Raw genomic sequence first — 140,488 nt, forward strand, 5'->3', positions numbered from 1 at the left:
TTAAAAAACAACACAATGATGAGGGAAGAAAGAATGAAACTTAATATGGCTGGTGAACAAACACGGACAAAAACAAGAAAGAAAAAAAAGGCAAAGCTGTGAGATTCTGACCTGTAGCTGCAGGTTTCATACCCAGTCGCTTGGTGTCAGCATTTCCAATACCTACAGAAGCATGAATGCCAGCTAAGATCATCCAGTTGCACTCTTGAGCCCAATGGTAAACTTAAATAAAAGTATCAGTGCAGCAGTGTAAAAATACTCAAATTACAAGTATATTTCCTGCATTCAAAATCCGACTCCAGCAAAAGAAAACCAGCTTCAAGCAAAATGTTCTTTAAGTATCAAAGTAAAAGTACTCTATAACAAGTATTCATCAGAATTAAGTCCCTGTTACTGATGTATCATTATATATGGCATTATTAGATTGTTAATTCTGATATCTCAATTCATAAGCTGCATTTTACTGATTTATGGGGCAGGACTAAAGAAAAAACACAAAATTTATATTGTTTTTTTTTGGGGGGGGGGGATTTGCTTATTTTGTGATGTACTGAACAATTTTACCTCATTGAGCTTAAAACAGTTATCTAAATGAAACCATCACAAACGCTTGGACGGGAAATGACTCTTTAGTGAAACTTCCAACAATTCCCTACATTTACATGACAAGGAACTCCAACTAGACACTGCCTTTTTTTAAGGTTTCACAAGCCAAAAAGGCTGGAAACCACTTGTTTAGTATTTAACAATCCATCATAAGATCATCCATATGTGTTTATATAGAACCTTAATCTGGAAATAAATAAATAACCAAACATACACATTTATTTCTTAAGTAAACTGGAGTAGAAGTATGAAGTAGCATATGGAAATACTCAAATAAAATACAAGTACTTCAAAATAGTACTTAGGTGCAGTCCCTGAGTAAATTTACTTAGTTACTCTTAACCACTGGTGACAATACTGAAATATATTTGTATTTGTTTTACTTGACCCACCTCAGAGGTGGTGAGGTTCATTTACCAAAGCTTAACTTGGACCACTCATGTTGGCAAGACTGATACAAAGCAGATCCAAACCTTTTCATACAACATGCTACACAACATTGTTTTCAGATAGGTCAAAAATCAAGCGCAGCTGGTTTGACCAGTGTGTTTTGACAAAATTGCCCACATGTTATTGTGCAGACATACAAACAGACAAACTGTTATCAAGGTGATTGAGTAACTTATTTTTCTGGAGCTTAGACATCCTCAGGGTGACCGCTGGAGTTACATTCCAACTTTTATTACACACCCCTCATTGGTGGGCAGCACATACCATAACATCACGTGTTCATAATGGCACAGTTAACAGTCACAGGTCATAGTGTCATACTTTGTGTCCAGTTAAAATCAAGGTCTTTGTTGTTCTGTGATTTTCCTGCTGAAGAAAATTAGGTTATCTTGTTTTTTTTTTTAATCTCCCTATTTCCATTTCTTATCAGACTCAAAACAAGTTAATTACAGGTAGGAGGTGCTGTAGCAGCAGGAGGTAATAAGTATTAGATAACTGGTTTGAGATAACCATGGAGATCAAAATGTACCATTGCGATATGTGATAACCTTCACAGAACATTTTGTCACTATTTTCAGACATCAAAAACAACCAATACATGTCACAATACAGCAACCAACTAGTATTCTAGACCTGAAATCGTTAGTTGATTAATTGATCAGACAACTGACAAACAACTGCATAATGTGCATTTTTCACTATTTACTGTCATTTTACACACTGAACAATTGATTGATTATCAAAGAAACCTTCAGAACCAATACCAAATTGCCCAAGGTGTGTATTAACTTCTTGACATACAGAAACAATTAAAGCATTTCTCAACTTTTCAACAAATGAACACATTATGTACTAAAATAATTTAGGGCATAAAGCTAAATTTTGACACAGAGTCCCTCTACAAGACAAATAAGCAAGATGGATGAAGACAAATGGAGCAGTGGTGAGAATTATTGTTCTTCAAATTTTGCACATGTTCAACAAATTTGAGGTCAGTCAGATATGAGAAGGAGCCAGAAATCAAAATCAGAAATGACATGGAAAATCTTAGGGTTTTGGGCGGGGGTTAGGGTGGGGGAGCGGTTCTACTGAAACCGGCGAAGGTCAGTAGGGACACAGCAGTTCGAAGTGTTGTTTTTCGGAGTTGTGTTTGTTGCGGGTACAATGGTTGTGTAACCCTACGAAAAAAGGCCATAGACCCAGGGTGGCGAGCACATGTGCGTACGTCACGGACAACACCCCCGCCCGGCCCACCGACGTCACAGCGAGACGCTCTTCAGACCACCGTGCCGCTCCGCCCACAGCTGACAGGTCCGCCGAGCCGGTACGGAGACACGGATTAGCGGCAGCACACCGGGATCACAACACTGTCGCTCTGTTCTTTCACTTGGGGGACGATTTTAACGGAAACATAATAAGAATATGGTGGCGGTTTGAAAAAACAAACAACAACAACAACAAAAAAAGACAGAAAGATGGCACAGAAAGACACGCTGCTACATCTCTTCGCCGGGGGGTAAGTCACGCTAACGACACTGCTTCAAATCGGAGTAAAGACACTACTAACTCAAAGGTTTATATAGCACGAAGAAGTAACTCTGGCGTGGGATACACGGCCTTGTCCAGGAGACGTTTATGTGAAACTAAAGAGAATTTGAGCTTCAGTCGACAGGTTACGGAGCCGCCAGCCAGCATGCTAAAACACATAAAGGCAAGCTAACTCGTCTTAGCATAGCGTGGCATTTAAGACTGTAGTTTGACGTGTTTCTTTCACTGTGTTCTTCAACCGCGAACAAATGTTTAGCGTAAAACTATGTCTGTGAAATGTTTTAAAAATACCTCGCCAAGTTGTCGTGGACAACGAACCAACCGACAACATATTTTATTTCCATGGACAAGCTATCCTTGCGGAAGTTTGCTAATGCATTTTAGCTACCGTTAGCTAGCAAGATATAACAGAGTCAGCTGTTTATTTGTGTCTGGAAAGTCTTGTTCTTATTGCGAGTAAAAACCTGGCGTATTAGATAATACATTATATGAAACCCGAACATGTAATGAATATCTCAAGACCGTGGGTTAAGAGGTTAGCTGAGGTTCTCGTCGCCGTTATATCTGGTCGTGTCGCAGTCACGGGAACAGTTAGCCTTTAGCAATGATGTCCTTCGGTGTTATATAACACTTCTTCAACTAGCAGCTCCATGTACCAACGTCCATCACCACCCGGCCGAAGAACGCTATCTGCAAACCCCGAATAATGCCATGTTGGACTGTGCTATAACTATGAGCTGGATGACATCCAGTGGACGCTAAGGTCACATTTTAACAGCACTGGCTCGTTTAAAATGACGCCATTTTACCCTTGAAATTTGCGACTAGCCTAATTTTAGCTTCTCATGTAACATGTGATTTGACTATGTGATTGTTTACATGCAAAATAAGTCAAATGTATTATATAATGGGAGTGTTGGCCCCTTCGTTTTTACTTTTAACTGCAGCCCTCCGATCATATCATAGCCTTAAAACATGCAGCATGTCGAACGTATGGAGTGGGATGTTTTGTGTTTAACTCTCGAGTAAACGGTTAGTTATAAAACCAGATGAGCTTGTATGACAGCCTGCGGCCAGTTTCTTAAGTATATGTGGAACAACACCAATAATTAATGCATAAAATGGAGTTTTACACACATGCTTGTCATTTTCAGAGGGCCCGCACAAGCACCCATTTCCCAGGGTTTCTTATCTTTGTGGTCAGTGTTCAGGGCCACAGCAACTCCACAGCACATGATTTCAATATGACTGCATGTGTTTGACAGATGAAGTTATGCAATATGGAAAACTAAATCCAGAGTATAATTTCTAACACCAAATAGTGCTGTATAAATAGGTAATAATTAATGAATGGACTGTTAGGTCAGGTGTCACTTTTGCTAAGATGTTTGACTCTGTCCTTCAGACATGACACAGTACAGAGGCTTAGTCTAATCTGTTCCAGACTTCTAAGCTTATCACTGACAAGGTTATAGACACGGGTAATAATGGATCTACCAGTGAGATGTGTTAAGAACTAAATGAATGGGGTTTTTTGTGCTGAAATTGGAATAGTTCTATCTAAAAACAGCCTTTCCTCTGGTAAACAAGTCTTTCCAAGTGCAATTAGAATGTCTGAGCCGGAAAACCCTGTGCACCAGATGTGTCGTGTTAACTGCACATCAAAACACTGGTCGTTGACCAGAATTGTTCATACCGCTTGGCCATTGGCTCCTCTGCTGTGTTATGATGGAAAAAATGTCTCCTCAGTCAAAGCTCAAATGAGTAACCTTGCTAATACCAAAAAACATACATATTGACAAGTGAGACATTGCCTACTTTGTTGGCAGTATTTTAAACATTTAAAACATTTTTGTGTCATCAATTTACAGGTGTAGTGGTACAGTGGGAGCCATCGTGACCTGCCCCCTGGAGGTGTTGAAGACGCGGTTGCAGTCCTCTGGCCTTACCCTCCGACCCGTCTTCCAGGTGCAACTGGGCACCCTAAGTGGCACTGGGGTTATACGACCGGGTACCGTTACACCTGGGCTGCTGCAGGTCCTACGGTAAGATGTTTGTTTGTATTGTTGTTAGGGGAACAGGGTTGCAGAAGTCTGTCCCTTGGGGCGTTTGTTTTCTACCTGGAAACAAAGTGTTCCCTCCTCACAGCTGGTGCACGTTGCTGTTTATCAGAACTACCATGTAGGGACAGGCATAATTATTGGCTGCTGACTTTTGAAGTTGCGTGTACTTGGTTTTAAGACCGCTTTATACTTCTGTGTAGGATTGACGCAGAGCCTATGCCGTTGCCTGCGCAAGTGGCACTGGTCACCGTTGTTGTGGTTTGCATTGACACAACGTGTATTTACATTTCTGGGAAGGTGCACTACAGGCCACGCTGTAGGGTACACAGCTGTGTCATACCTACAGCGTTGATTCTCTGCAGAAGCATAAACCGGCCTTTATCCTGCCATGACCTCCTTGTTTAGGCATGTCTGTGTTGACGTAACAAATTTGTCAAAATAACTGTCTTTGTTGTGTGTTGCCGTAGTTGTATAAAGTTCTGTGCAGTTCTTGTGATTCAGTCTGTTTCCTCTCTCTCTACTTCAGAGATCTTGTAATTTGGTTTCTGCTTTCGTAGTCTTACATTTAAGGGCTCTAATCCTGTCCTACATAATGTGGGGATTAAGTACACAGTGTCCTGCTGGTATTTAGTGTCCTTAACTTTTTGGGTCGACACCAAACATGCTTTCCTAGCAAGCTTTAAGATGTACTTATAACAAGGGTTTTTTGTGATGTCCATGAAAGTAGCCCTTTTATGAGCCTTCTTAGGTTGGAGAAGACTAGAAATAGCCTCAATGGCCAAGAGAAAGGGGGGGAGGGTTTTAAGCAGAGTGCTGTGTCAGTGTTACATTACACTTAGAGGACTGAGGCCACAGAATGAACCGGTCAGGACCGGTGTCTCCTGTAGCTGAAGCTATCAAAGCTGCATATGCCTAAAAAGTTTTTCCTCTTTGGAGAACAAATATTTTCTTGTTAGTTCAGATCTTGTCTTTCATTTTACTTTAGCTGATACAAATTGATTTTTCAGAGCTGTTAGAGGGTTGTCTTTGCATTCACAGGCTCATGTTTGTGAAAAATGTGCAAGAAATTCATTATGGGTCTTTAAACCAGTTTCTCTAGTCATGGAAACTGCATGATTGGACACTACTGTGACCTGCAAAGAGGTCATCGTTGTGTCATAATTTTTTGGAAAGGTTGGGTATCAATGTGAGAACAGCGGGATGGCAGTTGTAACTACCCCTTTGCTTGGCCCCAGGCCGGCCTGCCTGTCATCTGGGGAATGAAGGGCACTGCCTCCAGAGAGTTAAAAACTCTGTGGGGATGTGGCTGACGTGACAAACCAAGCTCTGCAGAGGGGACTGGGTTCAGTGTAGAAACATATTCAAAACCAGCTCAAGTGAACTCGTCTGGCGTAACACTTCACATGATTGCAGGAGTGAGCTATCATACTCATACCCTTAATAGATCAGGGGTAATCCTACTGACCTTTGCTGTAACAAATGTAAACAGAGTTAAGTATGTACAGTGGTGTATATGAATAGAAGTCTGTCAAATATATCTTTTGTGTTTAATGGTTTATGGCTCTTTGCTTTTATTTCAGGTCGATTCTTGAAAAAGAGGGACCAAGATCACTTTTCCGTGGTCTGGGGCCGAACCTTGTTGGTGTGGCCCCCTCAAGGTAGCGTGAAAACACTGTCTGCAACACATATTTTAGTTGATCATATGCATCAGAGTTGTTCCTCTCCACCACCATCCTTAATGGTTCCTGCGTATTGCATTACAAGTTAATGATAAATCACAGTGAAGTGTCCTTTTATTCAAAAACGATGAACAAAGCAGGGTCAGAGAAGGCCACAAAGTGACGCAATGGTGGTTTCTCAGCAGACTCTTGTTTCCTTGTATCAGGACACTTCAGAATGCATTATACCACAACTGCTAACTAAAGAAAACATATGAGGAGGAAGCTGTGTGTGTATTTTCTCTTAAATGACTGAAAGCATTAACTGGCTGTATAAACAGGAAGCCCTTGTCATGGCAGCAGCCTCCTAGCTCCTCCCCAGCCTCACAGAGTTATGCGAGCCAGCTGCTTTGTTTGTTTAGACCACAGTGTCTGTCAACAAGATTAGGCCTCTGTATTTGTATTACACTTATTCTTAAAGGACCTGTCTTGTAGGATTTAGTGGCATTTATTGGTGAAGTCGCAGTTTGCAACAAACTGAATACACCTCCGCTGACCTCTCCCTTTCCATGTGCATAGGAGAACTTACTGTGGCCTACAGGTAACATACAATCACAGAAGGCCGTCTCTAGAGCCACTGTTTGGTTTGTCTGTTCTGGGCTACTGTAGAACTATGGTGGTGCAACATGGTGGGTGGAAGAGGACCTTCTCCCTTTGTAGATATGAAGGGCTAAACTAAGGAAAACGCAAAGATCCTTAGTTTCAGGTGATGATACACTAATGAAAACATAACTATGAATTATGAATGATTTATATCAATGGTTCTGCCAATAGAGCCCCCAAATCCTACACACTGGTCCTTTAAAAAATTAGCTAAGGAACAAATAAAACATGTTCAAAATTTCACAGACATAGAGTTTTGAGAATTCAACAGACATGGTAATTGTCCAAAAGTAATAAGCATAATGTTTAATAGCGGTCACAACAAAATTTGAGTCATCTTATAAAAGTTTCAGTTTCACCTTTTGTTCTGTTTTTAGTATCAGCAAGTAGAGCATTTCCCTCATGGCTGATAAACTTGAGAGTGAACTTCCATACAGCAGTAATAAAACCATAAAATGAGTAGTCCCAGTGCATGCGTCACAAAACGTTGATCAGACTTTGAAACTTTGTTAAACTGAAAAGGGTCACGAATACCTATACTTTGCCCACAGTTAATGAGTAGCCACAGCCTGAGCCTTTGCTCAGAAATTCCACTGTCCTCCCGTTCCACTGGCCAACTTGGACAGACTTATATTCCGAGCAGCTCTGTGGGTATCTGTGGTGCCCAGTGCTTATTCAGCCCATTCTGGTGCAGTGACAGTGTGTTCCAGAATGCAAGCAGAGAGCAGGCGCTGGGAAACAGACTGCTCTGGATGCACTCTGTCAAAGGCTCACACTAGCCCAAATGGAATCATTTACATAATGGTACAGCTGTCATAAAACCAAATTCACAGTATGCATTCATATTTAAGCAGTGTGTGTCAATCTTTACGGGCTTTCTCTCTGTCGAGTTCTTACCAGTTTGTTCTCTGTGTTTCAGAGCCATTTACTTTGCTGCATACTCGAAAGCTAAAGAAATATTCAATGGGCTGTTCGTCCCTAATAGTGGAGTGGTGCACATGTCCTCTGCTGGTGCTGCAGGTGAGCGGTCTGCATGATCCCCTTTGTTACATAAAATAACACAGTGCCAACACAAGCCTTTTTTGAAGCCTCTGAAATTAACATTATTGACTTCAGAAAAGGTTATATTTATTGTGTGGCTGTATACTGTGTGTTCATGCTGTAATTTCCCTCAATGATTTCAACAAAAAAGGATAATTTTTCTATCTTAACAACTTTGTTGAGAGTCACACTGAGGGGATGATCGTCTCGTTACCCTTTTGTGTAAACCTGTATATTCTTATTTTGTCCCTTGTCCCCAGCTTTTGTTACGAACAGTCTGATGAACCCCATCTGGATGGTCAAGACCAGGATGCAGCTGGAGAAAAAGTGTGTACACTCTTTATTTCACCTGCCCTGTGTGTATTTGTATTTTTTTTTTTAGCTCTAGGCACACTGTATTATAAATCAGTCCAATTCATTTTTAGGGAGTTTGTGGGTGTGAAGGTATTTCACATAATGTGACCTTTCACAGAAACCTTTAACAGAGTCTGTCTGCACGACTCTGTCCTTCGGTTACGCAGTGTATGAGACTGAGCGTGTGACCTGGCGCCATAAATACACAGTGCTGACGTACTGTCCTGCGTCCAGAGGAAGAGTCTATATTTACATTATCGAGTACAGGGCAGTAGTATCATGTGAGCTCACACATTCAGTCTGTCTTAAAAAAAAACACCTGTCCTGCAACACAAAATGGTGGCTTTATGAATGAAAGGGGCAAAAAGAACTGAATGTTTTCAAACAAAATTCAGTTAAGGCTTGGCAGGTTACACATTCAATCAAATAAGGAAACTGTAGGGTGTTGTATGCCTCCTCCTTTTATAGGGTTGAAAGCTGACTTGGATGACAACAGAAATGAACAGGTTCCTGGTGGTTAAAGGTGGTTTAAGATTAGTTGAGCAATACAAAAGATATATATTCATCAATAGTTAAAATAGTTGTTAGCTGTAGTTCTTCTCATTATGTGATTTGTGGCACTAATGAGCCTGACCTGTTTGATCTTTCAGAGCCAGAGGAGAGAAAAAGATGAATGCACTGCAGTGTGCTCGCTATGTTTACAGAACAGAAGGCATTAGGGGCTTCTACCGAGGTCTGACCGCGTCTTATGCCGGCATCTCGGAGACCATGATCTGCTTCCTCATCTACGAGACACTGAAAAAACACCTCGCCAAGAACCAGTTCACGTCCCCGAACAGTGAAAAGGAGAAAGGAGCATCAGACTTCCTGAGTTTGATGATGGCAGCTGCTTTTTCAAAGGGTTGTGCATCCTGCATCGCCTACCCACATGGTAAACAAATGCATCTGTTGTTTTTCTCTTGTAGTAACCTAATGCCAGGGAGAAGTATTTATGTTTACGCAAATGACTAATACTTTTCCGTGCTTGTCTCCACAGAGGTCATACGGACGAGGCTGCGCGAGGAAGGGAGCAAGTACAAGTATTTCTTCCAGACAGGGAGGTTAATAGCTGTGGAGGAAGGCTATGCAGCTTTTTATAGAGGACTCATTCCACAGCTAATTAGACAAATCCCTAACACAGCCATCGTCCTCTCCACTTACGAACTCATCGTCCATCTGCTGGGAGAGTCCAAATGAAGACAAGTTTGAAAAAGTTGGCATTATCCTGACAAGTGATGGGTGCCACATGAAAACCCAAGACACACTGGGCAAGAGACTTTTGAAAATGCAGCACATACTGTACATATATTGATGTGGTGCTACAGAGACTTTTATGGTGGAACTGAGGCAGGTTGTACTGTTATCCAAAGAGCTAAACACATTATTTTATTGAAAGTTTGTCGTTAGGAGTCAAAATAATTCAAGAAGTCGGGGTACTTTGTTAAACCCCAAACGTGAAAAAGGTCATCTTCTTAGAGGACTAGTGTTAAGTTAACTAAATTATTTTATGTTTTGTTATTTTATGACCGTGTTCGTTTCCTTTTATCAGTGGTTTGTGTACCATCGCACATGACTGTGCAGGTCGACTGATGTAGTTAACAAAGGGAAGTTAATCAGATGATGTTCAAGCAATAGTGCTGTTCCTTGCAGTGTAATGACCACAGGCCATTTTGAGATTTCTGTTTCACAGATATAATGTGTTGGTTTTGAAGTTGGAATTACAGAGAAATTTATCATATTTTTTTTAAATATATATATAGATATATAAACACATACAGGCTCATCTGTATTTTTTCTTTGTGAAAAAGATGGTCACCTTTTACATTATAATGAGAATTTGGATGCTTTTTTGACCAGTGGCTCAATAAACTGCATCAAGAAACTACATCAATTGGTTGTTGACCCTAATACTGATGTATTCATTCAGAAATCTGCCTTATGTTTGTAGCAAGCACAAGAGGAGAGCGAAGCTCCTGCTCTGTCAGTATGGCTCAATAACCGATAAATCAATGTGTGGACTAATTGGTTGGTTCAGCTCTGAAATTCAAATATTCTGATTAATTTAAGTAATCAGGTGACAACATCAGAGGTTTGGCTAAATATACATACAATATTTTATTTATTTCACACACTTGAATAGAAGATACATGAACACATGAAGGAAATACAGAAGTATGTGTGAGAGTGTGGTCGAAACCTATAATGGCTTATATGAAAACTGCACCCAAAAGCTAAAATACAGTACAACACAGAAGGAACCTGGGTGAACAAAAAACACATCTTTAGTCACAGCTTTCTTTAAGGAATTTAATTTCTTTCCTCTTTTAGGAGTATTCTAAATTTTTCCATATACAAGCTTAATACCTACAATATATTTGGTAAAAGCTTTCCTTTGTTCTCTACTTCTGTTTGTGCAATCACTGAACGCCAAGGTGTGTTTTCTAATAACTCTCTTCCTCATACTGTTATTTGCTGAAACTGTGCTACTTTTTTCCCTTGTCATGCCAACTTACCTCACTTAGAGTCACTCAGATCTGGAAACAAGTCTTCCACTGTCCTTACATATCATGCCTATAAAAAGTATTCACACCCTTGGACTTTTTTGTGCTTTAATAATTTTACAACACATAAGAATTTTATGACCATGATCAACACAAAAGATTGATTCCAAAGTGACCTAAATCAATTATAAAATATAGAGTACAAATATAAAATGTATATCCCTCGTTTGGCTTTGAGTTTTTGTGGATAATCCAACACTGCAATTCGTTTTTACAAAACTGCCCTGCCAAACCGCTCAACCATGCATGGACAAGTTTCAAATCCTGCCACACAACTTCTGCGTTGGATTGAGGTTTAGTCTACTCTAACATTGTCTTTTTGGAGCTGCTCCTATAGATGTGACATTATGTTTTGAGTTAATGTCTCACATGGAAAATAAATCTCCTCTGAGTTGCAGCTGTTTTTAAGATTGAAGCAGGTTTTTTCACTGAATTCATTTTACCCACTGCCTTCACAAGCCTCCCAGGGCATGAACACAACTGAGGTAATAACATGAGGCACTTAAAATGTAAACACATGTGGTCATAGTACCGAAGAGAGGGAAACAAAAGGAAGAGAGGAAAAAAAAACACCCTCTGCTACAGAGAAGACAAGTCATCTATGACAGGAAAATTATATGAAATGGAAAATTTGCCTCAGGACATCTATTGAGTAAGTCACTTGATGTGTGAAACCATTTGACCAGTCAAACATGAATCAGCAAAACTGTCTTCTTCCTGTTGTGGTTTTTGTTCATTCACCCACATTGTCCTCCCTGACAGGGAAGAACCGACTCATGACCAAAGAGTTTTAAGTGGGAGGACAGGGCGGTGGGAATTGTCACAAGGAGGAAGCTGAAATTGTGACATGCCCTGTGTTGCTGTTAAATTTCTGAATGGTCAATAAATTGTACAATAAATTGATGCCCATTACTCCTACTCTCTGAAAAAGACAGTGGGTACGGAAAGTATTCAGACCCCCTTTAATTTTTTCTCTCTTTGTTACATTGCAGCCATTTGCTAAAATCATTTAAGTTCATTTTTTTTCCCTCATTAATATACACACAGCATCCCATATTGACAGAGAAACACGAAATTGTTTAAATTTTTGCAGATTTATTGAAAACGAAAAATTGAAATATCACACAGCCATCAGTATTCAGACCCTTTGCTGTGACCCTCATATATTTAACTCGGGTGCTGTCCATTTCTTCTGATCTTCCTTGAGTTGGTTCTACACCTTCATTGGAGTCCAGCTGTGTTTGATTATACTGATTGGACTTGATTAGGAAGGCCACACACCTGTCTATATAAGACCTTACAGCTCACAGTGCATGTCAGAGCAAATGAGAATCATGAGGTCAAAAGAACTGCTTGAAGAGCTCAGAGACAGAATTGTGGGAAGGCACAGATCTGGCCAAGGTTACAAAAAAAATTCTGCTGCACTTAAGGTTCCTATAGGAATATATATATATACTGGTGGTGCATGCTGGGAGATGGGGACAGTGCCAATTTGCCAATTCCCCACACAGTAATATGATAGATAATAGAAAACAGCTTAGCGGCGCAGGTGATTTTTTTTTCACGTGACTTTGTGTTCCTGATTAGCACAAAAAATACTGACTGTGGATTTTGTCTCTTATGACTTGTATTGATACTGATTTAGGAGGGAATGTTTCCTTAAAGAGAAAGCTGGTGAGTTTAAATGCGGCTTTGCGGTGGTGTAGTGACCTCTGTCTGCTGCAGGGAGAAGGGCTCAGCTTAGCACTGGGATAGACAGTTGACTTAAGTACGGTGGCCTGACGGGATTGTAGCTTTCCCAGCGTTATCCCGACGATCTCTCGGACATCGTGAGAGCCCCCAGTAGCCTTACTTGATTTCGAGACAAGACATTTTTATTTATTTGTCAGTTCACTAGCGCTGCTCGGCTATCGACGATGTCTTCAACTAATTTACCGTTAAGTGTTAGCTGGTCAAAGTTGCTCAGCCGTTAGCTCTTAGTTCAGTTAGCAAGTCCATGTCTTTCTAGCACACAAGCCAGCTAATGTCTTGTGCAGCCGCTGTCTTTGAACGGTTGTCAGCACCATCCACGGGACAGCGGGCATCCTTCACCCCCGGCCGTCTGATGGAAGGGTGAGGGGAACGATGCTGAGATTCCTCCACATCCTTTTAACGGGTGAGCTAAGGCAGCTAATAGCAGTTATCTAAGCTGGTTTACCAGTTGGCTAGGTCTGAAGCTAGGTAGCTTATATAGTTATGCAATAGGATAACCATAACAGTTACTACATTTAATTATCAGGAAAAATAACTTTTTTTTTTCGTATTTAACTTAAGAGACGTTGCCCTGTAGTCATGACTACAAAACGTGTCTTGTAACGTTAATTAACATTACGAGGGCTTTTTCTCCTTAGCTAGCTTAATCTTGGACTTTTACCACTGTAACATACCGAATTCTCGGTGAGCAATTTATTGGGTCTAATTAGCTAAAATTAAAGTATAATACAACAGCTCTGCAATAGAAAGGCGTTCATTCAAGTGTATGGCCATTTTGGAGGCTGTAGTATCTTAAACTGAGAGCTATTATAATTAGTTCAGCCTCATTGCTAAGTAGAGCTAATTGGGGTAATCAACCTATTAGAAAAATGGCTCAGTGTCATGCAACTCAACCGCACCACAAATCACAACTCTCTAAATGACCATTATGTTGAATTAACCTCTCTAAGTCAGTTTTAACCAAAACTGAACAAAGTGAAATTAGATTGCAGTGCTTTGTTTAGTATTAGGTGTAACTAACCAGCTGAGAGAAAACTGCTTTTTTTTTTTTTTTTTTTTAAATCTGTTTTTGGCTGATAATAATTCCATGTTTGTAATGTCCTCACAGGCTTGTTAGGTGTTCTGTGGGATGGAGTTGATGCCTTTGGTAAGCCTTGGGTTGATATAAATCTCTTGCATCTGTAGCCTTTCCCACACTTTCTGTCTCTAAGTAATTTTTCTCTCCACAGGTGGGGTCAGACTAGTAGATGGGGAGAACAAGTGCTCTGGGAGAGTTGAGGTCCTCCGCCATGACCAGTGGGGGACGGTTTGTGATCATGGCTGGGACCTCCAGGAGGCTGATGTGGTGTGCCTGGAGCTGGGCTGTGGCTTAGCTGAATCTGCCCTTCGTGGTGCAGCATTTGGGGAAGGCAGAGGAGAGATCTGGCTCCGGCATGTCCAGTGCACTGGACATGAGTCGAGTTTGACACGCTGTGCTGTTGTCCTCCACAGTAACTCCTATTGCACCCATGAGAACGATGCAGGGGTGAAATGCTCAGGTGAGGCTCCAGTCTAATTAAGTATTTCAACTGCCAAGGAGTACCCCCACAAAGCTGACTCATTGGTTTCTGCTGTATTGAATCATAGAGGCTATGAAATGCTCACCTTCTAAAAAATGCTATGATCTGTAAATTGACAGCGACTACCATCACAGTGAGACAGGAAATCTCAATCCAAACTCATCTCCTGTGTGGTGGAACAAGGCGCCTAACTCAGTTCAGTCAGCAGAATTCCTCTCTATCTTTCAGACGTACCTCTTCAAAGAGCTTTCTTTCTCCATCCTTTTCTATTTATGTCTCTCCCTGTCAAAAACGGTCTTGATGGCTTCTCCTTGATCTGCTGTGGCTTGAATTGTGCGTCATTTGTGCGTCGCTTTAGACAAAAGCTTATTCTAAATGAATAAATGCAAAGGTACATACTGTATTCGGTATGGTGATAGGTGGGCTGAGCAGAGGAATTTATTATAACTGCAACACTAGGCTAGTATTTAGAATAGTCTGCATGTCAGCGTGTTTATTGATAAGGTGAAGAGTATTGTCTGTTGGATCATCCTCACATTTTGAGATTAACCTGTCTTTACTCACAGGGACCCTTTTAACGCCCACCCTCACCCTGCTGTCACCTCACACTGTGTTCACACCCGGGGAGGCTGTTCGCTTCGGCTGCAGTGTTCCACTGGCTCACCACCTCAGTGACTTCCACCTCTACAAGCAGGGAGTGTCCACGCCGCTGGTTACGCAGAGGGCAGACCAGACCCAGGCCATAGTGGAGCTCACTCTGTCCGACATAGAGACTTTCCACCAGGGCAGCTACAGTTGTCGGTACAGGATCAAGGGCGGCCTCTCTTCTCAGCTGCTTAGCTCTCCACCCAGCAACTCCATCAACATCACCGTGGGTGAGTTGTAACTGTATTGTCTAATCCACATTAACTCTGTTGCACCAACCCCCATTCCCTTAGCACATTGTTTTGTTGCGCAATCTATGTTGGATGTTTGATTCTCTGCCCAACTCAACCTAATTGGTTTGCACCAAATTTTACTTTAATTTCTCAAATCAGGTTTGGTTTCATTTTATTAAATGTCTTATCTTCAAACTTAGAGCACACCAAACATTTCAGCACGGTTTTGAGCACGGATGTTGACTGTTGATCTTCAGAGACAGAATGTGTAGCAAAATCTAAACTCAAGAGTCCATTTACTAGATTTTCTCAGATTTCAATTTCATTTCTCCTTTGTTTTTTTTCCTGTCTGATCACAGTGGAACTCTTGACTCCCCAACACTGGTTCAACACGTCCACTGAGGCCCCGGCTGGTTCCGTCATTAAAGGCCACAGTTTTAACATCACCTGCTCTACCCAGCAGCAGTACCCTGGAGGTTCCTTCCAGCTGCGCCTGATCCGCTCCAATGGCACAGTGCGCCAGTCCCTGCCTGCCCTCACCCCGTCCGTCACTTTCACATTTCCCAACGCCCAGAGCTCCAATGAGGGCTACTACTACTGCCTGTATAGGGTCCAGCTGGGTGGACGCACCTTTGTCTCCAGAGAAAGCCAGCCCCTGCCTATAGCCATAAGAGGTCAAAGTGATAATATTATAGACTAGAGTGATATTTTAAAGAGATAAAGACAAGAATTGTGTGGGTGTGTGTGATCGCCATCTGATACCATGATATTCATATAAATTTTACATCAGTTAGTCTGTCTGGACATTCCTGACACTTCTTCATTGTAAAGATTTTGTGTTTTCACTTGTTTGCAAGTGCACTTCAGGTTGTCACAGTTAGTTGCAGCAGTAGATGAATTTGCATCTATGAAAACACACCCTGAATGTAACTTACAGATAACTCCTCTGACCCTCAGACCCAGATCCAGTACTGAGTCCAGTGGTGATCAGCTGGCTTGTGTCCGTCCTGACGTTTGTAGTAGCTGTCATTGTTATAATCATTGTGGCCAAGGTGCTGTGTAACAAGGAGAAGAAGCCCTCTGAGCTGGAGCGAGAGACCAGAACCTGTAAGTTTCCACCCGAAGCCTTTATACTTTAGACAGTGAAATGAAACATCCCTTGCTTGTACTCATAGTAATAGTTGTGCTTTTGTTTTACAGGTGTGGACAACACTTATGTTGCCTTATCAGTTAACAAGCTATGATGGTGTATGCAGGCAGCAGGTACGGAAGGTCATGATTCCTGCACAAACTGTGCTTATAAGAAGTATTTACTGCCCTTGGAAGCTTTTACATTTTATAGTTTTACAACAATAAATCAAAGGTTATTTAATGTTCTTGTATCCATCTTGTGACTTGTGCTTTGCACTGACCATTTTTTGAGTATCTTGGAGTCTTCTTTTGTCTTCATTGTGTAGGTTTTTTTTTTTTTTAAGTCAAATCAACTGAAACCCCCTGACTACACATAGGCTGTCTCCATTTAACCAATTCTAAAAACCAGCTGGATAAACCAGTTATGATTGAAGTGTGTCCTATTTAAAAAGGATAAATACTTATGCAAATGTATTTTATTTTTATATTAATTTAGATCTTTTCACTCTGATATTAAAGAGTTTTTTTTACCTGTCAAAAAATCCACATTAAATACTTTGATTTAATGTTGTGAAAGAATAAAGCATGAAAACATCCAAGCAAGGGTGAAAACTTTTTATAGGCACTACACTATTTTACTTTCATTGTCTGTATTTACATTCTTAATTGGACAAGAGATTAAAGTTGAGCATTTTGTGTTTCTCCTTTGAAGCAGAATGAACGAGTAAGTGGAAAGTCAGAAGGCTCACACTGTGTCCGACATCCCTTCAGAAGGCAGGGGACGTAACACATCAGCTTGGTTGGTCATCCACCTTTGGAGGAGGCACCAGCTGGATCAAGTTCAGTCTGGATGAGGCACAGTTTTCACTGGACACTGACAGAGACCTAAGACTGTGCTGCAGTTTTCTTTCATAGTAAACTTCAGGGTGGTGTCGCTGCAGGGAAACAATAGATGTTATTCATTCTTAAGCATTGTGTTTTAGTGAGATGTGGGCTAACGGCCTCAGAAGACTGACAGAGAGCAGAAACTATTTCCAGTTCTAAGTCGGTGATGGTTCAGGCTTGACTTCACATTCATTCAGACTGGGCTACTGCCATGGCCTCAGATGTATGAAGTGGAAAACTGCTACTAAAAGCTGAACTGGGGAAACTGTGACATGGGTTCCTCAGGTCTCCGTGTATATGCAGTTCAAAAATATTGTTTTGTATTTATTACCGGGTAACACTAACGACAGGCTCCACTAGCTTATTATGTACTTGCTTCCACAGATGACAATGATCCTTAAAGCTTAAAAGATTGAAGATTACAGGATGTTTTTGTATTTTAAGTCTAACCCTACTATGCATCATACATCATTAACATGTACGTTACTGCAATTAGTGTGTAAGTAGAAATTAGGTGATTAAAATGTTGTTGGAGCTTCTTGTTTCAATTAGATTTTTTTTTTTTACATTTTTTACTACATTTGCTGTTGTAATTTATATCATCAGATCAAACTACATAAAAGAAGAAAGCTTTTATCAATAATTCATAATATAGTTTATTTTTACACTGTCAGTTATTTTAACATTTAAATTTTGTTTTTGCCCCTGAATAAATGACTTGACCCTGGCTTACATATACAAGCTCTTATATTTTGAATTATGAAACAAGTACAAAACAAATCACAACATCAAAACTTGGACTATGTAGTACAAAAGTGTGATATCTGAGGATTAATTCTAAAAACCAAAGCATACACATGACATTATAGCTTGTAAAAACAGATCAGTTTCATATTTGTGCCCAACATAAAACTCTTCTCCAACTAAGAGTTAAAACAGTGAAAAAACATTAATTATATCCCAATTATTCCTATAAAACTATGGAGGCACTTGCATTACAGCTGGTGGGAAAACCATCCAAACTGTACTATAATTATTTTTGATAACTGGCAAAAGGAAGCATTGTTGTACCCTAAGAGTACATAACGTGCCAGGATTTGGTCAATGTCCATATTAACAATATACACAGAATAATATATATCATATACCCCGTTATTACCAAGCACTATAACAATGAAAAAGGGAAAACTTTGGGATACTTAAAAGATCTGTCCCAGTGCCTCTGATTCTGAACCGTAGTTTAATTAATTCACACTGTGACACAAGTTCAAGTGTTTTTTGTGTCAGCTTTTTGAAATACGGACAGAACCCCCCCCCCCCCCCAAAAAAAAAAACTTAACAGTTAAAAGTTTGATGAAATAACAAATTCTCTTGAAGGTGTCTGAACATTGCACAATGGTCACTTAAGTCTAATGAGAGATTTATGTATAGTTAAATTACTGGATTATTTTCCTTTCATGGATTGTAGATAAAACACTATCCAGCTGGAGTTACTGTGAATTACTGAGGCTTTCAGTACAGAGTTGACTGGCATTTTTTTTCTTTTAGCACTTAGTGACGCTCAATGTGCCAAACAAATCTCACATTCAACACCTAAAGTCTCTTTCTGAAATATGAGACATTGTACTTTGATAACCCACTGACCTTGAACTGCTCATATCAAGATTTGTGGATATTTCATGTGTAAGTGTGAAGCTGCGGATGATTATCTACGACTTTTAAACTAACGCTAAAACTATGTGGACAGACAGACAGCTGCTGTCTCAGAGGAGGAAGGATTTTGTGGCATCCTCATCTATTCTAGTTGTGCTGCTGCACTGAAGCTTAGTGGCAATAATGTATTATTATTATTTATCTATAAGCATAAACAATCATAAACTGCAATTATAACACACACAAAGATAGCACAAATCACAATTTCAGCAATGTCTAAAATAAAGGCATTAGCCAAAACACATTCCTCAAAATAAAATGCATAATAAAGTGTAGCAGCCCTATAAACAGAGCCTGTATAGGAGAACAAATCATTCTATCCCTTTGAGGGACTCATTTGATTCCATACTGGAAAAAACTAAGTAGAGGAAGGCTGCCACAGCCAGGAAGAACACAAACTGAACCCACAGTGGGATGAGGCGAGACGACTTTGGTGCCTTTGGAGCGTCTTGGTTGGATTTCATGGGCGTCGATTTCAAATAGGTGTTTCTGTAAGTGGATGGTGTGTCGTACATGTAGGGCCTGGAGAGGAATTAGAGGAATTACATAATAAATATTTAATACTCAAGAAGAGCCCCAAATTTGTACAAGCATTTCTCCAAAGTTAAAATCTGATGTGAGTTACAATGTATGATGGATGCATAGTTTTGTGGTTTTAAGTAGTTATATGTAGTTATGGTGGTCTTCTTAAATATACAATAATAGATTGGCAAAACAGAAATTTGCATCAAAATGCAAAAAGGATGATGTGAACAATTTCGCAAATTTGAACCTAAATGGCTGATGACATTGATTAACTTTGTATAAAAACACTTACTCATCAGCAAAATCCCTTCCCCTGTATTCAGGCCTTGACGCTGAGTAGGCTGAGTAGGACGTCCTGTAGAAAGAGACATGAAATGTAAACGTGAAGTTTTGTATACACCTCATCAACTGTAATGACAGCAACAATTAGTGGAACTGTAACTTACTCATGTTCAAATTCCCTCTCAGCCCTCCCTGATCTTGACCTCATGTAGTGCCCACTAGACAGAGGGGAAAAAGTCATCATCATAAAATCAGACAGATTTGTAATGGCTTTTTTAATTACATGAAATAGAAAGAGGGTGAGAATAGAAGGAGGGCAATCAGTGTTTGAACAAAATGGTTGAGGATTAGTAAAAGAACTGACCTGTCTCCTGCACCTTCGCTTCTCACCTGCAAAATTGGAAACCGAGAGAATATAAATACTGACATTTGACAACAGTGTTGTTTAAAAACCTGTGCATATCTATAAGCCCAGTAGTTTTAAATGTAATTTGAAACTAAGAATTGTGTTTTTGTTAGTTCAGAATGTGACCTTTATGTGTACATAGGGAGCAGGTCCACAGAGCCCACCATGTTGCACTGCCATGTTTCTACCTTCTGCATTTTGATGTTACCTGAAGGCCACTGTAGCTTCCCCTACACACTTGGAAAGGAAGGGGCATTCCACTGGTTGCTATCTGCAACCTCACCACTAGATGCCACTAACTCCTACACACTGGTCCTTTAAACACAATGCACTATGCAACAGCCAACATGTAGTGTAGCCTGATGCAGATGTAATTAGAATCTGAAATTTGTTCCATTACCAGAGGTTATATATATATAAATATTAATATCCCTAAACAATGATGTCAAAATTTTGAATGCCTCTTTCCACTCTGGCCACATTCAGATGCAAAAAAAACAGACCAGTACCTGGAGGCAGTGTGGAAAAAGATACTTACTGGTGTCCTGTATACATAGGTGACTTCCTCCTCTGAAATAAAAAACACAAATATCACATGAACTATCACATCCAGTGTGCATTTCTAATACACCATTTCCTGCAAATTTGCAAAACCTGAGTTGCCCATCTGAGAAATGTAATAAAAGTAAAATATTACTGAAAAGTAATATTTCGATCGCAGACACTCAGGCAGTACAGTGCTGTACAATCTGCTGTCAGTCACCTGATTAACATCCTCTTTGGTCAGTTTAAACTGAACAGCAGCACAGATGTTTTCAGTTGCTTTTCTAAATGGCAAGAAGAAGAATTCCAGCTTCTAAATAAAATCTTTGGCCTCCAGATAACAAGATGTAATATATGATATACACTCATCAAGCACTTTATTAGAAACACCACACTAATACTGAGTAGGGCTTCCCTTTGTTCTCAAAACAGCTTCAGTTCTGAGGCCATAAAGGCATGCACTTGGTCAGCATCAATACTCAGATAGACCGTTGTATTCAGATATTGATTGATTGGTATTTAGGAGCTCAAAGTGTGTTGAGAAAACATCCCCCACACCGTTACACCACCAGCAGAAATAGCCTGGACTGTTGAAACAAGGCAAGTTAAGTCCATGGATTCATGCGTTCACTGTCCTTTGACCCCTCTCATCAACAAGGTGTTTCCGTCGACAGAACTGATGCTCACAGGATGCTACTTGTTTTTCACACCATTCTGAGTTAAACTCTAGGGACCGCTGTGCATGAAAATCCCAGGAGATCAGCAGTTTTTTTAAATACTCAAACCAGCCCTTCTGGTCACAGTCACTGAGATCACATCTTCTCCCTCGCTCTGATGTTTGACGTGAACGGTACCTTAAGCTCCTGACCTGTATCTGCATGATTGTCTGGGCTTCACTGCTGCCACATGATTGGCTGATTAACTGTATTAATAAGCAGGCGTACAGGTGTACTTTATAAAGTGCTTGGTGAGTCCATATATGTATGATTGTGTGATATTCACATATTTCTTTAAGTTTAGCCTTAACAAGATATGTTCAAGCCATTTTTCATCCCACTTCAACAGAACTTACAACACTTGTTATCACTGAAGACAAACTGCATATCTATGTCCTAAAAAGAGTTCAACTTTTTTAGTGTAAAAAAAAAAAAAGGGACAGTTACCTTCTTCTCTGTAGTAGGTCTTGTCAGGTGATGGTTTATAGTTTGCTCTTTTCCCTTTGGCCATGGCCTCTCTCAGCTTCTTCTCATACAGGCTTCTGGTGGAGTCTGAGTCCAAAAGGTCACACACAAAGTACATTTGAGAAATAATGAACAAATGGACACTGAAAATAAAAGAATACGACCCAGACTGCAGGAGGGAGGTCACACAGGCACGAAGAGGCCTGTAAAACTGAATTGCCATAATCGTTGATTCAAAAACGGGCGCAAACCACAAAGTAAACAATCTGAGTCTCTCACCGACCACAGGTCCGTGTTTTATCCCGTATTCATCCAGCAGTTCGCTAATTTCCTGCGCAGATTTACTACTTAGCGAAGACATTGTTTTAACTCGCTTTTATCCGTTTACAGTTCTGTGCTGTCTTATTTTTGTGCCGTTTCGGTTGAGCTGTACTTTCAGTTACCAAAACGAGCCAACAGCCATGATTCCGCCCACCGAGAGTGGCAGGGACCTCGTTTTGTCGCGCGGGCAGTAGGGACAGCTCTTCCGGTGGCTTGGGAACATGAAGAGTCTGAGACCCGCCCTCATTTGTTGAGCGAGGTGTTAAAAACATTCGCACCTTCAGTGGCACGCCATTTCCGTTTGGCAAATTCTTCTTCTTCATTTTCTTTCCTTACTTCCAGTTTCTTTTCAGAAAAGAAGTAGCGCCACCAGCAGGCTGGTAATATATACTGATACTAATATTACAGCCCATAACAAAGCTCCTGTTCTGTCCCTGTCCTCCATCCATTTTCTATGCCGCTTAATCCGTCAGGGTCGCGGGCAGCTGGAGCCAGCGGAGTGCGGGCGAGAAGCGGGGTACACCCTGAACTGTCGCCAGGCACGCGGGCACGGGGAGAGCACAGACCAACCAGGCTATGAGGCGACAACGCTAACCACTGCACCACCGTGCCGCCCTCCTCCTGTTCCTGAATACCAGAGTGTAACCATCGTTCATCACAACAAAAGTGCACTCAAGTAAGAGTACAACAATACTGCCAACAAAATATACTTTGAGTACATACTGTATTATGCACAAAGGCCCCTTCTAGATTGTTATATCGTTGTCTTATCATTGGCTGTTATTGAGCTTAATTAAATCATTTAGCTAATTACAACTATTTAACAATTAAAACCATTATTTTATCAACAGTTCACCAAAAATACATTATGAGTAGAGGCCTTACTTTTAGGTCTGTTTAGCCCTGATTTAATGAGGACATGACTCATCTGCAGTTCATGCAAATACATCAGCATCATTTTAAACAAAGATCAATCTTTAATAAGCACAATATTGCATATTACAGAAAATTGTCAAGTTTTCAGCATCTTGCACTTTACACTGCATTTTTACAAATCAGTATTGTCATTTTTGATTTTTGTTTTCATGAAGTGTGAGCATACAAATACTTTATGATGGCCATAAAAAAGAGCTTTATCCCTGGAAGAATGAGGCTTGGCTGAACCAGTCTGGTTGGTCTGTGGCCAACCAGAAAGTTAGCAGTCCCACCCCTATCACCAGACCCATCTTCAGCATCAGCTTCAGCATGCCGAGACACTACAGGAAAAAAGAAAACAAATAACAGGGCAGAGATGTTCAAATCACCAAACAATTAATGAACAAATGAACAAAGTGTATGTCCAGTGCAGAGTACACACCTTGTGTTTTCTGGTACAGATTTGTGTGTTGCTGACATCGTTCTCTGGAACACTCTCTGGCAGCTGAGTGTTTGGGGGATCACAAGCAGGTATCATTTGCAGGGTGTTGTCGTCGGGCTCCCTGAGTTCCTGTGGGCACAGACAAAGCAGTTAAACAATGTGTTCACGTGTACGTGTTTCCGTGTGTTCTCGTTTGTGACCACATGCAAATGATCATATTCTCACTTCAGATGTTTCTGTAGAGCTCAGGTCCTCATCTCTGTCTGTGGAGCTGCTGAGTGAATCTCTGTCGCTGCTGGGAAAAGAGGAAGAAAACAGAGTTTTTGGTTTGGGCCGTCACAGCTCAGATTGTGGTTACTGTTCAAGAAAAAAATGTTTAATCCAGACAAAAAAAAAAATCTGCTTACCTGTCAGTTTCATAGTGAATCACTTGAGACAACGGATCTGTACAAAACTGAACTTTTATCTGCCTCTCTAAAAAAATGCACAAATGGCAACTGATGAATTGTGGAATACATGCAACACTTGTTAATATTATTGTTTACGAAAGACTGTGTACCCATCTCATCTACACTCACCTTCTCTTTCATTTTCCCCTTCGCTGTCGTAAAACTCGTAGAAAGCCTTGATTCTCTCCTGCTCTTGTTCCCAGTTCCTCTCATCCTCATACTCGTCATCTCCCAACTGTCCCAGCTCAGTGATCCCTGAGGCCTCTAGTTCAGTGTTGAAGAAGAAGCTATCATCCAGGGACCCCTGGTAGGAGGGGCTTGTTGTTTTGTGATCATCTCTCTGTACCACTGAGTAGCTATTGTTGCTTTCTGCAGGACGCTGACTCACACTTGACAGAGGTGTTTCCGTTTGTATGTCCTCTGTGGTTGACAGGTCTCCACACAGAGCGAAAGCAGTTTTCGACACTTCAAAATCCCAGTTTGTGCTGAGATCTGGTGGATTCTCTCTGTTGTTTGTGATGGGTTGGTCATCAGAGATGCTCCACATGGAAAACGCAGAACTGCTCGTGCTGTAAAGCCAAGTGTCCTCCAGTTTCTTGTCGTTTTCAGGGTCTTGTAGACACATGCTATCTACGAGTTCCTCATCTCTCTTCCTCACTTGGGCCTCATCGTCACTGGAGCTGTAGGAGTCGCTCTCAACATCAACACACCCCGTCACAGCTGCGTTGCCCAACACATTCTCAACAGCCTCTGTTTTTCCTCTGTATTTTTCTCCAGCTGCCAGATCGAAACTCCTGAACTTTTCGGCCTCCATTTCCAAATCTCTGCTGTACAGATACTCGTCTCCCTCCTCCTCAGTGCCCTCCTCGCTTCTCATCCACGTTATATCGGTCACAGCTCCTTCCAGGCAGATGTTCTGCTGTGCATCTGAACCGCTGTCGGACGTATGGGGCAAGGCGTTCGACTGGAAATTACACTCTGGATGTTTGACTCTATCTTCTACATATTCACATGAAGAAAAGTCTGAGGGATAATCTGCAAAACTCTCACCTGCTTCTTGATGCTCCTCCCCTGAGAAGTCCTTCACTTCCTCTGCATCCTCCTCACTATCAGCTTCAACAATGAGATCCTGCAGATTTTGCACTGATCTTTCCTGAAACTCCAAAGTGTCTGCGGCAGGAGCACATCTGTAAGGATTTTCAACGTCCTGCTCAAAGCGCTGGGCAACATTTTCTTCTTGTTCGACTTTCATGCCCTCGCACTCAGAATCAGACGAGTCCTCTCTCTTTTCTTCATCCCCTTCTTGCTCGTCCTCTTCGGTCACATCACCTTTTATCATCATCTCATTGCCACATTCAGGGACTCGCCCAAAATAGGACACCTCCTCATTGCTCTCACCCTCACCTTGTTCCTCGTTTCTAACTTGAGGGTTTTCATCACCCTCAGGGGCCGGAGGTTGTCCCTCAGCAAAGATCCTGTCCTCTTTATTATCACAGCAGAACTCATAGCTGCTGCAAGCTGACATCAACAAATCCCCTGGTTTCACTCCTGTGTCCGTATCCTCTTCCTCATCCTCTTCGTCTTCTCCAGAGACAGAATCTTCCTGCTCAGAATCTCCGTCCGAGCTTGTGTAATCCTCCTCTGGTGTTCTGTCCATGCTCGCGAGACCGACGTCGACACCTTGAAAATCCTCCTCATCGTTTTCTTCGTCATACTGCTCAGGATCAGTGTTTTCAACCTTGTGCATATCTTTAGTTTCCATTCTAGATAAAACTGCAGTTTCACCCATTGCTTCCTGGTGCAGAGACTTGTCTTCCTCTGTTGGTATGTTTTCATGAGAGATGTCTGTCTTGTCTTCCTCAAACATTTCATCAAAGTCTAATTTATCAAAGTCCAAATCTTCATCCGGGAATGATGGAACACACGTCTCTGTAACAACATATGAAAATTAGCCTTAAGTAAATTATCTAAAAAAACAAAACAAACAAACAAAAAAACAGCAGCAACACAGTAGTAATCTTGTTTCTTACCTGAAAATGCATCACTGAGAAGATCAGAAAGACTTTGTTCCATCTTGGCAAACAGACAAATCAGTAGGTTCTACTTAGAGTTACATAAAGACAAAAACTAATGCATTGCCACAGATGTTCTCTCAGAAAGGAAGAGAGCGCGAAGTAACTCATTTGTTGTCGCTGCAAGTGGCTTCCTGTCAAACAGACGGCACATAAATTACACATTAAAACTAAAACATCTGGTTGAGGATACGACAGTAAATCCCAACATTGTGTAAACCTGCCATAAAACATGAAGACGTAAAAATCGTGTTTAAAAAGTTTCTCTCTAAAAAGCGAAATCACAAAAGTAATGTTTTGTTTTGCTGCAGGAACGTACCTTCATGAGCTCATGAAATGATGTCAGCTTTGATGTGGTTTTGGTTTCAGATGCACAATATAAACTCCGGCAGTCAAACACGCAGTTCCTTCATGTTGAAACAGCTCATGTTTATTGGTGCCTTATGTAACTGAAATGAGTGCAGTGCCACTTTGCAGATGTATTACACTCATTACACAAGAACAGTATTTGTCAACGGATATTCTGTTGGGCAGTTTGATTTATTTTAACAGCTAATATCAAGTAAAACTACAGTTAAAATCAATAAGTCCTGGTTTGTTGATGGTTGTCCTAAGTGGTTTACAGCTCATGGCGGAGCAGGTAGCGGTGGTTGGGCTTCAGGTCAACTTCTACTGGAAAATGATCACTCACCTCAAGAGCCTAAAGAGCCACCAAGAGAACAAGGTTAATGTTCATGTTAATTAAATAAACTTACATAAATAAATAAATAAGGTAATTAATTACTTAATTTAAAAAAAGGCAAGTTTACATGGCAACAAGTTTACCTCTTCCTCAGAGAGATGGAAATTCTCTTTAAAGTTGAACGGCTGCGCTGAACCTGGCACTATACTAGAGATCATTTCACGGCCATGGACAATGATCCTGTTTGAAAATAGGGGGAAAAAAATTGTGATAAAATAACTTTATACAATTGGTGTCTACACTTGTGTAATTCAGTTTTCAGTCCAGTCACTGACCTGTCATAGGCACAGTGTGTCTTCTTCCGGACTGTGGTGTCTTGTTCATCTCCAATTAGCCACCAAAATTTGGGGTCACTCCTCAAGCGCACAGCTCTCCAGCCCTTAATGGTGACGTAACTGCAGCCGGCGTTGAGGTCGCCCAGGATCATCACATTCTGGTGTGAAAGGAAGCATAAAGGGAAGTTCAACAGATCAAAATTACTCATAAATGTTGTACTGTGTAGAAGAGAGACACCAACGTGAGGTTAAGTTGAGAAACGCTAACCAAGATAAAAAACAAACAAACAAATATTATCAAAGGATAATGATGTGGTTTGACCTACATCAGTCTTCCACTTCTTGTAAATTCCTTTGAAGACAGTATACAGTTCATCAATCTCCTTCATGGCAGTTTTTGGACAGGTGTGCTGGCCGATCAAGACAAAATCCTTCACCACTGGAAAAAACACATTTACAACACATCTTAATGAATAATTTAAACATGCACAGGGATATCCTGGTTTGTTATCGTGAGAAGAGCTTACCCAGGTTTCAGATACCAGTTTATATGATGTTTACATGTGCCAAACGTCACAGATATTCCAGACAGACTGTGTTAATACAGCAGAATAAGGTGCAGTTTCTTTGTCTGTTATTTGATCTTACGCGTTGTGGGGGAATGAAAGCGGACGATGAAAGGCTCTCTGGAGAAAACATCGGTGTCATTGGCCCCTTCTTCTAGTTTAGGATACTGATAATGCTCTTTGACCTTCAACATATTGTTCCTGGAGATGAAAGGAGAGGAAAAAGGGGACTGTGAGGATGTCATGTCAAATTGACCTTTAACACTAACAGCTTATGTTTGATAAGCAGCATGAGTTACCTGTAAATGTAGACATACTGTTCCTTGTAGCTTTTCCTCCCCAGCCTTTCACTTTCCACATAGGAGTATGAGTTGGATTTGTCAAATCTGAATGTAACAACATGAATGAAACACCTTTAAAGCTGATGTTGTTGAGTGAAGGATGTTTTAAATTTAACGGCTTTTTAACTGAACCCACAAATTTTTGTACCTGTTAAGATCCTTCACCAAAGCTTGTATTGCTTCTCCTTTAGAGTCTCGGACCTCCTGAATAAGACACACGTCACACCGAGAAAGGATCTTGGAAGCAAAAAAAAAAAAGTTAGTTGTATAGTTTTCTTTGGATGCAGCTCTAGTCCTTGTACACATACACTCGAGTACCTTCAGTAGAATCCCCATAACCTTCCTGTTGTTTGCCTTTGCTTCACCAAAGCTCTGAATGTTGAAAGCGCAGATTTTCAGTGAAAATGTGACGTTCAACACACACAACCCCGCAACAAACAGCAGAACTGCAGTCCTCATCTTGCGGAGGATTATCACTCTGTAAGTTTAAAAAAAAAAAAAAAGAGTTTGGCAAGATCCCCTCTTGCATATTGTGAAATATATTACATAAACATGCAGCCACAGTACCTACACCTCAGCCTCTAACCTCTAGTGTCAGTTTCACCAGGAGACTGACCTCAGTCCAGCAAAGATCCATCTCTTCAATGGCCAGTGGTGTATTTGGGGAACATACAGGTAAACGTGTGTGAAAAGACAGGAGCTGCGGATCTGTGTGCTGGATGTGCTGTGTCAGTGCCTGCTGAGAATGGCACTTTATCTGGAACAGTTAAAACTGCTGAATACAATGAACAATAGCTCCATCCCAGTCAGCTTAGAGTGTGTTTTGTCTCCAAGTTTTGAGTGTAATCAGACAATAGATGGTGCCATGTGTCATGCCTGTAGGTTTCATGAACAGTTGTGTAGAATTTGCCACTTATCATTCAGTCGGTTTGGCACAGACGTGAGTGGCTGGTAATTACCACGCCGTGCCATCACTTCACTGAGACAGCATAGGTGCAGTCTTAACTGTGATAGGATGGCTCTCCCCTGAAATCAAATGCATCTGACATTTGCAGTGAAAATCTTATTTATTTATACCTTCATTTATGTTTTTATTTATAGACAGGCTATTTTTTTTTGGTTTTTTTTTGTTTTGTTTTGTTTTGATCTGTGTTATTTTTGCTATAAAAAATGCATTCTTCCTGTAATTAACTTCATGATCCAGTATGGGATTAGTGGAAGAGAAATATATACCGATAACAAAATAGGCCACCTAAATAAAAGGTACATTACAAATATACATCTAAAACCACACAATTATCCTTGTATAGTAACTCTGCTCATAAAATAAGTATGTCATAAAAATATTGACACACTTCACAAAAGCTTGTTGTGTTAAAGTGCAAAACACATTTTGTGCATTTGTGCATCTGTGTGGTGAAATGCAGAGTGCATTTACTCTTAATACAGTTTTGATGTACTTGCACTTTACTTGAGTATTTACATTTTCTGCTACTTTCTGCTTCAACTCCAACACATTTAAAAAGCCAATATTGTACTTTTTATTTATTTATCTGACAGCTACAGCTACTTTGCAAATTCTGATTTTAAATAGTTTTTTAAAAGTGAGTGAGTTGTTATGGTGCACAGTTATAGATTAAAACTACACAACAGTATATAAAGTTGTTAAAAATTGTTCTGGCTCCACCTTAAATATGAATCCATGATTCTATATAATGTGTAATCATACAACTCCAACAGGCTTCCTCACTGATCAGTGATCTCTCTGTGATCTCACACAGCAACATGTGTTTTTAAGTGCAACAAGTTACATCTCAGAGACTGTCCACCAGCTTATGTGTGGTCCTTCTAACATTGTCCTCACTACTGACACCTCAGGTGTCTTACACAACCTGGCGTAAACGCTGTATATTTTTAATGTTGTTTTGAACCTGTAGTCTCACTAAGTTTGCAATTAGTTCCAGAAAACGTGACAAACAGTAACATTTTTCAGAGAATATCTTTATTTCTTATAAAACACTAAACAGCTCTTTCATTGTGCGCTTACTCTCTCTTTTTAAAGCCAATTTGAGCAACAGTGAATGTAAAACAACTCCCCAATACTCCATAGCACTGGTGTAATTCCTTCCCACATGAGTTGAGAGGATTACTTGGATGTTTTGTCTTTCTTTTTTTTTTTTTTTTTGTTTGTGTAGCTTCTTAATGTTTAAAGGTGGTGATGTTGACTAAATGTGCTGTTACAGTACAGAGGATACCTGCTATTCTACTACTCAGTTTCTTGAAATGTCATTAACATCAGCCGACTTGTGAGCTGATCGTGCTTTTAGCTTGTTTTCATAGTTACACACATTACAAACACTGTTGCATTTTTCACACTTTTTTCACTGTGTATTTGCATTTTCTGCACACATGTACAGTACACCCTCTACATCTCAACACATCATCTTACATCACACACACTTTAAGTTCCAAGTCTAAGATCATGTGAAATACAAACATATAAGCAAACTACATTCAATAAAAATCTATCTAAACCTTTTTTAAACAATAGCAACACCAACAAAATAATAATTATAATAATATTCTTGAGAAATGACATTATCAAATTGGTCTAAAACAGCCTGAATGTTGAGGAGAGGCCATTTCCAAGAGATAGTCTTCGATACGTGTTTCTATGTCTGAATACAGGTCTTCGACTTGGTCTCTGAAAGGAGGATGCCACAGCCACAACATGACAACCCCCGCCATGGCGAGGAGGAAAAGGAAGAACACACACACCTTCCACCAGGAGCCACACAGCGTCTAAACAGAGAGGGAAGAAAATGTCTGAGTTGTTTTTTGTTGTGGTTGCTCTGGTGGTCACTGCAGCTGAGATGAAGCAAAATGTAAAACAATTCATATTTGCTGGCTGACAATGCAAGGGCAAATGAGGGCATGAGGATATTGTCTCAAATTCCCCTAAATGGACACACACACACACACACACTCACACACACACTCACATACACGCACACATACATACACACACAAAAACACTCCTCACCGGCCTCCTGCTGCGGTGGCTGAGTTGCCGGAGTTCGTCCCTGCACTGCGACAGCCGGGCCTGGCTGGACTGACACTCCTGCTCCATGGCATGTAGCTCCATCTGCAGCTCCTCACACTGTGCACACAAACACACACTCATACACAGACACACCATATGGATGGGAAACATATGTAGCTCATATTTGGCCACAGTCCATTCAAAATAAATTTGCAATGCAGTTTATCTTTAGAAATACACTTTTTAAAATGTATTTAAAGCTGGACGTGACAGAATTCACTTGCATCTCTGAAATGCTTTCCAGAAATGAGATGTCAGATGAGAAATATCTTTAAAGCTGGTTTGATGGTCATTTGAAAAACAGTAGTTGGAAAGCCCTTTGAAAAAGTTGGTAAATGGAATTTGAGTTAAATATTATTATTATCGTTTGTCAAAAATTTAACAATTAGATTTTCTATAGTATGCCTGAATGGTATTTACGAAACTATATTATGACCTTTCAAAGACAATGTTAAAAGCAACTTTTTTTCCTTAAGAGACATTATGCATGTCTCTGCACAATAAATTGTAATAAGGGTTGTATTTGTTTTGACTCATGTATCGTGGATTCATGAATATCTTATATCGAGAAACACTTAACTGTAATTATTACCTGCAATGCAGCTCTGAATAATTAAAAAAAACTGCAATATACTGTAATATCCCAGATTTACCTCTCTCTCCTTGAGCTGGAGTTTCTCCTGAGTGTGACGGAGCTGCTCCTCCACCTGAAAGTCTCTCTTCAGCATCAGCTGTGGCCCTGATTCCCCTGACATCAGGCAGTCCTCCATTATGAAGTCCTGACTCTCATTGTTGTTATCTAGGAAATAAAAAGCAGTTTAAATAAAAAACAAAAAGCAAACCCATGGTGTCTTTGCAGTTTTATAAGTGCTACAAAGAGAACTCAGTATTTGGTCCAAGAATTACTCCCAGATAAAGGCCACGAATGGCTTTGCAGATTCAGGAAATCAAACATAGCTTTGAGGTCTATGTGTCTTGCCTCTAAGGTGCTGTATTTCCTCTCTTAAAATCTGGTTGTCCTCTTCCAGCAGGCTAATGTTGTACTGCAGCTCCTTCTTCTCTTGTCTTAATGACACCACTTCCGCCATCAGCTCGGCCTCTCTGGCCCTGGACAGCTGCACAGTACACACACACACACACACACACACACACACACACAGATTTTTTTCACTGCCACTGACATTCAAACTTCTGACCACGCACATTGCCACACTATACCGTACCTCCACTTGGCTGTGTAGCTGCTGCAGCTGTTCATTACTGAGGTTCTGGTTCTCCCTGAGTTGTCCAGAGCTCAGCTTCAGTTCCTCATGCAGGCTCTGCCACTTCAGTGCCTCTGCCTTTGCTGTAATTAGTGACTCCTGGTGCCAAAAATACAAAGTATCTTCAAGATTCAGCTGCAATATTGACACTGCATTAAACTTTTGACATGTGAACAGAAAAACGTCTATCAGCGGAAAACCCAAATAAGTCAGTGACACTGATGTTATGTCTTTCTCCTCAGTCAAACTGAAAGAATGTGGTTGGTTTTTTGTTTGAGCTACGTGTCTGACCTGCAGTGTCTCTGCCTTGCTCAGTGCCTCAGTTTTCTCCTGTGTGGCCTTCTGCAGGGCAACCAGGGCTTTCTCTTCGTATATCAGTTTCTGCTTCTCCATCTGCACCCTCAGTTTCTTCACTCCATCTTTTGGAAACTTCTACAAGGACACAACAACACTGAGTTAGACCAGTGCAAAGCCAGACTGGCTGTTTTACGAAGGACTAAATACTTGGGTAGTTGCAAAGAAATAATATAAAGTAATACCCGCTATGTATGATTGAAAAAACACTCAGTGGTTGCTTTTTTACCACCAGCTGCTGTTCTTACCTGCAGGCAGACTTGCAGCTGCGCCTCCAGAGCCTTGATCTTGTTTCTCAGCAGGTCTTCACTGCAGCGAGCCTGTGTGGGTTAGAAAGGAAATGAGTGACTGTCACACTCTAACCTGCAGATGGAAAATTAATGGTTCATGTACCAAAATCTGTGAGAGCATGTTCTGTCACAGTCTGTGCTCACTGGTGCACAAAAAGGCAACTTGCAGCATCAGTGAGCGTCAGGGCAGATCACAGTGTCTGAATGTGCTGCAGCACTACACTGTTACAAAAGTGGAAGAAATATAATAAGTTGCCTAATAACAACATACCTGAGTGAGAAACAATTTTACAGATGACAAACATAAGGATTTTAAACTAAATAAGTGTCTAAATACTCAACAAAAAACAAAACAAAAATGGAAACACTGATATTTCCCTTTCATTCATTTACAGCCAGTGTAGCCAAAAGAGAGCTGATGAGGATGGATAGCACCTATAGTAGCTACTGACTGTCACGCCCTTCCTGCTTAAGAATGACAGCTTGCACTCCTCCTATGCAGTATAGAGCAGAGCGGAAGCAGGAAGCTCCAAACCACAGGCTGCAAAGGCCTTCCTGAGGCAAATGCAGCCGTACACAGACCGTGTACACAGCTGTGACAGAGAAATGTTCAATGTAATTTCAATCACAGAAAAAAAGAACAATGAGCAGCAACACTGTGACCCTGTAAAATACGAAATGTGTGTTTGGTATTTGGAAACTGTAGCTGTGAAACACATTGGGGGTGTGTTTGACTTAAACAAGTGGTCTGTTATTGCAGACAGAGACTCTTACTGTCCATATTTTGTTTGAGGAGTTGATGAGGTTTGACGTGCTCTCCTGGAGGGTTGCCATCTTCTTCTTCACAGCCTCCTCTCTCCACAGGGCCTCCTGACAGAAAACACACAGACAGATACATACATACAAAGACTGAATGTAGCCAAAGACAAGCAGAATCTTCTGCTACGGTTTTAGCCTGATATTCAAAATCAGTGATGGTACGAATTAAGGTATATTCTTACGCGTTGGGTGAAAATAAAAAACAAAAATTAAAAGTCAGGCAGTTGACTACACATGGAGCTTTCAGTATCTTCAGAACATATAAACAAAAAACTATCTGAGTTTTGCTGAATAACAGCCACTGTAGCAAAAAGTGACAATTATGGGATAAATGGTGAAATGTAGTTTAACACTGGCACAAGTTTAAAAAAAAAAGAGCCTAACAATCACAAACACCCTTCAGTAATGTCAGTTACACAGGAAAATTAGCTAAAGTTTGCTAAAATATCAGTCGCCAGTAGCCACCATAAACTACTGGTCATAGCAGTGTGTTTAACTGAGAAAGGATATATTTACTTTAGTTATATTTAGGACATGACTGACACAGCTCAGGATGGACTATGGAAAAGATTTGGTTGGTTTACCTGTAAGCAGTCAGCTAACCGCTGAACATCCTATTATTTGAGAGATTAGAGACAAGAATAACATTCATTAATGAAATTTGTTGTTCTTCCGATCTGCAATTTACACCCCCAACAACCCCAATGAGTAAAGCAAGAGTTTTGAAACTCACTGATTCCTTGACAGTGACAAGGCCAGACCTGTGTGGAAATAAATATAGAGCACTGATCACAGCTGTGTTTTTGACATCAAGTTCTGTTTCAAGGAAATTACATAGTAAGGGACACTCACTCTGTCTGCACACCGGCCTCTCGAAATGTCTTTTTTGGGAGAATATTTTCGGTTTGGTGGGAGAATCTTTGGTGAATATTTTCTGTTCGGATTAAGGTTTTGATGCTTGTCTTTTGAGCTTTGAGAGAGAAAAAAGAAAAACAGCTGTATTAGCATATGCTCAAAGATAATGGGACAGTCACAGGTCAAAATGTTGTGTAATGGGCAAGGCTTTTACCATTAACACTATTCTCTCTATTTGTCCTGTGCTGGTTGGAGTCCTTTATCCCTGGTGTGGAGGTAGATGCATGCTTCCTTGAATGGCCTGTCTCTTGCCTCATGGGTGTTACCTGCTCTGACCATACTGATGCCTGAGGAAATGAGAGGAGCAGAAAGAACATGCAAGTGATATATTCCCTGTGGAGTGGGACAGATGAAGCATGGATCTGGTCATATAAACTCAGAATTATGTAAAATGATCTTTTATTTACCCATGTGCTGGTGACTGGACCATCAGTTATGCTGCGGTTCGGTGTTAAAATTATCTTTGTATGTCCATTAGAGGTGGGGCTAGTTTGGATATTTGTAGGCAGTGTCTTTAACTTGCTGCTTGAACTGTGATATTTCAGTGAGAACGTCTTTGGTGAAGGCTTCGTCCTTGTAGACTTTAAACCACAGAGCTCAGGGCTCACTGATCTCCTCCTCAGAAATTCCAGATGCCTCTTTTCTTTCAGTTCATTTTTTATGTGTTTTGTGTCAAACTCTCTCGTAGGGCTGCGACATGAAGTCACGTTGTTTCGTCCTCGCAGGTGTTCACGTTTTTCTGCTCTGACCTCCACTATTTGGTCAAAGTCTTTCAGTGGGGAGTAGGGACCAGGCAGGACGTCCATGGCAGCTCCTCTGGCTGGTACGATGCCTTCAATGGCAAATAATATAATACATAAATATAAATATAAATATAAATATGAATATATAATAGTAAATGGCATTTACTATTGCAGGTGCAGCACGATGACTGAGATGTTACAGCTGAAAAAAGTATTTAAAAGTTGTAAACTTTAAGTTTCTCATACTTTTAAATTGACTTATTCAAGTTCATAGAAAACACTGAAAGAGTCTGAAATATGTCCTCATACGTGGGTGGTATAAATCTGTATTTCTCAAACAGTCCTGACATTTTATTCTTCAAGAGCCTTTTACGTGCTTCAGCAAAGAAAAAGAAAATGAATGATCTGCAGCACCGGGTTGTTCTCCATATTTATATGAGATGTGTGCAAAAATAAAGTATAAAATAAAGGATAATTTGTGTAGCTCAGTAATCCTGTGTGACCCATGCGGATCCGTTGTAGTAGAAGCAGCTGCCGTAGTAGCTTTAGAGGTACTAGTATAGTAGTACTAGTAGCTGTAGTAATAGTATAGGTTATCGTAGATGTTGCAATAGTTGCATTGCTGATGTGTTTTTTTTTAGAAAGTTCCTTTGAGGATCAGAGTACCCTATCAAAGACAGACTAGGAACTGGCAATTGTTGATTGGGACTATGGAGGGAAAATGTACAAGATAATACAAAGACAAAATACTGCTTAATAAGCAGAATAGCTTCATGAAGCTTACCTACTACGCCATCTCATTCAGAGGGGAAACTCTTCATGTGGTGGATGAGAAGTCATCCATTTTCTCACTCTTCTGAAATAATGTCCGGGTGCTTTGTCTGTGTTTTACATGTAGCTGTTTCTGTTGAGCATAATTTTACAGGAAGTGAAGAGAACCACAGCGTCATATGTTCCTCTATCTCACCCGCCACTCGCTCCAAACTGATGCCACACACGGGTGGGCCCCAAGATTACAGACAGACCCAGCCAATTCCCCCTGTATGCAGTCTGGGATGAAACACACCACTTGGGAGATGGAGCTGTGCTGTGTGTGTGGTTGCCTCTTGGATATCTTAGTTTTTTTTTCTTACAGCAGTCTCATTTCTCATTGAACTGGGTTAATGGCTTAGATCTAATGAGGGTGTAAATGACTCTACTGTGTTAGAAAGGCAGACTGTTACTCTTACATGAGAAATGCTGAATTTATGGAAAAAAGGGTCTGAAGTTTGAAGGCTCTTAGTGAAACTGTACATTAGATATATAAGCAGTAAAACTTTAATTTTTTGTCTGTTACACAGATTATTAATAGCTCATAGACCTTACATAAAATCTAAAAAAACATTCTGATAAACTGCAGTCTATAGTTAGACCATGTAAAGGAAAGGGGAAAACGCCGTATCCACAAATACAATATACTATTGTTTCTTCTTCAGCTTTTTTTTGCATTGAGGAGCTACTTTAATAGACGTATTATGAATTAAATATGTTAAAATATATGATTTATATTCTTTATCACTCTTCTTTTTTGTGATTTAGCAAGATTTAGCTACTAGTTATTTAAGTGGTATGAAACTCAGATTTGCTTCAGATGAACTTAATTTTTTTAGTTCAGTATACATCTGTGAGTGCATGTGATATTTGCACTCATATACACACACACAGTTTTGATAAAAGTGGTGCAGTTTAAAGATGAATTAATTCAAAACATAGCATCACGTATAAGCTCATAATCCCTTCGTTAAGTACCTCTATCGGTCCCAACTCCCTTCTGTGTATAGCGCCCTCGCCTGATCGTCTCCATTATAACAGGAGGTCTTCTCTACTCTCGCGATGTTTCCGGGGGATTTGTCTTCTGTCCGCCATACTTGCGGCTCTTTGCAGAAGGGCACGGAGAGGCCGAAACAAGGCTGCCCAGTGGAGCAACACCTCGGCACTTTCGTCCTTCAAACATGCTGTCCAGGCTCGTTTTTGTTTCAGGTATGCACTAATCTAGCTTTAGACATGTTAATAAAACTCACTCTGTTGTGACATAACCAAAGAGTCAAAGAAGAGAAGTAGAAGTTTAAAGTGAACGTGAAGGGTAAAGTGAAGGCCGCACATTGAATGAGAAACATGCTAATTCTAGCTGTAGGTAACAAGTAAAGTTACCTGCTTTCTAAGTGTAGCTTCTGCTTTGTGCTTAGAAAAGACTGTGCCTTCTTTCTGCATTTCTAGCAGACATCACGATCAGCTGTTTTAAGATAAATAAGGTGGCGGTAGCTAACATTAGCAAACAGAAGCTACGTTAGCTAACGTTAGCTCTGCACGCCTGCAAAAGTCACCTTATTGACAGCTAGCGTTGCTCGGTTTTGCGGTCTCTACATCTCTAGTGATGAGAAACAACAATGACTAAACAAAGAAAGTTCACCAAGTGTGTTTTTTTTTTTGTATTTTAATTTAATTTTACAAGTAGTTAATGTGAAACCTGGCATTTAGTATGTGTTGTGCTGTCGGTATTGAAATAGCCACATCCTATCAGGGATTTTGTTGAGTATTATCAGCAGTGAAGTCATATACAGCCAGTGTCCATTTTATTTGCTTTAATTTAATTCAGCGTAATACAACAGCTGTGCAGTTAGTCATATCCTCATGAAGATTATAATGTTCAGCTTTGGTTGAAACTGTTTCAGACGTGTTGGTTAGTCAAGAAAATAATAAACAGACCAAACATTATGAAAACTTGCAGAGGTTGCCCCTGTGTACTAATGTAATTGTTTATTCTGTCATTTGCAGCCAGTGCCCTAAAAGGCAGTGGCCCCCTTGGAGCTGGGTATGTGTCTTTAGAAATTGTTTTATTTAATGTGTTTGTTACTGACATGATGATAAATTTGATTGATAATTAATATAAATCCAAGGAGAGTTGTATCTGTGTAAACTAACAGTTTTGTCCACCACAGCCTGGTCCAGGCGTCTCGCTCCCTGCACACATCTTCGCAGAGTTTGGCCCCAGTGCCCCCTCTGCCAGAGAAGGGAGGCAAAGTCCGCCATGGCATCTTTCCAGAGGAGCTCTTCCAGCTTCTGTACCCCAAAACTGGAGTCACAGGTCTGTAGTCTTCAGCTGAGGGCCGCGTGTTGAGATGATCTTGATAATAATCATGAAAACAAATCTCATAATAATGATGATAAACTAATGAGCATCCTGCATTTGGGTCCACCCTCTGTGCAATCATCCTATTAGGCTCCAGCAGTAGGATTAGGTAGCTGACATGTATAGGGCCAAAAAGGAGGGAAAAAATCACACATAGCTGGAAATGTAAAAATGTGTGACCATGAGGAGGCTCAGACATTTGCACAAGATAATGAAACTGGGGAAAACAAGTCACACATCATCAGTGATTTGGAAATGGTTCAGAGGTTATAAGTTGGTTAAAGAGCAGAGCAATATTTGCCCTCAAGATAAGGTAGGTAACCTGTGCTGATGAAAATGGGAAATACAAAATATAAAGCTTTTCCAACATTAAAAAAGGTGCTATCCCATCGAGTGTATGCCAGAGTTAGCATCAGCACCCAAGCTCTCAAGCAAGTATCTTATGGTAATGTTAGATCAAAGCCCAGCAGCAATCAGTCATGACTTTTCAGTCATTGCCGACCAGTAGCTGTTTGTCACTTTTACTAACTTGCTAGTACCAGTGTGCTGTGGCAGTATGTGCAGCCTATTATGTTGGATCTGTGTGATGTTTTTAAAAGCATTGTTGCTGTTGCCTGTCCTGAGTTTAGTAATGCATCATCATGTCTGTAAAAGTATGTAAACTCTGAATTTTCAGTCATTGTTTCATAAGGCAAGTTTATTTGTAAAGCACCTCTTAACATTAATGCAAGTCAAAGTGTGTTATATAAAACTGAAAAGATATTGAGACAAGATTGAGACAGTAAACTAAGATAAAAATAAGCTAAAGCAGAATAAGACCAATCTAACTTGAGACTCCAATTTATAGTGTAGTGACAGTGCAGTGCGTGGCACGAATACATGGTCCCAAATTAAAATCAATGAAAGGCAGTGGGATACAGAAAAGATTTAAGGCTTTATTTAAAAGACCTAAGGGTTGGAGCAGACTGCAGATTTTATGGGAGTGTGCTCCCTATTTATGGTGCATGAACGCAACATGTTTGGTCAAGAGCAGTGCCTCGGACAGTAACACATTGATTGGCGGCCCACTGTGCAGATTCATGCATGTTGTACTATTGTAATTCAATCTTTAATTTAAAAAAACAATTGAATACAACTCTGGTACATCATGATTTGTACTGCACATGGTTGACTCTGTGTCTCTTTTACAAAGATTACCAGTAATTGGTTATTGTTGATGATGCTTTCATGCTTTGTATCTTGAGGTTTTTAAATTGTCATCAAAATTAAGGAACATCATTTCACCGACCATGGAAAAAAATTCTGCATTTTCCCTTTTGTCACCAGGACCTTACATGCTGGGCGCTGGTCTCATCCTCTACATGCTTTCCAAGGAAATCTACGTCATCAACCATGAGACCTTCGCTGCCGCCTCCATAGGCGGTGTCATCATCTACGGTGTCAAGAAATTTGGTCCAAGTGTTGCAGCTTTTGCTGACAAACTGAACGAGGTAGGCTCACAACCATGGGGATTTGTTTTTTTTTTATTTGTTTCTGTCAAATAATTGGATGCTGGAAGAAGATTTCACAGATTAGATTTTTGGGATTTATCCCTGTCGTCTTTAAATAAAGAGATTACTCTTTGTCACACTACACATTATTATAATCAGACATTACTATAATGTTTTCAGGAAAAAGTGGCCAAGGCTCAGGAGGTGAAGGACCTCGCCATGACCAGCCTGGCTCAGGCCATTGAGGATGAGAAGAAGGAGCAGTGGAGGGTAGAGGGAAGATCATCACTCTTTGATGCTAAGAGGGTGAGCAGCAGTGATGGTTGCATTTTTCTTTTCCAGTATCTTCACCCTTCATAATGCATCGCTTTACATTCACACAAGACATATTGACAACAGGTATTTACCCTGCATCTGTCTACTTTGAGCTGTAGCAGTTGAACGGGCATCATTATGTTGTTTTTTTTACATTTATCGACCTCTGCTGGCAACAAGTTGAAATTGCACCACCACCACAGAGTGACCTAAGAAACCTGCCGAGTTTGCTGTCAATGTGAGGAGCTGGAGGGAAATGATGTCCAGGAAAAAATAAGAGGCCATATGTAAATACAGCTTATTCAGGTTTTGACGCCACAATTCAAGTTGTCTAAATGCGGCGATACGTTTATTTCTCTCTTTATCCGTCTGTTGAAAAATATCTGCCTGAATTCTGGCTGTACATCGGCATGTCTCATATTTTGTCATATTTTGATTTAAAATACATTTCTTTTACAAAACCCAGGCAGGCAAAAGACAGTATGAAAGAGTTCTAATATGTCACTTATATTCGATTTAAAACTGTTCTTAATGTCTCTTAAATTGCAGCACAATTTAAGAGAGGACAATTTAGAAAGAAGGAATTTAATCTTCTTAAAATAATTATTGTAACAACCGAAGACTGCAGATATTTCTGTAGTGTGATGACAAAGACCGCATGGACTCCTCTTTCCCTGTCAGAACAATGTGGCCATGCTGCTGGAGATCAACTACAGAGAGAGGCTACACATGGTGACAAATGAGGTGAAGAGGCGCTTGGACTACCAGATTGCCCTGCAGGACCTCCACCGCCGAATGGAGCAGGAGCACATGGTCAACTGGGTGGAGAAGAGCGTCATCGGCAGTCTCACTCCTCAGCAGGTCAGTTTTCTGGTCATGTGTTGCATTAGTGTTTTTGGGAAATTGTTAAATTTGCAGTTATACATTCCCGGTTTAATTTTAATAAACAGCTTAGGTTAGCTAAGGTTTCTGGTCAGATTTGCAGTCTTTTCTAATGACTGTATTGATGATCGTGTAATATTTTTTCTAAGTCCAGTTAGCATTGTTTAGAAGAAGAGGGTTGCTTGTAGACTTCCTCTGGTAAAAGTGAAATGTGAAAAAAAAAATATCTTGTGAGAAATAAATCCCACAGTTGTGTAGCTTTTTTAGTCGCCTGCTCCCACGCTTTCCTGTCAGGCTAGTGGAAGTGGTCAAAATTCTTGTTTCTGGCAGTCAGCATTTTTCCGACTCTTTATCTTTTTGAGGCCCTCATCATCTGTGACTCTTGGCTGCTTGACAGATTATTTAGCCCTCAGTCTGATTACGCAGTAAAGGGAGTCGCCTTATTCTCGTTTTCACTCACGGTCATGAATTTATTTCCTCTGTGGCAACAAAACGCATAAACTTACCAGCCTTATTTATTGCTTCAGTATTTACTGCCAACATAGGAGAGCTAGCTTAAAAAAAAAAACAATGAATTGTTTCTTGCTTTTCTTGCTCAACAGTGAGATTCCTAGTAATAAAAAATGGTCTTTGCTGCGAAAATGTTACCAGGTTTTCTAACTGACCTTTAAACCCTTGTTATTCTTACTATCTTGTACATACATCTCCAGGTGACACTTCAGAGCTTCATATCTGTGTTTTTGTGGTTTTTCAGGAGAAGGAGAGCATCGCCAAGTGCATCTCGGACCTGAAGGCTCTGTCCAAGGCCACTCAGGCCAAGGCTACAGTCTAAACTGTCAAGTCTTCAGAGAAGACTGCTCTAATCCCCCAACTTATTGTCCCAAGACGAGACGTTCACTTTTCTTTACAGAATAAACTATTTCCTCTTTAAAGATTGTCTCTGTCAATATTGTGGGTGTGTACAGTATTTACACGTCAGCTGATGGTAAAATAAATGGTTCTCTTATTCAACTTCAGCTGGCCAGTTTTGTATTTTGTATTTTTATTTTTCCACCTCAATCAATGGGTTTACACTGTATTTGAACACTTTGATTAACCTCGGCTCACATAATTTCTCAGCGACGTTAGGTGTGTGGAATGCACCTAACGTCAACATTTTATAGCTGAGAGTGATTACACTTGAGCGATATTTCTGGAGCACTTAAGACCTTTGATCGCTCTGAAGGAGATGTTGTAAAGCTTTTCTAAACCTTTGGACTCATAATGAGCCACGGATTTGCTGCATCGCACCCACCATACCACAAATACTTACCCCTCAAATGACAAATCGGACCAACCCTCTTGATCCGTCACTCCCGTTATACCGTTGCACTTTGAACCTGATGCCTCCGAGCAGGAAGTCAAGGAAATTTAGTCTGTAGGCTGCGTGAAGAACAAATGCTTTCTGTTGTGTGAGGTGTTGGTGGAGGATCTGTTTGAAAGAAAGGAACAATGACACTGGGGCAGAGCTGACACTGACAGGTAATAACTGAATTAAGGAATTATGGAAAGATTATGTGACGAGAGGTCATAATTAAATAAGGTTCAATTCATCCTGATAGGCAGTGACAATACATCTTGCTTAGAAACAGAAATATGCTCTTGCATAAAGAAGGTTGTCGTTCACATACTCTATTCAATTTGAAAGCAATGAGGTGTTTCTGAAGTTTAACATTGGACTTAAGATCAACAGCGATGTGTTTTCTCTGCCGCATTTTGCTGAACTGGGGGGCAGATTTGTGTCTCAATCTCACGATACATGAAAAAGGATCAGCTAAGTAAGTAAAAATACCATTTGTACTGATCTAAGTCCAGTGATGTGTTAAAGTCATCACTACAGTTTAATAATTATTGAAAGATTAGTTAATTTAAGCTTTCACTTTATAACAGTTATGTAACTGATTAACTGGACTTTTCCCCGTTAGTATTTTATTGTTGCTTATGTTTGCACTTTAATTTAGTTTCAAAGCAGAACCATGTAGCTTTTGCAGTGACAAGTGCAAACAAGTGACGAAGTGACAATCATGAGATAATGACAAATTGTAAAGTGTGGTCTTACAGTAGCACAGTTAGAAAACTGAATTGAATAATGTTAAGTTCAATTGCGTAAGCTCGCTGAAGTTTACCAACACTAGCCACCCAAATATACTGGTCATGCCACACAAAGCAGCTGTAGCAGCCCTGAAGTCGTTTTTTAATTTGAATGCTTATTGGTTCAAGTTGTAATTTGCAAAAGAAAGAGTCTGTTATTCTATCATTAAAAAAAAGTGACAGTTTTGTTGTAAGCGGTCAGAAAAAAACTGGCTGAGCAAATCCTTTGTGTGTTATGTGAACAGTGTATCTATGCAACCACCTATCCTGGTTAAATATAAAACAGGACAACTCGTATTGTGTCACACTGGCTGAGAAACATTTTTTTTCTTACAGGTTGGGGTGGCTTCCAAGAGTTTCTTCAATTCTACAGTCTGAAGTTTTAACTCTTCCAAAAGGAAAAAAAAAAAAAAAAAAAAAAAGACGCTGTTGTTTGAAAATGTATGGAAACACTGGCCCCTTCTCCTATTCCCCAAGGTCAGTAAAACCTCATCTTCAGGTTCACTGTCACTGGTGTTGCATTGGTTAAACCATTTGAGCACTAAAATTGAGATCTTTACAACACTCCACACACCTGTTCACACCCTTTTGGTGATAGAACACTACTGTGTTATGGTAACTGTGCAGCTCATTTGAGCTGTGGATGGTGAATGAGTTATCTTCAGGTCGCTGTGCTGGTGACGATGATGGTTTTATTGTCATATAAGCTGCCCAGACCGGTGGCGGCCCATGAATGCGCCCCACTTCTCCTGTCTGATAAGTTACCTTTTATTGTTCTTCAGGGGTTTTTTGCAGGACGACCTCCCGCAGCAGAGGCGGCCTTTCCAACAAGATGACCTGAAGGGTGCTCCACTGCAGAGAAACGGCATGTCCAGACCCAGTGGAAAATCCATATACAGTATGTTAAGACATAAAACAAAATAACACACATTTGTCGGTATAATAACATTTGACTTTTTGTGGGGACATTTCCAAGAGATTTTTAAATGAAACTTTTTTTTTTTTTTTTTTACATCAGATCAGAGAAAAGAGTACTCTGAGTCGCTGAACAGAGATCCTGACAACTTTCATGTCAGAGTGGAGGTAAATTTAAAATCAGCAATAGCATGGAGACATGCTAATACATTACTAATACATACTAATACCTTTAGCATTTCCCATTCATGACCCTCAACTCTGACTCCACAGCACCTGTTCACCTTTGAGCTGGACGGCCAAGCGGTGAAGACAGTTGACGACTGTGTGGCCAAGCTCAAGAGGCTGGATACCAAAGGTCGTCTGTGGCCCCAGGAGATGATCATGGAGATTCAGAGAGGATATCTACTGCTCAATGACATTGAGACCAAGGTTGGTAGTAATTCCTAAAAGAATGGTTTAAGAAGCCTTACAAGATTTGATCTCAGAGGGCACGTTACAATACTATCAACATCAATATGCGGCTTTAACAACCAGCACTCTTCTGTGAAGACTTTCACAACACTTTGGAAACTGCCTGCAGGGATTTGTTCCCACCCAGCCTCAGAAGCATTGATGAAATAGACACTGTTCAGTTCATCCCAAAGGTGTTTGAGGCGCTGAGGTCAGGGCTCTGCCAAGTTCTTCCACATTAAACTGGGAAAACAAATTTATTCATGGGCCTTCCTTTGTCTGGTTGCAACAGGAAATTGTTTCAGCCACAACGCTGAAAGCACACTAATGTCAAAAATATCATTTTGATTGAATTAAGAAAAACAGTCCCTGACCATTACACAAGCATTATTACACAAGCACAACAGTTTTAACTGTGATTTAACATGACTGTAAGTCTTAAAAAGAATGTTCTGCTTCGATGTGATGCGTAAAAATTTTGAACTCCTGACGAAAGTTTTTATTATTATTTTTTTTATTTCCTCTGCATTTGTATTTTTGCATTTTTATTCAGTATGGATTACATCTACATTTGTTCACAGTTTCACAAGGCTCCTTGCTCCGCTTTTTTCTGTATGTTGATACTTTGCACATTGATTTGTGTGAACTGTGTGTTCTCACATTCACTTTTCATTAACCTGTTGTCCCAATCTTTACCCTTTTACAATCTGATTTTTAAAGACAGAGCTGGAGGCGCTGCCTTTGAGTAGCATCACGAAAACCAAAGCTGTGTTGGACAGCTGCGCCTACAACTCTCTGCTGACAATAACTGTGCAAGACCGCAGCAAACACGCCCCTCAGGTCTTCATGTTCCAGTGTGAGGAGACTGGGGTGAGTCCCATCTCACTAAAACCATCAGTGAACTTAACTTTGGCCTCTTGACAACCTCCAGAGAAGGGAGGATGTGTTAGTCATGTTGAGGAGTGCAATCTCTGAAAGCACAGACAACTGTTTTCTGGAACCTTTATCTGTATTTCATAACAGCATGGATGTTGCTGTGTTTTGTTTGTGTCACAAAAGAGTTTGATTTAAATCGTATCTGTGTTACCAGGCGGAGCTCATCAAGGGTGATCTGGATAAAGTAACCCAGAGAGGAGGTGGTGATGTGGAACCACGTAGAAACCAGCCTGACATCTGGTACAGTGCCACGTCACAAGAATAAAGTCTAAACAAAGAAAAAAAAAATCTTTCCACATTTATGAGAAAGCAGAGGAAGCGCATAGGTAGAAAATTCATTAACTGCTGTCTGTTGATGTTTTCAGGAAAAATCTTGAAAATATTGTTGGGCAACAAGCTCCAGGAAATTTGCGGCAGCCTGCGCCTCGTCCTGTGCAGCGAGAGATGACCCCGCCACCACCAGATCACCCACCCCCACAGTGGGGCAACAAAGAACCAGGTACGTTGAAAACATATGAAAAATATCTTTAATCAGAGAAGAAAAACTACCTTAAGTTCTAACAGTGGTGCTTACCAACAACTGACTTTTTTAATTTCCTCAAAACAGTTCATGGATGTGTTCTGTGCAAATAAACTGGGTTCAGTAATAAACTCTGTCCAGTACGTCAATGCTGTGTCAACATCCTCCTGAAGTGCAGTCACATCAATATTTACCTACGAACTTGTTTCTTTTTTTATTTCCGATTAGAGAGTGTTCCTCCCCCACGGAGCTACACGCCACAGGAAGAAATGGTGCACCATCCTGATCTTCGTGAATTACAGCGTAGCCCAGAGGTCTCTCCTGAGCAAACAGACACAGAGAGGAACACGGTCAGTGCTGCCTCATCTCTTAACATAAGTTATAGCTAGTAGATTGTATGAGTAATAAATTATCATGAACATGGTATAATCACCTTTATCGTCACAAGGAAAACTCGTGCTCATATGTAGTAGTTTTTAAGTAAGATCCTACATGCTGCTGAATATGTTTTATGTCTTGTTTTTCTGTTCTCCTTTCTACAGGAGATTTTAAACCATGTTCTAAATGATTTGGAGATCTTCATGGACAAAGTGTCTGCTGCAGCAAATGCACCTTCACCGCAAAAGAACAAGAGCAATAAGAAAATTGTGTTTAAGAAGAAAAAAACAAAGAAAAATGGTAATATCCTTTCCCAGTTTATCCCTCCACAGGCACATATAAGTAAAAAGTAAATCAAAAGTAATCAGTGGAAAATAACCTCCTAAAGGTACAGAACATAGACTGTACATAAACAGTACAGAGTACTGTATTTATCTTGATTGTATATCTCTTTCAGAACCAGCTCACAGTCTGCCGCCTTGGGAGGAATACATCTCCTGTCTTCAGAAAATCAAATATGGATTCAATCTGTTGGTAAACTTGTTTTCAAATCTTTAAACGTTTCTATAGATAACTTGGTGCACATGGTGATTTTGTAACAAAGTTAGATAATGCCCTGATGTGTTGACTCAAAGATTTCAGAACAAAGCACTGGGCTGTGACTGAAATGCTCTTTCTCCTTACACAGGGCCAGCTGGACGGCTCACTGGCCAACCCCAGTGCTCAGGACTATGTCCACATCTTCTTCAGTATTTTAGGCATGGTGAGCTCTTACAACCTAAAGTTTATTTTTGACTGGCTGAATTCAAAGCTGCTTTTATTTGTGTTAAATGTGTTTGTGTTTTTCTTCACCACAATTGTGGCGCTCTCTTAGTTGTGAGAGTAAATACTTCCTTCATTTTCCCACAGATTGTGCCTCAGTATCCTGTGGACCTGCCTCCCACTGTGCTCTCTCCCCTGCTGACAGAGGCGGCCCTGCGGCTGCTCAGTCAGGTTGTCAGCACAGAGGAGGACCAGCTATGGAGGTCTCTGGGAGACTCCTGGAATGTCCCCAGGTAGGCTGGCCTTTACAGTCCTCACACACTTACGCAATACAGCGTGTTACCTTCCCCTATACATCCCTCTGACGTTAGTGCAACTATACCTGCCCTGCCACACCCTAACTCAGAGCATGGTGAGTCTTTTTGCTGATATGTTAAAAATAGGTCAGAGTTAATGCTGCATCCATGCGTTATGGAAAAATGGCAGATCGTTTGGCATTAGGCAACAATGAAATACTGTGTTGGATATGTTAATTCAATTGATTAATGATTAACGGACTAATACTTTATTGATCTGCCATTAAGAGCCATTGTGAAAAATCCCTTTGGCTCGTGCTCCTCCAGCAGGACACTTGGTTTGTGTTTTTATATGTATAGTTCTTCAGGATGGCCACTCCAAAGGACTGTTTTACCACTTACCTAAGACCTGCTGAAAATCTGGACCAAAATACATTTACCCTTTAACATCTTACTGACATCAATCAAAGGGATTTTTCACTACCTGGCGACTCAAAAGCTGATATTAAGTAATAAAGAGCTTCAAATGGTTCTATACAGCATTAGTAAACGATTTATTATTATATTAAGAGGAAATAAGTGTATTTCCTTAAAATGTCTGACTATTGCTTTCACTTTTTTAAATGGTGGACACATTAGAAAGACTATAAAAACATTTTGTTATCACACTCCTAACACTGCAACACTCAATTTTTTTCAGTTTGTGGTTTGCATTCGCCATGTTTTTTTTTAGCTCAAATACACCATTAACAGATGAAAGTGTACCAGATTCTACAAGGAATGCATCAAAAAGTCAAGTTGTTTTGACGGTTAGTTCTACAAAAGGTCAGTTCAGCATTAGGTAGATCCTTTCTGTTTTTTATTTAGCTGACAGTTTCCTGCCCTCCTGTCCCTTCACAGGTCTAGATGGCAGGACAGTGATGTCCGACCTTACATCCCTAAATTCTACGATGGCTGGCAGCCACCTCCCCCCTCACGCATCCCCTCCCCACTCCCTTCTAACAACAGTCCAGTGAGCAACAGCCAGCACTTCCCACCTGGCCGACCTAATGGACAAATAAATGAGAGCCAGAGCTACTCATCCAGGGCAATGCAATTGCAGCCTGAAGAGGTACTCACACAATTCCTCACCTTTCAGGGTTTCTGCAAGTTAAACTTAAGACCATGTGTAATGGTCACAATTATTCTGTTTGTTCGTGCCTTTTACAGCCTGTGACCAACACTTCATGGCGTTCACCAACACAGTGAGTATTATTACACCGCAGTAAATATGGCTTTATGATCACATTTACAGCAAATATGTCTTGAATCAGAAACTCATTCACTGGGCTTTATTCCAGTGATATTCATCGCTGTCACTAAGTGTGCGTCTGCTGCTGTTTCAGGTCCAGCAAGGCGCCCCTGTACATGCGGGCCATGTACAACTTCATGGCCAGAAACAGCCAAGAGCTGAGTATTATGAAGGGTGATGTGGTTCAGGTGAGATGAAGAACATGAAACAATGACCTTATTACCCCGAAATACAGGTATTAGTCTTGTAATGTCAAACACAGTGCAAAGGCTGCTTGTAAATATAAATAAAACTTATGGTAAGATCATAGTGACCACTGGAAACCTTATTATTTTTTTATATCATAGATGATTGGAGCAGTTTGCTGTATGTGCTTGGAAACTGATCTGCCATGCAAACCAATTGTCCTGTCTTAAATTAAAATTGCTCATATACGCTCAGTGTTAAGACATTGTTTAAAGATCCACTTGACATTTGCTTGTTCTCGGGCAGCGTCAACGCTAATTACAAAAAACAGCTTTCCAGCCTTTCTGACCATTGTGTCAGTGTACGTCCACCAGTTGTACAAATATAGGCCATTTTCAAATTAGTAAAAATATAAACGGATGTTTTTTCTGTTGATATTACTGTCACCATCAGAACTAAACACAGAAGCTTTTAATGCTGAATGCTCCAATGTACATTGGAACTTGCAGCCAAGTCCAGCCAACATCCAGGCTGTTTAAATCTTCACATACTATACTGATAAAGTACACTATTCTGAATAGACCCTTATTTCCATTTAAATATTCACATATCTGTTTGTATTTTTGCCACAGTCACAATCATAGCTGTCAGTATTATCATTTAGGTGCTTGAAATGTTTGTGTTCCTTTGGTCTTTTTTACAGGTGATTCAAAAATCCAAGCAATGGTGGCTTGTTCGTAATTCCCGCAATGAGGAAGGTAACATTCCTCAGAATGTTTTGGAGCCAGTGAAGAGCACCGGGCCCATGGAAGATCTACCGGTAAGCTAAGTGACAGGCAGCTCCGCTGAGTAAACTACTTAACAGACTTCACAAATAACATTTTATTCCCTTCACACACAGCGGGAGACTCGTGGCCCAGTCACTCTAGACATGTCCTCCACACCTGCAGAGGTGAAAGCCTGGCTGCAGTACAAAGGTTTCTCCAAAATGTGAGTGAAATGATCCACAGAGTGACTGGGAATTTTAAGATGTCTGTACTGTAAATCAAGCTTGTATTGCAGGATGAAGTGTGATATTCTATGTTTCACGCCTTTACATGAACAGCACTGTGACCAGCCTCGGGGTGCTGACAGGTGAACTCCTTCTGGGGATGGCCAAGGACGAGATAAGGACGGTGTGTCCAGAGGAAGGTGGCAAGGTCTTCTTCCAGCTTCAGGCCATTAAATCAGCCATTGCAGTAAGTATTATGTCATATGATACACTAATAAATACACATTGCATCCACATCAGTAAATTTTCATCTTGTTCCCTGCAGCTTGCCAGTGAACCATCAGGCCTGTACAACGGCCGCTACTAACAACATGCCTCACTGCTCCCTCAGTTTCTTTTTCAACATCTGGAATTAATGGGGTCAAAATTCATCCCTTTACATCAGAAATTATCTTGTGTGGATGGCAACTTTCAGCATGAATGAAACCGCATCAAATACTGCATCGTCATTCAAGTGAAAGTGCTTTTAGCGAATAAAACTTGTGTATGACTAGCAACATTTTAATTAACTGTAATTTCTTGTACTTCTAGTCATTTCAAATAAACTGTGTATAGTTTTCCTGATCATAAAAATCAAATGTATGTAGACATTTAAAACACCATTCTTCTCTTAATAACTTTGGTGAGCCATGTTTTGTGTGTTTAGTATATACATCTAAAATACATTACATTATCTTCAGCTGCATTAACTTATACTCATGTTATATTTTATTTTAATTAATGTTTCTTAAGATGTAATTTATTGTACAGGAAGTAAAGTTGAAATTCAGACAGAAACAGTCAATACAAGATTTACTTTAATCAGTCAAAACAATTTATTTTTCAAATGTAACAAGAAAGGAAGTGCTTTAAGTCAAATTAAAGTTTCTAAATTAAAGTACAAACTTGGTTTTCTTTTGACAAAACTTGATTCGTGTAAATATCCGGGAGACTGTAAGATGCTTAAAGATCATGAATCCAACACACCCAAAAAGTTAACAGCTTATGAAAAGACAAATGGTCCAGACTAACTTTTCTCTAGTTCTGAATTTATGGTTATTGAGTCAGCTGCACTTGCAAGCATTATTTTAATTGTTTCTAGTCTAAGGCATCAATGTGTTGTATTTTACTCTTTACTTGTTCCCCCATTTGGCCATCTTGTTGTTGACCGGAGTCTTCATGAATCTGTCAGACTTCATGTATGCAGCAATCCTCTCCTGAGCCTTTGAGGATGATAGGATATTATGTTAAATCATTAAAAAACTAACACATAAGCTCCTCCACATATACATGCTTTACCTACAGATTTCAAAATAAGACGGTCACAACAACACAGAGCAAGAAAAACAAAGAACGCAGCTACAGTGCAGGACTTTCTATTTTTTCTATTCCTGACAGCAGCTGTCAGTGGTAAGTGTAGGATGTGCTGTTCGTATATGACAAACAAACAACTGAGAGCTCTCACCTCAAAACGGTCTAAGAGATCACGGAGGTTCTTGAAGTCATCCAGGCACGTAGGATGAAACATCCTGTGTTGATCCAACAGCTCGTACAAAATGAAGTCCACAAAAGTGATCTGTTATAAAGAAATGTTATATTAGCGACACATGTTGAAAGTGAGATAAGATAAGATAGGATACACCTTTATTAGTCCCACAATGGGGAAATTGTCACAGCAGCAGAGAGACAGATTCAGGCACCCAGAATATACAAAAAATCAAATATATAAAGACTCAAGATAAGATTTACTATAGAAAATAAATACTAAACAAAATGACAATATACACAGTGTGAGCTTTATATACAATATTGAACCACTGTACACAGTATGGGCACAGTACAGACAAACCTGCACTGATCAATAGTTTTAAGTGCAAAGGGCTACATGTACTGTGAATCGTGAAGAAGCCAGAGAATTATCACCAAACTCTGCTGTTCACTCTCAGCTCCACTAGGCTTTATAACCTGAATAAGCTCATTGTTAAAATATCAACTAGCTAGTGAACATAGTGGGGCACCTAGCAGCGAATAACAGATGAGTCCAGATGAATGATAATGTTGCTTTGTGACTGCTGGGTGTGTACACAGGCAACTGTCAGCTAACAAGTTTGCATATCAACCTTGTAATATGCCAAAAGTGTGATTTTCACCTTGTTATGGCACTCTAGCCCAAAGTAGCACAAAATACATATTCCTGCAGTTTTACAAATTTGACTGGGTCTAGCATAAGAATGTCTGACAGGTGAAATACCTTGTCACCAGCAAACCACTTCCTGTCTCCCAAGAAATTTGAGAACTGCTTCAGGACGCATGGCAGCATCTCAAGGTACCCTGGCTTCATCTTGTCCTAATGTCAAAGACGGCATTAGTAGAGTCAAAGGTGTAAAATGACATATTCAGTGTTACTTCAGTCACTTTTAATGGAGCACTCACAAAGTCAGTGTAGCACAGCCTCACAAAGCCATTTCTGAAGTCCATGGCCTGGTTCTCCAAGATGTCCACACGGACCTTCTCATCCTCAGTCTCTCCGCCTGTTATCAGATCAGATGTTAGGGAGACACTCAGGGAATAAGATATCCACCATTTGGAAAAAAAAGTGTCTCTCTCAGTTTATAATCTTGACAGTGAATAAATAAAAACTGACATGAAACTTAAAAAAATATTCATATGTACAATAGACACACAATACTTACACAAATTGTGCTTACGAGCAATGTACCTCATAATAGCATTGCTCTGCACTATCTTCCTGTCTCCATCCTCCAAGTACGGCAGCTATGGTGAAAGGTTAATTACAATATCATGATTAGTAGATAATTTAAACCGGCCTGCTTTATTTTACTCTTTCAAAGGTTGCAACTCACTTACATTGGAAAAGTCTATTCCAAGTTTTTCCTTTTCATCGAACCAGCAGCTCTTGTCATAGTTTGGAGCTGTGTGAGAGAAAAATAGAGTACATGAATAAATTTGTATGTTGTGTGAACACTAGCACCACTTCTTTAGTTAAAATTATGACAGCGGTTCATCTGTTAGTTGAACAGGCAAGTTACCTTCACCACAGACATAAAACTTGTTCTCGTAGTTGGTGCCGGTGTACTCCAACAGCAGGCGGATCGGCTGGGCGAGCTGCATAAGTGCACAAAAATCAGATGGGAGAGAAGATGGTGGATTTTTAAGTTTTTGCTCAACACATCTGAGTTCTGAGGTTTACACATAGATGTGGGCAAAGAAGATACACACTTTTTTTTATCCCTTCCCATTTATAATTTCCAGATAATGAGACAATTTTAAATACATAATTAAATACATAATTTTTTGTGCACTAATTTTGTCACTCAGCTGTAACAATAATTTCTAATATTATAATTAATCGATTAAACACAACCTGAACAAAATGATGCAAAAATGATTGATGAATTTACTAATTAAAAATAGATATATGTAAAAGGTCCACCTGTTAACTTTTCTAGAAGTTATTTCAGAAGTAACATTACTGCCTAAAGGAAACATGTTTAAGATGTTTTCAAATGAAATTTCAGACGTTTTTTTTTTCTCAGACATTTTCGACCGGCACTGCTCAACCACAGAGAGGAGCTCTAACTGTGTGAAACATCCGAAAATGTTAAGTCAACACCGGACACGTTAGCGAACATCTCCGCAAACGTTCGCTAACGTACGGAATATATCTGATTCTAACGCTGACGTCGCCCCTACACGTCTGTAATTAAAAGATTACGTATGGAGCACGTGCGCCCGGGGCCGCGCCGGTTGTTTCGAAGTTATATAACGGTTTCACCGGGCAAGGCTCAGCCATTAGTTATGATGTACATAGAAACACACTAAAGTTTTGCAGTAAAACTTGCAAACAGTGGACACACGCAGTTTGAAACGCAGCGGCAACCGTTAACAGACACGCCGCTGCAAACGACAGGAGCTACTTAGGTCACCAACAATGAAGACGTCTGAACTTACCCCGCGAATGTCCCAGTAAGCCAGTTTCATTGTCATTTTTGAAACACGGTCGGAGACCAAATGTTGCTGACCGCGTCTACACCAGCTTCTGCAAAACACTGGTCGGAGGGGCGGGGGGCGAGGGAGAGGTATACTGGTCTCTCTCTCTCTCTCTCTCTCTCTCTCTCTCTCTCTCTCTCTCTCTCTCTCTCTATCTCTGTCTCTCTCTCTCTCTCTCTCTCTCTCTCTCTCTCTCTCTCTGCAGACTGTGAGAAGACAGGCCAGCGGAGGAGTGAGCCGGCCCGGACCGGCTCTTTTGTTATTACTTTGCACGCTGTGTGACTGTGAATCAAAACTTGCGGCAGGCAGCTAAGCCTCCGGTATCTATCCTGTAGGCGCCTGGCTGTAACAACTGTACTGCAAGATAAAACAAGAATGTATGCAGGGTTTACTGTAACCTGCACACAAAAGAGTTTGAGAGAGTGTTTGTCAAAGTTCATTTTGACTTCAGAAGCGAGTAAAACAAGACCAACTCAAGGTTGGTCTTTCAGCCATTTCCAGCGATCTTCATCAGCAGATGTTGGCTCAGCATATTTTTGTCATCCATCCATCCATCCGTAGCACCTTTTGTCATCCATAACACACCAAGGGTGTGTAACCCAGTGATACGTGGACCTTGAGTTCAGCGCAGTGTTGCGCACCATAAATGTGGGCTATTTTTGTTTTGTTTCATCACTTTTTGATTTTGTAGTGAGTAATGTGCAAAAAACAAACTAACAAAAAAAAACAAACAAAAAACATTTGACCCTAAAATAAGCTAAAATTGCCTATCCAGTCTTGCTAATTCTGAAAAATGAAATGAACCTGTTTTTGGAAAATGAATGTGCATTTCCACATGACACATGATTGAAACATCAAATTATCATCTGTTATTTTTCAGTCAATCAACTAATCAACTGGCAGACTGTTTTAGCACAAATATACAGTCATATAATGTGTGCATACTGTAATAGTGTTTGTGTGTGCCATTAATACAGCCCTCAGTTCTTTAATTCTGGAAAAAAAATGGTATGACTGTGATCAGTCTGAATTTTGTGTTGAATTTCCTACTCCCTTTGACCCACATTATTGGAGAGTAATGAGCTGAACATGGGCACACCACACAATGAAGTCTTTGTCTCACTTCTCATACTCACTCACACATATTTCTACAAAACCGCTACTTATGATCAGCTGCTGAACCTCAAACAGACCTTATTTTTGTCTTTATCACTTTTGTATCTTGCAGTTTCAGAAGGCATTTATTCCTTGTCTGAAATGTTCAAACTGGAGGGACAGAAACACTCCATTGTGAACAACATTTATTTTTTTCATAGACACAAATTTCATTAAATAATATTTCACAAACAACACATATAATTCTCTGGGAGGGGGGGCATGTAATGCTTTGAATAGCAACAAGTAGCCCTACTAAAACATCAGGACCCAAACTGAAGGGTGGAGTTTAAGAAAGGGTTGTCAAGTTAGTCCACTTTCAGTTCTCTGAAACGGATCATCATGCATGATTCACTGGACTATGACTCAGAAATGTACGTATTTTAAATATTTGTGTGTAAAGTTCAGACTGTCTGTAGAAACACTGTCACAAAATAAGAGTTAGTACAATAGAATGCTACAAAGGAATAGCATTACTGCACACCAGAAAACAAGTATTGACGTGCCTTCATGCAATCCTACTTAATCACTGTAAAGACTGTAAAAAAAAAAAAACCCAGCAAGAATATCACAAGGAGCAGCAGTGGAAAATATGTTGTTAATATCATTTCCAGTAAGGGAAATACAGAAGATGTGAAGCTTTCTGCCAGTTATACAGCATGAGGTATTGTCCTGTGAATGATTACAGTAGAAAATGTCAACCGTACCAAACAAAGATTTATGTAGTGTTCCTGATTTGACCCGAAACACTAGTTTAACTTGACTAGGGATAGTCTGTAAGCCTAGGTTTTCGCATCACATGCATCACACCCAACAAATGTTATTTCATTATTTGAATTGTTCACACTTTATTTACTCAGCTGTTCAATTATATTTGCAAGTTTGAAGTTCTTTCAAAGAAATTCCTCTGGGTTGGGTTGTCAATCCATTATTAAGTTTTCAAATGTAGAATGTCCTAAGGTCACAAAAAACCCAGATTTGCCTGTAAAGGTAGCACAAACATGACCTCAGTGTTCTCAGTGTTAGCCACAGCCCTGGATGTAGCCTTTTAACTTTCCAATTGTCTTCTTACTTCAGTCGGTCAGTGTTTGTATCCAGTGTATAAGTTTTATTAATGGGCTGAATAATGTCAATATCATTCAAGGCTTACTAAAGGAAATGCAGGCTTTGTTCAAAACCTCTGACAAAATGTGGTTGCAAACCACTAAAAATATAATATTTTTAAAAATAAATAGATCAAGAGACATTGTGAAATCACCATGACAAACTAAACAAAGAAATGAAACAAAGAAAAGAAAGACTTCAAGAAAAAAGAAGTAACCACCTTGGGTACAAAGATTGTAGGTCCTCTGTCATATTGCCATGGTAGCAACTCTCACAGTCTTATAACAAAGCTTTTCTCTTTTCACAGGCGTGATATGTTGATATGCAAATCTTTACAAAGTTCCTGATGTGAAAACAGGGAATGTAGTGAGAATTTTGTTTTGTGTTGTGCTGCATGTTCACTTGTCTGCCTGCACAGATCCCATGCACAGACTGCCCTCCTCCTCGATGGTCTCCAGCTCGTCTGTGCGAATGGCCTGTGTGATTAAATTCAGCTCCTCACACATGGTCTCGTAACGGTACGCCACGCGGATGTCGGGAACGTTGGTGCGTCTGATGTCATTACCCTCCTGTCCCTCCTTGATGTAGTTTGGACCAAGCCAGTAGCTCTTTACCTGATCCGGAAGAGGAGTCAGAGTTAAATTAAACTGTCTGGAGCCACATACTGAGGAGTGAGTGGTACAGTCATAGACAATAAAACTGGATAATGTGCATTGTGCTGTAAGGATAATTGATACCTTGTGAGAGAATCCGCTCATCAGCACACTGTTTCTGGCCAGCTCACACATGTCACAAGAACTCAGCTTCCACACCTGAGCAGCAATGCTGTACTCCTCCATCAAGGGCTCCTACACAGAGCAAAAAAAAGAAAAAAATTCTGTGTGAGAAAATCTTTTACTCTTTGATTTAAAAACATGCATTGTGAACTGACATTCAGTGCTCTAATCCTTCAAGTTAAAGGACCTATTGAGTGTCCAGCTCAACAGGTCCACTTACACCATATTTCTTATTTTCAAAATTGAAAGGATTAACAACGTATTTACAATGTTTAATTGGCTGCGTGCACTGACCTTGGTGAAGTGGAACTGCAGAGGGTCGTCTGTGGACAGAGAGACCATGAGGCCTCTAGACAGGTACTCTGGCAGAGGGTTGCGATGGTAGCTGAGGAATAGGCTGTTATTGCTGAGAGGGGACATGGCGATGCCTATCTGAGCCAAGTAGTACAGATACTGCAGCACAGGAGCCTGAAGGGACACAAGGCATAATGTTGTGTGCTGTAGTAGTAAACAAGGAATCAACCACAAGTATATCTGAGCATTTCAGGAAGCAATGTTATGATTAAAATGCGATTCGGCTACAAAAACATAAACCAGATGATCTAGATGAGCACTGGCACTTTTCTTAAATGCATCGTTTCCTCACAAACTTTTGGAAGGCTAAACTCCCCCCCCCCCCTCTCTCTCTCTCTCTCTCTGTGTGTGTGAGTGAAATGGGCAGATTTGTGATACTGAGGTCACACCTTCCTGAGCAGCAGCCCGTGAGAGATGTTCTCTGACAACATGAACCCAGACACCAGGTGATGGATTGGCCCCGCCTCCCCGCAATGAGGACGTAGGACAAACGTGTGAAACCCCCGCTGCCTGGAGAGAAAAGGCACACAATTACCAGGAGGGGGGACTTCAACAGCTGTAAGGGAGGTAAAACTGAGTTTCAGCGTTGTGTGGCTTGATATTTCAGCACTCAGGCATAAATGAACATCCGCTGTTGTTCCCCGGTGAATGACTCCCTAAGCATAAGAGTGTATGTAATAATGTTTGTTGTTTTTTTTTATGTATCATGAATTGTAGCTGAAAAAACAGAAAAAACAATTTAAAAACCCTGATGTTAAAGTATGAAATTGTATTGCAACTGTAACTGCACTGGGTTAGTGTGAGGGTTAGCTGACCCTAACACTAAATGACTGTTTCACTGTGTTTGTTATAAACACCAGAAGCATACACTCAGAGACCGTTGGCCTTAACAAAAAGAGGATTATGGCAGCCTGTTGAACTGAGGTGTGGTTACATACCTGCGCAGGTGATTCAGCACAGTCATGTTTGCATACATATAGTAGAGGTAGTAGGAATAGGGTGGGTTGTCCTCCTCTGTCCAGTTGACTGGCAGTGGACTGTCCAGGTTGAAGATATGTTGCTCTGGTTTCGACTCATCATCCACACTGTCAAAACCCACAACCTGTGTGAGGGACCAAGAACAGATCCATGAAGCTCTCTGTCAGCTGACCACAATAAATGCGACAGATTAAAGTGTTTGTACAGGAAAGTGTTTGTACATGCTGAAGGAAGAGGTGCAGCTCTGGATGGCTGCCAGGGTTGACTGTAACCTCAAACAGAGGCATGAAGATATTCTCCAGCATCTCTTGGAAGTTGCACAGTTGTTTCTTCGTGTGGTAGACGTCACTTTAAAGACAGAATAAATACGTATCACGAAATCAGTGGTGGAATAATTGTGGAAGTACTGATGAAATATTACATTTGTAGTGCTTCTTTTACTCCTGTATTTACAAACTGCTCACAGGCTGATGTAGCCATCTGTAAAACTGATCAAGGGTAAATCAGAGATGGACATTCTACTGTGTAGTTTGAGTGAAAGAGTATGTTATATCTATAATTTTTAATTTATAAAGCCACTGTATGCTTTATATTTGAAATTGAAATGTGCAGCAACAATAGCTGTCAAATACGGCAAATGTAGGGGAGTAAAAACGTCAGTATTTCCCAGCAGTGTGGACATATAAAGTGGCATAAAAAGATAATACTCAACTAAACTATAAGTATGTTAAATATTGTACATAAGTACAGTAGTTGAGTAAATGTATTTAGTAGCTGTCCACTGGATTTACTCACAAGAGTCGTGGCACTTGCACAAGCCAGCGCACGTTGTTGGAGTAGACCTGATGTTTGACGGCCCACTTGGCCAGTTTGTCCCACTCGTCTCTGGAGCGCCCGTAGATCGACAGCCTGAGCTCCACGTTCTGGTACTTGCTCTCCTCCAGGTCAGCCATCACCTCCTGAAAAGCAGTGACACAAACAGTCAGCAGAGAGCGCCAGTGCCCCACCATGCAGTCATTCTGCAGTCGTCAGCAGCACTGGCAGTTTTAAAGGTGCAAGGGATTGTTTATGCATTCAGTGAGCACCTTAATGATGTGACCAAAGTATTTCCCCTCGATGTGGTTGTCTGTTTTGATGAAGATCTCTCTCAGGATGGACTCGCCGATAGGATTGTATTTGGCATTGAACTTATCAAATCGATGGAAAGTGTTACGGTCCTGCAAAAAAAAAAAAAAAGTTGAAACATTAAGTCACATCTCCTATTTGAAGAGAAGCTGCTGTCTAGTTGAATCATTGTCATTTCAACATGGCGGTACTACCAGGCAGCTTTTCTAAGATGATTAACTCTTTATCTATCCTTCATGGGCGCCACTTACTGCGTGCATGTCCAGGGTGTCCACACTCAGGTCAAAGGCCGTCAGGTTCATGCTCTCAAACACCTCCATGAGCGTCTGACCCTTGCCTCTTTCCACGTGAACAATCTCCTTAGGATACTTCTTCATGGCCCTTTTAATGAAACGCAGAAGATGCTTCTGGTTCATACAGGACGAGGCGTGGATATGTGTGTCAACCTGTACAGACAAACAAAAATGACATATTGGAGCCTGGTCCTAGATCACAATAAACAATTTTGATTGGGAAAAGTAGAAACAGCTCTCAAGTTCACCTTACGGATATTGTAAAAGTCTCGATGTGGGACTTTCTTCTGTGCTGCTAGCTCTTTCATCTCATTCAGCAGGATGTGCATCTGGAACTTGGAGCTGAGATACTGTAGACGACGGTAGCAGAAGGACTTTCTGTGGCAATGGGAAACAAAACAAACTAATAGTTTGTGCTTTCTGAGACATTCTGAAAATTAGCTTCCCTATTTTACTGCAGTTTTTTTGTCTTTACAAGATGGTTCACACAGGACACAGATGACAAAAATGCCTGGCGGTCAACCATTTGAATGGTATACACTTGAACTCACACTGGGCCGTTGATAATGAGGGCCATCATGACATTCATGTCAGCGATGTACTCCTGAAGGTCTGGATATGGCAGGTCCAGCTCTGTGCTCCTGTTAGCAACATAAAAAAAACTTAAGCAGAAGACTCTTTGCTGCCAAAAAAATGTGTGAACTGAGTCTAAAAACAGACACGCATCCTACCACACTGAGGAATATGAGATAAAGCATGCGTGCTACAGGTGATTCATCACAAACATCTCACTTTTCCATAGTGCTCCTTGTTGTGTACACATGCATGACACCATGCACCATCTTGCAGCCGTAGCCCATGTCAGGGGGCATGCTGGCAGGGTCCTGGTTCTCGTACGGGTGCGTTTCAGAAACAGGTGGGTGCACCGTGGCATCTGAGAGGAGACAGAATGTCGCACTGTGTCACGGCTTTGAATGAGGTGGCAACGCATATACAACGACTGTCTGATTTTAACAGCCCGCACGTGGTGACAGCCTGTTCAGGGGTGTGTAACAGATGGATTGTGAAATCTGTGGGTGTGCCCGGTTATGTCTTAATGTGAGAGTATTGCACATGACACTGGACGTGACTTGTTGTGATATTAACAACAGATTACTAATTGTTTTTGAGTAAGCAGAGCATTTTATGTTAATATGAGGATAATTATTTTGAACCATCTGTTTTATTTTTGTTTCTCTCTGTCACATAACATCTTTATGTCTGTCCACCTTGGAACACGGATCCCTCCTCTGTTGCACTCTTTCTTATGCTGTATAGATTGTAAAAGTCTTTGAGGCAAATTTGTAAGTAAATAGACTAAATTAATCTTTTTGTCACAAAGATTCAATTATCATAATAGCTGACTAATCTCTTCAGGACAAATTAGGACCTCCTATTTGTTAGTTTAGTTGCTAATTTGTTGTTTAGTTTTTGAGCTTACAGTACATGAAGGTGTTAGTGTGGTGCTGTAGGTGCGCACATGTGAATATACCTGCTGTCTCTGTGGTCTCTGGGATCTCCTCCTCATAAATATCCAGGTCTAGGGGTCTCTCACTCAGCTCCTGCAGGTAACGAGAAGTGGTCCTGCAGAAGCTCTGCAGCGACAGACCCATGTACTTCTGTCTAATGAACAGAGCCTTCACCACACATTTGGCGGCATCCAACAGATCTGTGAAGGGAACCTTGATGGAAACAAAGAGAAAAAAACAATAGAAGGTGTCTTTTTGAGAGACGAGGTGTTAATTCTGTATGAAATACTTATACTTTGCTTTTCTGATTCTTTCGGTGTTATTGCGGTGACCACTCTGACTTACCCCACATTTTTCCTCTCCAGAAATAGTGACTCTCTGGTACTCCCTCTCTGGGACAAGCTCTCTCTCCTGCAGGTCAGGAGCTTGGCTCTGCTCCTTCATATATCTAATGATAGATCAATGAATAAATAACTTTTAAACAGTCTGTTCTGGTAGTTTAAGATATACATTCGGTGGATAATGAGATGACTGTTGACTGTAGCCAGGGGACACACTCACTCGAGATCAGTGGCACTGTCAGTCTTCATGAACTCCTGTTTGGCTCGCAGAAGGATGTCAGGTTCAAACCTGAGGGCAGAGCTGACTTCAGGATCATCAAAGCGGAGTCTGACTGCAAACGCAGTCACATGTGTTTTGTATATTAATCACATACCTCTTTCTTTCCACTCACTTACTTGACATCTTGGCTGATCTGCCGCTCAAGGCGTTGACGTCTCTCCTCCAGCTGTTCGATGGGGCTATCCTCAGGAAATTCATAGGGTGCACTGCGCATCTCACTCTCTGCCAGGCTGCGGGAGAACAGCTCCTTCACACAGAACACACACACACAGAGTACACAACATTACAAAAGCCACAAATAAGTTTAAAGTATTAGGTTAGTAGATGAGCACAATCACTGAGTACTGACTTCGGCAATCTCCTTGTATTTCCCGTCCATGGATGTACGCAGGTCAATGGATTGTTTCAAGGCCACAGGGATCCCAGGCAAGGAATGCTGGGAAGTGAGGAGGTGGCGGGTACCACGGAGATCAACTGGAGATAAAGGCGGGGTGAAAGAGGGAAAGAAATCGTCAAATGAGGGGGAAAATTATGCATCTTAGAGAATACTGAAGAATAATCCATACTTTTTGAGATAAAAAAAAAAAAACAGCAAATTTAGGCTTCAGTATCTTCTAATGACACAAGACAGATAAATCCTCATGTCAGTCACACTAAAGACACACACAGCAATGAATAGCAACTAATTTCAGTTCAGAAAGATGATAAATCAGTTTTGCTCGCAACAGCTGTGTCCTCTTAACTGTTAATGAGCTCAATCAACCTGGAGAAGATTAGCAAATGTCTTCTTCTTTTACCCGCCAAGGAAAAAAAAATATGAACATGAATGAGATAAACCAGCTGAATCATACCAGTGAGTGTACTTTTACTTCATGTTTTTTTCATTCCTTCAACATATAACTTATTCACAGTCACTAAAACAGTCTGCAGAAGCTTGTTGTTCCGCTGTCAGTGGGCCTTTACACAACAGCAGAGGTCTGAGCTCAGCAGCTGTTTGTGCCTTGAGACACAATGGACCATTCAGGTGGAGAGCCCATCAGCACATACACCGGCTAATACCCTCCATTGTTGCCAATGCAAGACATGAGTTTTATACAAACCCAGCCGTCATGGAAAGGCAAGGAGGGAAATCGAAGGGGGGATGGTCCTTGAAAATCATGCTTGGGGACAAGGACAGCTGTGAGTGGATGCTGGGGACAGAAGGTTGTTAACAGTGATGGGAAAAAAAAGAGAGGTTCAGTGTTCGACTGTGAGAAACAGAAACAGTGAGGAGAAACAATGCTTTCACTGTCTTATTTCTCCCTCCCCATGGGTGTATATGTAGTAGTCTGGCTGCAATGATATTAATCTTTCCCTCGAAACTACGCACCTGCCACTGAAATATTCATTATCCTGCTAAATATTTCATCCTGTGTGTGCTAGAATGTCAGTGGGCCTGTTGTCAGTATTTATAGACCATACACACAATGTCAAAGGGGGTATACTGTATGATACCTGCAGTCTGACAATGAAGCTGTAAGGTCTTTGTATTGTCCCCGTCTGAATTAAAAGTCTGATTTAGTTAACACAGTGTGTCTGAGTCTGTCTGCTCTGTGGGGACAGCAAAGGAGCCCAGAGAGGCCAATTAACTGGGCCAATTAGGACTCAACAAAAAGCTTCATTAAAAAGATATAAAAACACTGGGTGAGGTACACAGAATGATAGCTGTAAAGAGAAAAGATATAATCATCGGCCAAACCACAACTCGCCCCATGTTTATCACCTTCTGCTTAACACTGTACAATCAACACATCCCACTCAGCACACAACACAAGTTTGCCTGCACCACAAGGCAGCAACATCAAAACATACACAAGTATGTCAGACTCAAATAATTAGCGAACAAAGAGACATAAAATGTGTTAAGTTTCATGGCAATAGTTGTTGAGGCTTTCACTCAAAACCATAAGACAAAGAAAAGTCAGAGGTTAACCAAAGTCAGCTGGATTCATCATCTGGGGACCATGAATGTCTGTGCAAAATTGGATGACAACCCATCTAATACTTGATGAAATAATTCAGTCTGGACAGAAGTATTAGAACAGCAGACATGATAATGGAGATGAATATGAAACATGAAATGACCTGGAATATTTCCCTCTTTGGATTATATCTTGTATAGAAATTTTTTTGTTGACATTTGGATTGTTTTGTGTATTTGAGTTTTGGTTGTGTATTCTCTGTTTTATTTTGTCATAACCCTAGTGTATCTGGTCTTTTTCTAGTTCCTGTCTTTGTCTGGTTTCCCTCCTTTAGTGATTGTCCTAATTGGTGTCACCTGTTGCCCATTCCCTTGTGTATATAAGTCTCGTTGTTTCCCTGTGTCCTTGTCAGTTTGTCTGTGTCCGTACCTGTGTTGGTTCCCTGTGTTTGTTTCCCCCCTCATGGGCTTACTTTGGTTACCTTTGATCCCAAATAAGGACTTTTGGAGTTTGCTTAGTGTTGTATTTTAAAAACACTCGATGTGATACCAAACTGTCCTCCACAGATAGGTGCTCCTCTGGTGTTTGGAAGGGGCAAGTCTGTGCAATGTAATGGTCAGCTGAGATGATATCTCTGCTGTCAGTTTGGGACATATCAGTTTGACGTGATAACAGCGGACACTGATGTGGAGGGCAGGAGGCTACCAGCAGCAAAGACATCATGCTGGGCTGCAGTAAGGCCAAGCCCACCGGACCTGGAGCTAATCCCCTAATGGCTGCTATATTTGGATCAGTAGCATCTATGGTTATATAACAACTCATCCCCCCACAGTTGGAGAGCAAACCACTCAGAAATTAAAGTCAGTCATGTTTCCCTTGAATTTATACCACATAATCTAGTCATCTGAAGCTTATATTGATCTCTCAGGAGCATGAGGAAAGCAGCATGAGAGCTTGAGTGAAAAGGATTTTAAGCTGTTTGCACACACCACCAGTGAGTCCACCTTATACAGAAACATGTTGAATCAAACACAACGCAACACACGATCTTGCACAGCTCATCGTTCCATATTGCCGCTGAGCCTCAAAACGAGGTCAAAGAGTATCAGCTTGCTTAGGGACTTCCACAGCATGCATATTTCAGCAGCAATACAGAGTACAGAGAGTCCTAATCCCGGTCTAACTGGATAGTGCGGTGTAAAAAGTCCTCAGGGAAGAGATGACAAGTGGAAAGTCATCCAAAGCCGACAGGCCAGAGGGGAGAAAGAGCCCAGGGGTCAAGAGACATCCGGTGAAACTTCATCTATCGTACTGCTTATTATTTTTCTCGCCTTTTTCAGGAAACTTGTTACAACTTCTCAGTAGACATCCACAAGTTCCTGCCCACACGGAATACAATCTCAGTGATTGTACTTAATTATCCAAAGATTCCCTCTCTTTTATCCCCTTCCCCCCTCCTCTCTCTGTTTCTGCCACCAGGCAGGCTGTGAATCATCAAACACTGTCTACCTGTCACCATTGACTATGTAGATTTGGTATTCAGCCCTCAACAAACACCAGTGACTCACAGCCTCTGTGGCAAATGTCTCAGAGTAAAAGGCATATGTACTCATAGCTGACATGTGTCAGTGCTGCAGAGAACACAGGATCAACAGGGAAAGACAAATATAAACAATGCAGTAGTAGAGGTTGTGATATGTAAGGGTATTGTAATTTTTTGATATGCATCCCTAGTTTCAGTACCGATACCAGAATGAGACTTGTTTTTCATATCTTTCTTTAAGGAATAGAACTGTTTTTCTGCAAAAATGAGGCCACATTTCTTGGATACTTAAATACTGTCTAAGCAGAAGAAGCTGTACAAGAATTTTTCCATAAACAAAAGAGTTTAAAACTGGCCGTATTTTGATTTGATGTGGGAAGAATCAAAGACCAAAGGATGAAGTTAAGAAATCATAAATCTCTTCAGGCATTCAATGTCCGCTTTCAGAGTTTTCAATACTCTGCACTCTGGATACATTTCAGTCAATAGCAAAAAGAGCCAGAATATTTTTGATTGAGGCAATTTTGCCTCCACAAATAAGTGATCTGTAAAATCATAAACAAGAAATTTTTAAAACAACATAACTGAGCCTATGAAGAATGTCACGTCTCTTGCGATCTGGTCTATCACAAGAAAATGTTGCATATACACAATTCAGCATAACTGAAATGGAATCTGGCTGCTCACGATCATGTAGAGTCTCTTGTCCAAAAGAGGAACGCACATGCATAGCAGGGAGAATGAAGCAGGATCTAACTCAGGATCTTCTCTGCACAACTAAAGGATGCTTCCTCCTTCAAGCATCTCTCACTGGCTCTGAATCAGACAGTTGACGTCTTTCAAGATGTGTAATCAAAGTCTTCGGTTTGGTCTCTGCAGCTGCATGAACTGGATGTGAGCAGGCCAGTGCTGGTCTTTTAGTAGAAACTTCCTTCCTGTGTTTCCTTTACTGCTCTCAGCCTTGTCACTTGAACCGTTAAGAAAAGAAATACTAAAAGCATAAAGGTAGAATGTCAACTAGCCTCGAAAACAACCATTTCAATCAGATCCCACAGTTGCAGGTGTAGTCAGCACAATTTTAGTCGACCTGCTCTGCCTCTTTGTGCACAGTTGCACCTTTACACCATCCTCAAAAAACATGAGAAAGCTAGTTTGTGGGACAATCAATCGACACACATTCTCCTCAGCGCAGTAAAAGCAGCACTGCTCAGGGCTATTACACAAAGCCGTCAAGGGACAGGCAGAGGAGAGTAGCAGTGAGTGTGAAAGAGGGAAAGGAAAAATAGGAAGGGGGGAGGGTTAGAGAGTGAGAGGAGAGAGGGTTATTTGTGCTTTTTGCACGAGATGAGGGTAGTGGAGCGTACCTGTCTCCTCAGAGCCTGCGTTAACCAGCAGCTAGCAGGGCCAAGAGAGGAGAGAGAGACAGCGAGAGGGAGAGAGAGGCTGTCCTGGCAGGGAGATGGAACATGCCAAACAGCAAATGGCCCAGGATGGCGTCTGCTGTCCTCTCAAGATGGGTTAAACGTAATGGGAGGGAGGGATGGAGAGAAACAAGAAAGAAACACTTAAACACCCAGTCAAATGACAATACTGGCAAAAAACACACATACGCTTTCACACCAGCACACTCTCAGAGTGAAATAGTCATCTGCTCTATTCCCTTGATCTGTCCCTGTCATACATACAAAGAGCTGGTCCAGCAGATCCATGAACTCCCCCTCACATCCCAGTGTGTGACCCCCCTCTGCTCTGTCTGCCTCCTGGTTCAGGCCAGCTGTCGCTGCACTAGCTGCCTCTGGAGCTGATCCTCCTCATTTAAATGCCTCTGACATCTATCTGGAATGTACCACAGGAGGGAGAGGAGGCGGGGGGGGGACACAACATACATCACCAGCGGATGTGGATCCTCCTGCTGAGGGTTTCTCTAACAGCACCCCTCTCTTGACTAGGTAATCATTGGTGCTGTGTTTTGCTGAGGGGACCATGTGTTCAGGATGTTTGTGTCATCTGTGCGTGTGCATGTGAATTAAAATGGTGCTGTCTCAGCGGTAAGGTTTGAGATGTCACGGTCTTTACTTCGCCAGCTGAATAGCGGCAGTCTGAGGGAGATGACTGTCTAATTAATGAGTCCTTTCCTCCATCTCCTCTCACATGAATGAAGTTAAAGGGCCAACACGTTGTCCCCATTATGGATGCAGCAGTATTTTCTGGAACACGCTTTCCCCATGCAATAAACATGGACCTGTGTCACAGCTGAATGAAACAACACATCAATGACTTCATGAACTGATGCAAGTTCATGACACAGAATGATAAATGGTGGTGAAATCCTCTATTCTATCTGAAGTGTGCAAGTTTCTCTGCAGTCATATCTTTCTTCTTATTATACGTGTGCAGTGAATGTAAATTTGCTCAGGATGTCAGCCATGCCTGCATGCGCTGACTGTAAAAACATCAGTGTTTCATTGCTCAGTGGTTACAGAGAGATTTTACCGGACTGCACTTTGCCTTCGATTTATGCCAGAATACTCCATGAATTTCAGGTCTATTAAGATTTGAAGAAAAACATCCACACATGGCAAATCAAGAAGATGAGAAATTTATCCGTTCATCGTAACAAGGTGTCTGACCTTTAATTTAAAAAAAAAAAAAAGGAACATTACTTAGTGTCTAAAATTAGTTTTTCAGAAAGTATTGTAAGATCTGTTGTTAACTAAGACTTATTTCCATTCATTTTTAAACAGAGTAAGAGAATTTTTTGAGCACAATAAACATGAGTTTGTATGAAGTGTTTGCGCTGTCTATCTTATCTTCTCTTGCTCAATACTGACTGGAGTTCAGCTCAAGTTGTCTCAACTTGGAAACCAAATCTGAATAAGAAAGCTTCACAGAATCTTATTTAAGAACATGTACTTTGCTCTGTTTTCTTACACTTTTCCCAATAAGGTGAGTGATATTCTATATTTTTGTTACTGTTAACGAATCTCATGAAAAGACCAGAGCAATGTGTCAGTCTGCCTCTCTGTACTTTCTGACATCCTTAACCTGTCTGTGGTTGTTAGCCCTAATACCGATCTGTCTGTACCTATAGGTACAGACATGTACAGACATGTACAGACATGTACATATAGCAAATATATATCAGGATTTGGCCACACAGACATTAGTTATTGGTAGGATTAATTTATCACTGGTTTTGGTCTTGTCATTGAATTTCTTGATTATGAAAAGAAAAATCAACATTTATTTTCAGACCCCAAATTAAAATAATTAGAAATTCCCATACAACTCCACATCTAGACACCTGTATTCAAATGCAATCTAAACATAAACCAACAGCTGAAAACATCCACATAGTTACCACATAATATACTATAGAAATGTGCTCTTAAACTGGATTGCTCCAATTTCAAGCAGCAGTGTTGACAACCTGGACAGAAAAACCCTGAACACTACAGAGTCAAATACAATTCGACTACAAGCAAATTACCACTCTGCCTCTCAAGGTTAAACTGTTGTTGTTGTTTTTTTCAATGCACTCAAAGCCAAAATTGCTTTCAAGAGGAGTAATCAAATTGTTTTGGCCCCAAGAGGAAGACAGCAAACGAGACAGTGGCTCATTGATTCATCATGGTGGCTGCATTTATTCAGACCAGGCTCCCTCTGATGGTCGAATGCTGCATCACACACAAATCAACACCAGCTCATCATGATGTGAGGCATGCAATCAAGGACCAGATTACACTCTGGAGGCATGAAAACTGTTATTCTACACAGCCTAAATTCATTAATGAAATAAAAGCAGATCCTTTACCTAAGTAAAGTATCAAAAGTAAATGTAATCATTATGCAGAATGGTCCAATTTAAATGGATATATTGGTGACCTCTGATTCCCATGCAAGAGGCTCTAAAGCAAGATCAAAAAGGAGGGGAGAAAGGTTATGTCACACTGCAATTCAAAAGGGTGTGAATTAACTGTGAATTGTAGGAGAGCTTGTGAGTCCGTTCCATGAGCTGAATACAGAGTTTTTAAAAGCAGATGATCATTACTAAATTAAATCTTAAAGGGATAAATCAGGTCTGATCAGGATGTATAATTTTTGAGTTATGGTGATAAAGTGAGTCATAAACTATTAAATAATTGTTTGTACACTGCTTATAAATGCTAAAAATAGGGACTTAGCATGGAGTTTTACCAAAACAGATCTAAAGCATCACACACTCTACCTTTCAAACAAGACTCTGGCTCCTCACAGGTCGATGAGTTGCAAACAACAGCTGGCACCAGGTGTCTCCACAGCTACGGCATCACCACACCATTAAATATGTGCAACAATACAACTAAGAGGTGGTCCCACCCAGGGCACAAGTCCATGAGGCCTCTAACAAGACAGATGTCTGCATGAGTAACAGAGACACAGAGATACCGTAGATGCACTCGAGGAGTGACTGACTGAAGGTTATCAGATGAAGGCGTGTTGGGGTCGGAGTAGATCATCACTTACTATTTGAGCTATTGCTTGTACAGATTGCGTTACAGTGGGGAGTGACAGGGCTTAACATTTAACCCATACAGTCTCTCTCTTGTCATTAGCGTGTTTGTTCATGGCAGAGACCCTGACATTGTGTGGGCATGTAATGATGACAGGGTGTGACACAACCGAAGGAAGCGTGAGCAAGATGTGGGCGAAGTACAATGTGTTCAAAGGTCCATCATCAACCCACTATTCTTATTAGAGTGATTTGGAATCAGCAAACACCCCGATCGTGATAAATCATGGTCTTTTTAATGCTTCATGTTGTTGTGATATACTTTTCCTGCAGAGGTGGAAGGTAATTCTACACTTTTACTCCAGTTTACTTCTGCTCCACAACATTTCAGAGGAAAACACTGTACTTTTGTTATCCATAGTTATGTTGCAAATCAAGATTTTATACACAAAACATACGATCAGATCGTAAAATATGAAGAATTACTATACACTAACCAAAAATAAAATAATAAAAATATCTGTACCTCAGTTAAAATGCTACTTACACATCAATGTATCAGTAACAATATTCTAATAAAATAATTGAAGTGAATAATAATGACATGAAAAAGACAGCCGTTCTGCTGCATAATGAGCGCATTTACTTCTTAATACTTGAAGTTTTTTTTTCATAAATTTTTAATTATGATTTTTAAATGTATGATTTACCTACATTTTCCAAGTGTTCAAGTGATAAAAAGATATATATTTTTTGAAAATATATGTATCTTACTGTTGTAAATTACATATTTGTCTTTATTTTGTATGTGTAGATTTGATCTTATTGTTTTTATCTGTTTTATTTCTGTAAAGCAATTTGCAAATTTGTTTGAGAACTACTATCATTATATTTCCCTGGGGGGTGTGCGCTTTTGCTATTTTGTGATGTAATAATGCCTGTTTGTGTCACTTGCAGTGCAAAGCTTTCATCAGTAAGTGAACATCTACTGCCACATGAAATTCTTCTCATTTGAGCCAATTTAACTGGTTCAACAAGTGCAAAAACAGCACGAGGTACATATTAGGCTAACTGGTGAGTGGGTGGCGCTCTAATCTCAGAGCTACTTTCTCACAGGCAGAGAAGTGATTCACCCACCGCTGTTCTCTGCTGAGTTCACTCCACGCACCCTGCTATACTGTGCTAAATATGGACAACGCCATGCTTCAGCTCTTCACACAATAACTGCACAAGAGAGCAAAAGGCTGTCTGATAGACATGGAATAGTATATTATGTGTATGTGGGGTTAATGACCTCCAAAGAAAACTAAGCTGTGAATGACTCAAACTGATTCAGTGCTGATCAGCCCTCCACATCTGCTCTACACTGCTCTGCTGATTGATTGGCAGAGAGTTAATTAGATTAGATGGAAGGTTCAGGGTTCTTATTAAAACATTCTAATAGACTAAAGCTCCTCCGGCGTGCTAAGTGTCAATTTTGACAATAGTAAAGCAGACTGGTGAAATGAGGCTGTCAGACAATCTACAATTTATGATATTGCTGTGAGTGGCTGCAGCATAAACAGGACAAGCAATCGCTTTGTGAAAGATGCATTAAGCATTTAAAGGCATAACACTAGCAATTATTCAAGTGGCCCATCTACCACAATCAAATTATGATGTTTCTGCTGCCTGTTTTCTCAGTCTGCATGTGCTGCTATTTACACAGACTGTACTGTACAATCTGCCCCAAACTAGACGAGTGCCCTTCTGAAAAAAAAAAAACAAAAGAAGATGAGTCACCTAAATGTCATCTTTGATTACTCAGATGGTTCCCTGAATGCTTTAAAAACATAAAATGTGAACGTTATCTTAATGCGCTTATGCAGAGACTTTCTAAATTAAATCCCAGAGGCATCAGAACAGAATCTGTGCTCGGTTTCTATTTCCTCATCAGCTAAAAAAAAAAAAAAAAAAAAAAAAAGAAGAGAAAAGATATAGAAATGATGCCAAATATAAAAGCCCATGAAAGCCAAACTGTGCATTAATCCCAGTCTGACACTCCAGAGCAATTTTTGCAACAGCAACTGTCAGAGCTATGAGCTGTAAATGAGGGTAATCACAGAGAACATCTTGACTGGAGGGAGGGGGGGGTTGGTGAATCACTTAGACTTCCAGCTGTTGTGGTTACTGTCGGGGTGAAAAGTCAGTCTCTGGCTAGGTGGGCAGGCATTGTAACGTCACCGTATGTCACCGTTGTGTCCCGAGTGTTAACACGGGTGAGATTTTTAAAGATGCAGTGTATTTTTAAGAGAATGCTGTGCATGCATTATGTAATTCTACTATTCTAAAAATCCGCCAACAGGGGGAGATTATATCATCTGCTTCCAACACAAATAAACTTGTTTAAGATGTCAAGAGTCATGTTCTTGAAAAAAAGCTTGCTAGTCGTTTCAGGATCTCAGGACGTCTTGTTTCAGGATATTAACAGAGAGAATGTGCAGTGGGAAATGTTTAACTTATTTCACCACATTTGCATATTTTCTTTTCTTCTTGCTTAATGAAAGATAACCCTCAAGGACTGAATGTGATGCTAAATGACACAGATATTTTCTCAAAGACTACATTTTTAACCAGTAACGTGATGTGAAGACACTATTGGTTGTATGCTGTTTTATCCTTAAATTGCATGATATTAATATCAGGTGAATGAGCCTTTGTTTTTCTTTTTCTTTTTTTTTTTTAACATTTCAAAGAAAACGTATTTGGATTGAGAGACGACACTGAATGAACAGAGGGAGGGGTATTCAAATGGCTGGTATTTTGTCATATGGTCATTCTACAGTCTTTGTAGTTTGGATGAAAGGCTGATCAGTGTGTGCATACATCAGAGTGGAAGCTAATCCTTCCATTCAGCAGGGGATCAAGTCCTGAGGTACCAAGCTCTATATTCTCTGCAGGCCACGAACTGCCATCAGGCTGAACAAAAAAAAAAAAAATTAAAAACACCATCACAACATTTATCTAAGCAACACATCACTGTTCTCAAGGGAAAAAGCCTCTACACAGGAATAAAACAATGACATTTTAGGTTGAGTTTGTTTTTTTTTTAAACATGCAGTATGTTTTGAAAGGCTGGCCAAAGGGTCACCAACTCACGGAAGAGCATGTAATCCTTCAAGTTAAAAACAGTTTCATGCAGCACATGTGTACTTTTAAAAGTCTGAAAATAAAGGATGAAAGGAACAGCTAGAAGCCAGCACACTGACACAAAACTGCAGGGTATGAATCCCGAAATCATCCACAGAGAGCGTCCTCTGCTGCACCTCCTTAATCAACAGGTTTGCATTTCCCACTACTACTCGCAGAGAAAAAGTGTTGCACCCTGCGTCTTCTCTTCTCATGAGTGAAACGCAAAACTACTCGAAATATGACATTGTTCAAAAACTCAGAATTCATTTAAAAATGCAAAGTCCAGAGCTTTACTACCTCAGTCTCAATACATGTGAGATTCTTTCCTCTGTTACACTCAAACCATCCAGACTCCCTCCACTTACCTGTACTGGCTGTGTACTGCAGGCTGCCCCGCTTCCTGAAGGGAGAGAGGGGCTTGTTTTTAGCCCCGGTGGCTCCGGCTGTGGTCCCGGGGGGCAGGTTGGAGGACATTTTCCTAGGTTGTGTGGTTCAGGTTGGCTCGGATGGGAAATGGAGAGCTGAGTGAGTCAGAGCTGCTGAGGACGGAGCGTTGGAGAGCTACAGAGTGCAAGACGAGGAGAAGGAGGAGGAGAAAAGAGAAGACAGAGGACAGAAAGGAGAGGAGAGGAAGGACGTAGCACAGATGCAGGGAGCTTGAGGGGGTTTGATTGCAGTCGTCGTAAATCTGTATGTATGTGTGTGAATGTGTGTGTGTGTGTGTATGTGTGTGTGTGCTACGTGCCTGAGAGCAGGGATTTCCAGACTGGTTGGGCCAGCGTGGGGCTGCAGAGCATCCCTCTGCAGAGAAACAAGCCCCGCCCCCTTCCAAAGACTCCTGTGCCTGAGCTGCAGCGCTGATGGAGGCTCTGGGGGTGTGATGGAGAGGCTTGGCTTCCCCCCTGCCACGCGCAAACACACATACAAAAACAAACACACATACACACAAGGTACAAAACACACAGCAGCAGTTCTGCTGTTGCCATGACAACCACAAATCTATGTGTGGGCAAGCCAGTAGGGAGAAAAGTTGTGGTTACAGCAAAACGGAAATAGTAAAAAAAGTAAATGCTGTATAATAATAATAATAATAATAATAATAATAATCATTATTATTATTATTATTATTATTAGGTCAACCATGTGTCAGGAATGGCTCACTGGCCAGTATCAATCACTCAATAGGGGAGCAGGTTTCATATGATGACATTATTGATGATTTTGAATCAAGGAAGGCCAGGAAGGTCAGGTTTTAGTTTTAGTTTTTGTTTGTTAGTTTTTGTTAATAGTGTTATAATTAGATTTCCTTTAGTGTGTTTTCATTTGTGTGATGAAGGATTTGTGCTATTCAGAATATTTATTCTATATTTTATTTGTATATTATTCTTTTGTTTTCTTTATTATTCTACTGCTTAATCCGTCAGGGTCGCTGGGGAGCTGGAGCCTATCCCAGCTGACTATGGGCAAGAGGCAGGGTACACCCTGGACTGGACACACAAAGACAGACAACCACACCTACTTAGAGTAATTATTAACAATTAATCTATCCCATGCATGTTTTGGGGATTGTGGGAGGAAGCCGGAGTACCCGGAGAGAACCCACGCAGGCACAGGGAGAACATGCAAACTCCACACAGAAGAGCCCAGGCCAGGGTTCGAACCTGGAACCTTCTTGCTGTGAGGCGACAGTGCTAACCACTGCATCACCGTCAGGGTCCTCTTTATAATTCTAAAATAATAAAATTATATTGTTTTTATTTTATATTATTGTTATTCTCTGCAGTTGTTATGTGTGATTGTGTATATTTTTGCCACTTTTATGTATGTATGTATATAGAGTATATTTATTTAATTTCTGATAACTGGGGGGGTGCTTGGAGGGGGAGTCGCCCAGGGAGTAATTCAATGTAGAGCCGCCACTGACTTGATGGTTTCCAAAAACTCAGAGAAGAGAAGGTGGAAGGAGGGAAATCAACTGGACTTTAAATGATTAAAATGAAATTAATGAACACATTTGAAACCCCACAGTGGATGCAACATACTGCTAAAACAAACTCGTAAATATAAACACATGAAAGGGATATTTGCTGTACAATTAAAGAACTCAATAATTATCAAGAGGGATTAACATGACGTTCGTGCAGGATGTGTAGAAAATCATTTATCATTCCAGGGAGGCAGTCGAGAAACGCAGATGAGAGCACAAATGGAAATTAGTCTAACATCCCTCTTTCCTGTGTGTAGGGGATTACATGCAAATGGATTTCTGAAAACAGATCAGGAGCTCACTGAAATTCATGCCATAATGATGGAAATCATGTCTGCTCAGCCCTGAAACATCCGGATGTACGTGTACTGTAGCAAACCACCACAGTAACAACCACTGTCATATATATATATATATATATATATATATGTAAAACAATCACCATGTACAAAATCATTAACTGGCTCTAAATAGATGCTCACTGATGATGAGGTGTGTACACCGTGTAACCAACGCCCTCTTGTGGTATTTGTGGGTAAGCAGTGAAACCGACTGCAGCACAGCATCATACTGCAGGTTGTAAATCTTAGACAGTGATGAGCTGGTTAACAGTATCATTAAAACGGTAGCATAAAGCTCACAGAGGTAAATAAACACATTTGCAACAACAAAGAACAAACCCTACAAAAATATTATAAATATTGAAAGAGCACAAAGTATGTACCCTTAGAATTATAATTTATCCAACATATAAATACAGTGAGTAATTCATTTCTTACTGTATAATATTCAGTGAAAATTAAATTGTCCTTATGTATATTTGGAAAGATGGTTTGTATTAATGTGAAGTAGACTTTAGTTTAGTTCAGCAGGATACCATGGGCCATTGAACAACCCATTACATTTTGGATTCGGTCAAAGGGGAAGATCAGGAATCTTTTTATCGTCACTTTATCAGTTTCCTCAACATTTTTATCAGTTTCTCAGGAAATAATGTGGATCTTGATGTAAAAAGTTAGACATTTATGGTGTTGAGATCTGTGAGTTTGTACAATTAGACAATTGTGAATCAGCATTATGCACACAGTTGCACTTACTGTTTTTTAATGACAAATAAAATGATCATGTTATCAGACCACTTTCTTTTTCCTTTCATTTGTCTTTTATAAGAGCTAGACAGACGTGCGTAGGATTTGGCAGAGGCTTTGGCAGAGGTATGCTCTTTACTGAGTTTCATTCTCATTCCTTATGTGATGGTTTATAGGTCAGAGTTTTTAGTGAAATATCCTCGCTGCTTATGAGGTTCTCTGGACGGATCATTATTTAAAACAACGCTTGCTTGCCGTGGTTTGGGCAGGGAACTTTGATGTGGCAGATTTTATTTGTTGAGCTTTGAAAAGAAGACAAAGCTGTTTGTTTGCAGTGTTATGTAAGAAGCTATTTTAAAGTCTGAGAAATGTTTCACCACTGCAACAGAGTTTTCATTGTCTTATAAATCCATGTGGGCTGGGCACTTGCATTTGCACGACACAGTAACATATAACATAACGTAACGTAACGTAATGAATTTATTCTAGTGCTTTTAAGAAAAGAATTTCTTAATGAGTAGCAGCACTGGGGTTCTGTGAATAGGTCTGTGATTGCGTCTCACGTGGTCAGAACCAGAACGCCAAAAAGAAAAGGGTTTTCCTGAAAAGTGAAAGTCAACATGCAGTTGCAAAGCTTTAACAGGAAATGGAAAAATGTTTATCTAGCTAAAAGCCTAATTCTAAACAATCCTTTTACTACAATAAATATGGTAATAAATTATTTCACCATTTGTTTGCCAAACACATTCAAGCACTTAGTGTTTTCCCTAAGAATATACCGTTCTTGTCTTCTTTGCCTTGAAACATTAAACATTCACCCCACATACAAGTAATGGAAGAGTGACGGGTGAATAGAAACTAGGAGTCTAATTCAGTTTCCATAAATAAACTCACCTCAAGTCTACTCTTGTGCTGTCTCACCTTACTTGACTCATTGCCTCTAAAGTTTATCTGTCTGTGGTTAATCCCTCCTCAAATAAATGTTGACCTTGGACACTGTGGCAAAGACACATCTATACATGCAGCCCCTGACAAGACAATTAGGAGAGAATTTGGATTATCTTGTTTTTATTGCCAATGTGGGGAGAAGACATTGTAAAGGCCAACAAGCCATCACAGGACTTGAACACAGACTTACATTAAAGTTAGAGACGCCTTAGAGTTTGTGAGAGGAACACGGAGGGAAACAGTGAGAAGATGAAAACAGAAACATGGAGGAAAGTAGAAAGGATGTGGGATTTAGAGGGTGTGGTCTGAGCTGTTTTTGGAGCATAGCTTTTGCCAAAAAACAGATACATAAAACTACAAAAAATACTTGTATATTTGTCTCATCTCTGTTTTCTTATCAATTTTTTAATTTTGTCCCCTGACTTTAGTTCAGGAACACAGAGGGAACTCAAACCAAAATCATAGATAGATAGACACAGGTAATATAATGTAAAGTGCCTGTCAATATGTAACGCATAATTGAGAGTAAACACATCACAGAGTACTAGAAATATAAGGTTTGTAAGAGAAGAAAAAATACAAATGTTTTTGTTAATGTGATGCTTATGATGGGAGTGATGTATTATAGGAATTTACTAAAACACAAATCAGTACATAAACCAATGCATCAATGCATCATTGTACAGGGTTAATTGTAGTTGAATGACGGAGTTACAAGATGTTTGGTGTAAGAGGATTAACGGTGAGTATCACAACATGCTGTGTGTAAATGCTGCAGTATGGTGTCATCAAGGTTCCCCCACGCGTCATCAGTGGGAGTACACTTATTTATTTTGCAGACTAGTGGAAAAGCTTGTAGACTAAACCACATGAGCTCATCAGTGGGTGGGAACCTTCTGTAATTGAGCCTGCAGAGGATTTAGAAAGCTACACACCACCACACTTCACACTCAGGAAAGTAAAAAAAGATTCATCTGTCTCTATCAAACACAAATGCCCTTTATGTTAGTTTGTTCCCGTCATGGAATGATTGGATTTCACCAGGATTTTAAGGGAATATAACTGATTTAACAGAGGTGTTTGATCACCTATCTACATATTAATCTGTGTTTGTTCAAAGAGGCACTGCAAGCCCCAAATTTAAGCAGGAGAACGAGTTATTTTGTGTGTTTTAATGACTATAACATGACATAAATATGCAACGGCTCACTGTGAAACAAAGCAAGTGCTGGTGTTAAACTGATGGTGTTGATGAAGAATCAGTCTATTTTAACTTGCACAGAATAATGTAGTAGAAGTTAAACTGCATTTTTGCTCATCCTTTCCACACCTTGACATATAATTAGTCCTACATGTTTCCAAGTTCTCCATTGCACCCAGCACCTAAAAAGTTGACATGTTAAGCCCCTGTCTCTCTGGTTGATCTGAGGCTCTGTGGTTAATCTCGTCAACAGATCAGAGATGCAGGGGACTGAGCACAAAGCGGGGTCTACGCCATCCACCGCCTAATGGGATTGGCCGCCATCACTCGATGTGCTGCTGCGATTAGCCTGCTTGGAAACGTTCTGGGATTTAGATCCTCAAGCACCCTGCCTCGAGCCATTAGCACTACATTACACAGATTGACTTGTAAATGTTCTGTATCTCAGGACAGAACTGGACTCTGACATGGTGCTGTGGGGTGAGGAAGTATGAAAGCGGAAGTACTGGTGTTTTTTGTTTGTTTGTTTGTTTTATTTGTTTTTCTGTTGTTGTTTTGTTTGTTTTTTGGGGTTTTCTTTTTCAAATGATTATAGTGTATTGTATATACAAGTATATACAACTATAGTATAGTTATTTTAAAATTTTTATAAAGTTTGTGGGGCTATTAAAATTTTTGAATTTAAAGACAGGAGTTGCTCTACAGTTAGATAATATTTTCACCTTAAAAAAAGGACACAAAAAGTTAAGAAATTTATCTGGTCATGTGAAACTTTTTACCATTGTTCACATGTCACATTTTTTCTTTTTCAGAGACCCCAGTCTGTCAATCCTTTAGCTGCCTGCTGAGCCCATTTGACCCTGACGTCACTAAACTGGATCTTGAACTGTCTGGCCAGTTGAAGGGCAGATCTGAGTTCTGTTAAACCTGTTCCACCGAACCACACACTAACACAGAAGTTATAAACACATGGCACAATTGCACACAGGCTTACCACACTTGACACAATTATTTTTAGGCGGGGCAGTCCTGGTCTCTTTGTAAGATTTTATTTAATGAAAAAGCTTTATGGGGTGATGTAGATGACTGTGTAGTCCTGCAGCTGCTGGGTGTGGCTTCAAAAATTAATCCTTATGAACAGACACTAAACTGCTGCTGACGTATTGCTGAATATGAAGACAACAAACAAAAGCACCTATGATTGTTTCATTTGGTCATTAGGGCAGCTGCCTGATTTCCACCGTAATCACCATGACACATCAAACACAAACACAAAATTGAGGACATCAGTTAAACAAATTAATATCATGGATAGCACATATTTTAAATTTGCTTGTAGCCACGCAACACAATTCTATATGTGGAAGCTATAAAGTCTTGTTGTAGTTTAAATAAATTTTCCAGATTAATGTGCCAGTTTATGCAGCACAGTGTTGAAAAATATTGATCCACAGTCAAACCCCCTGACAGGCAGATACTGTAAATGTCACCACAGGGAAGTGATGACCTCCACTTCATCTTCCATGCTGATATTACTGACAACATTAAAGGAAGGATGAAACTTCATTTCCACAATCATGTTATGTAAATACTGAATGCTTATGCTTATGTACATAAATTACTAACGTACATGTAAATGTACCAATAGCCTTACTATTCTCACTCTACAAAAACATGAAAATATTTCGCCCCAACTTACAAAAAGAAACTTTGAGTCTGGTGTTAACAATAGAGCAACAAGAGTTCACATTTATCTCTGTATTAGGCAACAATTCAGGCGCCTGATTTTGTAGACAATACATCCGGAAGATATAGAAAATAAAGCATGTATTGTTATTTTAGAGCCCTGTCACTTTAATCTGCTGATCTTGTTCTGAACTTTACTGAAATCAGTTAATGCAGAATTACACAATTCAGAATTATTCTCATGCTCTAAAAGCAGAACATGCAAATCAGCTTTCCTTTTTTTGGGACATTAAAGTTAAGAAAGGCTTCTGACGCATTTTGTTGGCTAAAGAATACAGCGTCAATCTGTCTTCTGACTGAATTAGAAACGTCAAATTTGGTATCTCAGTTTAAGTCCTCCCTCATGCTGGGCGGGAATGTTATATTCCTGGAGACAAGGCCCAGTGACCTCCACCCATCAACCTCACAGTGCTGACCTGTTCATAGATCAACTGATCCAATCGTGCGACAACACGCCTACTGCACGTAACCTCCTGTCGTTATACATCTGCTGTGACTGACAGAAAACAGGAATATTTTCAAAAATCGGTTCATGTATGTTGAATCTTATTCAAACTCCCACAGATTACGTAACTTGAGAGACACATTTAGGTCATGTTATTGCTGAGACTCCACCAAAACAGTGCAGCGCAGTGACAGTTGCTTTATTTAGCGGGCACCACACCACCTGGGATTTAAACGTCTTAACCATAAGAAGTTTATGAGACCTTAATGCCTCCCTCCATGCTTCGTCCATGTGACTGACACTGAAGTCAAGGGTCCAGTGGGCAGGGAATACAGTATGGATGAAAAGTGAAAAGTTTTGAGGCAGATCTTTAAAAGGTCAAAATGGTTACCACAACCATACAAACATTTATGCATAGTTTATATGAACCAACAGCCTCATTGGCTCAGTGATGACAGGAAAAACTATTTTCTGTTTTACCAGTGCATGTACCATAGCTATAGAAACAGTAATGTATAGTGTATTTCACCTGTATAAAGACACAATAGTATACACACATACATTTTATGTATATGTACAGTATGTGCACATCCAATAGAAAGATGGAAAAAGTGCTGATATCATTGAATCTGCGCCAAAGTATGTGTGTGGGTTTGTTTTCTCCTTTACTTTACATCATTCACTATTGCCCTTATTAGACTAATTGGATTGACTGGCCAATCAGGAAGAGGCACCTCCTAAGTCAGGGGTTTAAGCAGAGGGAATTAAAGCATGGATCTCTGCCCAGCAGAGCTGCTGAATTGATTTGATCCTTGAGAGGGTCCCATCTGATCATCTAATCGAAAGAGGCCAACGAACCCAGGAAGGCTCAAGCACCTCCCTCCCAATCCCCTTCCGCTCGGAAATCGCCTTTCAGCACGATTAGTGCTGCACCCAGATTCTGTGTAGCTGCTCTCAGAGAACCGTCAAAATTTCCATCCTCGAGGACCTTGAGTTTGCGGAGGAAGAAAGCATGGGTGCGGGAGCAAGTGCCGAGGACAAAAAGTCAAAGGAGTTGGAAAAACAACTCCAAGAAGATGCTGATAAGGAGTCTAAAACTGTCAAGCTATTACTGCTTGGTAAGTGGACTCATGAAAAGTTTTCCTTTTTGTCCCAGACAGCAGGTGATGCAAAAGGCTCAAAGTGACAGGTTTTGCTTTCAAAAGATTCTACAAAAGATTTTACAGACTGTATTCCTTAACTTTTCATCTCTGACAGAAGTTTCTGTGGAGGTTCAGTTCTGCAGAGTAGAACAGAAGCCCAGTTCTGCCTGAACTGATGGTCAAAATGCATGGGTAAAAAAAAAAAATTTAATTCTCAGTTCAGCTTTCATTGGCCCCTGAAATGCAAGCAACTAATTTCAGGATGAGAGGTAATTTCTGTTTCAGATAATTACCAAAAAGGGAAAAATTAATAACCTTGTAATCATCAGGTAATGGAAGGATGTCTCATTCTGAGTTTATTGACTAATTTGATACATATTCTTTAGGTTTTGGATAGGAGCCATCTTAAGTGACTTTCAGCTGCCATGGCACATCTGTTCACTCCTTAGTTAGATTTAAGATTTGGCATGCTCGGAGGATTTACAGGCTGTGCAGATGATTTGTTTCTAGATAAAACCTACATTAGTTTATTAGAAAGATGGGAGGACCGTTTAAGCTTGTGCAAAACTCAAAGGGCATTAGCAAGAGGTAAGCTAGGTGGAGAGATGAGAGAGATAAGTTTTCAGTTTTAGCAGTTAACACAGAGAGAAAGTACTTTGTCAGAATTTATTTACAATGTAGAGCATTAAATTGATGATTTGCTTTATCTGCATAGTGTACAAAAAACTAAAATGTTTAAGTGAAGTACTTATGCACAATAGAAATACTGCACAGACTCAAGAATGTTCAGTTAGAAGTTGTGTTTTTACCATTAGGATGAGCTATCTCTAAAAATCTGTAGAACTTGCAGAGTTGCACAAAGGCTGACAAACATGAAAGCATTGGAGGCATCTGTTTAATATCTGCACTGAATTTGAAAGAAGTAGCGACAAAACATACCTATATTTTCTTGACTACATCTTAAAATTACAAGTGACTTTTGAATTCTTATGGAAGGACACTGGTGCTTAAAAGATCAGAGCCTTTGGTCTAAACGAATCACACCACAGCAGTGATATGTCAATCCGATTAGCTAACTGGTTTAGAGCAGATCCACTTGGCAAGGTCTTTGTTGATCCCTGAGCTTGCACATAAATGGGAATCTGTGAGATGAATTTTATTGTTAATTATTGTTGATTTTACGGAAAAATTTGATTTGTGACATTACAAATACAAAAATTAGAAAACACAATGTTATTGTCAAATGAAAGTCTGGTAAAATAAAAACAACAAAAAAAAACATGGACATCTGTGCTACTGCACAGGTGATGAATGCAGTAAATCAAGTATTTAATGTTTTGGTACCTTTATTATTTAGTATAAAACTCGTGTCTAAAGTGTCTCAAACTGTATGGAGAAACTTAATATATACTTTAATTAGATTTCCAGAGGTTTTTTTTTCTCCAGCAGTAACCAGTGTGATACAGTAAGAACCAAATGAGTGTGATCTTGTGGGTATTGTGAAAGGAGCTAGAAAGAGTTGTAGAGGTTCAAAACTGCAAGTTTTTATTTGGAGTGAACATGTTTGCAGCTGATTTTAGTGGTTAGCTCTTGTGTGCAGGTGTAGTAACAAGTGAAATAAAGATTGGTAAAGTTCAACATTTCTTAATGAACCTTGGCACCTCCCTGACTATTTAGAATTCATTAAAAAATCTTTTGCAAACAGTTCTCCATCAAGAAAATATACCAGAGAAGCCTAAATGTAGTTAGTTACAAAACAGCTACCCTTTATTCTCTATGAAATCCGAGCAATTAGATCTCAAGAGCATGAAGAAGAAAAATGCTGTCCTCGGTTCTTCCCACTGCATTAACTGATATGGTTCAAAGAATATTTTCACTAGTGTTTGAATATTTCAAATGAGAAGTTGTTTTTGTCTGCAAAATTCGCACCATCTCAAATTCTGCATTTTTACAGGTGGGCATTTTTTTTTTCTTGATCTTGAGAGCACCATACTGAGTCAACTTAACTTCGTATAACTTCTTCAAAAACAACTACAGTATCTATAGTATCCTCTGCAGGATCAACATGGATATAGAGCTCCCCTTTAAGGCCCAGATTTAATGTCACTGCAAAGCCTAAAGGCACACTCGCTAATGACTCACAGAGGGCATAAAGGCACTCTTCATTTAATCATCACAGCTGATGAAAACCAAGTTTAAAACTGTCACAAGACCACCTTTACTACCTTGCTACAAATTTGCAAAGCAAACTTGTTATCGACTTACTAATGACTGCTAGCAAGGGAAAACCAAGTTTCCCTGAGACCGGGAAAGTGTTGGGGGTTGGAGGAGGCCACACGAGTGAAGGCTTGAAGTCTTTAAAGGTTCAGCAGTAAGTCTGGGGATGGATCTTAATATGGCTCCAGCAGCAGGACAGAGCTTTGGTAGCTCTGTGACGTAATAAATTCCTTCTGGCCTGAGTTAGCTTACAGTGCTGCAGAGAGTGTGATCTGCCTGCAAGCCTTTCTTTAGCCAGCACATCCAATCATGTCACCTACACTGTACATATAAGCACAGTCCAGATTATACAGATATGTGGAATGGTAATTTCATTCAGAAGAGCTCTTCCACTGAAAATGTTTTCCCCCCTGTCCATAGAGTTTCAGTGTGATTTGCCAGAGGGTGGAGATCTCTACCAATAGGCCTACACAGAAGCTCAGTGGTATTTGTTACAGCATGAAGGGCTCAGAGTATTAAAAATGCAAATAATATGACACTAATCAAATAAATGCAAATAATATGACACTATAGAATGCCAAATTGTACGGCATGGAACAAGAAAGAGTTTTGTTGCTGTGTTGCAAGGAGATTATATTGTTCCTGTTAGCTAAAGTATCACAGATAGACAGACATCACATGAAACTGAGAACCAGGACAACTTAAGAGAACCAGCTGCAACTGTGGCTTATTACCAGAAATGAATGCACACGTTATATTAATCTGTCCTCACCACTTCAACAGACAACACTGTCATGTCTTGCTTTGTCCTGTCTCTGTCCCACCTTCGGCTGTATCCTTCTGGACTGTAATTGCTGTTGTTACGCATTTCACTGTCTCACACCTATTTTGTCTGTTTTCTGTGTCTTTTTGTGTCTCTTTAGATAACCTTTACTGTTGACTAATGGTTTAATGCTGATACACATCCATTTGCATGGACAGTTAATTCTTCACAGTGGATTTTGTTGACTAGCCTTGTCATAGTACCACCAATGAGTTTTTTTTATTTTAACTGTTTGGCTCTTTGACTTGCACAAACCAAATGTGATTTTGTTCTCTTGGGGTGAAGTCCCACATCTCCAAAGCTCAGAAAAAAAAAATCATGCAACTATTCAAATGGATGGACAGCACACTGGGCCAAATGGAAGACATTTTTTATTTCTGTTTTGGTCACACTGCTTCTTTAACTCGATAGCATCATCAAAGCACATTCTTTGGCTGCTTAAAGCTACAGTGTGTTTCTACTCAATGGCATGTCAGAGAGAAACACAGCAGTTGTGGAGTTGGTCCTAAAATCTGTCTTCTCTTCCAGGCGCTGGTGAGTCAGGGAAAAGCACCATCGTAAAACAAATGAAGTAAGTATTAAAATAAGTTATCAAATACGTATTGTGTGTTGTCCACACCGTGTCACCAGTGAGGAATCATAGTGCAGCTTAAAGTTCATTTAATCGCATTGGTCAGGCATAAAGCCAGAAGGCCAAAGCCTTGCTTATCTCTGTCTGTTTCACTTGCAGTGAAGCTTTTACAAAAGGTCAACAGGGCAAACATCCGCTTACTCTGATTCGTCAGCACTTGTTTTGTGCAGCTAGTTTCACCCTGCCAATGAGAGTTGAGTGAGGTCAGGAACACACCACATGGTGGCACTGTGAGCACTAACTCCAAGTTGTTTCTATACTGTATGAACTTGACTTTTTACATGAATGAGAATCCAGACAGACCATGTTTTGTGCAATATCCTGGTACTTCTAAATAAAAAAAATACCCATCAGCTCAGCCAAGCAGAGGATCAATGCAGCAAAGTCTGACGAAGCTTTTCATCAAACTAAAACACTTCTCCATCTACTCTTGTGCACAGGATTCTGCATCAAGGTGGTTACACAAAAGAGGAACAGCTGGAGTTTAGAGCGATCATCTATGGCAACATCCTGCAGTCTGCTCTGGCTATCATCAGAGGCATGGAGATGCTGGGGATCGGTTTTGGCTCGGGATCTGGACAGGTCTCATATTACACTTCTAAGAAGAAAAGCAGACATGATTAACTTGTCCTGTTAATATTCATAACATAAAATGACATATTACAATCATATTCACACAATGATCAAATACTGTGTCGGTACTGATGGATCTTTGTTCTGTTTGCATGAAACCATAGGAAGATGCACAGAAGCTGCAGAACTTGTCAGACTCCATTGAGGAAGGCACAATGCCTCCTGAGCTGGCTGATGTTATCCAGAAGCTGTGGAAAGACTCTGGTGTGCAGGCTGGCTTCGAGAGAGCTGCTGAGTACCAACTGAACGACTCTGCTGGCTAGTGAGTCCATATCTACTGTTGCAATAATGGGGTTACGTGTCAAACTAAAGAGGCACCCAACATGATGTTTATAGATAAAGGGACTGCTCTGTCTGAAGCCTGATTAGTATACTGTTTGTTCTGCCATCACCAGCTACCTCAATGAAATGGACAGAATCTGCAAGCCAGACTACCTCCCCACTGAGCAGGATGTGCTGCGATCTCGAGTCAAAACAACTGGTATCATTGAAGAACAGTTCTCCTGCAAAGAGTTGCACTTCAGGTAAGTCACAGGTGGACCCTGAACAAAAGACTGACACCCGCAGAAACTGACCTTCTAGTACTGTGACATCCAGGAGACACTACCCGATTGACTTTGTTCTGGCTTTCTGCGGTGAACAGGATGTTTGATGTGGGTGGCCAGAGGTCAGAGAGAAAGAAGTGGATCCATTGTTTCGAGGGTGTGACCTGCATCATCTTCTGCGGAGCTCTCAGTGCATACGACATGGTGCTCGTAGAGGACGACGAAGTGGTGAGTTGAGACCCAACTTTGTGATCATGACACATTTAAGACAGATTTGTCCGCTAGAGGCTCACCCTGTTCATCTCTGACCTTCACAGAACCGCATGCACGAATCCCTCCATCTATTCAACAGTATCTGCAACCACAGATTCTTTGCACTGACCTCCATCGTGCTTTTCCTCAACAAGAAGGATCTCTTTGAAGAGAAGATCAAGAAAGTCCATCTGAGTATCTGCTTCCCAGACTACGATGGTAAGACCAACTGACGCCTCTGTAATTGCTCAGGAGTTATACCTGCTGCACACTGTTATTTAGGGATCTCAGGCATGATGCAGGGAATGAAAAAAGTTCTATCAGCCATGCAAAGAGAGTGGATCACTGCCAACAAGAGTATGTGTGAAAAGCAAAACAACTGGTAAATGGCACTGTAATGCAGACAAAAACAACAAATTAAGATTTACTTGTGACCAAAGTTGCTCAGGCAAAATGAAAGATTTAGACAAAATGGCTCAAGTAAGGAATATTAAGATTAAAGCTGCTGATAGTGTGAGCCTCAGTGCTGTTCCCTTAATTAAATTATGTGATGCAAGCAATTAAATTAAACTTACATCATATCCGCTGACCGGCACAAAAGATGCACATACAGAAAGGTTGATATAAGGATAAGGTTTTTTTTCTTCTAAATGAAATTCATGAAACTTTACTTCTTATCCTCACGCTCTTGATTTCTTTTAGGCCCCAACACGTACGATGACGCCAGCAACTACATCAAGCTGCAGTTCTTGGAGCTTAACATGAAGAAGGGTGTGAAAGAAATCTACTGCCACATGACCTGTGCCACAGACACAAAGAACGTCGAGATTGTGTTCAACGCTGTGACAGACATCATCATCAAAGAAAACCTAAAAGATTGCGGTCTTTTCTAAGCAGCTCCAGAGTGAAAAGAGGTGAGCGGTGACCACATCACATCACTCCTGGGGACTTTGTTGATACAGAATAATGGGGTCCAGATGAGGCAGACCCCTGGCAATTCAATTTAACACTCACACAGCAAATCATATCTGGCCACCCAGCGTTGCCAAGCAACAACTTCTGGCCATAACATGAGCGAACACAAACTCAAACCACAGACATTTTAGACCATTTGGGAGCGCTGAGGATGAGGAAGGTAATGAGAAGCACAAAAAGCAATCTCTGTCATGATTTGTGATTAAAATCAGTTACTCCCAAAGCTGCAGAATAAGTTAACTTTTTGTTTTAGTAATATATTGAACCTTGCAACCTGTAGATTATTTGACCCAGAAGCCACGAATGTAGCAAAACATTTACATATGAGGACAGTGTAATATATTAATTTATGCACAATTTAAGGTGATTTCAGCATGTCTGAGACTGATTCCTTCTTTTCCTCCATGCTGCAGAACTTCCTTTCCTACCTTAACCCCTCACACATTGGCATTAACTGAGAAGTGTACTGACGGAGCACAGAGGATCCTCAGTTTGTTGTGTTCATGGCATCGCTTCCACGCCAAGTCCCAGTCCTGGTCCTTGACTGCTCCCAGCACCTCAACAACAGTACATCCCTGCAACACAGTGCACGTCCAGCTGGGTTGAAACAACAATCAAGTCGCTACATCGTTGTTGTGGACATACAGCTTTCTACAAGATTCTTCAGTTTTTCTAAAGTACAGTATTTATGTAACACCAGAAGCTGCTGGTTTGAAGGTATGAAGATGAAATAGTTGCTCGTTTGATCCTCATTGCTTCCTTTTGACTACTGTGTTGTGAGTTATATTTATTATTTAAATCAAGCTCTGTAAAATTAATAAAACAATAAAAACTGGGGGGAAAATATTAATATTTTGAATAGCAACATTGCAACCTTGTTTTTGTTTTTGAGTACACTAGTCTCTGTGGTCTTGATATTTAAACTGTAAAAAGTTGCTCAGCAAATATCTCAGATTTATCCCAGAAGTGCTGGGAACAGTGCTTGCAGTGTATCCAGATTACAAACCAAATTGTATCTAATCTAAATAGCGTTAATGTATTCAATTCACTTAACAATTTAATGTGATGAATAAATTTCAGAAGGTCAAACATGATAGAGAAACTTTGTACATAAGAGTAGATAATTCATTATATTTTGAAAGATACATCTATATGGAAATATATGAGAGAGAGGGAAACATTAGAGGGATGATGCTTTATTATGAAAAGGGAATGAAAATCTGCTGAGTTTATCCTTTCTTATGAAAAGTAGAAGCATGAAATAAAGATGCATTAACTTCACTTGTGTCTCTGTTTCTTTGCTGCAGAATCACACAGTCACTCAGTGAATAATGTATATTGAATTAAAGAAACAGGCCTGTCAACACTGACAGATCGCTCCTGGCTGTTACTTTCTGGAGACAATGCTTCTGTTATGCAAGTTCCCTGTTCTGGTCAGAAGGGAAATGGTGGCATCTGAAGCTCATTAACAATAAACCTATTGAGAGAGCAAAACAAATGAATCTGCAAATTGAGATTTACTGTAAGATTGCACAGGGACAGATTCATGGGATTTGACATCAAACAAGGGCAAAACTGAGAGTGATAACTGCATGTAGAGGAGCTATATTCTTAGAGTGAGCATTACCTTCACAAGTTGTTATGGACGTGCACTGTCGAGGCATTTTAGTCACAATGCACCTTTTAAAATTCTCAATCACGGAGTCTGCCGATTTTAAAGGACAAGTCTGAAAATACTGTTAATATCAATTAATCCCATGAAAAGAGCAAAATCAAATGAGTTGATCCAGCTTTTGCCTGTATAGACAAAACCTGGTTTAGCTTATTCCTCTGAGCTGCATTGTTGTCCAAAAACCATTAAAAACACATCAATGAGCCACACTGTTGCACCTGGTTACATCCTCCCTTTCTCCAGTGAAAATGGACGCTGTAGCTTATTTTGACTCAAGCTCAGATACAGTGGTTTGCTGCTAGAAATACTCACGAGAGCACACAATCTGTGGCTGAAAACAAGGTTGTTGATGGAAGGCAAATATACAGTATCAGTATCAATGGCCTTATTTAGACGGAATTTACAAAAAACTGCAATTTTGGGCTCAAAGATAAGAATCTGTCCCTGCATGCCCTCATGTTGACTTGTAGATAAATTACAGTTTGAATTTACTTTGTCATCACTCATGACATTGATAAATTTTCATGGGGTTTCCGACTACTTCACAGAGACAGCACTTATGGTAAGACATAATATGGACATATTGGTGAGTTGCAGCGTGTGCAGCAGCTGGAACACGCTCGGCCCTCGGTTCAAGCATCCAGATGGCCTTTGTAAATCTTCACAGACTGGTACTGCCTGAAGCAAGATTTTGCTATTGGTTTAGTCTTTTAAACAGAACACAGGTGAGACAGCTTTGTACCATCATTTAATGATGTTGAAATGAACTAATACAACTGCAGAAACTTATAGTGAGCTATACATTTAGATTCTTAACCTTCAGGAAAGTTAGCTACCAGGACTTCTCTGTGCAGGAAGTGACTGATCTAACCCAAATTCTGCTCTGTTCCAGCATATCATAGCATATCAACAACAGACTTCCTCAGTATTATGTGAGGGCCACAGCCAAAGAACACAAATACAGCTTCTGGCCATATCAGACTATCCCACTTTTTACTTCTTCGCTGATATCCAAAGGATTAAAAATTATCTTGAAAACAAAACAAAACAAAAAAAAAACAAAAAACAAAAACAGGAGATTTTACATTGACCTCCAGTGAGTGAATAAAATTAGTCATTTTCAAACTCCAAAAAAAAAAAAAATTTAAAAATGAAGAGCTCCCTTCACAAATTGATTTGCAGTGTTCTGTCTCAAGTATAAAAAATATTGTTCAACACAATATGGTCTTGTTAAAATTAAAATAACTATGTAGACAGCGATGTTGCTAATGAGTACATTAAACTCTTGCTAATTAATCCACAACCCAAAATGTGACGCTATGTACATGAAAACTACACACAGAAAACTCTTTTTCATACATAAGTTATGGCATTCACACATCCAAAAGTGGAAACACTATATAATTTCAACTTAAAATTAAAATTAAAATAAAATAACCAATGTAAATATTCAATAAAAGCAATGTGATATAGACTTACAGCTAAGAGAAGAAGCAGCTCAAAAAAAGTAAATAGATTTTACATGTCAGCTGTGAAACTGTGTGATGCAGTAATGAATGGGATAAACAGGCAGTCTGTTTTGGTCCTTGTGCAGATGAAAGACAAACTATAAATGTGTCAGAGATATCAGAAGGGCTTTACCTGCCAGCCCCTTGGATCTTCAAAGGTCTTAAATATGACAGGACTCCACATGAACTCACAGTGATCATTTCACAAGCCTTCCCTGACTTATCACTTCCTCCCAGTATGCACTGCATCGTAAAATATATTAAGACAAAAGTGATCATAGTCTCCAAATTGTGGAATTTAGGTCCTGAATGCTGCATGGTCACCAGCTCAGTCCTTAGCAACGCCTACTTTCCTATTCGTTCTCTACAGACAAGACATACCAGCTCAGAAGTCCTGGTTTTTTCTCCTGACACCTGCAGGGAAAAGGAAAATAATCATTAATATCTATGGCTACAGGAACATAACAAACTCATACGACCCATCACTGTGAATACACTGCCCCTAAGAACATCATGTGTTCCATCATAAGCAGCACGATAAAAACAATATAACAATAATATGGGAATTATGCCATGTAATGCACTTAACACACCAGGAAAAAAAATATTGGATGAAAAACTATGGGGTTGGTTCAACACAGCCTAAAAATGTATTATTGATAGTTTCCACCTCCGTGAACACTGTGGGGTTCGGCACCGTTTTAGTGTTATTTAGGCTTAAAATTCTTACATAAATTAGGACGTGGTTACGCTGAGTGACAGCCCCACAGACGGTCACTGGCAGTTAGCTCTTTGCTAAAGCATCGGCTGGGCTAGGCGGCTACATCCAGAGGCCTCCAGCTACCTCCGGCGTTGGCAGGGGCTGCAGTGTCCGTGTTTGCCAATGTTCGGATAGGTTTTTCTGACAATATGGCGTGATGTACTGTAGACTGTACTAACCGATCGTCGAAGGAGTCTGTGTTGCAGCTTTTTCGGTGAGTAAAATTCTCACTATTTTACCTGGATGTTTGCACTAATTAGAATGTATTAGCATATTCTGGCGCTGGTTTATGACTTAATTGCCGATTTATTATTGCTCTCGGCCGCCTGACCCGTAAAGTAACCGCCTCTCCCCCAAATATGGAAAGTACACTCCCACTAAAATCCAAGATGGCGCAGCTCAAATGTCTATGGTTTGGCCACAAAACCGGCTCCCCGAAACCAGTGGGTGACGTCACGGGTACTGCGTCCATGTCTTATACAGTCTATGGTTCTGACCCTTCTGGTTTGGTCAGTAGTAGTAGTAGTAAATGTGCATTTCCTAAGCGCCTACCTGCTCAGTCCATGACAAATGTTGTTTGTTGTTATGTTAGCATTAATCTCATTTATTGGTTTTTGAAGTATCTTGTCATGAACTGAGGCACTTGACATTCTGACACGTTTGGTGGTGTTATATGAAAAGTCAGGTGATTATCAAAGGGTTGATCCTCCGTGGACCATGAGTGTCTCAAACAAATGTTTCTGCATTTCATCCAATAGTCATCAAGCTCTTTCACTCTGGACTAGGACTGTGCTATGCTAGTGGTGATGATGATCAGTATAATCTTGTCATATCGTGATATTAATGTGATTGCTGCTGTCTACTGTACCGTATAAGCACAGTATCTTGTCATATAATCTGTCCTGCAACGTCATATTATTTTAAGGCATTATCATCCCCGCCCACACTGAACCAAAGTGAACCCAGCAGGCTGACACTATCATCCCAAGAGTGAATCACTTGATTGTTGTCTCTGGGGTGATGCAACAGTCTTAATATATTTTAACATATTTTTTGTTTCCACCTGTCTCCAGCGCTCTGAATAAAAAGCTGAAGCTTAAAAAGTCAGCATGCCGACCTGCAGGGCCTGAGGCTTTAGTAGAGCCCAATCTCCCTCAGGTTAATCTTGATAATGACGTCGGTGACAGCATCGAAAACAAACTGCACATTCTTGGTGTCTGTGGCACAAGTGAAATGGGTGTAGATCTCCTTGGTGTCCTTTCGTTTATTGAGGTCTTCAAACTGGCACTGGATATAAGCAGCTGCCTCTTCATATGAGTTACCACCTACATTAAAAAAAAAAGGTCAGTTATAAAAAGAAGTTGGACAGTTTATATATGAAGCAATATCTCATTATCTCTAGAAGTTCAGCTCATCTTATTCTTAACAAAGATGCAATTAATCTGTGACCAGTTGTACCTTATTTCTTGCCTCTACAAATTAACAACAGAGACATTTTCTCTCTGCTGTCTGTCAGTGAATCATATCTCCAGTGTTTCCTTTTTAACATTAGTTATTTTTTTGCTGATGCAGGTTTTGTTCATACTGCTGTGGGACACATGGCGCTCCAGGGTTGTATTTTTTTTTTCTTAATTCAAAAGTGAAAAAGGCTGTCAGGAAAACATTTGAAATACAAACAGGGGCGCTCTAAATTATTGATGATCTTTTAAGGGCAGTTAAATTCTGTGTGTGACTCTTGTGCAGAAACACCTTCAGTGATAATCAACAACATGTTAAAAACAAAGGAGCGGGACACAATCTCTTGTGCTGCAGATATATGAACAGATATAACTGTCAAAATTCATCAAAGACATTAAAGCAGCCTGACAAACAAAACAAAAAAAAAAACAAAAAACAGCTACAGGGAAACACAGAGTCTTTGTTCAACTGGTAAAACTTTCACTAGTTTAAGCATACACAAAATAAAGAGAGGTATTAAATGCAAGGCTTATTTAACATACACCACAATGTCACTTTGGCTTTTTCTGCAGAAACCAAATCCTATGTAAAACAAATCAAGAGCTTGATTATACAGTTCCAGGAAGTCAGTGCTCAGATACAGCACAGAGATAAATATATACTTCCTCTGATCACAACACCCAAGGAGCAACTACTCAAAAGCTGTGTGACAGTGTCACATAAAAACTTCAATAAAGTGTTGATGCACAAGTTTGTCTCACCAGAGTACTCGGGGTAGCAGATAGTGAGTGGACTCTTGCCGACCTTCTCTTCAAACAAGTCCTTCTTGTTGAGGAAGAGGATGATGGAAGTGAGCGTGAACCACTTGTTGTTGCAGATGGAGTCAAAAAGCTTCATGCTCTCATGCATCCGGTTCTGAGGAGAGAGTGGATATGAACTTACCCATAATGGAAAAGTCGCAAATAAAAAGTCGCAAATGTAAATAATAATATAATCACTGCTGAATTCCATTTAGCTGCTTTGGTTTCAGGGTCCTGGGGTGTGATCAGAAACCTGACTGGTACAATGCTGTTTAGTGCCAGTGGGTTGTGGTTTTTAATTGAACTGAATATGGGACACAGAACAGCTGCTTATAAAGACTCTGTGTGGCACATAAATGAAATACCATGTGTATAAAGCGAGTCTTGTCCAGGATACAGACTAATAAAAACATGTTTTATATGACTTGCAGTGTCTTTGCCAACACTTACAAGCTATAAAAGCTGGTTCACTGTCACGTGCCCATATTTTACTGAGACACTTGAACAGTACAGAGACATCACTGTTATTAGTAACCTGTGCTTTCCCCACAAAGATAAGCCAAAATGTCCACAGTGAAAAACCTTTTTCAGTAGAAAATGTAAAATCCAGTATCAGCTATTTGTAAAGACACAAAAAATGAATTAAACCACAATGTAACAATAATTTACCATCTCCTCGTCCTCAGCCAAGACGAGGTCGTAGTCACTGAGTGCTACGCAGAAAATAATAGCAGTGACTCCCTCAAAACAATGGATCCACTTCTTCCTCTCGGAGCGCTGACCCCCGACATCAAACATCCTGAAGACACACACACACACACACATATGTTGGTGACCTCGCTCTGTAATCTCATGTTTGCGTCTGCTGCCTCTGTCTCCACCTGAGGCCCTCAGAGGTGAACTGAATCTATACTGAGCTGTTTAACTAACACAGAAATTAAATGAAAACGCTTTGTGCTTCAACATCAATTCAGTGATTACACATTTCCAGATCCTGAGCAGTTCTTATGGGGCTACAAAGGCAGGCCAGGGAGGCTATTACAGTTAATGTTTCACCAATATTTCTAAGTAGAGGAGCTAGAGAAAATAATGTAAAAGGACTTAAGCGGAGTAATTACATTAAATGCTACAAACGTGGGTCATGTTAGGCTGAATGCCAGTCAGCAGCATTTGTGAATTATAAAAGAGGTTTGATAATCAGGATTTTTAAGACAACATGAGATAAGTAACAGAGCTCCAAACACGCAAACTACTCAAATGCAGGTGCATCAGTCAGGAAATACAGTACAGTTATTCAAAACTGAGGTAATGTGCATCCAACTTAATATCACCTGTCTCTGTACCTGTTGTTGCAATCAAAATTTAAGTCCGTTTGCATAAATCTATCACGTATTTCACACAAACAAACAAAAAAAAGACCTGAAAAAAGTTTTAAAAAAAATAATTCTGTGAGGCAGAGTTTACCTGTTCAGTGTTCCCAGTAATAGTCTCACACCTTTATACATTTTGGGCCCAGACCACCAGGCTGGGAATCACTGTGTTAAGTTTACAATGATATTAAATCCTGACTAATACAGTAAACCAGCTTAGGTCCTCACTGCTCGTAAAGCTTAATAAGTTCTTTTTATGGCATCAACAGACCACCTGAGGCCAGGGCACCTTCATGAGGACATAAATCACAGCTGTACTAACTTGAAGTAGAGATCTTTGAAGGTGAAGTGAGTTTCCACAATGCCAGTGGTCTTCACACGTGTACGCAACACGTCCTGCTGAGTGGGGACGTAGTTTGGCTGGCAGATCCTGTCCAAGTCATTCAGATAACTGAGAGACACAAAAACATGGATGTATGAAGATGATCCCTGAGCAAATGTACAATATTTACAGACAGATGTGCCCACAAAATCCTGTGTTTTTCCTGCTTTGTTTTTTTTTTTTAAACACCACATGGTAAAATTATCAAGGGGGTCTTCAGACCTTTAATATGAAAAATGACAAAATATTGCAAAGCGATGAAATGTTTTTTGGACACTTATGTCTGGTGAAGTGGAGGGTTTGTTCTTCAGACAGACGTCCCAGGCCTCCACAGAATGATACTAAATATGGGCTCATATTTTGGTGGATGATAAACACAGGCTCCTTGAGGGTTGAGTAAAAACAGACTAACTCCACTGGTTCCTCTTGTCTCATAGTGTGGACAAAGTGCACCAAGAGCCATGACAGCTCGGCTGTTTTCAAAACAAAGACCATGTCCTTCACACTGAGCTACTTTTTCTTTCAGGACAAGCGTGATATAAACACTACAGAAGCAGAAATGCTTTGGCTTTATCCATATGTAATTGGTTGGACTACATTTACTAACTGAAACCATTTTGTAAAATGAAGTGATATCTAAATGGCAGTAGTGGACAGAAACATTTTGCAGTTGTACGTTTCTCTTTCGTGTTTCTCTTTTTTCAGGAATGCAATAAGCTGTACAACAAGCTGACACAGGATCATGAAGAACAAGACCCATCTTGTCTCCCTTTCTGTTCTAGTAGAAATATTACACACATGAAAGAGGAAAAGTTCCCTGTCACTGTCGTTGTGATCAGGAAAACAATATTACAAGAGACGTCATATGCCGGTTTGTAACTGAGAGCTTGAGGATGGATGATGCAATTTCGAACTTCACTATAATTCGTCAAAGCAGTTTCATTTCCATCAGGAATTTTCTGTCACAATCTCCTTCACAGTTACCATCAACCCCTGCTTATCTCTCCCAAACCAAGTCCTCCCATTCGACTCTATCGTCTCACCAGACCCTACCATTTTCCATCTGTCCACTAGATGCCCTCTGACTTTCCCTCCTTCTCTTATTCACCTGACTTCCCCACCCATCCACACACCTGTTCCCACTTCTCATCAGCCCTGCAGTCACCTGAGCATTCTCCACCTGCACCTGAAATACAGTATGTATCAGGTCATGCTGTTTGTTCCTGGTCAGTTTGTCTGTGTTTGTTCCTGTTTTTGTTTCCTAGTATTTTTTCCTTCATTTAAAATTTTGTTGCCTGTTCCTGCTTGTTTGCCTACCTGCTCAGCAACTCTCCTGTCTCTACATCCACCCGTCTGCCTGTAAGCCAGTACTCTTTAATTTAAGCTCCCTCATTACATTATCCTGTCTTGAGTGTCTACGTTTGGGTCCACCCTGCCTATGATGCTTCCAGGAACTTGAAAGTGGCACTTGATTCATTGAAAAGGCACTCATTGTAGGAGTGCAGTACAGCATTGTGCAACTCACAACGAAGAGTTGGAAAACTAGAATTAGTGTACCAGTCAAGTTGTAGTTTATATCCATGTCTGTCCAGACTCTTATGTAGTGAAAACTTTGCAGGAATTTAATAGGTATTACTTTATGTGAATTCGTGAGTTAAGGCCAAAAACAGGTTTTGTGAGGTTACAGTGACCTTTGACCACCAAAATCTAATCAGTTCATCGTTAAGCTCTAGTGAACATTTGAGCCATATTTGAAGAAATTCCCTCAGGGTGTTTCTTGATATTTCATGTTCACAAAAATGAGATGGCTTCTTCTTCCTTGCCAAAATCTGCTACCTACATTACCCCCAATGCAATTCAAGCACGGATAGCTTGCTAGGTTTGAGATGCCAGAGATGAGGAGCGGGCTACAGAGATCTGGTAAAAGAACTTCTTTCTTATGCCACAGGCTCTGATGTTTAAAATCAACTGCATTTTCCTTTAAGTCAAAATAAGTTTAATGATTACCATATTAAATGTTTTCTGATGTTTTTCCCTGAACTCTGTCATCTCTTAAGTGGCTCATTTAATAAGATTGTAGTTGGTGCTTGGATTAGTCTGTAGGGGTCTGTATGTAGAGAAGTGAACAGTATCCTCACTATGCGGCAGAATCGTTGAGCTGATACTCTCGTGATCGATCGAAGCAGGCCTGCACTCCGCCATCGTTCCACAGCCTCCGAATCACGCCGGTCAGGCCTGCTGACATCACCCCTTCCTCCGCCGTGCTCGCCAGGGCAAATAGCTGTCGGGCATCGTCCTGGCAACAAAGACGATAATTGCTGTCATTGTAAAATTGTTCCTGTGTCGAGTCATTTCACAAATGAGGATGTGGCTCTTTGAAAGTCTCATTTTAATGTAGACTGAGTGTAGCTAGCTTACCGCCCGTGCTGCTTCCTCAAAATCTATCTTTAACTGGCCCATTGCCCTGATGATGGCCATGATGGACTGGATGGTGTTACTATACACCACCACTTTGTACTGCTTGCACTCCTCTTCTGAGTAGCCATCTTCATGAATGATTCTGACACAGAAACAAAATCCAAACAGGCTTTTAGGGTCCAAATAGTTGACAGTGTGAACAATGAATTTAACAAATGTGGGACAAATTACAGATTTGAAACATTTCACTGTCATTAGTGCTGGAGTTTGAGCTTCAGTGAGCATGCAGCATGCTTAATGTGGGAACCGGGGGGAATCTATTCAAGTCCTGCCAGGCTACGACTGGCCTCTGTGGCCATTGTTTAACATGTTATGAAAAAGGGTGCTCCCTCCTCTGCCTGAGGGGAGTAAAATGAGGCTCCTCCTCTGCTTCTACAGCTTTTCCATATAGATGAACCCTGTTTGTAATCACAGCTCTCCCCACAATATTAACCTCTGACAATAGGGCTGCAGGGAGTGAGCCTGCCCTAATACCAGAATAGCATCAACGTTTCTTAAAAGATGACGAGTTTGATATGTCACACGCACTGTTAACAGGACTGTTTTACAAGCTGTAACTTACTTCATCTGCTTTACTATTGTGCTTTTCCCAGATTCCCCAGCTCCTGAAAAAGAGGGACAGTAGCTATATGAGGCATCATACCAGGAATGACAGCAGCGACAAAGACAGTTTCAGACTGGTCTCACATGGACAACAGATCAACTTTTCATAATGGTAAAACTTCATCTGATCTCATGTAATCACACATCACACAGTCTGCAGTATGTTTACATCAAAACACCCAAGTAAAAGCTGCCTTGTGATGAATTTTAATGGCAGACGTTTAAGTGGAGCCTGAGGGAATGTATACAGTCATGAGGTACATCCTTGCATACTACAGTTATAAATTATGTGATGTACCAGTCAGCAGTTCGCCTGAATGAGCCCCTTAAATCTGCCTTAAGAATCAGCACAATTAGTCATTGGCCATAGGAAGACACAGGCACTGTGTGTGCGTGTGTGTGTGTGTGTGTGGGTGTGTGTTTGTGTGTGTGTGTGTGTGTGTGTGTGTGTGTGTGTGTGTGTGTGTGTGTTTGTGTGTGTGTGTGTGATAAAATGGTGATGCGCTGAGAGTTCACAATTGATATCAGCATCTGAAAATGCCCCAATTACAAAAAGCGGTACTGTTTATAATGATGAGTTGGAAAGTGATTTCACATGAGGAACCTTTACAGTATTTCTACAACAGTAAGCCAAACAGGAAACAGTTGTCACACTTCTGGCCGAGCCTGTGTTTTTCCACTAGAGAGACAATCCCAGACATCACGTTGTTCTGGGCGTTAGATAGCAGAGGGGCCATAAAAACACCACATATTATTCAAAGAGTCTATCAGCAATCTAACTGTCCCAGCAAAAAAAAAAACAAAAAAACAAAAAAACAAAAAAACAAAACAAAGAAAAACAAAAAAACTCAACTTGTTCACTGATCAGAAACATTCTTCTCTTTGCCTTTAATGACAGACCCCATCAATTCAGTTCCTCATCCTTATGCTGAAATCATGGATTTAAAGATGTAACTAGCTAACTATTAATTCTTTGTTCTATAAATGTAACTATATAAATTTGTCGTCTTCAGGTCGTTCACCCAAAAGTCCAAAAATGGAAGAGCACAAAAAAAGCAGAAAATCCTTCTGAGAAAGAAACTAGAATCAAGGAATGTCAGGCCTTTTTGTTAGAATTAAACACTTAAACCATTATCAAAATCATTGCTGAATAGTTTTATGTTGACTATTTAATCAATTAATCAATTAAGAGTCTCAGCTCTGCATGGATGTATCGCCGGGGTTGGATACCGCACCTATTGATTAAATTTAAAATCTCAGAGTGTAAATGCCACTTAAGTCTTCTCCCTTCCTGTTTTTCTTTTCCCTGAGTCTCCGCTGTACTGTAGACTTTACACTGAGATGACGGCAGCACATAAAAATATCTAAGCTCTGGGGAAGGTCTATAAATATTAAAGAAATAGTTATACATTTAAGGAAATATGCTTGTTCTCTTTCTTGCCAAGTGTAACCAGCATAAGCCATCACTCTCATATCTGTCTTCTCAATATTAAGATGGAGCCACCAGTTGGTTGGATTAGCTTAGTCTAAAGGGTGGAAATAAGGGCAGCTAGCCTGGCTCTGTCCGAATGCAAAGAAATCCACCAACCAGCACCGCTAAAGGTCACTGATTAGCAAGTAATTTTATAATTTAATTTTTTCTATCTATTTTTGTACAGATTCAACAAATGAGATGCAGTATGGTGGATGTATGGAGCTTTACAAATGGTGGTAGGTGGGTTTTGTTTCCTTTGGACAGCACCAGGCTAGCTATTTTCCCCTGTTTCCGGTCTTTAGGCTAAGATAAGCTAACCATCTTCTGGCTCCAGTTTCATGTTTACCACAGAGACATGGTGTATCAATCTTCTCCTCTAAATCTTGACAAAGAAAGTGAATAAGTGTATTTTCCAAACTGTCTGATGAGTCCTTTTAGTCCTCATGGTTTAAAAATTCATAACCTTGTTTATTGTTTCACGTGTCCTGTAAATAGTTTTATAGGCTCCTGGTGGCCTGGAGAAAATGCTTTTTGGGCTGCAGTACCACTGCTGGCCTCTGGGCCAAACTGGCAGTATGGCTGATTTCCTATGGTATTGGACTCTGACTCTGTGATGCCTGTTGTATTGCTCTGCGTTCAGCAATTTTTCAAAGCTGGATTTTAATTAAAGCGGCATGAAATCATGTACATACATGTAACATTAGATGTCAAACTCAGACAAACGGTGAGAAATTATTTCCATAAACATCTGGGTTGAGTTTACACTGGCAGCAGAACCTCCTTTTGCTTAATATAACCACAGTAATTATCAGGAACCACAGGATGAAGACATTTTCAGGCCCAGGAATTTGAAATATGGATACCTGCTTCTCTCTCTTTTTTTTTAAAGCAGCCAGGAACACATCTCAATAGAAGGATATTTCAAAATAATGATATACATTTTCTTAGCAAAAGGTGGCACATTCTGCCAGTCGTGAATCCTTAGCAGATGAATTTTGTCAACGAGGCTTACAGTAGAGCAATGTGTTCAGATGGCCGGCCAGCAAGAATTAATTCCATGAATTCTTCGGTTAAGCTGTCACCAGCAACAGAGATTTACAGCCGTTCACACAGACAGGGAGGAGAGGACAAATTGTGTTGATCCCTCTCCTCAGTTCTGTCAGTCACCAACTCTCTCATTCATGGCATTTTTTGGCCGATTATCAACTGTGTCCTGCTGCCAGTTCACAAACCAACTTTACACAAGCATTTGCAGAGTCGTCCAGACCCATGCAGGAGTCAGGCTCCAAACCAAGCCTCATTTAACAAGAATCTCAAGTGCTGATGTTTTTATGAATCACAGTTCGTGGTCAAACAGGAGACCATTTTCACTGGAAGGGTGCGTTGGCTCTCCAGCTTTGTGGTTCTGTATAAAGAACAGCAGCCGAACCCCTCTTTGTTTTTGTGGCAGGCACTGCCTGGAAAAAATTGCCCCCCCCCCCCCCCCGCCAACTCTGTGGTCAGGACTTGAGAATGAATGTTTCCATACAATGAGATTTTAGACTGCATTGTGGTGCTGCACCACCACACGAATGAGCCTGAAGTAAATCCTCACAGATCAGGGTTTGTTTGTATCCTTGCCAAAATGATCCAACAACCACATCCACGTGACTTCATGTAAAATCTATCGCAGGTTTCACTTCAGTCTTTACACTCAGGACTGGACTACCAAAAATAGCTTATCCTCCACACAACAAAATCCCGCTGTAATATACCAACAAAACAGAGGAAACTAAAGAAAATCACCTTCAAGCTGTGGATACTAATGACATTGGAATGGTAGGAAGTAGATTTACCGGTGTGGTTTTGTTCTGCCATATCTTCTAGATCAAGGTACAAGAAAAATCCCTGCAAACACAAACCCTCTGCTGGGAAAGCTGCCTTTCATTGTGAGAATAATGCTTATATCAGGAATGTGAGCCAAAACACAAACAACAAGGGGGAAAAAAGCAGGAAAACAGTTTAAGAATAAATAAATAAATCACATCTCCAGAGATTTGCAAAGCAGGAAAATTTTAATATACTGTGGTTCCCGTTATGTGGTGGTTACTGTTGAGACATAAATCAGTCAAGTGGGAATTCTTTGGAAGAATAATTTGTGATCTCTCTAATGAATTTTAAACTTGTGTGAGATTTACAACATGGCAGTTCAATCCCCAATTCTGTGTTTTTATGATGTTAAAAAAAAAAAAAAAATCTACCCAACACTTTTCAGTCGTCCCTCCCCCTCTTCCCCAGACCCAGCTCATCAGTCCTTGTAATCAGCAAATGAATGTGTCCGTTTGACATACCATGACTGATTCTTTAAATAACATGAGATTAGGGGTAATAATCACCTTCCACTGTGAGGAAATACGTCTGTTGTGGAAAATTTTTCACAGTGAGTAAAGATGATGCAACTCGTTGAGGCGCAGCCCTCGGTGCATCATAGCATATGCCATCAGTGCATTATGTTGCAATCTATTCAGGAAGATCTGCGACATGAATGAGCGTAATGATGATTTCATTTCAATAACAAATTTCATAGCTGCATCTGTACTCTGAATCATCTATTTAATTAAACACTCAGTGCTCATATTAATTCTGGTAAAATGATTCAGGCCATCCCTAATCAGGCAAAATGACTGTGTCATGTTACAGGAAAAATGAAAAATCCTCACTGAGGACTCAGCATAGTTTAAGGTTCTGGTCAGTCGATGCGCAGTTTTATTTTGAGCTGTTGGTTTAAGTCACCTATCTCTGAAAACTATAGCATTTAAGTAGCACCAGCTGTCTGAGTATCTTATCATCGTATCATTGTTTTGACATGAACTGTTAAGTGTCTTGCGTAACATTTCATGTGACACAAAAAAAATGTCTCAACCAAAAGGTCAAGAGCATTGGATTACAACAGTCCATCAGTATAATCATGTAGTTCACACCAAAACACTGTTTGGAAGAAACATATTACTGAGGTGTCTGGACTATTTTTTTTTATGGTTATTTCGACCTTTTTATACTTTCTCATCCACTGATGAGGGTCTACAGTCACCAACTATTTATTTATTTATTTATTTAATTTTAGGACAAACTATTCACTCAAGGTGGTAAGAGAGTAGCTTCAGATAAAGCTCAGAATCTAAATCAATATTTTTATATTAAAAATGGATAACAGTAGTAATGAACAGAGAATTATCACCCAGCTCTGCAGTCCTCCTCAGCTCTACAGCACGTTTTAACATCTTTCAGCTCATTGTTTTGGTTTTATGACCTATAACTTTAGTGATTTGCTTCAGTTTCACTGCTCTCGTTGGTGTCAGCTCCAGCAGGCAGCAGGCAGACTTCTCACTGAAAAAAAATCTTAAAAACCCACTGTACACTACTGGCAGGCAAAGTTAGCTTCAAGCTACTGAACACAGCACAGGATTTAACAGCTAAAAAGCCAGATATTTCCCTCAGGAGATGCTGGAGAACTAAGAGAGAGTGAACATTGGACTTAGATTCATTAGTTTGCCTGATAAATGGGCACAATAAGAGATGTGTTCTTGTGACTGTAAACCAATTGTGGTTATTTAGCAGAACCATCCATGATTAGCATTAACTGTTGGTTTTATGGCCGGAAAAGCTAATTTATGTGTTTACGTATTCATAGGGTAGCAGCATGTACAACAGCATCATGACACTGGTAAATTTTATAGTTAATAACTCCAACAAGATCTGTGTTAGAAAAGACAAGATATTTTCTACTTTATATGTTTCATTAGACACAAAAAAAAGTATAGTGTCACGTAAAGTGACAGGAAGCACTACAGACTTCTGTCTCCTTGGTTTATTCTTTGTTGGTAATAAGTAAATTGTGTGCATACTGGTGGTGTCTAATACTTCTGTGAGTTAATTAAAATGGGTGAGAATGCCAAAGTCGGAAACTTTCAAATTTCTCACATTCTCTAATATTTAAAACTGGCACTAGGACAGATAGGCACCTTGAAATTTTTAGTGAGGCTTTTCCACATGAAGATTGTACCAGAAGTGTATAATCACATGTACTGTATACAGAGCAGTGGTTCCCAATCTGGAAGTCAGGATACCACAAAGGGTCTCACAATAAATCTGAGGGGTCATCACAAGCAGACTGTTGCAGAAAATTCCTCAATTTTTTTTCTTGTGAAATACTTGATACTTTCACTTCTGTGATGAGGTGTCAAGTGTAGACATTGCTTCATTTTAAGGGAGTCACAAACACATCTGCAGCTGTAAAAATAGGATGTGGAGTCAAATACCTTTTTGAAAACTGGCACAATAAATTTACACTGGGAGCAAAGTTCCTGCTAATGGGCAGGGAGCATAAAAATGTTGAGTGCTGCTGGACTGGGGACATATAATCCCCCCGGGCACGTCTGTGCAGTCCACACCCAGAGTGTCAGTACCACTGAGTGTGTTTCACTGATAACTACCAGCAGGAAGTGCATTTACAGTCAGTCAGTGGTCATCATGAGTGGACACTGAAATCTGGTCCTTGGAGACGTCATGACCCTGAACTGGGAAGGCACCAGCGTAAAGCATCTGAAGTTTTGTTCCAGTGAAACTGAGCGTAATGGCAAACAGTCATATGTCATATGTGATTATAAACTGAATATGTTTAAGTTTCTAACAGCTGGTCAGACAAAATGAGTAATCTGAGGACTTCAGCTCTCTGACATTTCATGGACCAAACTATTGATCGGCTGATTGAGAAACTAATGGTCAGATTAGTACATTAGCACTCTGCTGCAGCCCTGATGGGCAGTTTGTTGAGGCACAGTCACCTAATTGGTTCTCAGCTATTCCATAAGTAAGTATGAGACAAATCTGAACCAGCAGCTCCTATGTGTTAGTAGCTCAGACACTAAAATCGTGTGGCACAATTACAGAAATTAAAAATAACACGACAATAAATAGTGATACAAACAGCTCTAATAGAGACAAGAGCGTTTGCTTTTTATTTCTTGGTGCTTAGACCCTGGACGTTTTTGAGCGAGAGCAGTCTGAGCAGGGACTGCATTTTCCCTGCAGCTGTAAAGTTTTGTTTGAAGGCGCTGAGGTAAAACAGGCCTGCATGAGTTGCAACGCGCTTTGTGGCAAGTGACAATACATGTCAACAAACAGTGACCTCTGAGCACCTTTCAACAGTTCATAACCTATAGAAAAGCACCGAGACCGCAGAGGACGTGCAGCTGCCCCTCTCACCGCCAACATCTGGTTTACTTCTGCAGGTTCTGTCACTGAAGAAATGATGAGCCACAGCTGCATCAAAACCAACAGCAGAAGCAGGAGGAGAGTTTAGAGTTAAACTAAAGACTGTAGTGAAAGAGTGAAAGTACAACAGCAATAATAGTAATTTCATGATTCATACTGATTCAGTGCGTTAAAAAGAGGCACAAACAGTTCATACCGAGCAGAAGCAGTTTCACCTCTCTGGAAGATTTCTCTCTGTCCTCCCGCAGGTTTTTATCAATCATTTTACTCCTCTCCACAGCAGCTTTGTCCTCGGCGCTGATGGTGCAGCCCATTTTTTTGCTCTCAAACGACTTCTTTGCGTCGGACTGTGGTCTCAGCAGCTCATGAGTTGAAGGAAAACGCGCTCGGGTCGATGAGAGCTGAAGTTTCCCAGCGGAGAATCGGAGAGAGGGGGGAAAGGCGTTGGCAGTGGAAGGCTCGTCAGTCCAACTAAACCCACAGTCACACAGCTTCAGTCCATACACAGTTGGTTAAATATCGAGTTTTAACCATAAAAAAAAAAGATTAAAAAAAAAAAAAAATTTTTAATTCAATTTATCCAGGAGTTTAGACTCACGGAAGAACAGAAAAAATAAAAAGGAAGTACTCAAAATACTTCATGTAGAAACTTGTGTGGAAAATCAGGCGTTTAATCCAGCGTTTTCAGAGAATATACTATATGAAAAACACCAGGTTTTTCCCACAAAGCTGCTGCTGCTGCTGCGCAGACGCGCGTTCATCCAGCTGATCCAGCTGCAAACCAAGAAAACGGCACTGAAAAAGGAAAAGTGATGCGCTCCACGGGGCTGATGGGAAATGTAGTCGCCTCTCGACTGCCAGATTCGTGATACTTTCTGTATGTGTGGCATAAGTGTTGCACAAAGTCGTGCACACATATAATCACAAGTCTTCGTGAAGTGCAGTATCATTAGCTGTAGTTTAAAACAAGCTGAAGTCACATTTGCAGGTTTTCTCTGCAGCTTACTTTGATTTACAGTCAGGAGACTGAGGCAGGAGTTTTGTGTGGTGTTAGAGCGCCCCCAGTGGATTCACAGCTGGACTGCAGGTGTGGATTTGATAAATTCATCCAGTCTGTAGCACATCTTGGACTGCCATATGACAGCAGATAAAGTCACATACGAAACATTTCTCCTGCCAAGATTTTCTCCATTGGCGGCTTAATGCTTGAGTCAGAAAACAGTGAAAAATGCCAACTTCCGAGCTCAAATCTTCAATCTTTTGTTTTTTTTTTTTTTTTTTTTTTTTTTTTTTTTGCATGAAAAATGACAAACGATAAATCAGTAACTGTGGATGTACTAACTGATTGATCAGCCAGATGTTTCAGCTGATGTTTCATGAACATCATGATGCTATTAGGTAAACCTAACCAGCAGAGAATTATAGGCTTTCCTGTCTTCACATTTGTTTTAAGATTATTTTATAGTGTTCATCATCTACATCTACACCTGGTAATCACGTGTAAATACTTACGTATTGTTTGTAGAGCTGAAAAAGCTTTCTGGTTGATGATGAGTGACATTTACAACCGAAGATGATAGAACAATTACTAATACTTCCCAACAATAGCTTTTATAAAAGGTTTGTTGTAAAAGTTGTAACTACTGTAATTAATAATGAAAACTTGTGCTTTATAAATAGTTTATAAGCCATTAATTAAAACTGTTAAAGCATTTTTTTGTAATTGATAGCTAGTTTTTATGACCACTGTTTTTCAAAAGAGAGAGACCACCAAAATTTATTTTTGTCGACCCAAAATTTGTTCTAATTAGTGGCTTGTAAATGATCTACAGAGCATCAGTAAATTATTTATTAAGCGTAATTGAAGCTGCTAGTTACTTATAGCTGCTAGCAACTTGTAAACAGTTAATGAGGGATGATTTTTTTGAATAGTGGTAAAAAAAAAAAAAAATCATATTACACGTATGTTGAAAAGAATAATTTAATATCTGTTATTTGTTTTGAATTGAACTGCAACACCAGGAAAGTTGTTTAAGAATTGCATTGCTGGTAGTGGCTGATTAATTAATAAACAGGCTAATCAAACCCCACCTGGATGTCCACAGATTATATGTCTTTAAATCTAACAGTAACCTGTAACTTTGCTCCTTTTCCCAAACAGCTCCAGTCTCCTGCTCCTCCTGCCAAAAAAAAACCCTCAGCACTGTCATCGGCTTGGGTTACCACGGCAACAGCTGATTTCAGAGAGGTCAGGATTTGGAAGTAAGTGAGAAATTCCTGTTACTGAGGTCATCTGTGATCCAGTGATGGAGGCTTTTCACTGCAAACAGCCTCCACACTTACAGATGAGCATGTGCTCTTTGTTTTTGTCGCTGCAAGCAGCATCTGAGCAGATCACCGCTCTCTCTGTTCAGTTGATAAAATACAATACACACCCAAACTCGCCGTGCACCCAGTGACCCTCTGGAGTGACATGATGGTGGCATCTGTCCTTGAGCACTTTTCACTGGGCGTGTTGTAGCCTCTCACAAAGGTCAGGCTGTTTGAACCGCTCTGCACTGCGGGAGGTGCTCTCCCCTGCTCGACATGAAAGCTATGAGTCATTCTGTCCGATGGGGAGCAGCACAGGAGAGGGTAAGAAAACTAGGATAATCAGAAAATAGAGGAAGAGCCTGGGAAGCTGGGTTAACAGTGGAATCTGTGCTTGGATGTTTATGGTGAAAAAAACATCTGCACTTACATATCAGAGCTTAAACCTTACCTCTAAAAACACTTTGGATGTGCATTATAATCTAGAAATACTGTATATAGAAAAGATTAAGGGGATTTTTGTGGTATTCATTTCTACACATGAATTAGCCACATTTTCTTTTAGCTCAGCTGTTTGTCTTTATTTATATTTCAGCTTTTTCCATCTCTAGATTTAAGAATTATACTTGAAAGTCAATAAGGGATCATGGCTTAGATTCACCTCATCAGTACATTTATTGAAATATTGTTGTTGTGATAACACATGATCGGAGAGTCAGGTTGGTGTCAGTAGGTGTCACTCTGGTTATCGAGTATATTTCAGTGTCGTTCACAACATCCCCCAACTGACAGGCTCCAGCATCCTGCTCTCCTCCAAATGTCACTCCTCTTTCATCCTGTTCTTAGTGCTTCGCCTCACCTCTGTGACGCTGCACCCCCTGCCTGCACCACACACACACGTTCACACACACATGCAAGGACATGCATAGGTGGACAGCTAGAGGGCAGGGGAGAAAAGAGATGACTGATGGGATTGATCATGTGATAGATGTAGTTATTGATCTGAAAATGTCTATTAACTACGACCGACAGCAGCCACGACACACTCGAGTTAATTTTTTTGCATTTTAATCATTTCAACTGATGGGTAACCTATACACAGGGAAATCTTAACAAGGGGGAAAAACAAACTCTAATAATGAAGAATCCAAACAGTCTTTTTCAGCTCAGGTACAAAAACAGATACAGAGAGGAAGATGAACATATCGACTGTACTGAGGATTTACAGTGAACAAAACTGTATTTCCACGAATATTCCTGAAGCTGGGAATACAATCTGCCATTCACCTTCAGAGCAGCTTATTTCTCCATCCTCGTAATCAACAGATGGTAGCAGAAATAGAGCTTAAAGCGTGTAATCAGATTGGTCGGGGCAATTTTGCTGCTACAGTAACGGAAATCCAGCTGATTGAATGGTGGATTGATGTAGCCTATGCTTAACATGAGGGTCTTTGTAATAACCCCAGACTGTGTGAAATATCACTGAATTTATTACAACATTGTGTCATGAAGAGGAGGTGATCTGTAATACTCAACAAGGAAGATTATCTAAAGAGATTAAACCCTTGTTCACGGACACTGGTGTAATAAACCAAGGCAGTTCTATGTTCTTTTGTTACATAAAATGAATATATAATGTTAAATCTTATGGTTTTCTGTGTTGTAGTTGTAATACTACTAATGCTAACAGATAAAAAAAAATACACATCTCAGACCACTGAGAATTATGGCAGTGATTTTGTCTTGTGCTTCTTGTTTGTCCTTTATTTTTTGTCTAACTCAATTTGGGCCTCACATTACTGCACCATCTTTTTACACAACAGAAACATTTTTAAAACAAGATGACATGAAAACCCCATCTGAAAAACAGCCAGCAACAAGGTCATATCGCAAGAAAATTAAGAACATTATGTCTCCCCCAGACAAAGGGACCTTTTTTTGTTCTGACTCCCAGCAAAATGTGAACCTTCCCTGTACGCCTTGTGCCAAGTGTCTTGTGATCATACCAACAGTCCAGTATGAGGCAGTCCAAAATAGATGAAGGCAGCAAGAAAGAGCAAGTATAAAAAGAGACCCAAAAAAAAGAAGTATTTGTAAGAGATTTGTGCCTTGTAATTTTCTTTGGAACATTTGTCACTTCTTGTGTGACTTGTGCAAACTGTATTCCACCTGAGATCAGAGAAAGTATCACCAGTGTCTTCCATTTGTTGCTAAATGAGGCCAAAGGCAAATCTTGCCATGTGTAAGCATTGTCACACCTGTGTGCTGTGTAGCCACAACAAGTCTGGTTGTTGATAGCGCAAACACAAGGAGCACTCACATTGCTCCTGTGTTTACCTGTAAACAGCACAGACATGACGGGGGCAACGGGGGCCGGTCGAAACGTCCGAAACTGTCCACACCGAGCCTTGTTTCAACAAACTGACAGTGTTAATGTGCTGCAGCTGATGTTTTTACAGAGATTAATCATCAACACCGTCTCTCACCGTACAAATTAAACAAGTCACGATGTTTTTCTTCGAGTGGAAGGGGGTGAAATCACGAGTTTAGCAATGTGAGATGATTTTGGTGAGGAGGTGATAATCACAAGACTAAGAACAGATAAACATGATAATAATGTTCCTGGAAAATGGTTAAAAATACACTGGTGTGTCAGCCTGTTTATTATAAATACCACCAGCAGCACCAGCTGTGAAATGATCCTGTTCAACACAATGAATATTTCAAATGAGGAGTGAATTTTTTTTTTTATGTGTCTGAATATTCGCTCCTTTATATTGAGAAAAACAACAAAATTTTTGCATGAATTCCCTGGTGGTATGAGGATTAAATACGTGATGAAAACAGATCCTTTACTAATAAACTCATAAACAAACTGGCAACAACAGCTACAACAATGATATGCTTTACTTTTACCACCTCTTCATTTTCTTTCCATAAAATAACACTTCCACTGAGGTGAACTAGGGTCTAAGTAGAGGTGCCACAGGTTGTTTGGTATGATTAGATTGTAAGTTAAATTGGTAATAATCTGTTGTATCATTGAGTTAATATGAACTGATTGTCAAGGGGCTTCTTAAAGTCTTAAAAAATAAAAATAAATGAGGGCATATTTAGCACTTTACTTGAAACAATAATAATAATAAAAACCTCAATCCAAAATGGGGAAAACGAAGGAATCACAGTACGTTTGATGAAGTCGCAATAATGTGTCATGACAAATTGTACAGTGTATGTTATTGCCTTATGTCTGATGAAGAACCCACAATTAAATGAGAAGTGAATGAGTGAATCAGTGAAGGGATACGTATCAAAACTAGAGTGGACATTTCACCAAACATTTGCCTCAGCACTTTTCTGTTTTCAGTTTGAAATTTCCTTTTAATGGCTCTTGCAGTTTTCCATAAACTGTGAAAACTGTGTTCCCCCTGAAGCTTTGCTCTCTCCCGAGTTTTAGCACTTCTTAATGTCTATGAGATCTTTGCCACTTCACTGAACTGTGGTTAACACAACAAAGGTTTAGTGCCCATCTGCTGGCATCACACAGACAACAGCCTGACACTGTATGGCTCTCAAAACATGTAATGCTGCTGCATCATGGCCTTTGGGAATATGAATGAGATGATGAGCACAATATATTCAGCTCTGTTCTTCTCTGAAAAGCTACCGGACTTTAATTCTTCAAAGAAGATCAAATGTTTTGCAGTTCACTGGATTTTTAGCTTAAAAGCACTGTTGTAGCATGAACAAAGACATATTAATTCAACAAATTTTTAGAAAATATGAATAAAACTAAGTATATTTCTTGGATTATCAGATGGCAAAAGAGACAGTACATGAGAGGTGGCTACAGCTCTGGTACAGTTTTGCAGCAATTCTCAGTCTCTGATACATGCAGCTCATTGTTCAGCTGTTGCCGCTGTATGAACTCTGAGGTCTCCTCAAGGATCTGCCCTGGGATATGGAAGTCAGCTGGCGTGTTCTGCTGAACAGCTGATTCCTGAAGGGCCTCAGTCTCTGGCTCCTCTGGGCTGCCTCTGCTGTGAGAGTTGCAGGGCTCCAGATTGCATCCAGTGCCCTGAAGGAACTGCAAAAAGTTCTCCTCAATAGAGGCCTCGCGGCTGGGCAGCTGCTCCCCTTCGCCGGGCCCAGCCCGCTTGAAGAGGCAAGCCAGGTGGCGGCCCAGCTCCTCGCGAATCTGCCGGTTCAGGCAGCCGTAGAAGAAGGGGTTGGAGGTGAAGCAGAAATAGCCAATCCATGTGACCACGTCCTCCAGCTGGGCCAGCGAGGTGGGAGAGGTAGACACCACAGCCGAGTAGAGATGGAAGGAGAAATATGGCAGCCAGCAGCAGAGAAACTGGCCTCCCACTGCCACCAGGACTACTGCGGCCTTCCCTCCGCTGAAGGTCCTCTGAGGGGTGGTGCGGGCCCCAGTTCCTCTGAGGCTGGCTGCCATGGTGGAGTGGCTGCTGATGGACTCGGACCGTTGTCGCGGCGTGTCCATCCAGGTGGGAAGGGGGCCGTGCTGCATGGCTGCTACACGCGCCACCTTGAACATGTTGCAGTAGACGACCAGAATGATCATCATTGGGCAGAGAAAATAAATAAATGTAAAGAAGACCATGAAAAGCAGGCGTGTGGTCCTGCCTCCCGTCCAGTGGAGGGAGCAGTGTCTCTGACCAGGAATGAAGACAGAAGGCTCCAGACCCTGGTTCCCCTGGAGCAGCCATCCCATGAGAGGCAGCACTGACATGACAACAGCTTTGATCCAGATTCCTACCACTACTATCACCACCACCCCAACTGTCATCTTCACTTCATGACGCATGGGATGGATGATGTAGTAGTAGCGCTCCACGTTGATGGCACAGATGGTGAGGATGGCAGCACTAACTAGACACACACTCAAGCAGAGGTAGCTCCGACACAGCGCCTCGTCCACCAGGATCCGGTCTGACAGCATGCCCAGAGGCATCAACACCAGCGCTGCCAGCAGGTCCACCAGACAGAGGTGGAACACGAAGGCAAATTTGTGCAGTTGCGGCGTTTTGGTGATGACAATCATCACGGCCAAGTTCCCCACCACTGCCAGAACATCCATGATGAGCATAGCACACAGCGCCAAGGACTGGTTCAGACCTACCCCGCCTCTGAGGCTTGTGATGGGTGAGGTCACGTTAGAGGTATTCGGATGCAGCAAGGCTGGAAATGTAGGGTGGCTGGAGAGAGAAGTGTTCCAGGAGGGGCTTGGTGCGACAGGGTGCTCCATGAGAGGATGGCATAAGGAGGAGAGAGTCCGCTAAATTTCACGGGCCCATCACCCATCCTCCCCTGTCGTAGGGTGTCACTGAGAAGCTCAGGGGGTGGTTTCTGTCATGGCATCTGGAGCTGTGCAGGCCCTGACCCCGGGAGACTTTAGCCTAGAGTGCTGTGCAGGCAATCACAGGAGCTTTCACTCGGCTTCTCGAAGATGTCGTAACTTTTAGTGAAGGCGTCTCTACTTCTCTCTCCAGTGTGACCTTCAGTTGAAAATATCTGAAATAAAGCAGATACTCCTGTTTAAGAGCAGGCACTGGCGAAGATGAACATTTTAAAACAAAATTGTTAGAGACTTGAAATATAATAGTAGTTTTCTAATATGAGTTGAAAGGGTATATAATATTAATAAGTCACTAAAGGTTACATTTTAATGAATATTACATGATCAAAACCTTGCTGAAATATAGACCAGAATATTCTAGTCTGAAAATTTGAAAACTTCATAGATTTGTCATCTAACTACAAACTCTACATTCTGCAAGCGTTGGAGAGGAAATCCCTCAAAACCATGAGTCTACTCTAATGTAAATGCAAGTGCTGAAAGCAATTCAGCATTTTGCACTTCTATCAAAATGCACAAGATGCCTTTAAATGCAGTCCATTGTGTGGCTGTGATCTGACACGTACAAACTGAGTCGTGTTACTCGCGTGCTATGGCTGTAAAGACTTGATGCGGTCTGCACTCACTTGTAGCAAGGGTCATAATTTCCTATGTATTTGACATCTGCATCCTCAGATGTGTGTTTTCAGGGCAGTCGATGCCCCAGGGAGAAGCTAAAAGTGCAGAGTGGACCATATGTCCCCCTTAACAGACTCAAGAAGCAAACTGGATGAGTGAAAAAAATTGCGAAACTCAGCACTTACATAGCTCCCTGCTGTCTGGAGGTGATGGGAGGAAAAAAATCAATAAACACTTTTCATAGTATTATAATCATGACATGAAAATTTATGAAATGCTAAGGTCCCTCAGATTTTCTAAGACTGAATGACAGTGCAGATATGGATTCTTAACAACACTCTCCTCAAGAAAACCTATGTAGCTTCATGAAATCCTGATCTAAACTTCAGATAAATGATGGCAGAGCAACATCAGCAGTGTGGAAAAAGTCTTTGTGAGGCCAGAGGAGTAGTGGAGAAGGGCCTGTGCTCTGTTTACTGTCATAACCTCACCTGGATACAACCCCACACACTGTAAAAGCCGCGGAGCGAGCAAGAAGCCTTTGGTACATTTCCACATGCTGCACACCTGCATGTGCAAGTTTTCCATTTCACAAGTGTGACAGGCTTCATCCCTGCAAGGCGCCTGATCTTTTCCTGCCCACGTATGCACATCAAGCATGACACCTGACAGACACAGGCATAAGTAGGTGGTTTTTGCTGAATAGGTCAAAGGGTTACAGTCACCTTCAGCCCAATTAAATACTCTGTTAATGACGTCTGAGCTATGATGTAGGAACAACTGCGGAGCAGCCCTCTGAAGATTCTTACTCTAATTCAGCATGGATTGTTTTATTGCTCTCTGATGTCCAGAGTCACTTTAACACTCCAAGATGGAAAAATATGCTGCAAAGGAAACACATTATCACCACAACAACCCAAATATATCCAAATTAGAAAAATGTGTCAGGTAGCTGTTTTATAACGGTCAATTTTATAAAGTCAAACTCCCACAAACAGAACTATTGACTAATGACAAAAGGTCGAAATAGGGACTTCATGGCTCACATGCAGCACATTTAATGTAACCGTATCAACAAAAGTAGTACAATTAACAGTCAAACTCTGCCTCAGAAGCTGCCAAAGAATTAACACAAAGCTGGAATATAATAAGGTTGCAGCAGAATCTCTCCAGCTACCAACTGGAAACCATATGACCCTATCATATGCACATGACACCGTGTTTACTGCATGGAGAAAACTAGCCTGTTGTTCAAGTGTCCCTTACATTACAAAGCACTTTCACTCCTCAGCAGCAGCATGCGAGTGACAACCAGGAGTTTAAATGAACATACGTGAACTGAGGCATCTGTTTGCTGATTTTTTTTTTTGTCCTCATACATGGAGACACAAAGATAATGTGATGTGTGATATCATGAATTTTTTTTTTAAAAAAAGGCACTGCCTCTTGAGCCAGATCGTACCCTTGTGCCACCTTTCCAGCATCCTAACTTCCACTCCCCCCCACCAATAAAAAAAAAAAAAAAAAGGCACGCACATCTCCCCACACACTCCGTTAACAGGGCAGGTATGTGTGGAGATGTGTGTGATGATAAGTCGGTGACATACCTCAGTCTGGAGAGGGCTGCTTCCTCCTGTGCAGGTTCACAGTCTGCTGAAGGAAAGCCGACCTGTTTCGCTCCCTTTCCCGCACACACTGACACACCACACACACACACACAAACACACACACACCACGTCACAGAGTGAGAGAAAGAGAGAGAGAGGGGAGAGAGAGGAGGGGGAGCGAGCGAGGAGAGGGGCGCTCCTGTCTCTCCTCCTCACCTGGCTCCTTTCATCTCGTCATCACGCTGACCACCCCCCTCCTCATCCCTTCAAACACACAACACACACCTCCCTCCTCTCAGCTCTCCTCCAGCAAGGTCTTCGATCCAGGTGGGAGAGGCAGAGCAGAAGGGTGAGAGAGGGAACACAGAATAAAAAAGAAGAAGGGGGGGGGGGTCCTGTCTTCCAGCCTGTGATGCTCAAAGGGTGGACACATACACACATGAGCGCGCACACAAACACACACATACATGCACACACACTCCCACCACACACACTTTCATACACACATATACTGGGTCCGGCACGTGCCCAGGGCAACTGCAGAGCCGTGCAGAGCAGACAGGCAGGCGGCGGGTGAACAGGCAGCACCCAGCCTCCCCTCCTCTCCACTGGGTCTTAGTGCCTCGCAGACTCGGAGCTACACATTGGAGGGATGGTTCTGCTTTTCACCCGTAAAGCTAAATTTACCGCAGGTCACAGGCCGCGTCAGGTCCCACTAACAGGCGCAGAAGTACCCAACAATTAGGAGAGAAAATCACCTTTAGCCTTAGGATCAGCATTTCTCTAATTCTCTGTCTCCTTTTGCTCAGCTCGCCAAGATCTCCCTCGATGCACAATCCGGCAAAAGCCCTCTCACGAGGCTGGATTATGGATTCGCAGAGAGGAAATGAATCCCAGTGGTTAATGTTAATGAGCTGAGATTAACATTTACAAAAGCCCGACCCACACGACATACATATTACACTTACTGAACCATTTCCTGCCCTATAGAATGAGTTTGTTTACACCACTGGTGTGTGTGAGATGAAGGATCCAACAGACTTATCGTTTAGATGATTAACTGGAAATTGATTGTAATTGTTAGAGCTGTTTAATCGAGCAAAGGGAGCAAATGTTTGTGTTTTATATTATTTTATATAGAATATCTTTGGATTTTGGACTGTAGGAGGATGGTACTTTGGTTTTAAACAACTTGGATTTTGGATATTTCACAAAATAAGTGATTAATTGAAAAATACTCAACACATTAAGTTATAATGGACAAAAGTGTCACTTGGTGCCCAGGATAAATGTGATGATGATAAATAATAAAGCTTTAAAAGCTTCAGCTGCACTGAAAGAATCAAGCTTGAGAGCTGTTTTCAATTTATTTCAATTAAAAATGGCTCCCTTCATGTGTACATGCAATGTGTGTACAGTTTTGCAAAAAAAAAACAAGAAAATGTGCATCTACTTCCAACAAAATTACACAAGATAGAAGATTTTCTTCCGATTTTCTCTAGCAGGCTGAAACTGTACTGCTTATTGTGCCTACTCCTCTTACAACACACAATCTGTTTGGCACCAAAAGTAATATCAGACAAAAATATCTGAAGTTGAGTAATGTTTGGATCAGTGTCAGCCCGACCATTTCAGTTAGAGCAGAGAGGTAGTTTGGGAGCTTTTAGACACTACTACATTAGAATATTTTGAAAAGATTGCAACGGAGCGTGATTTTATGTTTTTGTTTGTGTTCTTAAGGTTTTGTCATTTGAAGTTGTGTCTCATTAGCTTCTGGGTTTTAACTCCTTGGCCCACTGTTGCTGTCTCTCCCTCATATCAAATCAGACTTTTAGTAATACACTTATGCCAAATGAGTATAACCTTGTGTACATCCCCTTTGTTATCCATCACAGTGTATGGGCTCTACTATTAGGTTTTCTCATTGCAGCTGTTGCAAATTATTTAAACCTCCCTCTGGATTTGCACAAATGGACTATCCCACACATCAGTATGTGACAACTCTCTTTCATGCAGTGTATTTTCTGAAGAATTCATTCATCAGTGGACGTGCAGCTCCACAAACCCTGATTCGTTAATGAGTCATTGTTTCTTTTCACTGATGAATCAATGGAATTGTGGGAAGCTAAACAAATTGAGCACAGGTTCACATATTGATTATCATGGCTTTGTTTATATCTACAAAGACATGACCCTGTTTTGTCTTACACTGTTGGTTTTGAGTATCAGGGACAGTTGATCAGGCTGTGTGCTGCTGCTGCTGCTGTTGCCCCTGAGAAGCTGCGGTCACTCATATGATCTGTAGGAAAAAGGCATTATTATCAGATATTCATTTTTTTTGCCCTGAAATGTGTTTTAAACCCTGTTAAGGCAACTGAACCAAAAAATAATAGCAATGCCCTAAGAGTTTTAATGTGTAACAAGCCAAGATGTGATGATAGTGATACTACTGAGGCGTTTTGAAGACAGAAGCTGAATATAGAGGGGTCTTTGTATTTGTTAATGCTCTGGTCTTCGTGTGTGTGTGTGTCCTGTGACTGTGAGGTGTTGAATAATGACAGAAATAGCAGATGCTTGCTCATACCAGCAGCACCAATCACAAAGGGAGGGAAATACAATGGTTTCCATGGCAACCCTGACTTCAGCTTCCCTTCTTGCCCGGATCCCCACATAGTCCCCCCACTCCCCCTCCAACTCCACCACTCAACTTTACCGCCCCCCCACCCTCACCCCCACCACCTTCCACCAGCACCACCTTCCACCAGCACAAATACACACACTTACACATTACCTGCCAATCGGAGCAGTGTTCAGTGTGCTTTGCAGCCATGTTGGGTCAGTGATTATTTTCAGTTTGTCTATTAAACTGAACACAGGTGGGCTGATTCATGCCTAATTACAGCTGCTGATCTAATATTGATTTCTGTTGTAATCTCAGATCTCATCAGTAGGGGGAGCTCTCACATTTAACAAGCAACTGCAACACCTGAAATTCCAGAAAATATCCTTTTGATTCTCCACAGCAACAGTTATGAAGCCCACTGATTCATGCACATGGAACAGGGCTTTTAATGAGGTTCAGTTATTTACATGATCATAAAGCTGGCCATTATATTAAGGTTTCACACTGAAATTTTTGCCCTCTTTCATGTGCGGCAAAGGTCTCAAACACTAGAAATTAGTCAATCAGTAATCAAGGCAAATGCCATAAGTTTTTAAGATCACTTTGTCTGAGGCGAAAGGGGCGAGAGGGGAAAAATTTGGATGTATTTTTGTTTCTGTCAGTGCATTTCAGTTCAGTCGTTTGACGTAGGATGCAGTCAAGCAGTGTGCACACACTCATGCAGACACACAAACTCACTGTTCTAGCAAGAAGAGATGTTTGGCCTGACGTCAAACCCCCAGGGATAATGTGATCTGCGAAAAGTCCTTTTGCATTATTTCATACAGAGCTGAATTGTTTCACTCAAAGCTTAATGGCTGTCATGAATGACATACCAGGGACCAGGAACTGAGTAGGCGTATTATTATTAAAAGCAAATTCATGGCAAAATTCACACATTTTTAATATTTACATTCCATATTATTTTAATACATTTGCATTCTTACATCATTTTCTGTGATTCTAGTAGTCAATACATTTATGAAACATGTGGGTAGCCAGTATCTGACCAGAGTTAAATCAGCTTTGCTCCAGTTTTATCCTCCCACAATACCCCAGAGAACAACATCCACCTGAGAGGTCATATAAGACTCATTACTAACACCCCATCATGCACCTCACCAAACGGGGGAGGCTCCACACACTTATCTGAGCCAATAAAACCCTCAGTGTCACTGGGCATCATCACATATTTCGACTGTACCGCTACTCACAAATTATGCTAAATTTTATTCCATTAAGTGTAACTGCAAGGCCTTTGGAGAAGAGCAGTGACCCAAACTGGATTTCTGAGGGGGTGTTGAGTCTCTCACAGTCTGTTTAAATCAAAACCAAATGTTGAACTGTATGCTCCACTTACTCCTTCAGAGTTATTAGAGCATGTAGATCATAACATCTTGTCCTACCTGGTTTTACTCTTTTACTCTGCAGCACTGAGGAAACAATACCTCACCATTTCAGACACCTTAATACCTAATAACAAATTTTTTCCTAATAACAAAATTTATTCAAGGAAATATGTATTTTAGGGCAAAGATTTTAGTTTGATGGATACATGATTGAAATCTATCTTTTCTTTTTTCTTTTTTTTTTTTAGAACTGACTTAAACAATAAAGATCATTAGCACAAGTTTGGATTGCTTGCTGGGAGTCCTGGGACAACCTGCCTTCTGTAGGCAGCTAGAAAATACACTAACCAATGATGGTAACTGGTTTGTGCTGCTTGATTTCCCAGAGTCATGCATTAGAGTCCAAATAAACACAATTAGCACTCTCTGTTGGCTCCAGGTTGGCACTATCATCCCCTGCACACACTGAGTCACTGATGAGTGCCGACACTCTGGGCTGCCTGTCTGCCTGGGGACACATAATAACACTGAACCTTAGAAAAAGAGCCAAGACGGTAAAAAAAAAAAAAAAAGAAAATACATTTGAATCTTAGTTCTTGCTGCTCATTCTACAGCATTGTTTCTTCATCCCTGCATCACTGTTACACCATATTGTTTTATTTATTTATTTATTATTTTTTCCATGTTCAGAGTTGTGGTGATTCAAGTAAAATGTTAATTTTAATCTCTTAATTACTGACTGGAAAAATACACTGCGCCTCAAGCCCACAGATGCTTGATGACTCTCCTCAGCGTCACGCTTTTTATTGTGAGAACATCATGTCTCCCCTTTGAGTTACTGTTTTTTATTCCCTTACCGACTGTGAGTAATTTCATGTAATTCGACAGATTCATTTCTTAATTTCTGATTATTGTAAAATGTGTCTTTTGAGTGAAACTCCACATGGAATGACAGCTTTGCATTCATTGAGATCATAAGTAAAAGTAAAACTCTTCCTTAGATCCCTAATAAAACATTTAGCTGGACTTTCCAGAGATGACAGCGTCCATGAATAAGAATGTTTATTTGCGTTTGTAGTATCTGGCTGGGGGTGCAGTGAGGTGAGATGTCCTTGGTTGAGTCACAAATAGCCTACAGGGGCTTTGCTGCTTTACACTGCAGCAAGACATAACCTTCATCTGTTCGAAGGACACGCAGCTCAGAACCACAAAAAAGTACAGAGTAGCCATAAAAAACACAGGAGGGGCAATGGCACAATGACATCAACTCCTGTACAATAGAATTCAATCCAATTTATCAGCCCTTTTACAAACTTTCCCTTTGTTTAGCTCAGAACTTTATTGGAGAGGTGAGATTATTCATCTGAGGCGTGTTATAAACATTCAAGGTTTCAAATATGTTTAGAAAGAAAAAAAATGTTTAGTTATGTTGTGTCTTTAATTCTCTTTATTGAAACTTGGCCAGAATCCAACATGTTGTGATTTAAACTTAAGTCTTCATCTGGGTGTTCAGAAATTAGAAATGTTGACATCATGGGAAATAAACTTGTTTGCTTTCTTGCTGAGAGTTAGATAAGATGATATTACTCTCATGTCTGTACGATAAGAAACAGCATCCAGTTAGCTTAGCTTAGCATAAAGATGGGACAGGGAGAAACAGCTAGCTCTGGCTCTGTCCACAGGTAACAAAATGTACCTGCCAGCTCCGATAAACACTTGATTTGCGTAAACACTTTGATTTTTGTGTGGGCTAAACAAACCAGATGCAACTTATTGAGTGGTGAATTTTAGAGATGCTGACAGACAACTTGACTGAATGAATGAAAGGATGAATGAACAGACTGAAAGTAAGAAACCGCATCTTCATGCAGTGACCAAAGTTAAGCATTTGGCTGTCTCCGCTTATAACAACCTCTTGTGAGAGGAACACTTGTGCATAATTCAAAATATACACTGCAAATTCAATTGATGTCCCATAGCCACCGTGTAATTTTCACAGAAACCAAACAGTGCTTACAGTCAGCTGATTAATTGCTGTGTCATCAGGCAGAACCAAGGCGAAGGCCATGCCCTCCCCTGCCTGGGTTATCCATCATACATCACAAGTCTCTTCTCTGCTGATGAAGATTGGGTATTTGCATTTATATTCTGTACCCTCTTTCCCTTTCTCGCTTATATCAGCAGACCTTAACTTTGCGGTATTAAATGTAACATCAATATCCGCCGTAAACATGAGCCCTCGGAGCCTTTTCATGGAAGTGTATTTCCCCTCAGTGAGCATCTGCTCTAAATCACAGCACAGTTGACCCTGGATCTATCTTTACTAAGCCCACCTTTTAGTTTTTGGTTTATCCATTTTGATATAATGGGAGTGGGTGTAATCTGTATTCTTTTTATTTTTCATAACGAGGATTATTCTCTCTCTCTTCACTTCTCTTCAGAGAAAAGGTGTAGTTACATAACAAATGATCTTATTCTATTAAAAAAAAAACTTATGTCCCTTGATTTAACATGGAACTTTAACATTATTTTAAATAGTGGCTCTCCAGCAAAAACAATTAATCACTTTCAGTCATGGAACAGTTTATCATGCGAACTTGTTGGCTCAGCCAACAGAGAGTGGGGAGTGGCGAACACAGAGTCTCAGGCTCAGAGCCTGCCGGTGGATGAAGTGGTGGAGGTGGGACATATGAAATGCTTAGGAATGATCAGTCCAGCAGCATCACAACTGAGAAAAAGTGCAGGTAAAGCACTGGCTGTCATGATCTGCCCCTCAGTGTTACTTCCTGCCTGGACTCTGTTTAGTGTTTCCTGTTTTATTTTGAAATTACTTTCCTTATGTTTCTGTTGTAGTTTTACTTCCTGCCTTTGTGTGCTTGCCCCCCTGTTCCACCTGTGTCTAATGAGTTGATTAGTTCCCAGTGTATCTATAGTCTTGTGTTTCCATTTTTCAGCTGCCAGGACTTTGTCTTGTGTTACTCTGGGCTTCATATCCCGGCTCCTCGTGTTTTGCTCATTGTACCTGTGTTGGACCTTTTTTGCCCTTTTATTGGATTTTTGGATTCCTGCTTGTGCTTTCTGGGCTTGTTTGCCTTTTGGACTGCTCTCTCCAGGTTTGACCCCTGCCAGCTTCACCTTTCTGTAAGTTTTTCCCTTGCCTCAAATAAAGCACTGATCTGCAGAAACTCTGCTTCAGAGTCTGCACTTGGGTCTTTCCCCTGTATTTCTGTAGCTCTGCTTGCAGTGGTTGTGATACTGGCATCTGAAGATTAACTCAACACCCCCTGCAAATGTTGTTTTTGCTGACCTCCAGTGGTTTAAGTTCTCACCTTGGAGCAGTGATGCCAAGCTGTATCACCTCCAGTTGTCAGGCAGACCTGCACAGTTTGCTTCCTTAACAAGGCAAAGCATTTCATGTTGTGTCTTTAAAAAATCACTACAGGTATGTTTTCCTCCAAAAAATAGGATTTCTTGCAAAAAATGACTGTAATGATAATATTAAGATAAGAGTCTACAGCCATGTTAGCAGCTCTGTGAGGCTGCACTTTTTGAGTAGTGTTTTGAGCCAAATGCTAATGTATGCTTAACATTTTCATTATGTGCATGTTTGGTGTAATGTTTGCCGTGTTTTCCATGTTAGTTTAGTGTGTTAGCATGCCGACATTTGCTTATTAGCACTAAATGCACAGTACAGCTGAGGCTGATGGGAATGCCATTCGTTTTGCAGGTATTTGGTCATAAAACAAAGTATCTGACTTTTGAATCCATCCAGTAGATGTGAAGATATCTCAGTCAAAACCACAAATATCAACCTGATGGTGGTGCTAGTGGAAAAGTGAGCCAGAGTCAGTAGGATTCATGCTTTGGGGACCACCAATGTCTGTACGGAATTTCATGGCTATTTTTCCAGTAGTTGTTGAGATATTTCAGTCGTGCTGTTAGTGTGGCTAAAACTAAAAGTCAGAAGCTACAGTTTATGATATTTCCATTGCTTGTCTTTGAACTTGGCTTTGTGGCAATAAAACAGGATTAGTGGACCAGTTGAAAAATGACATTTACATTTTTGTTACTTCAATTTCTGAAAATAGTTTTACATTAAATAATGTTTCCATTGGAACAATCTGCCTTTTCTTGCACATCTCTGTGAGACTGTCTGGTAACACTCCTTCCCCTTCTGTGGCACATTTTTTTCACTTGTTTTGAAGAAATTGAAACCGTGGCCAACGAGGCTAAATTACAGATTAAAACAGAATTTTAAATGATCATATCTTTCCCTGAAAGGCTGTTAAATAGAGGTTAGTGAATTTTAAAATGTCCGAAAAGAATGATTGTGAAATACAGTTATTTTGTATAATATCCCTCTGGCTCACACTGTACAACCCATTCTCTGTGGTTTGACAGCTGATGAAAAAGCATTACTCACTCTAACTGTCCAAGTGAACATTAGGTGACAGAAATAGTCGTGACATACATATTTATGAGAACACTACAAATGCCAGAGGTCTGCAAAAGTGAAACATTGATGCTGCAACTTGCCATTTCTTTAGTACAGTTTGTTCATTTCTCACTCAGTCAGATAAATCAAATGTGCTTCTGCCAGTTGTACAAGACACGCAGAGCTGCTGATGGTCTTTCTTCTGTGAACCAGCTCTATTAGGCGACTGAAATGAAAACCTTTTTTTTTTTTTTTTTTTTAACTATTTTTGTTCTCAGCCCTTCAGTCTTTTCTCTCCACTTGCACATCCTCTGTCCTCATTAGAGCCAGAGAGAGAGCCGAGTCCTGCAGGCGGGGTTGGGAGGAGGAGGAAGAGGAGGGGGTGATGTTGTGAAATCTAGACAGATGCTGCACAGTTAATAATCCAAGCCAGCTGTCAGCATTCAGAAGGGTGAGAAATTGAAAATCAGCCAAGCTGCCTTCAAGCTAGTCGAGCTCTCAGACACAGTGGTTCAACAAACAAAAACATGTTTTGACATCTACCACAGCAGAACATACACAAGTTTAGATGTTATTAGTTTCAGTCAGACAAACTTTCATATTTACCTGAACAAAAATAAAGAAATAAGGAATAGTTTGATATTTTGCACAGTACATTTATTCTCTTTCTTAGACGTAGATGAGAGAATCAATACCACTCTCATGTCCACGTCCATTAACGGGCAGATATGAGTGGTATTCATCTTCTCAGCTCACTCTCCTCCAGAGAGCGGATGAGCATGTTTCCCAAAATGTCAAACTATTCCTCTAACTCAGTGCTGTCCATTTATGTAATCAAGCATTCATCAGGAGGCACATGTTCACAAAATCTTTGCTGGTTCTTGGTAACAGTAATCCACACAAGACAAAGAATACCCCTGCACACATGCTTGCTTGTGCCCAACCTCCCTCATGTCATTTATATACTCAACAAATATGCCTGCACTTATTATATGAACACAGAAAAAGGCCAGCAACCACCATGTATCAAGAAAAGGCAAGAAAAGAAATGAGAATGGCTTTTTTTTCTTCGTGTTTCTGACAGTAATCCTTCATACAGTTCAAATATCTGCTGATATATTAAAGACAAACACGGAACAAGTGAGAAGTGTCACCTGTGTAAATACATCTGCTTCCTGCTGGCTTTGTTGACCTTTATTGGACATGATCGATAACATTATCTCTTTGCTGTGAAATGTACTGACCGAGCTTTGTCTCACAATATGGCAAATATAGTCAAGCATTAAATTTAAAATATTTTTCAAACTTTGGAATAATCTAATATTGTCAAAAATAAAATTAAAATGCTATGTGATCTTTTTTTAATTAGCCAGTTTTATGTCTACCAGACTCCATGTGTATTATACTCAATATTTTTTAAAAATAACAAAAAATAAGGAGCTTAACTCAAAGCCTTTTCAAATGTGATTCAAGTCTGAGCAGAGATTACAAAATAATAAAGTAATACAGTGGTATTGAGGGAATGGAAAATAAATATTGAGCAAGTGTAGATTTGCGAGGTCATTATGGGGAAGGCCGATTAGACAAAAGGCCAAATGTTAAAAACAACAGGGTTTCTATTTCTGACAACATAAACTACGGGATCTTTCCTTCTGTATTCAGGCATGAAAATAAACTCAGATGTAGAAATCCACTCACAAGGTTATGAAGAGGACACTTTGGTGCTCAACAGAGCTACACCTCGGAAGAATTATGATTTTTGTTTTTAACTATAAGTTTGTGTAAGGAGAAGAGATTTCCTTTTTTTTTGTCTCTGAGCACACAGCTCTGTGACACTGACAGCAGACACAGGAATCGTAATAATGACCCTGCATTAAACCCTGTTTCCCAGAAAACGTCCACACACCACAGAGAGCAGAGGACTGTGATTAATAGAGGCAACAGCAAGAGAAGCAGAGCCTTTTAAATCCCTTAAAGCTTGCCACAAGGCTGTTCCCAAAACAGAAGATTATTACAGACTGACACGGGCCTGAAACAAATCTGTTTAATTTACAGTAGCGCTCTCCCTGCTGTGATCCCCAGAGCACCAGGCTTTTTCTCTTGATTGTGGTTGTTTCGGTTGCAGTGTGTGTGACGCCCCTGGACCCTGGATAGCCATTATCATGATATGGATGTCAGGCACTGAATTTAATGGCAGCAGGGTAGCAGTAGCAGTGCAGCTTTGTGAATGAGTCATCCAGTGACTCTCAAATCTGAAGAAATCTGACTTTAATCAGTGGGAAAAGTAAATAAAATAAAATAAGCACAGTATTCAGATCTGTTACCAAGTAAAAGACCACAGTGTAAAAGTACTCTGTTACAAGTATTGTAAACTAAATTCAGTTAAAGTGTTAACAATAAATCAGATGACTAAATGTATTGCGCAAAGTGGCAGCTGTAGTGGTAAATCCACAGAGAATAATAATATGACTGTGCAGTTTCTCTCTTCCATGAAACTGCCAACAGATACAGTAGCAACTCACTGGTGAACATAGCAAATTTAGCATCTAAAGGGCCTGATATTTTCCTCAGGAGTTGGTGGAGACCAAAACAGAGCCAAAAAAGAGAGAATACTGAAATGATATTCATCATGTGGCCAGGAACACATCCTAAACTTTAAAGTCTCTTGAATTTTGTGAGGTTTTTTTTTTTCTGTCTACAGAAACAGTTTCTGCTTCTGGAACCTGAACTGTATGCCATAGCGAGCTCTTTCACCTCTGATGCACATTCACAGGCTGTATCTCAGTTACTGCTGAGTGAGTGTCCAGTCTTGGCTGAAAGATGGGCACATGGGAGAGCACCTGAGGGCGAACCCGCACCTGAATAATAGATACATCCTCCAGCACCAGAGAAACTGACTCATTCACTCCCTCATCATACGCTGCTATCAGCATCAGCAGCCATTATATAACAACTGTTGAGGCCAGCTCCAGCTTAACTCAGGGTTTGGTCTGTCTGTCTCTGAAGCTGCTGCTGCTGCACTAGCTTTTTGGGCTGACTTCCCACTAGTGCATCGTGGGATTGAACAAACCACCTGCTGGCAGGATAGAGTTAAGACTGAGGGTTTATTAAATAGGAGAAAGTCTGAAACCTGTTTGTAAAATCCTCTTACTAATATTGGACTCACTGCAGTGCATTCACGAGTGAGGCGTGTGTCTTATGCAATCACAGCAGTCAGTTTTTGTTTTGGCTGGCAATGTGAAGGCCAGAGTTCAGGGGGAATGAGAAGAAGAGATGCTCAGGGAGGAAGGGGGTGGGGCGGAGGCTCATCAGTGTCTAATAATATTCTACCAGCTAATGATGGGAATCAGGAAGGTGTGTCTAATTTTAGAGGCAGCTGAGACCATCGACGTGTCCATTAATCGAAGAGGTGTACACTCAATTACATTAGCAAACACACAAGCGAGTTTCTGGCAAGAGTACACATGCACACACATATGAGTAAAAATAGAGAATTGATTCCCCTCAGCTGGCTGTGTCTTCACCTCCCGCTGACAAGGAACCTCCTCAGTGTGTGCTCCATTATTCACAGCCCAGAGCTGAATAAATAAAGGCACACAGTAAAAACCCCTGATCTAATGATGCAACAGGACACTTGTCTCAGAAAAGCCAAAGGACATTCCGTCCAACTCCCTCTTGCACTGCCACCCTCCCTTCTCTTCTCATCAGCGATCTCCCCTTTCAGTTTTGCATCTCCTCTCCTTTCCTGCTCCTTTGTGGCCTAACAAACACCGCCCTCCATCCTGCACTTGCTTTATGGTTTTGAGGACATTTCATCAGCATTTCATGTGAGGGTGCACCAGATTTATGTTTTCAGGCTCCTTAATCTCTCTGAGGTATAGCCACTCACCCTATCAATTACACTTCCCTCCTGTATCATATGGCACTCAGCCCATGATAATGTAATGTTTCCATATTTAGCTTGCTGTGGTTTTGGAGAAAATGATCCTACATTAAGCACCGTCTCATTCCTGTAAAAAGCCTCTGTATTACATTTTGTTGTTGCAGTGTCATATGCACTGTTCAGACTGCATTACTGTGTCACATTTCATTGATAAATACTCTTATTTTTAAAATGAAGAAAAATGTATGTTTCTCAGCCTCTTCTATCATCTTCTCCTGGTATGAAAAGATATTCAGGACTTCACCCTGTTACTTCCATGCATGCTTTCCTCTCGGACTCATTACAGTACTCCACTCCAAAACGCAGATGCAATTTTCTGTCTCCCCTGGAGCACAATCATTGCCGTTTGACTGGAGAGCTGTAGAGAAGACCTCTTAATCCAGGCTTGATGTGCCACTAGTGGCCACAGACACGGGTACTGAGAACTGAAAAGTGAGGAAAAAAAAAACAAAAAACAAACCAAAAAAAAAAGAGAGAGAGAAGTGCTCAGCAAACAAGCCCTGCAGGCTAGTGTTTTAACCTGTCCACTCTGGCTTGATGGGCTCTTAGCAAAGATAACAAGAGGGAGTCCGGGTTGTGCACAGTGTCAGTCATTTGCGAGGGACGGGAAGTCCTCTCTGCTAAGTAATGGGCTCTGTGTTGACTGCTGCTGCCTTGCCTGCTGCACCTCTCTGACACGCTCCAAAATGGCTCCAGAGCAGAGACTTATAAGAGACGCTGAGTCAAAAACTGAGCGTGAGGAGAAAACACAGAAGCACATGGAGCTGAGTGCTGAAAACAAGATGTGCTGTAGGCAAAAACTGCTGCTGTAATTTGCAGGAGCACATGCGTCCTTATCACGTTCAACAAGCCACGTTTGAATTCTTGATTCTGACACAGGAAGCCAAACATTTTCAAGGCAGTGAGTCACTAACTATTTGGAGTCTTTTCCTGCCTTCTCCAGGGGACCTCATTTTATTGGCTGAGTGCAGGGGCACAGCTCTCATTGCAAAGACAGAGGATTATCGTTGTTTTCCCACATAGTTAATTAGTACAGAATCATCGGTTTCCTTTGGGAACAACCAGCACGCATCAACTCCTTTATCTTTGCCCTGAGGAACAGATTAACAGGTATTAGAGATACAGACTGGGAAATGTCTTGTCCTCCAGTATTGCACTCTCTCTCTCTCTTTCTCTGGCATTCTCTCTATATCAACAAAACAAAACTGTATCCTCTTTTTCTGTCTATTTACAGTAGATTTGTTGCAGATTTAATGTTTCCCAGATAAAGCTTTAAATAGATCTGTAATGGGTCCTTGGCTTGACGGTTTCACCTGACAGAGGTAATTATACCCATTTATTACAGCAAAGCTTGTAACTGCATTAGTGACAGATTTAATTAGTGAGTGAAAACAATGTGTGCCCTGCCTCCTGATTACATCCATTGTTAATGCTCTCAGTGCCTCAGTGTAGGCTGACACCTGCAGCCCTTTCTCCATGATTTAGAGTAGTGGTCTCTGCCATCATAGTGCACATGGCTGAAGCACGGTCTGTTGCTAAGCGATGGGAGAATAAGACGTGCCAAGATTACAAACAGCTTTGCTTTTATCGAAGCATGTGCCATCCATGTGGGCTTTTTCTCTAAGATATTCTGGTTGAGTGGCCTTGTTTCGTCCCTGCACTTCTGATCTAACAGAAAACTGAAAGCGTTGCCATGGAAACCAAGAGCAGTCCAGACTTAGGCTAAACAAAGATTACAATTCAATTTTGCAAAAAAATTTTTTTTGCTCTTTCCTCTTGAGACCTTTCTTGCATCCACATGTCTCCACTTTTTTGGAGCCGGAGGGAAGTGATACAGCAAGAACAGCAACTTGACCCCTGATGAGCTGAACACCTCACTTAGTTACGGTTACCTGCGTCAAACTCACTACTACTAATGCATTATTAGCAATGTCTTTGGTGCAAGCTGTCGTGGTATCTACCTGCATGATCAACATCAGCCCATTAACACCTTTAAGTGAGAAAATGAACCATGAATTCATGAGGAAGCATTTTTTAATGTGTAGCAAACAGCATTTCAAGAGGCTTTAAACAATATTTCTATAATAACAAGAAATATTGTTGCCTGCTGTGAAAGGGATCGCCCACACTAAAGAACTCACACAGAGAATTATCACCTGAATTGTCAGCTTCATTCAGTTTTACAGGGCTGTAGAATGAGTTTCAGCTCATTGTTTAGCTGTTTGGCTCACAACTTTACCCAGTGTAAACTACCTACAGACATGGTTAGATAAGATAAGATTCACCTTTATTCGTCCCACAATGGGGAAATTACATAGTGACTAGTTAGTGAACATATTTGAACATTTAGAAGCTAAAGAGCCAAATATTTCCCTCAGGGTTTGGTAGAGACCAAAAACAGTGCTAAAATAGAGTGAATATTGGACTTGTACACAACAGGTGGACACAAGCACAACGCCAAAAGAATGATACTGTTGCTCTGTAACTACTGGATGTGTAAATAAGCCACTCTTTGCTAGCTAGTTGCCACATTATCTTAAAATGTGATGTCAGTGTTCACAACTTGTTTCTGTTGCCCCTAAGTGGCCAAAAAAGTCTCTTATTTCTGGTTTAAAAACTAACATCTTGACAAATGCAATGAGACAATGAGAGTAATCAGGCAAAAAATAAACCTTTGTACTTTGTGCCATGTTGTGGACCCAGCTGCAGGTCTAATGTGTGCAGCCAGCATGGAGTGTAGTTGCATCCAATAGTGTATGTTGTGCAAACCAGTCAGCTCGGAGACAACAGTGTATGTTTACCTTGTCAGCAGAGAGGCCAGGTGGAGCACAGAAAGAGCCTGCTGTATGTAAACATCATTTACCATCAGTGTGATCAGGCTTCAAATGATGCAGATGTCTCACTGATAGTCCATGTATAGAATGAAGTTAATAGCTTTCAGAATGCTGAGTCTGTTGCAACTCCACTCATTATCATTTCTGAAATATGATCGGGTCATCTCAGGCGAAGAAATGACCTCCTGGCTTCTAAAGTGCTGGTTACAAGAGCTATTAACAATGCTGCCACCACTTAATGATTAATAAGTGGACATAAGTTGGAGACTTCTGTCTGCTTTGACTGATAGCTTTCTAGAGAAAGAGAAAGGTTCTGTCACATTTTACCCATTAAATATTTTAGTTTATGCTGATGAATTATGGAGCAGGAAGTGAAATTTGGTGATTGGTGTTTGTCTGTGAGACCCTGTGTTCATGAAGAGGTATTCTAGAAGTCTTTTTTTTTTTCTGCAGAGATCGAGACATCGATCTGTGCTAGAAACCCCATCTGAGCAGGTACACGGAGAACAAGAGAAGGCAAGGCCACCTCAGATTTACCACGGTGCCAAAACAGTCAACGAAAGGCCGCAGGCAGTTGCCAGGCAACACTATCCCTATCACAGCAGGAAGTGGAGTCGAACAGCACATTAATCACTTTCAGCTCCATCTCACAAGAGTCAATGTGCTCGGTCAGACAGAGGTTTCACACTATGTTCAGTCACACTGGCTCATACCTGTATTTCCTGGCATTTTACTCGAGGCCTAATGAGACAGAAGAATCTCCCGGTACCGTATGTTTACATAATTCATGCAATACATTTCTGAGAATTAATATCAGTCATGTACTGTATGAGGAGTTTTACAGTCTGAGCCCTATTTGGGGTTTTTTTGTTGTTTTAAGTCAAACCAAGGATTTATCTTGCGCTCAGAGAATTATATTTGGCATTGAATATTATTAAAGCAAATTATGAGAGATATCTGCCTGCTGTTCAGTCTGCTTCAAATCTGTTTGTTTCACCAGCCAAAGCACATCTATTCAAGGCAACTCCAGCACCAGCACAGTTTCTGCAGTTATATACTCTGCATTGCTTGTCATGGTAAATGTTTTCTAAATGGGTGTAATCCAAGTGGCATTCAAAGCACAGTAAATCACAAAAGGTTACGATTTCCCGTGGGGTTGGCTTTTTCTGCCATTGTTATCGTTGCTCATGGTCCAATAGGTTTGAATTCGGGCTCAGAGCAGCGAAAAGGCAGAGTTGCAGTTACCTGAATTTCCAGGTTTCCCCAGCATCAAAATAATTCCAGTTATAGGATGCCACAGAGCTGATCACGTGGTGCATTATCCTGATATATTCCTATCTAATTTCTCAAAAGAGGGTTGCATCCATTCATATATCATGTTATAATGAGGTAATAATATATATGACATTTAAAATTATCCCATGTCAGGTCCCTTGTTGCTACAGTCTTCATTTATTAAATGATTTATGGTGGCATTCTGAGTGGGAGGCTACATTGGTGTAGCAGCTTATTGGCAATGCACAGGCACTCACAGCTTTGCCAAAGCCAGGCTCGCTGCAGCAGATCTGTGAATTGAGGAAAACCCAAAAAAAACAAAAAAAAATTCTCAAAAAGCAGCATGTGGGTGGATTCACTTGAGTAAAAAATGACAAGGTTTTCCCCGCTCAGTCAGCGCTCATGAAGAGACCTAATCAAATACATAAACAGAGTCTGCACAGTGAGCAAAAACAGCATGCTATGTGAGGGAATCATTGCTGGAGAGCTGCACAGGGTTGGCTCCCACCTGCCTACCTGAAGCACTCATCCCCAAAAATAATGAACTGATGTAAATATTAAAACCTGGACATGTTACCTGGGCTAATTTACATCTAAATAAACTCAGAAATAATCTAATTTAAGGAGTAGTTTCTGTCTCTTCACCTTTAGAGGCCCTATAAGTCTGGATGTAGTGACAACTGAGAGCAATGTTGAGACACCTGGATGTGCACAGACACCGTGATTAATGTGTCTCAGGGAAGCTACTGCAGTAATGAGGAACTTGACATTGTTTTTACACTTTGAGGAGCAAAATAATCAACCTTTCTAATTCTATATTTTTCTTAAGTTGGCTGCTTTTTGTTCATGTTTCACTTACAAGGCCTAACCCCTGACTCACCAGTTTATCAATCACAGATAAACTGGCAACAATTACCACTTGTATTGCTCATTCTAGGCTAATTAATCCAGCAAAGAGCACAAAGATACATATGCGTGTTTTTAGAGCATAAAAATAGTGGCAGTAGTGGGAACATGCAGTCACTGTTATATTTGTCAGATGGTTAAGTGACGATGGACTGAAGAGAGAAAAATGTGTGACAGCTTTGTATGGCCACATTCAGCCACATGTAAGTGAAATCTATGTGTTATTTTATCAGATATGCGCACAAGAACATGCAGCCACCTGAGTGTTTTCTCACCTCTTCATGGCAAAAAATTATGAATAAATAAACAGAAATTCAAGGAAAACTGCTTTAGCTGTCATAGTTCTAGTTGACTATGAGACCGAAACATCTGACCACAAGGGAAAGGTGAACAGATTATTGCAAGAACTAGCATTTATATCTGGAGCACGTGCACAGAAAAAAAAATGTTGGGACTGTATGAGTGAAGGGTCAGGACGTGAGGATTTATACTTTGACCTACACTGATGATGGTGCTAGGGGAAAGGTCAAAGGGTTACCATGATCAATATTTTTTTTTCCTCCTGGGAGCGTAAATATGCACAGCAGCACACAGCTCGTGTCAGCCTCACCATGAGGTTGTTGTTGCTGATGGTGATGAGTTGAGGAAAACGATGATGATGATTATGATATGAAGCAACCATATAGACAACTTTTTTACCCTGCAGCCATACAGCTATTGTAACCCTTTAAAATGCCTGAAATCGTACTATTACTCCTCATTTCCCCCACATTATAGCTGTCTCATGGCTTTTTTTTTTTTTTTAAACTGTGTGTCTCCGCAGCGCATCGCCGCTCTCGGTAAACAGCGCCTTCTGGATTTTTGAACGCACTACCTCTGCCGCAAAAAAATAACACGTCAACCACTACTGCAGCGGCACCGCACGAAGCCAGCAGCAGGCCTGCGAAGAGCCACGGAGAAGCGTGTCAGCTAGAGACTGTTCAGTCTTAATTATCTCCATGGCTGCTGAGAGGAGCCAGACCTGCTCAAAATGCGCCAATTATCTGCAAAAGACTGACGGACGTGCGGCCGCGTGTATACAGAGCAATATGTTCCGCTGAAATCAAATGAGAGAGCTGTTTAAAACAGTCGCTTATCGGTGGTTGTCAGCAGTTGAAAGTACGTGTGTTGTCTGCTCTTTACGTAATCTTTTATTTTTTTGTGAGTAATTTTGCACCGGGTACTGGATGCCGCGTGGACCGGGATTATTTTGGCGAGGATAACTCTAGTGCTCTCCCTCCTCCCCGCATCCGTTGTTGTCCTCAGCAGCAGCAGCAGCAGAAGCAGACTCAGCCAGACGGGGGACGATCTGTATGCAGCAACACTGTAAACAGACGAGGAGCTGTTTTAATGAAAGCCAACATCGCTGCATCGCGGTTGAAGGTAGGTGGCTCTCCCTAGGTTTCCGTCTCCATCCCTTGGCTCACGTTTCCATGTTGTGCTCGTTTGTTTTGCCAGCAGAATGGTGCAATGCAACGTTTGCACAGCTCTTCCACAAATGGACAAGGGCATTTCAGAATATGACATAACGTAAATATTTGCATGGTTTCACATTTTGATGTCTTTTATTTCTTTGTTCTTCTTTATGTTGTTCGGTACAACAGTGTTTTTGTTTTTTGTTTTTTGTCTGAGAGATAAGGAGACCGCGGGAAAGAGAGGGAGGGAAATGGGAAGCAGAAGGGAAAAAAAAAAATCAATGCATGTCTTCCAGGAGTGTGAATGCACATGGGTTAGCGTGAGTACCGGGTGTATGCGTGTGTATTTGTTTCAAATGAATCGTGCAAAGCAGCAGAGGAAAGTTTGTACTGTGTACAATACATACGTGAGGAAGCTATGAGCAAGATAGAGAGACAGTGGCCGCTGCACATGTGATACTGTATGTTCACATGGGTGCAGAGGTGGGAAGTAACTAAGGACATTTACTCAAGTACTGTGTAGTGTCCACGGTACAGATACTATACAGATACTAATCTATTTTGAGTGACTTGGTGTTTTGGAGGGACAACTACTTTAAAAACAGCTGATAGTTGTTACTTTTTGTTTAATAATGGCCAAGCAGATATATTTAGAATAATGTTACTTATAGATTAGAAAATAATTATTTGTGTTTGTGTCAAAAAATCATATTGAAAATAGGCATGTTTTATGACTGTTTCTAAGCAGTACTGATATAAACAAACATTAACATGGGCATGAGAAACATGCAGCATCAGCATCAGTCATCTAATGTCAGTCCCTGTATTAAAAGACTTGATCCATGTGTGAGTGCACACATGAGGCAGCTCTTTTGTTTACATTTGTATCACAAATCGTGCCTTCAAGTGAATTTGTGAATGCAGCTTTTTCCATTGTGGTATATGTTTAAGTTGGGATTTGAATAATTGTCCCACACTGCATGACACGAATGTGTACGTGCATAAGTTTGTATGTGTGTGTTTGCGTTTACAAAACAGGATTTACAAAAAACTATCTATCTATCTGTCTGTCTGTCTATCAATTAATAATATCTCTTTGTCGGCCTTGTTTCTGCTTTTTTTTTCAGCCTTCAATCAGCAATGCCTGGGAATCCTCCAGCTGCTCTTCCATGCTGTTTTCTGAGAATGGGATCGTAGTAAACCTCTCTGGGATTTAGATTACCTGCTAGCATGTTGCAGTCTGCCACCAGAACAGGTGAGAGCCTGTTGGAAACATTACCTCACCGGAGTAAGCATCCGAGATGGGCCCTCTTCCTCACAATCTGCACGGCTCTCCTCTGGCTTCCAGGAGCAGTGGGATCTACCCTAAACTGCCATAAGACATGCATCTGCGCCTCAAACATCGTGAGCTGCTCCAAGATGAATCTGACCACTGTCCCAACTGGTATACCCCACTACACCGCCGTGCTGGATCTCAGCTATAATGAGATAACGCGGCTGCGGTCCGAGTGGACCCCAGTCAAGCTCCCAAAGCTCCATAACCTCCTCCTCAGCCACAATGGTCTCCACTTCCTGTCTTCAGAGGCTTTCATATACGTGAAGCACCTGCGCTACTTGGACCTGTCCTCCAACAACTTGCGGCAGCTGGATGAGTTTATCTTTGAGCCTCTGGTCAACCTGGAGGTCCTCTTGTTGTACCATAACCAAATTTCACAGATTGACCGCTCAGCCTTTGTTGGCATGATCAACCTTCAGAAGCTCTACCTTAGCCAGAACCAAATCTCCCGCTTCCCTGCGGAGCTAGTCAAGGAAAAGACTCGTCTGGAGAAACTTAGCCTCCTGGATGTGTCCTCCAACAAGATCAAGATGTTGCCCATTGATGAGCTCCAGGTGCTGCCTGCTTGGATTAAAAATGGCCTCTACTTCCACAGTAACCCTCTGCTGTGTCACTGTGATCTGTACACACTCCTCGCCCATTGGTACATTCGAAAACTCAACTCTGCTGTGGACTTCAAAGATGACTACACGTGTATTCTGCCTGGCCCGGAAAAAACACAAGTAGGAGTTTTTGATCTCAGCGGTGACAATATGAATTGCAGCACATTCAAGGAGGCGGACGAAGAGGCTTTTCTGGAACAAACGCTCACCCTCAGCTGTGACACCAAACACAGGGACATGTTAAAGACCTGGACGATGCCTGGCAATGTGCTGGTGACACCTGGAAGCAACCAGACAGCCAAAGTGTTGCAAGATGGAAGTCTACAGATTAGTCCAGTGAGGTCTGAGGACTCTGGGACCTATACTTGCTTTGCAACAAGCGAGGTCTTCAATGAGACAATCTATGTGGTGCTGAAGGTTCACAACTTCACAATGCACGGGAGCGGAGAGACCCTGAACACAGCATACACCACCTTAGTGGGCTGCCTGGCCAGCGTGGTGCTGGTGCTCATGTACCTTTACCTGACGCCATGTCGCTGTTTCTGCTGCCCCAACAAGGGTAAGACTCGGGGCGAGGACAGCATCCACTCCTCCATGCTCAGTGTGACACCAACCCATGAGGACCCAGCGCTCAAGGCTGAGCTGAACAGGCACGTGGCATTCATAGACTCGAAGGACTTACAGGGCCAGAACGGCAAGGTGAACCCCAATGGGGATGAGGATGATGAGGATCTGGATGCAGAGGCTGGTTCTCTTATGAAGGGGAAGAGGAAGAAGTCAGTAGCAGAATCCATTAGCTCCGTCTTTTCAGACACTCCTATGGTGGTCTGAGATGAGACGATGGGTGCCACATGACTGGATGTATATGGTACAACGTGAGCCATGTTTTAGTTAATGTAAACTGTGACTGTGACCTTGTGGGAGAAAACGGAGGAAGGATATTCATCTGTAGTTGCTGGCAAGTGGAAATGAGAATCTCAAAGGGAGTAAAAAACAAACTGTCTTGTTGTCGACAAGGACAATAAGCAGAACTTTTCCAGCATTTCAATCTGTAGCACTTAATATTCATACTGTGAAGGAATGGCAGTGTGCATGGACAGTGGAAACTACTGAGGTCTTATGAGAATAAAAGGTAGATATGTTGTTGATTTCAGCACTCAGGAAGTGATACATAATATTGCTAAAGTGTGGGAAATACATATGATATGATGCACAGATTGAAATTAGATTTGAAAAAAGAAAATAGTTCACATATAGTTTATATTGGAACCATGGCTGGCTCATAATTATATTTATTAAGAGGACTAGAATAGATTGCATCTTGTGTAAACGTTAGAGCATAGATACATTTACCCCTTGTCTATCAACACAGCGACAAAGACTTAGATGGAGAAGCTGCTGCCGCCTGGCTATGAATACATGAGTCATTAACCTTGAGACATCTATAGAGTAACAGCATGCCATAAACCCACATTATATGAGACTTATCAGTATGAGAGGGATAAAGGAAATGTGGGTTCATCAAACATTTAGTCATTTATATTCAGAAAGCAGTGGCACAGACATTATATTAAGAGGCCATCGCAGGTCATTTTCACCCTAATTCATAGCTGATCCTTGGCTGCACTCAGATTTAATTCATTCGACTGATCCTTACCCTTACTCATACTCATGTATAGCGATATAGGGGAGAGCTCTTTTTAACTTTGTATGTTAAGGGATCAATTTACATAAATGTATGCCAGGAAATTGTTAACCAGCTCGAGGTAGATCATTGTTTTATAAACGAATTGTATATCACAATAATTGCCTCTCAGTTACTGCACGTCTACTGTATAACCCGAGATAAACTTTTGAAGCCTTACATAATTAAAAACATGGAACCCCTCCAGCAGATACGCGTTAGGTGCAGGGAAGTATTTTGTCCTGACTGATTATCAACATATTGTCTCAATTCTGTATACAGACAGGTACCATGGTCCTTACAAGGACTAACAGGCTTCTGTTTGTTGTCCACTGAGGTGCCACTTACTGTACTGCAGAGTTTAAGTCCTCCTCTTGGCCGAGTTATAGCCTGTTTCTCTTTGTCAGACTAGAAGGAAGTTAAACACCTATCCCATGCTGATAGGAGCCAGCTTTAGTTCATTTCATTCTTTCCTATGTATGTAAAATGTGCACCTTAAACAAAATCCTGATACATTTCAATGTACATTGCGCAAAAAAACCCATGAACCTTGGTGTATTCATTCATCACGTCATGAATTATGTCGTAGATTTAAGTGTTTGATCTTGCATTTTGCTGAGATGGACAATTCCCAGTGTCACACTGATAAAAAAAATGTAGCTGCTTTGCCCTGTGGTTGGGAGAAGATGGACGTTTTAATAGCAGATCAACATTAGAGGTCGGCGCATAATAAAACCCACAGGGTTTCTGCTGAAGAGGAAGCTCATGAATATCATTGATGAGGCTCTACATTATTTGACAGGAGACTTTACTGTCTGTAGCTGCTGACAGGAAACCTTGTGTAATATAGGGTGATTTTTACTCAGTGGTTTTATCCTTAAGAGTATCCCTTTGTCTCAACAATTATTATTGAATCTATTGTGAATTGAATTTACCAGACGCATCGAATACTGTGGATATTTTCATCAACGAGGTTTAAAGCAGGAGACTGTGTCTCCTTGGTGCAAACAAGGAAGAGTGATTTCATTAAACTGTGCGTCGTTCGTGTCATAGTACAACAAGGCTAGCCCCGCGCAAATGCTAATTGCATCGTTTGATGGGATGCAGCTTCCCTCTGCTTTCCATGTCTTTGTGTCTCTGAGCCTGAGAGGATAGGTGTGTTATCATGAGTCACAGCAACACAAAGCCATTCTCTCTGGCTCCCTGTACACTGACCACCTCAATTCAGCCCAGATGTGTTTGCTTTGTTTGTGTACCTCTGTCATTACGAGGCTGCCCTTACTTAAGTTCAAAAGCAATCATTCAGCCAGGCAATGAATGTGATGCCCTTTAAGTAGTCTGTAATTTGTTTGTGAAGGAAACTTTCATCGAACGTTTGCTCTCCCACTGAGTCATATGGTTGGGAAATACAGTATCATATAAGAATTTGAGTTTTCCAGTTCAAAACGTACCACAGTATATATAAGAAGAGAGTAGATAGTTTTTTAAATCACATACATCTTGCTCAGTAATATGAATTTCACTCTCAAATGTTGAGATGCGATTTCTGGGAGCAATAGGTTTTTACGCAAAATTGGTAGAATATTCACAGTTGCTGTGTACACCACAGCATCTCCTGTGTGGGTGAGAAAAGGAAGTCACACTTATCAGAGAGGTGGTGTGTGAATCATTCCACTCTCTCACTCATAGGAATACCAGGTGGAGAAATATAGAGCAGCAAAAATACCACAAGACGTACTTTAAAAAAAAAAAAAAAAAAAAAAAAAAGCCACATTTAGCACTACTGCAGACTGGCTGCAGTTACTGAGGAAACTGTCCCATTATCAAGGATCCAGGCTCTATGTTTTGCTCTCTAGAACGGAAATATGTGTGTTGTTCCCTGCTTGTGTGTAGTGGGATCAATCTAAAACCCCTTGGCCCGAGAAAGCCTAAGAAGTTAGTAAATATAAGTCACATGATCCGAAATAGCTAAAAATTATAGCTATACACAGATATTACGGCTGTTGGCCCATGGCCAGACCATCATGGAACAGCATGTGTTTGCTCTGCAGTGTCAATCCAGTTAAATCTGCAGTGGCTAATGGGTGGTCTTCTCACTGTGGGCTGTCACTCAAAGTACAAATTGCAGTTATGTATAGAGAAAAACTTAAGTGCTATTGCTGTTGAAGGTCCTGAAGTAGAGGAGAAGAGAGGCTTTCTTCCCTCCAAAGCAAATCTGCCTTCCTATATATATCTATATGTATATATATGTATTAAGACTCACTTTTCTGTGTTCAGTATTGATTAGCCGTGTACTGCTATGATCTACCAGTGTACTGACTGTATTCTTGTATAATCCAATGTTGTTGATCATTTTGGCATTTCGTCTGCCACTGTGCTTCTGTTAGTTGTTTCAACATTCAAGTCTTGA

General features: G+C 40.6%; 13 protein-coding genes across 20 annotated transcripts in view; 6 read left to right on the top strand and 7 right to left on the bottom strand.

Moving 5' to 3' along the window:
* The first annotated feature begins 2,346 nt into the window (after positions 1-2,346).
* slc25a33 (solute carrier family 25 member 33) lies at positions 2,347-10,309 on the top strand. The gene is made up of 7 exons (XM_041058374.1): positions 2,347-2,572; positions 4,476-4,649; positions 6,248-6,325; positions 7,908-8,008; positions 8,290-8,356; positions 9,034-9,314; positions 9,420-10,309. Exons 1-7 carry the CDS (start codon positions 2,532-2,534, stop codon positions 9,617-9,619), a joined length of 942 nt encoding a protein of 313 aa, XP_040914308.1. The 5' UTR covers positions 2,347-2,531; the 3' UTR covers positions 9,620-10,309.
* Positions 10,310-12,760: 2,451 nt separating this feature from the next.
* On the top strand, positions 12,761-17,723 carry si:ch211-150o23.3. Of its 2 annotated transcripts, none has more exons than XM_041059266.1 (8): positions 12,761-13,138; positions 13,844-13,882; positions 13,965-14,273; positions 14,861-15,169; positions 15,532-15,846; positions 16,130-16,279; positions 16,373-16,435; positions 17,016-17,723. In XM_041059266.1, the coding sequence occupies exons 1-7, from the start codon at positions 13,108-13,110 to the stop codon at positions 16,414-16,416; spliced, it is 1,197 nt and encodes a 398-aa protein (XP_040915200.1). In that variant the 5' UTR covers positions 12,761-13,107; the 3' UTR covers positions 16,417-16,435; positions 17,016-17,723. The 2 variants fall into 2 exon arrangements, with proteins under 2 accessions (XP_040915200.1, XP_040915209.1); XM_041059275.1 differs by having other exon boundaries at positions 17,019-17,723.
* A 5,344-nt stretch (positions 17,724-23,067) lies between these two features.
* On the bottom strand, positions 23,068-26,409 carry si:dkey-183p4.10 (cilia- and flagella-associated protein 251). 3 transcript variants are annotated; one of them, XM_041065894.1, is made up of 7 exons: positions 26,357-26,409; positions 25,996-26,171; positions 24,095-25,894; positions 23,924-23,990; positions 23,742-23,811; positions 23,517-23,645; positions 23,072-23,415 (listed from the first exon to the last, which is right to left on the bottom strand). In XM_041065894.1, the coding sequence occupies exons 2-7, from the start codon at positions 26,036-26,038 to the stop codon at positions 23,293-23,295; spliced, it is 2,232 nt and encodes a 743-aa protein (XP_040921828.1). In that variant the 5' UTR covers positions 26,039-26,171; positions 26,357-26,409; the 3' UTR covers positions 23,072-23,292. The 3 variants fall into 3 exon arrangements, with proteins under 3 accessions (XP_040921837.1, XP_040921828.1, XP_040921818.1); XM_041065903.1 differs by lacking the exon at positions 26,357-26,409 and having other exon boundaries at positions 23,068-23,415; positions 23,742-23,808; positions 25,996-26,298; XM_041065884.1 differs by lacking the exon at positions 26,357-26,409 and having other exon boundaries at positions 25,996-26,293.
* Positions 26,410-26,656: 247 nt separating this feature from the next.
* On the bottom strand, positions 26,657-28,420 carry dnase1l1l (deoxyribonuclease I-like 1-like). Its single transcript, XM_041059877.1, has 8 exons — positions 28,280-28,420; positions 28,110-28,198; positions 27,920-28,006; positions 27,703-27,821; positions 27,381-27,493; positions 27,055-27,212; positions 26,863-26,959; positions 26,657-26,737 (listed from the first exon to the last, which is right to left on the bottom strand). The coding sequence occupies exons 1-8, from the start codon at positions 28,418-28,420 to the stop codon at positions 26,657-26,659; spliced, it is 885 nt and encodes a 294-aa protein (XP_040915811.1).
* Positions 28,421-29,941: 1,521 nt separating this feature from the next.
* On the bottom strand, positions 29,942-36,386 carry LOC121196661 (TRAF3-interacting JNK-activating modulator). Its single transcript, XM_041059876.1, has 14 exons — positions 36,232-36,386; positions 35,112-35,536; positions 34,859-34,991; positions 34,642-34,759; positions 34,523-34,550; positions 34,374-34,403; positions 33,745-33,840; positions 32,929-33,000; positions 32,618-32,758; positions 32,288-32,425; positions 32,044-32,179; positions 31,718-31,863; positions 31,005-31,121; positions 29,942-30,763 (listed from the first exon to the last, which is right to left on the bottom strand). Exons 2-14 carry the CDS (start codon positions 35,508-35,510, stop codon positions 30,563-30,565), a joined length of 1,755 nt encoding a protein of 584 aa, XP_040915810.1. The 5' UTR covers positions 35,511-35,536; positions 36,232-36,386; the 3' UTR covers positions 29,942-30,562.
* A 942-nt stretch (positions 36,387-37,328) lies between these two features.
* Positions 37,329-42,319, top strand: atp5pb (ATP synthase peripheral stalk-membrane subunit b). Its single transcript, XM_041066035.1, has 7 exons — positions 37,329-37,466; positions 38,262-38,298; positions 38,426-38,571; positions 39,943-40,106; positions 40,287-40,412; positions 41,103-41,282; positions 42,058-42,319. The coding sequence occupies exons 1-7, from the start codon at positions 37,439-37,441 to the stop codon at positions 42,133-42,135; spliced, it is 759 nt and encodes a 252-aa protein (XP_040921969.1). The 5' UTR covers positions 37,329-37,438; the 3' UTR covers positions 42,136-42,319.
* Positions 42,320-43,718: 1,399 nt separating this feature from the next.
* Positions 43,719-51,039, top strand: eps8l3b (EPS8-like 3b). Its single transcript, XM_041065413.1, has 19 exons — positions 43,719-43,910; positions 44,216-44,331; positions 44,452-44,516; positions 44,622-44,780; positions 45,522-45,671; positions 45,892-45,977; positions 46,103-46,236; positions 46,486-46,607; positions 46,800-46,935; positions 47,093-47,169; positions 47,324-47,398; positions 47,545-47,690; positions 48,594-48,804; positions 48,903-48,937; positions 49,079-49,172; positions 49,874-49,990; positions 50,072-50,160; positions 50,276-50,408; positions 50,487-51,039. The coding sequence occupies exons 1-19, from the start codon at positions 43,873-43,875 to the stop codon at positions 50,526-50,528; spliced, it is 2,025 nt and encodes a 674-aa protein (XP_040921347.1). The 5' UTR covers positions 43,719-43,872; the 3' UTR covers positions 50,529-51,039.
* LOC121200256 (glutathione S-transferase Mu 4-like) lies at positions 51,013-54,351 on the bottom strand. The gene is made up of 8 exons (XM_041065425.1): positions 54,173-54,351; positions 53,251-53,326; positions 53,069-53,133; positions 52,894-52,975; positions 52,634-52,731; positions 52,452-52,547; positions 51,666-51,776; positions 51,013-51,423 (listed from the first exon to the last, which is right to left on the bottom strand). Exons 1-8 carry the CDS (start codon positions 54,206-54,208, stop codon positions 51,334-51,336), a joined length of 654 nt encoding a protein of 217 aa, XP_040921359.1. The 5' UTR covers positions 54,209-54,351; the 3' UTR covers positions 51,013-51,333.
* Positions 54,352-55,582: 1,231 nt separating this feature from the next.
* On the bottom strand, positions 55,583-62,596 carry ampd2b (adenosine monophosphate deaminase 2b). Of its 2 annotated transcripts, none has more exons than XM_041053072.1 (17): positions 62,475-62,596; positions 62,242-62,372; positions 62,066-62,134; positions 61,850-61,952; positions 61,528-61,717; positions 60,789-60,930; positions 60,548-60,637; positions 60,245-60,374; positions 59,955-60,149; positions 59,664-59,795; positions 59,374-59,537; positions 58,800-58,926; positions 58,539-58,702; positions 57,990-58,110; positions 57,541-57,714; positions 57,208-57,318; positions 55,583-57,084 (listed from the first exon to the last, which is right to left on the bottom strand). In XM_041053072.1, exons 1-17 carry the CDS (start codon positions 62,502-62,504, stop codon positions 56,869-56,871), a joined length of 2,289 nt encoding a protein of 762 aa, XP_040909006.1. In that variant the 5' UTR covers positions 62,505-62,596; the 3' UTR covers positions 55,583-56,868. The 2 variants fall into 2 exon arrangements, with proteins under 2 accessions (XP_040909006.1, XP_040909015.1); XM_041053081.1 differs by having other exon boundaries at positions 60,548-60,634; positions 62,475-62,572.
* Positions 62,597-81,700: 19,104 nt separating this feature from the next.
* Positions 81,701-88,627, top strand: gnat2 (guanine nucleotide binding protein (G protein), alpha transducing activity polypeptide 2). Its single transcript, XM_041048188.1, has 9 exons — positions 81,701-81,825; positions 85,418-85,460; positions 85,961-86,102; positions 86,258-86,415; positions 86,549-86,677; positions 86,797-86,926; positions 87,016-87,169; positions 87,653-87,864; positions 88,339-88,627. Exons 1-8 carry the CDS (start codon positions 81,720-81,722, stop codon positions 87,841-87,843), a joined length of 1,053 nt encoding a protein of 350 aa, XP_040904122.1. The 5' UTR covers positions 81,701-81,719; the 3' UTR covers positions 87,844-87,864; positions 88,339-88,627.
* A 1,701-nt stretch (positions 88,628-90,328) lies between these two features.
* On the bottom strand, positions 90,329-106,440 carry gnai3 (guanine nucleotide binding protein (G protein), alpha inhibiting activity polypeptide 3). 2 transcript variants are annotated; one of them, XM_041046357.1, is made up of 9 exons: positions 105,880-106,440; positions 98,916-98,958; positions 98,294-98,435; positions 98,014-98,171; positions 95,816-95,944; positions 94,793-94,922; positions 94,085-94,238; positions 92,983-93,190; positions 90,329-91,519 (listed from the first exon to the last, which is right to left on the bottom strand). In XM_041046357.1, exons 1-8 carry the CDS (start codon positions 105,995-105,997, stop codon positions 93,000-93,002), a joined length of 1,065 nt encoding a protein of 354 aa, XP_040902291.1. In that variant the 5' UTR covers positions 105,998-106,440; the 3' UTR covers positions 90,329-91,519; positions 92,983-92,999. The 2 variants fall into 2 exon arrangements, with proteins under 2 accessions (XP_040902291.1, XP_040902299.1); XM_041046365.1 differs by having other exon boundaries at positions 105,899-106,005.
* A 2,644-nt stretch (positions 106,441-109,084) lies between these two features.
* gpr61 (G protein-coupled receptor 61) lies at positions 109,085-115,734 on the bottom strand. Its single transcript, XM_041046344.1, has 2 exons — positions 115,599-115,734; positions 109,085-113,528 (listed from the first exon to the last, which is right to left on the bottom strand). Exon 2 carries the CDS (start codon positions 113,260-113,262, stop codon positions 111,841-111,843), a length of 1,422 nt encoding a protein of 473 aa, XP_040902278.1. The 5' UTR covers positions 113,263-113,528; positions 115,599-115,734; the 3' UTR covers positions 109,085-111,840.
* Positions 115,735-128,978: 13,244 nt separating this feature from the next.
* The window catches only part of amigo1 (adhesion molecule with Ig-like domain 1), a 12,499-nt gene continuing 989 nt past the window's right edge, over positions 128,979-140,488 (top strand). Inside the window, exons 1-3 of one of the 3 annotated variants that reach the window (XM_041065273.1) lie at positions 128,979-129,097; positions 134,308-134,424; positions 135,584-140,488. The exon at positions 135,584-140,488 is cut by the window's right edge and continues 989 nt beyond it. In XM_041065273.1, coding sequence (XP_040921207.1) covers positions 135,687-137,225 — 1,539 coding nt within the window. In that variant the 5' untranslated portion in view covers positions 128,979-129,097; positions 134,308-134,424; positions 135,584-135,686 and the 3' untranslated portion in view covers positions 137,226-140,488. Of the gene's footprint in view, positions 129,098-134,076; positions 134,425-134,508; positions 134,572-135,583 lie in introns of those variants that run through there. The other 2 variants (XM_041065289.1, XM_041065281.1) reach the window with 2 other exon arrangements.

The sequence above is a fragment of the Toxotes jaculatrix genome, chromosome 2 (genome assembly GCF_017976425.1).
Source record: "Toxotes jaculatrix isolate fToxJac2 chromosome 2, fToxJac2.pri, whole genome shotgun sequence".
Taxonomy (NCBI): Eukaryota; Metazoa; Chordata; class Actinopteri; family Toxotidae; genus Toxotes; species Toxotes jaculatrix.

Coding starts and splice junctions, on each gene's coding strand:
- slc25a33 (XM_041058374.1), top strand. CDS start 2,532: ATGGCACAGAAAGACACGCTGCTACATCTCTTCGCCGGGGG. Junction 2,573..4,475: donor CTACATCTCTTCGCCGGGGG/GTAAGTCACGCT, acceptor ATCAATTTACAG/GTGTAGTGGTACAGTGGGAG. Junction 8,009..8,289: donor GTCCTCTGCTGGTGCTGCAG/GTGAGCGGTCTG, acceptor CCTTGTCCCCAG/CTTTTGTTACGAACAGTCTG.
- si:ch211-150o23.3 (XM_041059266.1), top strand. CDS start 13,108: ATGCTGAGATTCCTCCACATCCTTTTAACGG. Junction 14,274..14,860: donor TGCAGGGGTGAAATGCTCAG/GTGAGGCTCCAG, acceptor CTTTACTCACAG/GGACCCTTTTAACGCCCACC. Junction 15,170..15,531: donor CTCCATCAACATCACCGTGG/GTGAGTTGTAAC, acceptor GTCTGATCACAG/TGGAACTCTTGACTCCCCAA.
- si:dkey-183p4.10 (XM_041065894.1), bottom strand. CDS start 26,038: ATGGAACAAAGTCTTTCTGATCTTCTCAGTGATGCATTTTCAG. Junction 23,812..23,923: donor ATTCACTATGAAACTGACAG/GTAAGCAGATTT, acceptor CTCTTTTCCCAG/CAGCGACAGAGATTCACTCA. Junction 23,646..23,741: donor GCTCTACAGAAACATCTGAA/GTGAGAATATGA, acceptor CTGTGCCCACAG/GAACTCAGGGAGCCCGACGA.
- dnase1l1l (XM_041059877.1), bottom strand. CDS start 28,420: ATGAGGACTGCAGTTCTGCTGTTTGTTGCGGGGTTGTGTGTGTTGAAC. Junction 27,822..27,919: donor CAGTATGTCTACATTTACAG/GTAACTCATGCT, acceptor TTTCATCTCCAG/GAACAATATGTTGAAGGTCA. Junction 26,960..27,054: donor ACACACTGTGCCTATGACAG/GTCAGTGACTGG, acceptor ATTTTCAAACAG/GATCATTGTCCATGGCCGTG.
- LOC121196661 (XM_041059876.1), bottom strand. CDS start 35,510: ATGGACGTCCTGCCTGGTCCCTACTCCCCACTGAAAGACTTTGACCAA. Junction 32,759..32,928: donor AGCTGCAAGTCTGCCTGCAG/GTAAGAACAGCA, acceptor GTGTCCTTGTAG/AAGTTTCCAAAAGATGGAGT. Junction 31,122..31,717: donor TCCAGCTCAAGGAGAGAGAG/GTAAATCTGGGA, acceptor TTGTGTGCACAG/TGTGAGGAGCTGCAGATGGA.
- atp5pb (XM_041066035.1), top strand. CDS start 37,439: ATGCTGTCCAGGCTCGTTTTTGTTTCAG. Junction 40,413..41,102: donor CACTCTTTGATGCTAAGAGG/GTGAGCAGCAGT, acceptor TTTCCCTGTCAG/AACAATGTGGCCATGCTGCT. Junction 41,283..42,057: donor GCAGTCTCACTCCTCAGCAG/GTCAGTTTTCTG, acceptor GTGGTTTTTCAG/GAGAAGGAGAGCATCGCCAA.
- eps8l3b (XM_041065413.1), top strand. CDS start 43,873: ATGTATGGAAACACTGGCCCCTTCTCCTATTCCCCAAG. Junction 48,805..48,902: donor TGCAATTGCAGCCTGAAGAG/GTACTCACACAA, acceptor TGCCTTTTACAG/CCTGTGACCAACACTTCATG. Junction 48,938..49,078: donor TCATGGCGTTCACCAACACA/GTGAGTATTATT, acceptor CTGCTGTTTCAG/GTCCAGCAAGGCGCCCCTGT.
- LOC121200256 (XM_041065425.1), bottom strand. CDS start 54,208: ATGACAATGAAACTGGCTTACTGGGACATTCGCGGG. Junction 52,976..53,068: donor TTGGAATAGACTTTTCCAAT/GTAAGTGAGTTG, acceptor CTTTCACCATAG/CTGCCGTACTTGGAGGATGG. Junction 51,777..52,451: donor AGTGGTTTGCTGGTGACAAG/GTATTTCACCTG, acceptor TCTTTATAACAG/ATCACTTTTGTGGACTTCAT.
- ampd2b (XM_041053072.1), bottom strand. CDS start 62,504: ATGGACGGGAAATACAAGGAGATTGCCGAA. Junction 60,375..60,547: donor CTCATTATCAACGGCCCAGT/GTGAGTTCAAGT, acceptor CCATTGCCACAG/AAAGTCCTTCTGCTACCGTC. Junction 60,150..60,244: donor ACTTTTACAATATCCGTAAG/GTGAACTTGAGA, acceptor TTGTCTGTACAG/GTTGACACACATATCCACGC.
- gnat2 (XM_041048188.1), top strand. CDS start 81,720: ATGGGTGCGGGAGCAAGTGCCGAGGACAAAAAGTCAAAGGAGTTGGAA. Junction 81,826..85,417: donor TGTCAAGCTATTACTGCTTG/GTAAGTGGACTC, acceptor CTTCTCTTCCAG/GCGCTGGTGAGTCAGGGAAA. Junction 86,103..86,257: donor TTGGCTCGGGATCTGGACAG/GTCTCATATTAC, acceptor ATGAAACCATAG/GAAGATGCACAGAAGCTGCA.
- gnai3 (XM_041046357.1), bottom strand. CDS start 105,997: ATGGGCTGCACCATCAGCGCCGAGGACAAAGCTGCTGTGGAGAGGAGT. Junction 98,172..98,293: donor TTGAGGAAGCAGCACGGGCG/GTAAGCTAGCTA, acceptor CTTTGTTGCCAG/GACGATGCCCGACAGCTATT. Junction 93,191..94,084: donor CTGCTACCCCGAGTACTCTG/GTGAGACAAACT, acceptor TTTTTAATGTAG/GTGGTAACTCATATGAAGAG.
- gpr61 (XM_041046344.1), bottom strand. CDS start 113,262: ATGGAGCACCCTGTCGCACCAAGCCCCTCCTGGAACACTTCTCTCTCC.